This window comes from Astatotilapia calliptera, chromosome 18, assembly GCF_900246225.1.
Source record: "Astatotilapia calliptera chromosome 18, fAstCal1.2, whole genome shotgun sequence".
NCBI lineage: Eukaryota > Metazoa > Chordata > Actinopteri > Cichliformes > Cichlidae > Astatotilapia > Astatotilapia calliptera.
In genome coordinates this window covers 30,349,760-30,482,259 of record NC_039319.1, presented here as the reverse complement: position 1 = coordinate 30,482,259, position 132,500 = coordinate 30,349,760, and the positions used below count along the sequence as shown (strand labels likewise).

Here is a 132,500-nt window from a genome sequence, read left to right as displayed (position 1 = left end):
GCATCCACACACAGCTGTTACCAGTGTGACGTTATCTACTCCACCTGTGCAGTCAAGCGTGTCAGTATGTGGATGCAAACGGCTGTGCTTCCTACTCGCACTATTTATATAGCACATTTAAAACCAAAGGTAGGCCAGAGTGCGTCACAATAATACAGTAAGTCATTGTCATCAAACATCAACAGAGTGCAAAATCAAGCACTAGTACTAATACTAAGCACTCGTTAAACCAGGAGAGTGGGCTAAATACAATGGATATCGGGCCTCGGTTCACAGATCGGTTCATAAATATAAAATATTATCTGGGTGAATAAGAAATAATGCAGTAAAAAAGTTAAAATAGATGAAATAAGGGCACTGACTAGTGAAACTAATGAAATGGGTACGTTTTTAACCGTGTTTTGAAAGATTGAATAGAGTCTGAGGCACGAATAGTAACAGGAAGACTGTTGCAGAGGTTCGGTGCAGCTGAGACAAAAGCACGATCGCCCCGGGCTTCAGGTGGGCCATGGGCTTCAGGTGGGCCATGGGCTTCAGGTGGGCCATGGGCTTCAGGTGGGCCCCGGGCTTCAGGTGGGCCCCGGGCTTCAGGTGGGCCCCGGGCTTCAGGTGGGACCCGGGCTGGACCAAGACTAGTTCACCAGATGATCTTAAGGCTCGACCAGGGATATACAAGCTAAGAAGGTCGGCGAGATAGCTGGGCGCAATGTTATTTATAATATTAAAGGTAAGCAACAAGATTTTAAAATCAATACAATATTTGATGGGCAGCCGATGTAAGTCAAGTCCGTCCTCACTCCAGAGGCGTGACATCCCGACGATTCGTCACGTCCCGCGGCATTCCTGAGGAACGCCAAAGGTGACCTTGTGCGTTCTTATGCTACGCACCGAGTTATGGATGAGATCCAGTAGCGTACACGTCCCAGCCATGTATTCCAGCCCGACCTTATCCCTCACCATCATTTAAGTAAAACAAACGTACATGTGTAGATTCATTCCAAACGGTTCTCATGTTTCCTCATCTTCCGATCTCGTAACATTGGGACGTGTTGATGCCTGGAAGCGTAATATAGCGACGATTTGTAAAATGAGACGCTTTGGGAGTGAGACCGTTCGCCTGCACTCCTGTTACTGAACAAGGAGAGTGATGAGGACTGAAGTCGATCCTCGTTGTGACTGAGAGCTGCATCAATAACCTCGCTGCGGCGGGCTCGGGACCTACCAGAGCTTTATAAGTGTCTGTGTTGGCCTTTGTGCGATAACACAACCCTGAAGGTGACCGACGAGGACTGAAACACTAAGGACACTTCCACAGCGTCCTTGGTTACACATGAAGGCCCCTCTGTGATCTACACGTGTGTTTGCTTCCTCAGCTGCTGTGGAGCCTGACCCTGTTCCTGTGGAAGATGTGATTGAAGCTACTGTGGCAGAAGACACAGCTGCACCCTCACCACCAGGTATGTGTGGACAGCAGAGTCAGCTGTTAGGTCATAGTGAGATATACTCGGTGTGTAAAGGCACATCAGGCACAGGCAGTGCTTAACGATCTGACAGTGGGAACTTTGTTTCCTCAGAGCCTGAAGCTGCATCAGAATCAGCTCCTGAGGCTCCTCCTGAGGCCGATGAGGTTATACTGACAAACCTTTCACTCTTATTTCTGTCGCGCTTCCTGCCTGCTGATGACACTTTGGTGGTCTACCTGTTGTTGTTCAGGTGATTGAGGAGGAGCCAGAGGTGCTGGAGGAGGAGCCTGCTGCAGAAGAGGAGGATGCTGCCGTTGAGGAAGAGGAGGTGATGTGTGTTTGTTATTAGTGTGCTGCCGTGTCAGTGTGTCGAGCAGAGACTCTTTCACTTTCTGAAACTCTGAGCTGCACTTTGGTGAAAAGGTTCATTTATTCACTTTTATTTGACTTCGGTTTGAAACTTTTAGATTAGAATTTGTTTCTTTAATCCATAGAAACATGGATATAAACAAATCCATGTTTCTATGGTAGATGATAAAAAAACAGGAACGTCTGTCATGTAGCTGTTTACCTTTCACTTCATTGCGTTGGCGTATGAATGGACCCAGGGGTGTTTTTATTAACGGAAAAAGTTCTAAACGTTATGAACATGTAGTAAAAAGTCCAAAATGAGTGTCTTTCCCAAAGCTGCTGGGTGGGCTGCAGGAGGGCAGGCCTGGCTCTGCGAGCTTTGAAGGAAACTGAGCCACATCATGCAGAACAAACTCGGTGTGTCTCTGATGATCTGTGTCCCCCAACCAGTCTGACAGAAACACCCTCACACATCCAGCACATAGGAACACACAAACACTGGGCAACAATGCCAGTGTCCTCTAGGACAACAGATGGAAATTAGCCCTTGGCTATAATCTGGTATGTTTACATTCATGTAATTTTTTTTTTACATTTATGTTCATTAACATGCACTGTCCTAAATAAATAAATAAATAAATAAATAAATGTTCTGCTCAGTTCATCCTTCCATGGGAATGCCATGTTCTTCGTTTGTTCACCGGCTCATGTGAGGCTTTCCCTGCATAAACAGAAGCTCTGTGGTCCAGAGTCATGCTGACAGCCTGATTGGTCCATGTGCAGGGAAGGCCCGGCGTCCACGTTAGCCTGAGCGATAAAGACACGGCTCAGGTTAAAGACCCGGTAACGCTGTAATGACAGGAATCCCTCTCTATAGTTGGTGCAGCCTGCTGGTAAGATGCAGCAAAACTATAATTAAATTCAGTTTTATTTATATAGCGCCAAATCACAACAAAAGTCGCCTCAAGGCGCTTCATAGATACAGAGAAAAACCCAACTATCATATGACCCCTATGAGCAAGCACTTTGGCGACAGTGGGAAGGAAAAACTCCCTTTTAACAGGAAGAAACCTCCGGCAGAACCAGGCTCAGGGAGGGGCGGGGCCATCTGCTGTGATTGGTTGGGGCCATATAATGTCTGAATATGGTTTAATGTGACTGTGCTGATTCAGGTTGCTCCAGCTGAAGAAGAGCCAGCTGCAGAGGAGATGATGGGAGACCAGCCTACAGAGGAGGAGGAGGAAACAGAAGCAGAGGCCGCAGAGGAGGCTACAGAGGAGGCCACAGAGGATACTACAGAGGAGGCTGTGGAGGAGGCCACAGAGGAGACTACAGAGGAGGCTGTGGAGGAGGCCACAGAGGAGACTACAGAGGAGGCTGTGGAGGAGGCCACAGAGGAGGCTACAGAGGAGACCGCGGAGGAGGCTGTGGAGGAGGCTGTGGAGGAGGCCACAGAGGAGACCGCGGAGGAGGCTGTGGAGGAGGCCACAGAGGAGGCTACAGAGGAGACCGCGGAGGAGGCTACAGAGGAGACCGCGGAGGAGGCCACAGAAGAGGCTGTGGAGGAGGCCGAGGATGAAGCTGCAGCAGAGGTGGAAGAGTCTCTCGCTGATTCAGTGGAGGACACAGACGAGGAGGTGGCTGAGGAGACAGCTCTTACAGAGGAAGCTGTTGAGGAGCCACCTGAGGAGGAGGCAGCTCGCTTGGAAGAAGCTTATGAGGAGACGGCAGCAGTAGAAGAGGAGGAGGAGGGGGCTGCTCCATCAGAGGAACCTGCTGAGGAGGAAGAAGCTGCAGAAGAATCTGAGGCTGCAGCAGAAGAAATGGAGGCAGCACATGCAGAAGAAGCTGCTGAGGAAGCTCCTGTAGAGGAGCAGGAGGCTCCTTTAGCAGAAGCTGTTGAGGAGCAAGCTGAAGTAGAGGAAGCTCCTACAGAAGAGACCACTGAGGAAGAAATAACTGAGGAGGAAACAGAACCAGGTAAGACTGAAGCTCCTGAGAAAAAGTACACACTGACACATATCAGTTAAAGTTTCCAACTCAGGAAAGCATATTTGTTTAATATGTGCTTTGAAGGACATGTCCTGGTCAAAAATGACTCCAAGGTTCCTCACAGCATTACTGGAGGCCAAGGTAATGCCATCCAGAGGAAGAATCTGCTTAGATACCATATTTCTAAGGTTTTCAGGGCCGAGTACAATAACCTCAGTTTGATCTGAATGAAGAAGCAGAAAGTTAGCGGCCATCCAGGTCTTTATGTCTTTAAGACATTCCTGCAGTTTAACTCATTGGTGTGTGTTATCTGGCTTCATGGACAGATAGAGCTGGGTGTCATCTGCATAGCAGTGTAAATGTATGCTATGTCTTCTAATGATGCTGCCTAAGGTAGCATCAGCAGCATGGCTCAGGTGTGGGTGCTGACACTCAGAGTGAGCTGTCTGTGGGGTCCAGTTTAACCTCAGTGGAACTATTGAGTGGTCATGGAGGTCACTTGTAACAAGCCTGAGCCTGTCTCATGTCTCCATCAGCACTGATAGCTGAGCCATCAGGACAGATCAAAGTCCAGCAAGCTCCTGAGAGCCTGTGCTTCACAGCACGTGTGCTAGCTGACCAACAGCACTGACACAGTGCTGAGGCAGGAGAATAATGTTGTTTCAATGTTTGTTTTTTACAGTCGCAGAAGAAGAAGCAGCACATGGTGGTGGTGAGTGGGTACACATCTCATTCCTGAAAGCTGACCTTCGCTGTGCCTTCAGAGGGCTGTGACTCAGTGTTGTTCTCGCTCTACTTCAGCATGTGTGTTTCTGTTTTTGCAGCAGCAAGGGCTCCTGAGATGGAGGACCTGTGGAAAGACGAGCCTACAGGTAACCAGTTTCATGGCTTCTACGTCCCATTAGAAGATTTGAAGAATTGAACTCCCTAAATCGAACGTATAAAATGCATCTCTGCCCGACTCCCTGCAGTCGTAGTTTGAACAGGGAAATCAGTCTTAGCACAGCTAATGAAAGGTCACACAGCTGCTGTGTGACCTTTCATTAGCTGTGCACTGATGAGTCGGGAGGCAGTCATGGTCAGCTGTTTGGTGTTTAAACAGCTGCACATACTGTAGCTGGTTGTGATAGAAGGATGTTAATCTGCAGCTGTGTGCACGGAGCATCACACTGGACCACAGAGCAGTGGCAGAGGCTGGTCCAGGCTGAGTCTGTTTTCTTTGACATCACCTACCTGAGGAACTAAATGCACATGTGGGGTGCTTCATGGTCACCTGATTCAGCCCCTCTGTCATCCACAGGGTTGCGATAAAGAGCGATCATTAGCAGGAATGATGTGCATAGCTCAGTTTGAGGTGAGGCGGTCAGACTTAGGGAACCATCACAGCAGAACGTGATGAGGATTAGGGTGGGACCCCCGAGTCCAGACGCTGGGGTGGAGATGAAGATGGAGCGATGGGGAGGAGGTGGGGTGCACAAAGATGTCTGCAAGGAACAATGACAGATGCACAGTGAGATTTAAAGTACGTGAAGAAGGCCAGAGGGCCTAGACCAGTGACGTGACAATCAGCCTGACGGCGTGGGAAAGTGGGAGTGATGTAAAGCTTAGATTAGCCGCCAACAGCTGGGAGCAGACAGATGTGTGACTGCAGATGTTCCTTATCAGAACGTACGTTTCATAAGAGATGAAGGGGGAGTGATCACCTGTCAGGTCACCTGTGAACACTGACCAATCGTCTCTCTGCTCTTGCGTCCACAGAAACGTAGGCCACGGCAGTCACCGCTGTGATGGAGCAGGGACCCACTGACATTGCATCAGCACCATCTGAGCTCAGATGATGATGCCCCTCTCCAGAGAAATGATTGAGTTGTCACGGCAACAATCGCCCCTCTCCCCCCATTTTCATCCCTCCCTTTAAATCTCCCTTTTAGTGTCAGTGTGTGAGATGATGTTCACTAACATGCTTCCTTTACCTTTGTTGTGTTTCTTTCAGGTTTGGGCTCATTCTTTTGTTTTCCTGTTTTCAGGGTGTTTTAGTTGAGTGTGTTTGGGCCGATGTCCACTCCCTGTGACGTGCGAGTGTGTGTTGCACTCGCACAGTCTTGTACCTCTCAGCAAAAAGAGCTGTAGCTGCACGTTAAGAAGCTTCACACTTTAAAGTGTCGGAGCAACCAAATCAAATGCCGGCTGAGAGCCGAAGCTGCTACTCAGTGTAGAGAGGACTCTATGCAAAGGCGTGACGCGTGTCGCCCACCTCCTTCCTCCCCTCCTCCTTAGCATCAGGTGAATTTACCACTCAGTGTCGACTCCAGGATGAGCCATATGCTAACACATGAACTGTGTGTGTGTTTGTGAGTAATGCGTTGTTATGTGCGGACAGATCTTTGCTTATCCTTCTTGTTGTGTGAGCTGTAGTTTAGTTTTGCAGACTGTGTTTGACTCTTTTCGTTTTGTTATCTCACTACATCAAACTGTATTCTGTCGGCTCCTAGCTGGATCTTCTGTTTGCACAGCTGAACCTCAGCTTGTTGAGCTGTGAGGGCAGCGCCCCCCCACGTTTATAACAGTGGCTCCTTCCTGTGGAAATCCAGCCTCTCTGTAGAGGCGCAACGCCACCCTGTCACACACACAATAATGTCAGATCTTATTTTGAAGGCCAGATATAGACTCAAACATCGTTTCTGTTTGTTCTGTAAAAATAAATCACCTCGCTTCACTCGAGGATGATGATGTATGATGATGCGGTGAAAATGCTGTAGGAATCAGTAAACACTACGTGTGGTCCTCACTTACTGTAACAACAGCCGTGTGAATATGTCTGATTTTTCTTTCTCCTGTAACACTAGCTGGTGTTTCTGTTTGCTGAAACTTTGAGTCAATGTGAACTGAACCTTTGTAACATTGAAAAGTAGAATCTTTACTGAGAGACAACTTTTAGATTTTTTAATAGATTTTTTAAAAAGAATTTGGAGAGATGAGAAGAATTCTTATTTCCAGAAGATGCTTGCGGTGCTTTGTACTAAGCCATAAGCTGTTGCTGACTTTGTCCTGTGAAGCACAAACAAGAGAAACACTGTTGGGTTTTCAGTACTCGGCCCTGGTCACAGGTCACGTTCCTGTCTCAGATGGTTGTGGCGCACAGGCAGCGCTGTTGCTAAGCAGAGGCCACTTCTGATGAACACTATGCAACAAAGTATCAATGATGACAGAGGAGCGGAGGGGGCGTGGCCACGTCTTCGATGACATGCTGTCTTTGAGCCATAACCCTCAGATTATGGTTGAGTGTGCAGGTGTGACACTGTGCTGACTAAATGATCATGAAGTACTGACGGAGATTTGAAGTGGGAAGTTTTTCTGTTCTGGGAGCTACAATAAAAGATTTGGGACAACACAGCAGTGCCTGTTTATTTAGTTGTTGTTGTTGTTGTTTACCTGTTGTTTACCTGTGTGAAGCCTCGTCACAACACAAGACTTATTTAGTATTCCTAATCGATGCCGTGATGGTAGAGAAAATCCTCCAACATGTGACGTCGAGCTGCACAGCGCTGTCAGACTGCTGTGTGTGAAACGGCCACAGTGGGTCACTGTGTGATTATTGAACAGCTCTATGTCCCACTGTCCTGTCACAGAAACAAATCCGTGTTTCTGTGCTTTATGGCTATTTTACAGAATTTCAATGATCTTTTTCCTCCATGTTCAATTTTCTGTTTGTTTCTTTTTCTTTTTGCAGAAACTTGTTGTTGAAATTAGTTTAAAAACAGAAGAATAAGAATTTTATCATCATCATATAACACACTTTAAAACAACAGCTGACGCAAAGTGCTGTACATCAAAACTAAATAATACAAATACATAAGATGTAAAGCAAAAAGTACGAAATGAATTAGTTTTTTCTGTAATCAAACTAAGTCTCGCTGAGGCCAAAAGCCAAAGAATAAAAATGGGTTTAAGACGTATTTTATCTCATCTTATTTACTAATGCAGAGTGACTGCACAGGAAATGGTATTAACACTGCTGGAAGCACCGTGCACAGAATTCACCCAGTGAAAATGATTCAGAGTGGAGACATCAAGCAGACTGAGGTGCACAATACTTTTTTTTTTTTTTTTCGTGAGAAGAATGGGAATGTTTTTAGTTTTAGTATAGGAAAGTATTCAAAGGGCTGGTTGGAGCTGAAGAAGGTGGAGTCTAGCAAAGGGAAAGGCTTATACCGAGCTGTGGAAGGAAGGAGAAAATGACTTGTATCAGTTGGCTTCGCAGATCAAGCTCTAGCAGATTAGGGCGATCGTGGCTCAAGAGTTGGGAGTTCGTCTTGTAATTGGAAGGTTGCCGGTTTAAGCCCCAGCTCCAACAGTCTCGGCCGTTGTGTCCTCGGGCAAGACACTTCACCCGTTGCCTACTGGTGGTGGTCAGAGGGCCCGGTAGTCCGGCAGCCTCGCCTCTGTCAGTGCGCCCCAGGGTGGCTGTGGCTACAATGTAGCTTGCTATCACCAGTGTGTGAATGTGTGGATGACTGGATATGTAAAGCGCTTTGGGGTCCTTAGGGACTAGTAAAGCGTTATATAAATACAGACCATTTATCAAGGACGGGTGGAAATTGACTAAGAAGTGACGAGGGGATGTTAAGAAGATGTAAGGAATACTTAGCAGCCGATGAATGAAGAACAAGAGGATGGAGGACAGATGGTGGGTATGAAAGTGCAGAGGAACAAGTGATGACATGTATGAAGAGTGGAAAGGTGGTTGGTCCAGATGACATGTGGAGAAATCTGGGACTGTGGGCTTTTTGTAGACCAGATTGTTTAACACAGTCCTGGACAGTGACAGCATGTATGCTGCTGCTGATTTCCAAAAACAGGACAGAAATGCAGCAACTACAGAAGGAATCAAGTTAAGTCACAGCAACAGTATGGGTTCATACCAAGAAATAGTGCTACACATGTGATGTTTGCTGATGGAGGAGTATGGAGAAGGTAACAGAGTTGTATTGTCTTTGTATGAGGAAGTCAGGAAAAACAGATAAGTATGTGAGGGTGGTGCAGGACATGTATGAGGACAGCAAAACAGTGTTTAGATGTGGAAAGTGATGGATTACATCAGGGATCAGCTCTGAGCCCGGTCATGTTCACAGTGGTGATACGTTGGCCTGATCAATCATGTTTGAAGATGACATTGTGATCTGTAATGAAATTCAATGCAGTGCTATTTACACAACAAATCACAACAGTCGCCTCAAGGTGCTTTATATTGTGAGGTCGACCCTACAGTAACACATACAGAGAAAAACCCAACAATCATATGACCCCCTATGAGCAGCACTTTGGTGACAGTGGGAAGGAAAAACTCCCTTTTAACAGGAAGAAACCTCCAACAGAACCAGGCTCAGGGAGGGACGGGGCCATCTGCTGTGATTGGTTGGGGTGAGAGAAGGAAGTCAGGATAAAGACATGCTGTGGAAGAGAGACAGATTTATTTACTTTTTTTTGCCGAAAATTTAAATAGGGGCAGCACGGTGGTTAGCACTGTTGCCGCACAGCAAGAAGGTCCTGAGTTCAATTCCACCATCAGGTCTTTCTGTGTGGAGTTTGCATGTTCTCCCCGTGTTTGCGTGGGTTCCCTCCGGGTACTCCGGCTTCCTCCCACCGTCCAAAGACATGCAGCTTGTGGGGATAGGTTAATTGGATAATCCAAATTGTCACTAGGTGTGAATGTGCGAGTGAATGTGAGTGTGAATGGTTGTCTGTCCCTGTGTGTTGGCCCTGCGACAGACTGGCGACCTGTCCAGGGTGGACCCCGCCTCTCGCCCTATGACAGCTGGGATAGGCTCCAGCGCCCCCCGCGACCCTGAAAAAGGATAAGCGGAAGCGAACGGATGGATTTAAATAGTTAAAAGTTGAAATGTGAATAGTTGGTTTTTGTATTATATGATTTATTTATTAAATTTTATGTGGAAGTGAATAAATAAAAGTATATTTACGGTGGCCCCTACAGACAAAACACATACAAACTCCAAAACACGTAAAAACACGTACGAACTCCGAAGCACGTACAAACTCAGAATTATTTGACTATATATGAATGCTTGTGTATATATACACAAACAATACACATATGCTTTCATGCTTTTAATTGTGTAATTTAAGTGATCTAGTAGCTCTGTTTTGGAAGTTCAGTTCATGCTAGAAATGTGTTTTGGAGTTTGTACGTGCTTTGTCTCTAGGGGCCACCGTAAATATTTATATATAAACATATATAAATAAAACCACTTTTGTTTTTTACATTAGTAATTCCTTTTGTACATAATTTTATATTATTGTTAATAATAAATTAATTAAAGCAACAAAACAACCTGAAGAGCCGGTTCGGAGCTGAAAGAGCCGGAAATCCCAACACTAATATGTGTGTGTTATGAGAGTGTGAGTAATGTGCATGTCTAAGTTGTGGAATAAAATTGAGGCACAGGTGGCCAGAAGGGGACAGACGGTGGGGAGTGTCTCCCCTGCACCCTGGTGACCAGAGATGGGCAGTAACGCGTAACGCGTTACTGTAATCTGATTACTTTTTTCAAGTAACGAGTAAAGTAAGGGATTACTATTGCAAAAACGGTAATTAGATTACAGTTACTTTCCCGTAGGAACGCTGCGTTACTGCGTTACTAAAACCGTGATTTTTTGCGAGAATGTCTCACGACAGTGACGTAAGCGAGTGCGACATTCGTGACAACAGCTGTGTGCAGATCAACAGTGGATCATATATCGAGTGCAGAGAGAGTATGAGCGTGCAGCGCTTAAAGCGTGGAAGTACTGACCTTACTTTGAGTTTGATTCCATAAAAAGGGACAAAAACATTAGTGTCCGCTGTGCGTGGGAAGAAAACTTCTTTTTACAGTGAAAAAACCCCTAAACTTCCAACAAGCACCGAGTAGCTACGACGTGATGGGAAACTCACAGAGAAACTCGCGGATTCTTCCACTGACCGCGGCACACCTGCACCAGGGTAAACCTCCGCCTACCCCACTCCTGCTTTACAGGTGAAAATAGAGCAACAGGACCGCTGAGTCTTTGACTTTATTTATTTTCTGCTGTGTTTTACTTGCATCTATTTGAAAGACTGAGTGAAAACACAAAACATATTTTATTTTATGTGCTGGAATGTGCAGAAAATAGGTTTAAATGTTAAACTAATTTCTTCCAGTCAGAGAATGTTGCAGATAATTAAATGTTTTGCTTGATGCATAAAGTTAAAAGATTAAAACTAATAAAACAAGTTTTAAAAAGAGACTTTTCCATTTGATTACATTTTGTATGATGGATTATGCAGAAAAAGTAGAATTGGGCTGAAAGATCTATCGCTTTATCACCTATTCAGGTTGTAAATCGTGTTTTTAAAAAGTAACTAAGTAATTAATTACTTTTGAAAATAAGTAATCAGTAAAGTAACGGGATTACTTATTTGGGGAACTAATCAGTAATTAGTTACTGATTACTTTTTTCAAGTAACTTGACCAACACTGCTGGTGACACACCTGCACCCCAAGGCCCTGCATGTGTGGGTGGGTGTGGTGGAGCGAGTAGAGGGAGGCAGTTGGGGATCGAAATAAGGGAGGGGCAAGCAGCCCCTCCCTGGGTCAGCTCCCCTGCTGACCCCAGTAGGCACCCCCGCCCTCTGGAAACCACCAAGGCCAGGGGGCCCAGACCCATCCAGACCCACGGCAGTAGCACCGCCAAGCCCCACAGGACCTGTGGCCAGAGATTAATAACAAGTATGGTTCAGTGCAGAGAGGTTAGGGTCATTAACACATCATGACAAAAGAAGAAACACCCAGTGCATCATGGGAATCCCCAGCAGCCTACGCCTATTGCAGCATAACTAAGGGAGGATTCAGGGTCACCTGGTCCAGCCCTAACTATATGCTTTAGCAAAAAGGAAAGTTTGAAGCCTAATCTTGAAAGTAGAGATAGTGTCTGTCTCCTGAATCCAAACTGGAAGCTGGTTCCACAGAAGAGGGGCCTGAAAACTGAAGGCTCTGCCTCCCATTCTACTTTTAAATACTCTAGGAACAACAAGTAGGCCTGCAGAGCGAGAGCGAAGTGCTCTAATAGGGTGATATGGTACTACAAGGTCATTAAGATAAGATGGGGCCTGATTATTTAAGACCTTGTATGTGAGGAGCAGGATTTTGAATTCTGGATTTAACAGGAAGCCAAAACAGGAGAAATCTGCTCTCTCTTTCTAGTCCCTGTCAGGACTCTTGCTGCAGCATTTTGGATCAGCTGAAGGCTTTTCAGGGAGGTTTTAGGACTTCCTGATAATAATGAATTACAGTCGTCCAGCCTGGAAGTAATAAATGCATGAACTAGTTTTTCAGCGTCACTCTGAGACAGGATATTTCTAACTTTAGAGATGTTGCACAAATGGAAGAACGCAGTCTTACATATGTGCATTGAATGATTTCCTGTGTTGTTCAGTGGTGCATTATGGGTAATCTCAGTCTCTCACTGAGCGTGCTCCTGTGACTAGCCAGCACATCATGGAGTGGGTGGGAGGTATAATCCAGCACCGTCCTTATCTTGGACAGCATCCGCCTCTCAGACACCACCCCGAGGGAGTCCAGCTCCGTCCCCACAACATTACTGGCCTTGTGATCAGTTTAGTGAGTCTGTTGGCACCTGCGACTTCTGCAGGAAGTGGAAACACATAGGGAACACAGCCGACACAAATGAACATGATGCCACAGGGGAAGCAAAACTAAACACACTGAACAAGACTTTCAAAATAAAACAGGGAACATGGAGAGACATGAACTGGGACACATGAGCTTGACAGAGAGGGAGTCAGAGGAGAGAGACACAAGGGGAACCTTACAGAACAAGGAATTATTACTTAATACGAGGGAGAAAGAGTCTTTTTTTGCTTTTTGGTAGACATTTCTACTAAAACACTTTCGCCTTTATCCACACCTATTGTTATTTTATCAACTTTAGCTCATGACATGAGCTTAGCTTGATAAGCATCTTATCTTAATGACCTTGTAGTACCATATCACCCTATTAGAGCACTTCGCTCTCGCTCTGCAGGCCTACTTGTTGTTCCTAGAGTATTTAAAAGTAGAATGGGAGGCAGAGCCTTCAGTTTTCAGGCCCCTCTTCTGTTGCTTTTGAGCCACTTGCAAACAACATCCACACATAATTTAGAATCATCAGTGGAACCAACACAATACAACCAACCAATGTTGGGATGTCAGGAAACTTGAAAACTTCAAAGAGTAATCAAATTACAGTGTTTAATGGGTCACTTATATTGTTGAGCAGAAGCCATCTGTTTTTGACACAGACAGCAGTTTGCTGGTGAAAACATCGGAGCATTTTTCAGCTAAAGGGAAATTTTCCAAGAAGTAGATGGAAACCAAAAAGAGAGCTAAAGGAAGACAGCGCTGTTCTAGATTCAGCATGCTGATGACACTTTGTGTCTCCTCAGTTTGTAAATAACCACTTCCTAAATGAAATCCTATATCCCCGTCTGCTCCAGTCTGCATGCCAAATATCCTTGGGCAAGATGCTAACCCCAAGTCTCTCTCTGATGCATCCATCACAGCATGATGGTGTGAGGATGTTAGAGAGGAAGAGCACAGAGGAAGGTGCTGGTGTGAATGGGTGAACGAGGCAAGTCGTGTAAAGTGCTTTAGGTGCTCAGCTAGCTAAAGTTCTGTATAAGAACCAATCACCCCATATGTGCACAACTAGCTATTGGTCCAACTAGTTATGAGATATACTAGTCAGCTGAAGCAAATTCTGCATGTTATTCATGTATGAGCTAAGCTGCTGCACGCCCATCCTGCAGGTGGCAGCAGCGTTCTCTCTATGTTGGAAGGAGGCGGCATGAAGAAAGACGATAGTTTGGTTTTTCTAGTTCGTTGAAAGTGACTGGTTGTATGTAGAGTTTGTCATAGTAAACTAACATATAACCACTTGACCAGTGCAAGGTTGAACCCTTCTGTTGCAGGCATATGGGTATTAATGCTCACATTAGCCCCACTTGGCAAAACTGCTGTGATCTAGGATATGTCCATGGTTTTACACAGCATATGATGTGATCATCGAAGAATGACTCAAACCTTATGAGATTCTGTGAAATCTTGACTTTTAAATGAGTTTTCAGTAACGTCCCGCTGCATTTAAAACAAGTGTCTCCAAATCGCCAAAGATCTGTGAGTGCAGGTTCAAAACACACGATGTGGTCAAAGAGGCAGAGTTGTGTCTTTGGTCCTCATGGTTGATGTGCATCACTGTCACACACTACAGACGCCTCTGCAGTTCCCTTCTGGGGACAAATCCTGATTGGTCGACTAACCCTGAGTCGGTCACACGTCCATTTTGCATTCGTTAGTGTGTGTGAGCTCCAGTGTGCTGCATTCATGCTGAGCTCTCTGGCATAGTTGCCATGGTGACTTTCTGACCAACCAATCAAAGTTTTGTCTGCAGAATATTTCAGTGTTTTGTGCAAAAACACACATAACAAGTAACATGTTGGACCCACTATATAAATACTGCATAAACACACACACACTGCATGTCTGCATGGAAGTGTATAATAAAGCCCAGATCGCTCTCTTTCCCTCTGTATCGAGTACCCACCCCCAGTCTATCTGCTCTCCTCTCCCTCATGGCATTACCATGGAAACTCAGCTGAGATTACAAGGTTGCACCAGCAGTGAGGAGGACGAGACGGAGGGCGAGGAGCTACTGTAAAAGGAAGCAGGATGTAGTGTGAGATGGTTTTAAATGATTACCCAGCCATCGCCATCATCCTCACTCCCTCCTTTCATTGTCTCTCTGTTGTGTGTGTGTGTGTGTGTGTGTGTGTGTGTGTGTGTGTGTGTGTGTGTGTGTGTGTGTGTGTGTGTGTGTGTGTGTGTGTGTGTGTGTGTGTGTGTGTGTGTGTGTGTGTGTGTGTGTGTGTGTGTGTGTGTGTGTGTGTGTATTCAGGTCGCTAACCGTCTGACTTTCCTGCTGACTGCTCTGCTGCCTTTTCTTCTTCATGCTCCCTAATGCTGTAACTCCACACAAACAGGAGAATATCCTCAGTAAACATCCCATGCTCCCACTCCACTCCACCCGGGCCCCACACACACACACACAGACACACACACACAAGCCCGTTCAGCTATCTTAGTGAGGACCTTCATTGACATAATGCTTTCCCTAGCCCCTTACCCTAACCATTAAAAATGAATGCCTAACCCTTACCTTAAACCTAACCATAACCTAACTGTAACGCTGACACTAAAACTACATTCAAACTTGTGAGGACCGGTGTGTGTGTGTCCTCACAAGTGACTGTTGGTTCTCACAAGTGTAGTAGAATGCAGATTTCGGTCCTCACAAAGATAGCTAGACAGGAACACACACACACACAAGTGATCAGGATGTTAAATGTTCGAACTAGGCCTTATTATTGTCGCTCAATAAGCCGTTAACAGGCTGAAACACTCTTGTAAACGCGCTTCTATTCCCTTTCCTCTCCACACCACCACAACTGCACCGCCTCATTTTGCCAGACAGTAATAACTATAACAAAACACACTCACTTCATTATTTAACCAATAAGAAAGAAAACTGATATTTATGCAGAAATCAAGTGTTTAACAGATTTGTGCAGCAATTTTCAGTCCCACATGTCGCCAGCTGCTGTTTCACAAAGTGGTAACACTAGTTTGTTCTTCCAGTATTTAAATGATCAATGCTCATTTTATAGAATGGTATACATTATATTATTACTAAGCAACACAATGATGCATGCATATATATATATTTACGTGTTTTCTTTTGCAGTCATAGTAAAGCTGTTCAGTTTTAAAGAGCCTCGCAGCAAAGGACACTAGGTTACTGTGAGGTGCAGAAGATCAAGAGGATGAGGATGGATAACAGACGCGTCCTTTTTTGGAAAACCATGCAGATGAAGGTTTTCCTTGAGATTGGTTTAATGGAGTCGAAGGTAGTACTCCAAGATTCCTCTCAGTGTTACTGGAGCCCAGTTCTCTGCTGTGGTATCTGAACCCCTGGTAAGGTCATCCTGTTGAATATGTTGTTACACATTGTGTTTGTGAAAAGTGTACCTGTATATTGTTCACATGTTGAAATAAATTACCAATCAATCAATCAAAGTGGGCAGAAACAGTTGTGTCCTATAGATGCAGCATCAACAGGCCAGTACAATAAAAGAAAGCCAAGCAGCGTGATATCAAAGCTTTATTTAGTTACAGAGACACCACTGCAGAACATCATTATCAGCAAACTGCCAATGTTCCACTTCTTTACAAATTCAGTTCATATCTGTTCATTCTGATACACTCAGACCCTTAACATTGACCTGCTTTGCACACAGAGACAGTCCTATAGTCCAGATCAGAGCTTGTTTTCATTAGAAGTGTTGTTACAGTCACAGATACGACAAGTCCAGTAATTCTCTTCACATGGAGCTCACATTTAGTCTCAGAGGCAGGTTATGGGAATGATTTGGTAATAAAACACACATGAACTGGCACTTAGCATTAACTAATGTGACACAACAAAGCAAATAACACATGAAAATAATACTAAAATTACAAATGATGCTGATTATTCTCAGTAGCAGTGTTAATGTTGTGATTCTGCAGCCTGAGCTTTTGTACCTTCTCTACATACTATGACCTCATTATGTTTAATGTGAGCATCCAGAATCAAACAGGACACAACAAAAACACCAGCTTACCAACAACACCTTTACAAAGATTGAACTTCCCAGAAGAACACCGCACATTTATATTCAAGTTGGTCGTCTTTACAGTGACGATGTCGTGTCATCTCAAGAATAGCAACTTATTCCCATAAAAATCTGGATAGTTTAATTATGATATAATAAATGTGTTGCTGTTGTTTTTGTTTGTTTGTTTTGGCAACGCTGTAACAATAAAAGAAACAGAGCATGAAACATACCACCCAGCAAACATGCACACAGTATACATACAGTACAATACCATGTACACGTGAGCATGTCCACTGAATGTAGAACATGACACCGTTTCTCTCTATGATATTAAATTCTATGTCTGCCTTTTCCATCAGTCATCTAGAAATGATGGTGCTAGCTGCAGAAAGATTTGTAGACATGTGGATTATCTGGTTGGTGCAGATGTCAGTGTGCCCTACAGCTGCAGGAGTCACTCGAGTTTCAGGCTTTAACTTTCTTGCCTCTTATTGACTTTAAGTGGGGTGACATAGCGCACTGCCAAATTGTGAGTTGTGAACTGTGCTGATTCGCATTGCTGATGCTGAAAGGCTGAGCACTGGCCAATCAATTCACAGTTTTTTAGCTGCTAGCCAACCTAACTATATTATAAAAATAACTGAAAAAGAGGAAGTGGGTAGTGATAGTGTGCTCGCTTGGCTCATCCTAGCTGCTCATTGAAGCTTGGTTAGCTTGGCTTCCGAGGATATTAGAATGACACGAGGAGACTGGAATGATGAGTACTACAAAGTTCAGGCAGGCCCGCGTCTCCAGGCCGAGCTCAAAATATTTTGCAGTCTATGCTAAACTTTAGCATTTTCACAGAGCTAAAACCCCAAACCTAACACTGCGGTTTGGCATAGAAGATTTACTGATGAGCAAAAAGATACAAATGTCTATGTACAGCATAGAAACAGGAAATGAATGCTGCTGCCAGTCATTACAAAGAGCTAGTATCTTTTATCTTCCAGTTATTATAAATCTGATAGAAAAAACCCTAAAAGTATAACAAGATTAAGATAACTTTACAGCTTCAGTTTTGTTTTGGTATTGCTTATTTGGATCCTGCTGGGCTCGTGTAATGAACGAACAGTAAAATAGCACTAAGTGGTCTAAACCTCAATAAGAAGGAAACTCTGGAAACAGGACATTATTTCCTCCCTGTCCAAAAGAACTAACTAACAAAGTCCTTCCACATTTCTGTGAACACAGACTTTGATCGTCCACTTTATATAAGTTACAGGATTTATGAGCCCTGGAAAGGCCAGCTATTTTCCTCTACTTTATAAGAAGCTTGGCTAACCACCACTTCACCCCAGCTTGGAGTCTTGTGAAAAACACATATTTTTCCAAATATGGACTGATCCCCGCCTACCGGCTGGCGACTGGGACGCGTATTCACCTTTCTGTTTGGGAAGGAGCCTGAGTGTGTGACACTAGTGGTGACTCTGGAACCAGTCTCTTGGAGAGGGGCTGGACTCTGTCCTAGTCTGGAATTGCCTTCGGTGAGAGGCAGTGGGCTGGGGTGGGGATTTTGGTATTAACTGTGGGTGAGAGGGTTCAGGTTTGGAAACAGATCTTGACTGTCATCTGTGCTGAACGACAGTTCAGAGTACCCCACCTTCTTGGAGTCTCGGGGTGGGGTCTTCAAAGTGCTCCACCTGTTGTCCCCTTTATTGTATTGTATATTTGTATTTTATTGTACAGCACTTTGGTCAGCCTCGGTTGTTTTTAAATGTGCTTTATAAATAAACTTGACTTGACTTGTCCTACAGGGAGACTTTAATGTTCATGTAGGCAACAACAGTGAGATCTGGAGCGGCGTGATTCGAACCCAAACGGTGTCCTGTTACTGGACTTCTGTGCAAACCACAGCATGTCCACAACAAACACCATGTTCGAACATAAGGGTTTCCATAAGTGTACGTGGCACCAGGACGCTCTATTATGCAGGTCGATGATCACTTTTTGTAATCGTATAATCAGACCTGTGGTCATATGTTCTGGACACATGGGTGAAGAGAGGGACTGAGCTGTCAACTGATCATCACCTAGTGGTGACTTGCATCAGATGGTGGGGGAGGAGCTGGGCAGACCTGCTGCACCTAAACATACGGTGAGGGTGTGGGTGGGAACACCCAGCAGAGACCCCGGTCCACAAAATCCTCAGCTCCCATCGCTGGTAGAGCTTCAACAGCATTCCAGGGCACACTGGGGATTTTACTTCCTCCAAACCATCAACGTGTCTTTTAGACCCCATTCCTACAAAACTGCTCAAAGAAGTCCTGCCATTAATTAATTCTTCGATCTTAAATATGATCAACCTATCTCTAATAATCGGCTATGTACCACAGGCCTTCAAGCTGGCTGTAGTTAAACCTTTACTCAAAAAGCATCTCTAGACCCAGCAGTCTTAGCTAATTATAGGCCAATCTCCAACCTTCCTTTATATCAAACATCCTTGAAAGAGTAGTTGTCAAACAGCTAACAGATCATCTGCAGAGGTTTATTTGAAGAGTTTCAGTCAGGTTTCAGAGCTCATCACAGCACAGAAACAGCTTTAGTGAAGGTTACAAATGATCTTCTTATGGCCTCTGACAGTGGACTCATCTCTGTGCTTGTCCTGCTAGACCTCAGTGCAGCGTTCGATACTGTCGACCATAATATCCTATTAGAGCGATTAGAACATGCTGTAGGTATTACAGGTACTGTGCTGCAGTGGTTTGTATCATATCTATCTAATAGACTCCAGTTTGTGCATGTAAATGGAGAGTCCTCTTCACACACTGAGGTTAATTATGGAGTTCCACAGGGTTCAATGCTAGGACCAATTCTGTTTACATTATACATGCTTCCCTTAGGCAGCATCATTAGAAGACATAGCATACATTTACACTGCTATGCTGATGACACCCAGCTCTATCTGTCCATGAAGCCAGATAACACACACCAATGAGTTAAACTGCAGGAATGTCTTAAAGACATAAAGACCTGGATGGCCGCTAACTTTCTGCTTCTTAATTCAGATCAAACTGAGGTTATTGTACTCGGCCCTGAAAATCTTAGAAATATGGTATCTAACCAGATTCTTACTCTGGATGGCATTACCTTGGCCTCCAGTAACGCTGTGAGGAACCTTGGAGTCATGTTTGACCAGGACATGTCCTTCAACGCACATATTAAACAAATATGTAAGACTGCGTTCTTCCATTTGTGCAACATCTCTAAAGTTAGAAATATCCTGTCTCAGAGTGACGCTGAAAAACTAGTTCATGCATTTATTACTTCCAGGCTGGACGACTGTAATTCATTATTATCAGGAAGTCCTAAAAACTCACTGAAAAGCCTTCAGCTGATCCAAAATGCTGCAGCAAGAGTCCTGACAGGGACTAGAAAGAGAGAGCAGATTTCTCCTTCATTGGCTTCCTGTTAAATCCAGGATTCAAAATCCTGCTCCTCACATACGAGGTCTTAAATAATCAGGCCCCATCTTATCTTAATGACCTTGTAGTACCATATCACCCTATTAGAGCACTTCGCTCTCGCTCTGCAGGCCTACTTGTTGTTCCTAGAGTATTTAAAAGTAGAATGGGAGGCAGAGCCTTCAGTTTTCAGGCCCTCTTCTGTTGAAACCTACAACTAACCCTAAACAAGTTGCCTGGAGCAACCTGTGGTTAAAACTCTGTCTTTATTGACATTTTGCAAGCAAATATTTGTAGCAACCATGAAACAATTTAGTAATAAGTCAGATATGCACAACAAACTGTTACCAGTTGTATCAGGATTTGATAAAACAGGCTCTTCATTCAGCCAGAGACAATTTTGTTATATTTTTCTTAGGCAGGTCATAAGATGGCCTGTTACCACAGTGTCAACATTTTTTTTTAACCGTTAGACGTCAGTGGGGATTGAAGCATCACAAGATGAATTTAACTGCAGCAACTGGTTTTTTGACTGACTTGTAACTCATGTTTTTAGTATCCTGAAAAAAAAATCTGATTTCCAACATGTGATAGTGTGAGACTCCTGTTTGTAGGTCATACTGACTCACAGGAGTGCACATGGTAGCAATCTGCCTCTGAAGTCTGACATCATTAGCTGTTTCCGGGTCCAAACTCAAACACTGCAGCATCACTGAGAGTTACAAACTGTGTGGCTGCTCTACCAGGTGTCACAATAAAGTTTAACATCCAGGAATCCATGAAAAAGGATTTATGAAGTTAGTTAGCAGGCAGTTAGCAGGCAGTTAGCTCACTAGCGTCCAAGTAAAGATGATACACCACGTTTTGGCTGAGGGATTTCTGAAATCCCTAACCCCTAACCCTATTACTTACAACATAAATGAAGACAGAAGACTAAACAACAGTTTGTAGGGTTACTGAAGTTGGGCTAGCTGCTATATAATGCTGGTGGCTATGGTTATGATAACATAAGTGCATTAGCACAGTGAAGCTGGAGGATGAACACTAACTTTTTTCTCCTCAGTAAAAGTTACGGCGAGAGCCTCTGATGGGCAGAGACAAATGTAATCACATGACAGGAAAAAGATGCTGAAAACAGACCAAACTTCAGCCAGGAGACCATCTGAGATGATCCATCCCAGCACTACTGCTGCATGGTTTGTATTACTTGTAGTGAAAACATCCTGGTCCCCAGCTTCATGCACACATTCTAATCTTTCTCAGCCTACGAGTGATTCTTTTCTGTCCTGTTCAAATATGTGGCGTCTGGTAAACCGTGAGCCGACGAGCTGTAGTTGAGCTAATAAAAACCCAGCGAGGCCGGCAGTGATCACTGACTGTTTTTAGGGGCTTGTTCAGATTAAACAGAACAAGATCCAAAGCATTACAATGAACACAGTGTAGTTTGCACCTGGAAGCAGGGTTTACACGTCATCACTTAACAACCGGATGATAATTAGCCACAAATTTTACAAGCAGATATAAAAAATTCACACACAACAATATAAAATATCTATACATTGTATCTATCAAGAGAGATTGAACAAAAAAAAGACAAAAATAACCCTACAATTATAAATAAGACAATTATTAAATAGTTTCAGTTATGGGTAATTTACATTGTATCAAACATTTTTAGGACATAATTTCACCAGATGGTTAAATGAACACAGTGGATGTGTTGTAAACAGCAGGCCATACATCGTGTAACAACAGGCAGGATAGCGTAAGAAGGTTACCCGTGTAGCTGTTAGCTGAAAAAACCTGCAACCCTGGTGTCCTTAGCTAATAACTGTTACTACTCCCAAACCAAAGATCGCTGTGCACTGAAGACTCTAGTCTGATAACACACTCCACACCATGGTGACACACAGAGGTAAGCTCAAATTAACACTGTAAGGTTGCAACTTTGACATAAGTTGTGAGAAGCGCTTCAAATATTACTTTCAGTGAACACGATTAGTAACAGGTCATGTGAAACCATGCCTACTGATTCATAGTACTGAGCCATGTACCAACACTGTAGTGTATGCTGTAATTTGCACTGTGCACCTACCCACAACATAACTACACACTAAAGCAACACAGACCTGAAAAACTGGCTTTGGTCTGCTTGGCTGTAATATTCAGTGCAAACACAGCATATTTGAACAGCACATACCATGGCCCACTATGGCTCTACAGAGATTTTATACTGTACTATAAATTAAGGCTGATGGTGCAAAAAAAGAAAAAACCCTTGTTGTTATATGAAGTTATTATTAGAACCAGAAATCCGCGCAGAGCATAAAGAGGAGCCTGGCAGCTGCTTCGGTGACAGTAATGATCAGGTGCAGGGACACTTGGCTTGTACAGTTCTAGTTCTTGGGCTCACCATGACACCATGTGCACGATTGGCAGGGGGATTATCCACATCATTACTGTATTATTCCATGTTATTTGAAACAATTCCACGTTGTTCCAAATTACACTCCAACTACATCTGAGCATAGGTGCAGGTCGTTGTGTGCTTCAGACTTTAAATCGAATCCCCAGACTCTCAAACTCCTTCACCTTCATCAACTGACAACATGTGCTTTTCAGTATCATCATCCAAACTCCTCCAGTATCAAACTGTACATCGTAACAATGATAAAATGAAGTAGAAGTGTTTAGAAATATTCATATTAGAAATATACAAATGCTTAAAAAACCAGATGAGAATCATTTATGACCTCCAGTCACAAGTTATGAATGTTAAGATGCAGAATGACGTCCCTGCCAGAGCTTAATAAAACTCCAAATTGTCCTTCAAGCACAAATCATAAACCAATTTTTCTGTTCCACAACTATCACAGCCCGTTTCACTCCATCCAAGCGACACACAAGTATAAAATGTTTAGAATGCAAACGTTCACTTTGAAATATTTGGGCTTTTGGGTTTTTGGCGAGTCAAAGTGACTCTCCACCTGCTCTCACTTTAAACTGTTCTCTTTCCAGGCCTGTACACAGAGATCAACATTGTCTCATGCCGCTCACAGCATTCGTGTCAAACGCAGCTGAACTGGAATCACATGCAGAGCACGAACCACAAACATGTCGGAACAATTCTACACGTGTTCTGGCTGCAGTTTCATACGTGTACGTCCACTCTGCATTCTCCCATTAACAGGACAAAGTTACCTGTAAACTTGTAAAGCAGTAGAAAAAAATGAATGTTTTTAAGCCTTACAAACTTCACCAAACCTTCTGAGCTAAAAACACATGCATACACTGCTCACCAACTGCTGCTTACCTAGAAACTTAGTTAACTTCCACTGCTGAAATGAACTGCAGGGCTCAGTTAGTGGGAAATACCTACCAGATTAAATCTTTCATAGCAAAGAGACAAAACGATTACCAGAAGATCAAAGAACTGATAGTAACTGCAGTCGAAGGCATTCTCAGGGACAACTCTAACCCTACCTCCAGGGAATCAGAATATATTTGTGTTTTTATTGGCGATCCAGAGACGAGGACAGTGATGCGTCCGTCAGTCAGCACGCTGTCTTTTATAGCTGCATCATTCACTGTGTTCAGAAATATCTTTCACTTCTGATATTTCAATTGGCCCAAATAAACATGCATTTGTTAACCAGTGTCTCTTTAATGTGATGATGCTAGAAGCCTCCACAACTTACACACCATTTCAAATTTACACAACATCTTTAGCTGGTCTCGAAAAAACAAAAACAACAAAAAACCAGCTGAAAAGAATTCGAACAAACAACCGAAACACAAAAATGACTTCAGCGGCCGGGAAATCATCAAACTGGTGCTTCTTGATCAGGGTACATTCAAGTTGTCTGTTGGTTGGGTAACAACTAAAAGTATCTTTCATATTAGTCCTCTGCCATAATCTTCTGAGGTTCCCTCGTGATTCCTATCAAGCTCCTCTACTTCCTCCTTAGTTCGCCTTGCACTGATTTCCATTGTGCTTATGTGGTTAGCATGTCACAGATCTTTGACTGAAAGCGATTTATGTCAACTTTTGTTTTGAAATTTACTATATTACTAAAGCTCGCTTGACCATTTAAAAACAGCTCGACAGGCCCAGTCTTTCCAGTAGCATCAAACGTTATCATTCACTGCACTGACAGCTGCAATAAGCAAAGAAATACTGGAGCACAAGCAAACACGTACAGAAAGTATATAGATATCTACACAGCACAGCAGCTGGAAATCACCCACCGCACATGTTGGTGCTTTCTGAATGTTTTCACAATCCCAACGTCACTTTGCTGTTTCTAGGCAGATTCTCATCAAGATAAACAAAGTAGAGTCCTGCACAAACACGTGGTATCTATGTGACTCGCCTACAGCTACAGGACTTTTCTTTGATGGCACTTGGGCACAAAGTTTATTGAACAATGTAAACACTGGGTTAAGAAAATGTCTATTAAATATTCTTCTAACTGGCAATCTATACATTTAAAAAGAAAACAACAACAACAAAAACACTTTTTTTCCACTGACATCAATGACTGAGTGAAAAAAGTAATAATAATAATAATAATAATACTGTCTATACTCTATGAATTCACCCACACATGCAAGTATTAAAGTATTTGAGAGTATGAGATAAAAACAAAGTTTTCATTTCATATTTCCACAACTGCGAAACATTATAAAAAAATAAATAATAAATATGTGAACAGAGAGCAGGGAAGTGTTAAAAAAAGAATTTTTAAAACCTTTCTCTGGTTTATTCCCAACGTTTTTTTAAAATCTTCGATAATGGGTGATTTATTTGTAAAATAATAAAGTATTATTAATGGAAATATTTTATCTTTTATCATTTATATGTTTTGAAAATAACATATATAATAAAATTACATTTGATTATTTTAAGAGTTTGACCTTTTCCTGAAAATGTTATTTAAATTATGATAATTACATTTTAATTATACTGTACACTTTTTACTTTTTAGTCTTTTTCTCTTAAAATATTCTGATTTCCTTTGAAAACGGAACAAAGTGGCATTTCACTTATATTTACTCGTTCTTCACTTTAAAGTACAAATCCTCACTGTTACTTCAGCGTGCTCGTATAATTATTATCTTTTTCATCATAAAACATTTTCGTATAAAACTTTATCTCATAACCGTTCTTATTTATTTTATTCTTATTTATTTTTATTCAGAACTTTATTCTGTAATGACTCCATGTTTCGTCCTTAGAGTGGCTGTAATACCAAGTCATAAAGCTGGGAAATCAAACTAAAGAACAGGAAACGAATGAACTTCCTTTGTGCAGGCGATGCTGCGTGTGTCAGTACAACTACCACACAGTAAGAATCATTTATACACTGCGCACCAATAAAACACAGCATGAGAAAAAGTGCTTGTTTTAGTATCTAAACACCATATATGCCCCTTGATATTGTTCTTATTCAACACAAACACAATACCACCATCAAATAAGATATATTGTTATTACCCAGAAGGGACTCTTTGCAGTCCAGACATAATTAAGACCGTGGATTTAATTTCCCCTGTGGCTGCCCACACTCTTATGTACAAACACAATCACAGTTATAGGCTTTGAATACAAATTTCCATCTAAGGGCATGTGGTTACGATGTTCGATGTTACCTGTGTGTGACAAAAACGTGGATGTGTAGAAATGTCACCCCTGTTTTAGCTGAGCTTTGTAGCCAGAGAAAAGCGAGTCATTAGTGTGAATCTGTCCTCACTGGCAGGGTAATAATACCAGCGTAGACCAGCAGTTTATTTAAGCCTCTTATCTTTGTGCCTACGAAGCAAGTGTAGCGATACGTGATAAAAATATGTAAATATGTAGTAAAATAAGAAGAAATGTTGACTCAAACTCAGTCCAACCGACTCCTTGTATGTTGACCAGGAGCAAACTGGGAGCAGTCATGACTCGACGTCTATGGCCTGTGAACCCAAGTCGATCTCTAACCTACTGCTAACAGAATTTAATAAGCTGGACAAAAGTGGCCATCTACTGTAGCCTGATTGGTCATTTGAGAACGTGTGAATGTCTTTTACCATGTCCTATTGGCTGCAGGTGGTAAGCAGATTGTTCACATCATCTCCAGAAACGTCCCATTGGTCTAGAATGGTTTACTTGTTTTTATAATTGTAGTTATAGATGGATAACTCACACTGAACATGCTATTCTTTATAGGCCAGCCCAAAAGTAGGCGGGGGAGTGTGAGTCAGGATTGGGCGGGGTAAAGTAGGGGGAGGGGTGGGGCTTGGACGCCCAAACACTCCCTGCAGCTGCCTGTTGGGATGGTTGGGGTGAATGGGGTTCTCTTGAAAGCTTCGCAGGTTTTCGTGAAAGCGGTTGCTGCTTTCGTTGTCAAGGCGGTTGCCGTCATCACAAAGGCGGTGGTTGTTGTGGAATTCAGGGGTAGGCCCTCGATCCTGGACGTGGACCATGTTGCTGCTGCTCTTCCTTCTCAAGGTGGATTCACGGCTGGATGAGGCAACCGACTGGCAGTCCGAGCCGCCGTCACTGCTGGCAGCTGTCGCCTCCACTGGTGTAACCCTGATAGTGGTGACTGCTTGAGGGTGGGGGTGGAAGGGAGGAGCAAAGGTGGCAGTGGGTGTGAACGGCATGTTCGAGTTGTTAGAAGGAGGATTAAAGTTAGCGTGAGCGTTGTTAAAACTGGGATTATTGGAATTGTTAGGATTAAAACTGAGGTGCTGGTAGTTGTTGGGATTATTTGGATGTAAGGGATGTAACGGGTGCACAACATGTGGATGGCTGGTGTAGACACCTCCTCCTCCTCCCATTCCACTGCCCCCTGCGTCCCCACCCCCATCGCTCTCTGTTTCTGTCCCCATGACACTCCTCCTCCCATCCACCGATCCACCGTCCTTCAGCGAATCGCAGCTGTCCGTGTGTCTGTTTAGGTCATTGAGGTTGAAAGCCGACTGCCGAAGGGAAGCTCTTTGTTCTGGTGGTCTCCATCGCCACGAGCCGCTTCCATCAGTGCTCGGAGGTTTCACTATTGGTTTGTTTGATCTGGACTCTGGGTGGGCTTCAACACGAACGATACTCCCAGTTCTCTCCAAACCTCCCCCTAGAAGAGCAAGCAAGTATTCAGCGAACTGAATCATCAACAAGCATGTAAGTACGAGCCAGAAAAGTATGAACAGCAAAATGTGTTACTGTAGGTGCTCACAGGGATGCACCAGCCCAATGATGGGATGTGTCAAAGTTTCCTTTTGTTAGACGGAGAAATAAGAAACAATTCTGAGAACTACACATTTGTTCCAGCTCCAGTTACTAACAACAGGGCTGGCTATGGTCACTGATTTCCAGGAGTGGGTTTAAAAACAAAACTATTTCCCGATTCAAATTGATTTGAGTTTGAATAATGCAATATCGATTTTTAAATCATGTAAAAATCCAATATAAATATATGCTACAATATGAATGTATTTTGCCAGAAACAGCAGAATTTCAGTGTAAAGCTCACAAAACTATGTGAACAACCACCAAAGAGCTCAAACACCAAACGATTAACGAGCAGGTAAACGGAGTCTGCAGAAAGACGTGAACACAAAGAGCGACGGCACGAACACGGACACGCCGTCGGGGCTGGAAGCCGACAGCTCACAGACTCTGATGCTGCAGGTTTCGTCACTCTGACCAAAATTCACTGAATCAGCAACAAAAGAAGATCCAAACTATGCTTCACGTTTGATTAAATTAATTTTTAAACCCACCCCAACTAACAAAGTGTGTCTCAAACCAGCCAACCGAAGAAGTCTTGTCGTATTCATGGATTCAGATCCTAAAGTCACGCCATTACACAGTTAGGGTCAGAGCCAGCACTACACACAGTTTTAGTCTGCTTATCATTATTATACTGTACTTAATTCTGTGTTATTCTTTTTGTAGCTTGTTTATTTTATTTTTTATAAATATAACCTTCTCTTCCTTTGCTCTTTAACCCATCTAGCTTGAGGATTTGGTTCATCAGCACTCTAAACATGTCCTGTTTCTTTTAAATTTGGTTGGACCCAAATGGAAACTCTTTTAGCAAAAAAACTCAAATCCCAAAATGCATTGTGGGATTTCATTTAGAGGCTTTTAAGAGCACAAACACTTTAAATATCAAATCAAAAACGGTCCAAACTGCACACAGCGTCTCCAAACTAGGACCTGGGGAGGTTAAAGGAAGCAGGGAAAGGTTTTTTAAAGCTGCTGCTGGGATCAAAATCCAAATGAGTTTACATTTAAAATGTTTCAGTGTCACATGTTGTCTTGTACTGTTTTCAATTAAAAGTAGAATTTGGATGATTTACGAGTCATTGTGTTTCACTGATGAGCAGTCGGCTGAATCTGCGCTATTAGAAGTACAGACCTCCTCCCACGGCTCCAGTGGTGGAAGCGGGTGGAGATGGATCCTGGTCTGTCAGGGCTCGGTACCGAATGGATCCGGTGCAACTGACAGTGCTGCCACCGTCCTCTGACCGAGGAGAGTGAAGCAGACCCTGTTGTTTAGATAAGGCTATGACCTGGAAAATAAGAGACAGGCAGTGTAACGTGAACTTCTCCACACTTGGAAAACAGGTCTAAGAAGCACGACCGTGTCAGCTTCTCAGCAGCCGCGGCTCTCATGATGCAACGCACCAGCACTGTAATAAAGCACTGTTACTTTTTTATTTTTAAACCAACGAGGAATCCATGTGACAGCTTTACAAACTGAAGCTTTTTGTTTCCCTTATGAGACAACTCAGGATTGTGTCAAACTGAAGGTTTAAAGATTATTGGAAAACAAGAAACTACATTAACTGTGTGTTTGGTCAAAGATGACGGCCAGTGTTTTTGATGGAACTCTCTTTATATCTTCTCATGTTGTCGTAGTTATCATTCATTCGAATGTAGCACAAATGTTATTCAAACACACAAGCACAAAGAAACCAATAAATGCAGAGTACTGCATGCTGACTGTGAACATGTGGAGTGTGATACTTTTTGTTTAATTTTGTATTTGTTGTTTGAGTGTGTAAGACAGATAAACAGGGTTATAGTGGAAAAAGAAGCCAGTTTGTCTTTGTTTCCCTCATTATTGGGTTTTTATTTCAATCAAATGATTTTGTTTTTTTCTGAACGCAGGCTGCTGCCGTTCTTTCAATCACTGCATTTAGACGCAGTCTGAGGAGGGCGCCGTTAAAACAGCGCTATTATATTTTCTGTTGACTGCTTCTCTTGGCTTCAACCAACATTATTAGCAAACTTACTCATGGACAAATAAATAAATAAATCGCTCGTGTAAAACCAATGAAAGGCTCAGCCTGTTGTCGATATATTCGCCCAACCTTGGTGAAGACCTTACAGTGTACAGAAAGTTCCCCTTGGAGCAAGCACACGGTGAAAAGGTGACAGACTCTCTGTGCTCTCCACAGAGAAGCTCTGTGTGCCTCCAGACAATAAGTGTGCCATTAATACAGGATGGGGGCTGGTTCAGGGCACCCCAGGCATCATCTGCAGAAGATTCAATCTCACAACACAAGTCGCCTCAAGGCGCTTTATAGTGTACAGTAGATACAGAGAAAAGCCAACAATCATATGACCCCCTATGAGCAGCACTTTGGCGACAGTGGGAAGGAAAAACTCCCTTTTAACAGGAAGAAACCTCCAGCAGAACCAGGCTCAGGGAGGGGCGGGGCCATCTGCTGTGACCGGTTGGGGTGAGAGAAGGAAGACAGGATAAAGACATGCTGTGGAAGAGAGACAGAGGTTAATAACAGATATGATTCAATGCAGAGAGGTCTGTTAATACATAGTGAGTGAAGAAGAAACACCCAGTGCATCATGGGAATCCCCAGCAGCCTACACCTATTGCAGCATAACTAAGGGAGGATTCAGGGTCACCTGGTCCAGCCCTAACTATATGCTTTAGCAAAAAGGAAAGTTTGAAGCCTAATCTTGAAAGTAGAGATAGTGTCTGTCTCCTGAATCCAAACTGGAAGCTGGTTCCACAGAAGAGGGGCCTGAAAACTGAAGGCTCTGCCTCCCATTCTACTTTTAAATACTCTAGGAACAACAAGTAGGCCTGCAGAGCGAGAGCGAAGTGCTCTAATAGGGTGATATGGTACTACAAGGTCATTAAGATAAGATGGGGCCTGATTATTTAAGACCTTGTATGTGAGGAGCAGGATTTTGAATTCTGGATTTAACAGGAAGCCAAAACAGGAGAAATCTGCTCTCTCTTTCTAGTCCCTGTCAGGACTCTTGCTGCAGCATTTTGGATCAGCTGAAGGCTTTTCAGGGAGTTTTTAGGACTTCCTGATAATAATGAATTACAGTCGTCCAGCCTGGAAGTAATAAATGCATGAACTAGTTTTTCAGCGTCACTCTGAGACAGGATATTTCTAACTTTAGAGATGTTGCACAAATGGAAGAACGCAGTCTTACATATTTGTTTAATATGTGCATTGAAGGACATGTCCTGGTCAAAAATGACTCCAAGGTTCCTCACAGCGTTACTGGAGGCCAAGGTAATGCCATCCAGAGTAAGAATCTGGTTAGATACCATATTTCTAAGATTTTCAGGGCCGAGTACAATAACCTCAGTTTGATCTGAATTAAGAAGCAGAAAGTTAGCGGCCATCCAGGTCTTTATGTCTTTAAGACATTCCTGCAGTTTAACTCATTGGTGTGTGTTATCTGGCTTCATGGACAGATAGAGCTGGGTGTCATCAGCATAGCAGTGTAAATGTATGCTATGTCTTCTAATGATGCTGCCTAAGGGAAGCATGTATAATGTAAACAGAATTGGTCCTAGCACTGAACCCTGTGGAACTCCATAATTAACCTCAGTGTGTGAAGAGGACTCTCCATTTACATGCACAAACTGGAGTCTATTAGATAGATATGATACAAGCCACTGCAGCGCAGTACCTGTAATACCTACAGCATGTTCTAATCGCTCTAATAGGATATTATGGTCGACAGTATCGAACGCTGCACTGAGGTCTAGCAGGACAAGCACAGAGATGAGTCCACTGTCAGAGGCCATAAGAAGATCATTTGTAACCTTCACTAAAGCTGTTTCTGTGCTGTGATGATCTCTGAAACCTGACTGAAACTCTTCAAATAAACCTCTGCAGATGATCTGTTAGCTGTTTGACAACTACTCTTTCAAGGATGTTTGATATAAAGGAAGGTTGGAGATTGGCCTATAATTAGCTAAGACTGCTGGGTCTAGAGATGCTTTTTGAGTAAAGGTTTAACTACAGCCAGCTTGAAGGCCTGTGGTACATAGCTGATTATTAGAGATAGGTTGATCATATTTAAGATCGAAGAATTAATTAATGGCAGGACTTCTTTGAGCAGTTTTGTGGGAATGGGGTCTAAAAGACACGCTGATGGTTTGGAAGACTGTAACAGACAAACGTTCCCCTTGTGGTCTGAGGAGGAAGCACACACTGTATCCTGCCAGGTAACATCAACTGAAGCCTGGACAAACGTATATTACAAGTAAAGGATGGCATTAAGAGCTGTCAGTCAACAGCAACCATACTGCTGTTCAAATGAGTCCCTGTAGATTCCTGTAGGAAGGCGTCTGTGGTGCTTGTGATCTCCTGCCTGGACTAATGCAGCTCTACCCTGCTACACGTCACTGTCCTGGTTCTGACGTTTAAAGAAAGAAGTCAAAGAAGTTACAAACCTGCATGAGACGTGGCTGTCCTCCAGCACTGAGAGGCCTGCAAGGGATGGTGGTCTTCTCCGTCACTCTCAGCCACTTTTCTCTCACTGACCCACCCCCGTCCATGATGCTGTCCTCGGATTCACTCTCCTGATCCTTGCTGGTGGGATTTTCCTCCTCTGGGATATGAACTAGCTGAGAGGATCCAGGTCGGGACTGGATAGATACTCTGGCCCCACCAGTCACTGCAGTGCTCCCATTATGGGACAGATGATTATGATTGGCCATAGGAACAGAGCTAGCTGCTAGTTTCATGTACTGAACTGGGATGTGCGCCCCAGCACGCAGCTCAGCTTCCTGGCCTGTGGCTATAGGCAGGTGGGTCCCACCGCGGAGCTCCACCTCCAGACCCATGGCAGACGGCTCAGAGGAGCAGCGCAGCTCCATGTTCCTCTGAGGAGATGAAGAGGAGGCGGGCCTGATACCGTCTATCACCTGCAGAGACAGCTTCCTGTTGTCGTTCTTGTTCTTCCATTGGCTGAGCAGCTGTTTGGACCGGGTTGAGTCCATCGAGGCGTGGATGGAAGCGTGACGCCGTGGAATACGGCCTTCCTCCAGCGAGGAACCTCCGTGGGATCTGAAAAGAAAGATAAAGGCACTATGAGAAGAAAGAAAAGAGTGACAGCACTGAGCTCATGATCTTCTTTGCTTGATCTTCACAAATGACTAATTGATTTTGGTAAATATAATTGTTCTGTCAAATTCATAAACTGAAAGCACAAATGCCCAGTTAGCGTTCTGGTAGAGCAGCCTTCTGTTATCTTTGTGCCCATGAACATTTCCAAACATGTTATGGTGTTGTTTAAAGTCTGGACATTTCTAATATAACACAGCATCACAATTTAAATTAAAAAAATAATAATTCAGCACTGTATGGATACTCAGAGGACAGAAACCTGGGCACTGGCATTCATGTCGCTGTCCAGCGGCAGCCCCAGTCTCCCCAGTAGGACGATGTACTGGATGCTGAGGTTACTGGTTCCACTGTATCTGACAGAACATCCAGAGAGGAGAACAGCAGCGTGAGCCACATAACAGGGAGCATGCAGAGGTCCATGGCCTGCATGCAGCTGTTCTTCATGTTGCACATGTGGCTCTTGTGTTTCTGTGGCGCTCTGTGACTCTTACCAGCTCTGTTTCTAGGGCTCAGTGCTTCTGCTGCGTTTTGACTGCCTTTTTGCTGTTCTGAGGTCAGTAGGAAAAAATGGCAGTCATAAAGAATCAAATGATTTTTTGTTGTGCAGCAAGCAAGTGTTGCTGTCAAAAAAGGAGCAAGGCATCAAATTGTTCTGTGACTGCTTTCAGCGAAGGCATTTTAAATGAAGTTAGCTCAGGAAGTAGATAACACACTCGTCTGAAGTGCGAGGCCACAGCTTCTCCTTCTGCACCACCTTAACCCCGAAGATCAACCCTGCAAGCGATACTGTCGTGGTATTCTTAGTCTTCGTGTGTTTTGTATTTTGTTCTTTATTCATGCCTTGGTTCCTAGGTTCTGTTAAGATGTTCCTTATTTGGTTCCCCTCTGTGTGCCCCTCTGTGTATCTGTGAACCCTTGTTTCCCCTCCTTGTGTTTTATTCCCCAGCCCGTTATGTCCGTGCTCTCTCTCTCCTCCTGTCTGAACCTCTGTGCACTTCCTGTTTTACTTTGACAGTCTCTCGTCAGTGTGCGTCATGTTGTGTTCACTCCTGCCCTGTCTCGTTACGATTATCTGTGTCAGCTGTGTTCCAGATGTGCTCCCACTTCCCTCGTTTACTCTCTGTGCATTTATGTCCACGTCTCCCTCGGTTCAGTGTCGCGTTCTCCCTCATGCTGTGTGTGACTCTCCCTGTGTTTCCTGGTGAGCTTTATATTTAGTTTTTCCCAGTTTAGTTTTGTATTACTCGTGATCCGTCTTTCCAGCAGTAAAGCTGTGCTTTCTGAGTTTATTCCCCGCGTCCCCGTGAGTTTTGCGTTTGGGTCCTCTCCTGCCTGCCACACAGCCTAATCATGACAGACTGCACAACAAGCCTGTGTAGAAATGTAAGGAAAGTACAGATTTTTGCCTAAATATAGGGAGTAAAAGTAACGTTTGCAGAAAAATATATACTCCAGTACATGTACCTGACAATTCTACTTAAGTACAGCAACAAAGTATTTGTACTTTGTTATCTCCCACCTCTACTCAGGCGCTGCTTTGGACTGTTCTGCTAACACTGTTGGCTTTGAGTCTGTCTCCCTGTCCATCTACACCGTCTCTGTCCAATAAAGGCTAAAAATGGCCTTTTTGTGTTTTTTTCCTGTAAGATGCTTCACATTGAGCCGTCTGTCTTTAAACATCCTGTGCCTCAGGGGATCTTTGTTTTTACAGACACAAACATTAGATCCAGGTTTTGTTTGTTCTTGTTACCTTGGGGACGTCATCTATTAGTACGTTACTCAAATACTTGTTTGTACATGTATAAACCTATAAAGTGAAACAGCTACACCGCCCCATCAGAGAGCCGTTTTGCATCATCGTCCCTGCTCCACAGTGGTTCTGTCCAAGTCGTTTCCAAACCAGTTGTTCTCAGTGTCACCACACAAACTGTGAGGCTCCTTCCTCACATCAACAGACAATTTTGTCACCTCTGAAATCCCTTTGCTGTCTCTGTCATTGCACACTGCCCGTGGGAACAAAGGCACTCAAGGCCGACTGTGGAAATTAAAGAAAAAATAATATACAAATGTATTTCCAAACTTCCAATAATATTCCAACTACATGCATTCACACAATAACAAACAAAAAGTGTACACACACACACGTATGTATGTACTGGTATTTCACGTCTCAATGTGTACTCAGTGGCAGCGGACTCTGTGAGCTAAGACTGCTTAATAAAGACGACGGCTGAACGAACTGTTCACTCATCTGCACATAAAACACACTTTGTCTTCTCTTATAAACACAACAAGAACTTACTGTTTTACTCCTACAGCATAATCTAGTCTGTTCATATGCTCAGTGAATGCCAATGACTGCACGCTGCAGTTCTGTTATTCTACGACCAACGGCGTCCCTGCAGAGGTCCCGCTCCATCACAGTTAACCTGTTAACAGCCACCGCCAACGCTACATCCAGAAAAGGCAAAGAGTAATGGCAGCATTAAACTGGCATTCAGTTTTTTACTTACATTTTCCATTCTGTTCACCTACTTCTAGATTCAGTGTTACCCGGATGAACGACTTGATATTTGGGTTTCTCACATCTACAGATCAGACAGATCTCTCTGAACACATCTCTCTAGCTGCAGTGTGTGAATGGAAAAACAGGCTATTATTACTGATGTACGAGGGCTGAATACAAAGAACTGGTGTTGCAGTGCTTCCATGTTTGTTCTTCCCCAAACCTCCCACTGTTTGCTTGGGAAAAACGATGATCTTCCAGGTAGCCTACCGAGACCATTAAACAGTATATGATACTCTATCTTCAAATTGTAAAGCAGCATTAAACATGTGTTCAGAATACTTGTTTATTAGTTTATTAGAAAGTTAATATAAATCCTGTTGCCAGAATAAATGACCTACATTAAGTCAAATTCAAATTCAAATTTTATTCAAATTTTATTTGTCACGTACACAGTCATACACAGTACGATATGTAGTGAAATGCTTGGACAACTGCTCGTGACCTAAAGAAAACAAAAAAGGAAAAGGCTATGAATAAGATAGGAAATAAATATGAAAAATTAAAAAGGGTAAATTTAACTAGGAAGGAATAAAATATAAATTAAGGTTAAAAATGAAATAACTGTACAACACAAATTAGAATGAAGGGTAAATTTAACTGGGAAGAATAAGATAAAATATATAAATTAAAGTTGAAAATAAAATAACTGTACAACAAAATACACAATATAGAACTATATAAGAATGTATGAAGAAATATAAATAAATATATACACAATAACAGCAGCTGTACAAGTATTAACCGGAAATGAAGAATATAGTGACCAGTGTTGTGCAATCCACATTATGACTTGTGCAGTGCAAATATGCTTAAAGTGATTTAAGTGATGAAGTGAAAACAATGTCCAGAAAGTCCAGTGTGTGTGTAAGAACTGTATGTGTGGGTCAGTACTGTGTGGTGGTGTGATTGAGAGACCGTATCGCCTGCGGGAAGAAGCTCCTCCTCAGTCTCTCTGTGTTGGTCTTCAGGGAGCGGAATCGCTTTCCTGACCTCAACAGAGAGAACAGTCTGTTGTTGGGATGGCTGAGGTCCTTCACCATCTTCCTGGCCTTGGTCCAGCACCGCCTGCTGTAGATTGAGTGCAGGTCAGGGAGCTCGGAGCGGATGGTGCGCTCAGCTGACCGCACAACCCTCTGTAGAGCTCGTCTGTCCTGCATGGTGCTGTTCCCGAACCAGGTTAAGATGTTTCCCGTCAGGATGCTCTCTATGGTGCACGAGTAAAAGTTCCTGAGCACCTTGGAGGGCAGTTGGAAGTCTCTCAAGCGTCTGAGGTGGTAGAGACGCTGTCGGGCCTTTTTCACCACGGTGTTGATGTGACAGGACCATGACAGGTCCTGCGTGATGTGAACTCCGAGGTATTTGAAGCTGTCCACTCTCTCCACTGGGCACTCGTTGATGACGGGGGTCTGGTAGTTCCTCTCCTGCTTAGTGCTGAAGTCCACTATCAGCTCCTTTGTCTTACTGACGTTTAGAAGGAGGTTGTTCCTCTGGCACCAGTTCTCCAGATTCCTAATCTCCTTCAGGTAGGCCGTCTCGTTGTTATCAGAGATCAGGCCCACCACGACGGTGTCGTCAGCAAACTTGATGATGGTGGTGGAGCTGGTAGTGGCCACACAGTCATATGTGTACAAAGAGTACAGCAGGGGGCTCAGAACACACCCCTGGGGGGCTCCAGTGCTGAGAGTGGTGGAGGCTGAGACATGTCCGCCCATCCTTACTGCCTGTGGTCTGCCAGTTAGGAAGTTGGAGATCCACAGACACATAGATGAGCTGAGTCCCAGATGCTCCAGCTTGGTGGTGAGTGTGGAGGGAATTATGGTATTAAATGCAGAGCTGTAGTCTATGAAGAGCATTTTAACATAATTCCCCCTTCTAGTGTCCAAGTGAGTGAGTGATGTGTGGAGGAGATGAGAGATGGCATCGTCTGTGGAACGATTTGGATGGTAAGCGAACTGTAGTGGGTCCAGTGTGTCTGGTAGTGAAGAAATGATGAAGTCTCTGACCAGGCGTTCAAAGCACTTCATCACTACTGAGGTGAGGGCTACAGGGCGATAGTCATTGAGAGAAGCAGGGTGGGGTTTCTTCGGGACAGGAACAATGATGGACTCTTTGAAGCATGTGGGGATCACCGACTGAGATAAAGAGATGCTGAATATCTCAGTGAACACAGGAGCTAGCTGGTATGCGCAGTCTCTTAGGATACGACCTGGGATGCCGTCTGGTCCTGCTGCTTTCCTGGTGTTCACTCTCTTGAAGGCTCTCCTTACTTCATGCTCGGAGATGACGAGCACGTTTCCGGTGCTGGCAGTATCTTCCTGTCTGCAGCCGTTAGCGCCGCTAACACTAGCATTGTTGGAGACCTTAGCTGCAGCCTCGAAGCGAGCATAGAAAGTGTTCAGCTCGTCTGCCAGAGTCACGGCCGCGTTCGTCATACCGGTTGTTGGTGCTTTATAGTCCGTTATTGTCCTTAGTCCCCGCCACAGGCTCCTAGAGTCACTCTGTTGGAGTTGTGACTCTAGTTTCCTCCCGTAGCGCTGCTTCGCCTCTTTCACCGCCCTCCGCACGTTATATGACGCGGCTTTGTACGGGTCCATGTCCCCCGTCGTGAGTCCCGTGTTGTAGGCAGCGGTGCGGGATCTCAGAGCGTCGCGGATGGTTTTATCCACCCACGGCTTCTGGTTGGGAAACGTTGTGATAGTCTTTGTCTCCACGGTATCATCCGCTAGTTTCCCGATGAATCCCACAACCGCTTCCGTAAACACGTTGACGTCATCGTCGGAGCTGTTTCTGAACATGCCCCAGTCTGCGTCATCGAGTGCGTCCTGTAACGCGGCCACCGATTGATCCGTCCAGCGCACGACCTTCCTCTGAACCGGAACTTCCTGTTTCAGCCTTTGTTTGTATTTTGGCATGAGGAAGATGGCGGCGTGATCAGATTTGCCAAACGGAGGGCGGGATTGTGCCTTGTAGCCGTCCTTGACCGTAGTGTAGCAGTGGTCCAGTGTCCTTTCACCCCTGGTGGGGCAGGTGATGTGTTGATAAAAGTTCGGCGCTGCGCGTTTGAGGTTGGCGCTATTAAAGTCCCCCGTCACAATAAGCGCAGCGTCCCGGTGTTGTGTCTGGTGCTGTGTGAGTGCCTCATGCAGCTCGCATAAGGCGGTGACCGTGTCCGCTTGTGGTGGAATATAAACGGCACTTACAATGACCGATGTAAATTCCCGAGGTAGATAAAAAGGACGACACATGATGGACAGTAGTTCCAGATTTGGTGTGCAGGAGCGTGTGAGAGGAACAACGTTCGCACTGTTGCACCAGTTGTTGTTCACCATTAAACACACGCCGCCTCCCCTTGACTTCCCCGAGTCCCGTGTCCTGTCCATGCGGTGAACCGAGAAGAACTCGGCCGGCTGGATGGCGTGGTCCGGCACCGCTGGGTTCAGCCATGTCTCGGTGAAGCAGAGGAGATTGCAGTCCCGAATGTCTCTCTGGAACTTTGCATGAGAGCTTTCCACTCTGCATTTTTCCTCTGAACATTCAGGACCTGGAAACGATACTCAGCCGTTTTCTGAGTATCAGAGTCGTTGAACTTCAAATGGACCCAAACACAAATATTTTTGTAGCTCCAACGTACATCAGTGATCTTCTTGGTTCTTATCACCCCAGCAGGTCCCTGAGGTCTTGTGACCAGGGGTTGCTGGTTGTCCAGCATACAAGGTTAAAAACAAAAGGTGACAGAGCGTCAGCGGCTCCCAGACTCTGGAACTCGCTCCCTTTGAGTTTGAGATCTGTGGACTCAGTCGTGTCTTTTAAAAAGCAGTTAAAAACGTATCTGTTTAAACTCGCTTTTGGTTGATTTTGTTTTGTTTTAGATTTTGATGTCTGTTTTCTGCCTCTGTAAAGCACTTTGTGATTTTATCTTGAAAGGTGCTATATAAATAACATTTTACTTTACTTATTAAAAACCTCCACCTGGCACATGATTGTATAAAGTGGAATTCAAAAATACTGGCGACCACCAGTGCTTCCCTCAGCCTTCTAGACAACATGGTATCAATTTGCTACGTGTTCTTGTTTTCAAGTTATCACATTGACAAGAATTCGTGACCTGTGACGTTGAAGTCATGGACACCTACGCTCACAAACGTAGGTGTCCATGACACCCACCCCCCCGAACGTTGTCGAGGTGGTGACAATGACCCATCAGCCTCATATTGCCCATCAACACTCCCTCAACATGAAACTACATCAGGTTTCCTAATCATTGCCATTATTCCACGGTTTATAACGATCCAAAGATCATGGACCCTGCAGACAGCTCGTCTTGGTCTGCAACTCCTTACTTTCCAGAATCTCTAAAACAGACAATTTTACTTGCTGGAAAAAATTACTGAAAAAAATGGATAAAATAAACATGATATCTTTTCAACTAAAACAATAAAAAACTAGATATTCCAAAGTGCAACTATGACTATGGACTCATTAAAAAACAGCTACCTTGGCAGTGTGCTGCTGCTGAAGGTCATCATGTTGTCACGGTTGCCTAACGGACTGGACGGACTTATCACCTCCACTTCAGCACTGGCTCTCTTCATATTGGTCATAGACGGCTCTCGACAGGAGGCGCTACGCGTTAGCATGGGTCCTGTTTGCTCTGGGACTAAGGGGTGGGAAGAAGTCCTTGTAATAATAGGTTCTGGTTGGCTGGGACCCAGTGTGTGGTGGCCTATCAGAAGACAACAAAGCCAAGGCAAACATTAATAACAGGTTAGAAAGGGTGAAGCCACAGAAGTGTCAGTGTGTCATAGCCAGCAGCTCCTCTGTTTCAGCTCTATGGGAAACAAACACCGGCTCTCAGGGTTTGTGACCACACTAAACACTTTCATGTCGAGGTTATGGTCTCATTCGCCAGTTTCAGGTCATGCTGAAAACGAAGTGATGTTCAGTGTGTAAGTTATGATTCCCTTTAGAGCAGGTGAAACCAGTCTATGCTTATTGGTTCTTGACTTTTCATTCACAAATCACGAGCCGATGATTTTCAAAGTTTGATACGACATCTGGTTTAAAAATAGCTAAGATCATGAAAATGTTCATAGCTTCATAAGCGCACATAACCAACCAACAGGTGACATCACGGTGTTCAGGTAAGTATTTCATAGACATCTTGATGCACGCTCAGTCATCCAGGTAAGAAAATCTCCAAAAGCTGATTCTGTTCATCTGGACGTTTTCAGTGGGAAACGTTTCGTCATCATCAGGTGACGTCTTCAGTCTCAGCTGACTGCAGGTTTCAATCTTATAATCAGCACATTTACATAATGACTGAAACCAGCCCACTGAAGGAACAATGGGCTGGGAGGTCAGTTCATTGATCTTAATTATGCAAATTCTCATGACCATTGATCAACAACCATGAGTCCCATTCACAGAGAGTTGGGGAATGGCTGCAATCACAGCATTGGAAGATGGTGACAGATGTACCCTTAGGCCCCTCCTCCATTCAGAGATGGTCTTTCCCTTTTCACGTAAACGGCCTCCTTGACTCCGCCCTCAAACCAGCGTTCCTCCCTGTCCAGGATGTTACATCCTCATCATTGAAAGAGTGTCCACTGGCCTGTAGGTGTAGATAGACTGCAGAGTCCTGGCCTGACGAGGTGGCTCTGCTGTGTTGTAGCCAGAGGTTGTTTGGTTTCCCCGATGTATAAATCCTGGCATAAGTCCCTCATCTGGGACTCTCCTCAGCTCTTTCTGGGACAGTGGCGCGGCTGCCCCTCTGTTGGTCTTCCTTGGTCTCTTGTGTTCTGGGGGCCTCTGGATGTCTGGAGTTTTGATCTCCTCCATACCTGCTTCATGCCCTGGAGGACGGGGCTGTGGCCCCCCCACACCCTCTAGCAGATCATTACATGAAGGAACCTTTTAAAAACAAGCGCGTCCATGCTCACAGGTGTACACACGGGTGATCACACCCACAAACTACACCCTTTTTGGCTCCTACCTCAAAGCACACTGTGTTCTGTTGATCTTATGTGCTGCACAATAATGTTTAATATTTAGTATTTACTGTCATATTCCCATATATCATTGTGATGCTGTTTATTCTATTACTCTTGTTTTCTTCTGCTCGTTTTCTTTTTTCTTTCTCAACAGGTGATCCAGGTGATTGATAGATGCATTTTTTGTCTGCTTATTTTGTTGGTTTTTGTTTTTTTGCCATTTATCCCCGTCCCTCTTCTCCACTGTTTTTCCCCTCTTCCTTTCTCCCTTTTCTTTTCCTCATTCAAGTCTGTCCCGTATCTAGCAAGTGAAAATAAAAAAATAAATAAAATAAACAATAAAAGGTGAATCAAATAGACCATTACGGCAAGGCTGGGATGGTCCATTTGGTAAAGTAAATCCGTTGAGCATCTTTCTTTGCCTTTAGACAACAATTCTGATGCAAAAGAACCAAACGGGACAGGCGAAAGAAAAAAAAAAAAATCCTGGCAGTCCTCCTACACTTAACAGCGTACACTATGTTACTCTGTTTGTGTCCGGGGACCCGATCCTTGGGGTGGACCCATTTTTGGCACAGAGTGTTTTGGGGTTTAAAAGCCACAGAGACGCGGTGTTTAGAGAAAATGTGTCTCTGCTGTTCCAATATTCCTAACATGTACGGGATCACTACAGGTTTTCTCTTAGGCAGCGGTTGTCCTTCTCTCCTGGATCAGCTGAAGCTTTCTTTTGGAGCCTTCCCAGCTTTGACAAAAGTCCAGCTGGGGTAACCACATTTACTCAGGGCCTTCTTGATGTTCTTCTGCCTCCCTGGCTGCTGTGTCAGTGGGGATGGTGTTCGCTCTGTGTTGTAGCGTCCTTATGACACCCAGTTTGTGCTCCAGTGGATGATGAGAGTCAAATGTTGAATACTGATCTGTTTGTGTAAGTTTACGGTACACTTTTAGATGTCCCCCATTACTGATGGAAATCTCACAGTCTAAGAGTGGCAGGTTAGCCTTCTTAGACTGTGGCTTTTAAACCCCAAAACACGCTGCGCCAAAAACTGGTCCACCCCAAGGATTGGGTCCCTCGACACAAACAGAGTAACAGAGTGTACGCTGTTAAGTGCAGGAGGATTGGCAGGATTTATACATCGGGGAAACCAAACAACCTCTGGCGAAGAGGACGGCACAACACAGCAGAGCCACCTCGTCAGGCCAGGACTCTGTTTACACCTACAGGCCAGTGGACACTCTTTCAACGATAAGGATGTAACATCCTGGACAGGGAAGGTTAAGGAACTGACCTCCCAGCCTATTGTTCCTTCACTGAGCTGGTTTCAGTCATTATGCAGATGTCCTGTTTATAAGATTGAAACCTGCAGTCAGCTGAGACTGAAGACGTCACTTGGACGAGTGACAAAACGTTTCTCCCACTGAAAACACTGCGTCCAGATGAACAGAATCAACTTTTGGAGATATTTCATAGACAGTTTATGACGTTGAGCTCAAGTGCAAACAGATCAGCTGATCTCAGTGCCAGCCCACATCAGCTGATAATGGGCTGGGCGTGGCCACAGTTGCTGCACATCTTCCAATCCACCGTGCTTTATTTCATATTTGTAATAGCCCATATGGAAAAGAAATAGTAAAAACTTATAAAAGACTTGCATCAGATGTGACCTACTTCATATAGTGAATCATATCAGGCTTATATGATTTACTCATGAAAGTGGCCACTTTCTCATTACTTTCATATATTGTTTTAGGAAGTATCCAAAACATACAAGTTTCATTTATATAGATCTGTTTTCACTCTTGTATGCTTTTCATACAAGTTTCACACAAGACAGATACAAACTTTATAAGATTTATATAAATCTTTTCCATATGGGAGACCAAGGCTGCAGGGGGCTTCCCATGAAGTATTTCTTCTTCACTATCTGCTTTTACATAACTCTGCATGTAATCCTTACTTATTATTCATCTCTGGCTTTCTTCCAAAGTGTGTATTTAATCCTGTCTTCCTCCCATCACCCCAACCAGGCCGCCCCCCCTGAGCCTGCTTCTGCTGGAGGTTTCTTCCTGTTAAAAGGGAGTTTTTCCTGCCCACTGTCTCCAAGTGCTTGCTCAAAAGTGGTAATTTAAATGTCTTGTTGTCGGGCCTGCCTTACAATATAAAGCGTCCTGAGGCGACTGTTGTTGTGACTTGAACTGAACTGAATTGAAATCATACCACTAAATATGAATTAGTGCAGTCGGTAACCACAGCAGTCCTTTCTGATTAGGAGCTCACTTACATTAGCCAGTCTTCATTATAAATGGCAGCACTCGAGATTCACATTTCAACACATGAATTATTAAAAAAAGATGAATATTTAAATTCGGAGGAGTCGACTGACTACAGTGGTCTTGAGAATACTACTTGACAACAACAGCTGTATCAAGAGACCTTTCAGCTGATCAACTTTAGGAATCGTGTGACATTTAAACATCACATTACCCACTTAATAAAATCTGACATTTAGTATTTTCATGCTCACTGGATATACACAACTCTTTTGCCTATAGTTATCAATCACAGCAAAATAATGAAGAAAATTAATCTCAATCAAGCAAAAATGCCAAAGATTTTCAAGTTCTAGCTTCTTGAAAGTCATACTGTGAGCTTTTCCATGAGTTATAAGTATTTTCACACTGGCCCAGGATCACACTTGTTAGGACTGGGCTGAACCCCGAGAGCCCCTCAGATCAAAAACAGTTGTTAAGAACATTCTTTCTGGAAACAATGTTACTAATCGACATGTCAGGATGATGTAACCTGTAATCTAAAGTAGCAGGCGTAGCTTTACCTTGGTGGCTGTTGCCAATTGCTGACTGGCTGACATTGGGCAAGGAGGAGAGGGGTGGCTCTCTCAGTATGGGGGCAGGTTGTGTACTCCCGGAGCAATCTTCACTAGGCTGGAAATTCCCCACGGCATACACACCCTGCATCCAAACACACTGACAGTAATGAGAAGCATGTAGCTAACACAGAACCTTTTGAATATTGAACCAACGAGATTTTCAGTCTGTATGTTTTAAATTAAAAAAATAGCAACATCAAAAAAAACAAAGATTAAGGTAAAAGTGATGTTTCTGTAACTAAATCGCTGGAAGATAATGTGTATTTTTACTATTTTGGGGACTGCACTGACATATGATTATCACCTGTTACTGACATGTATTTATCTTTTGTGTCACATCAATTTTGTAGCAAAACTCTTTAGACTGAGTTAGACTGAGGAAAAGATTGTTCTACCTGATGCCATAGGTTTAAATACCAAAAGCTCTGTGATCATCTCAAGTTCAAAGACACCTCAAGGCCATTACACACTTGTGAAAAATATTCTTCTGCTTCACTTAATCTTAATGCAGCTGTTCAGACCAACAAATCTGTGGGACGGATTTGCAGCATTTGATTTTTCAAACACTGGTTGTGATAAAGGCTGACCAGAGTTTGTTTTTGACTTTCCTCAGTCTCTTTAGTAATACGTGGATGGACAGGCATCCAGGGTTTCTCTGGCTCATCTGGTGATTGTTTGGCATGTTTATGGGGCAGCTGTTTTTTTTTCAGAGGCAACAAGTCTATTCCAAGACTCACTCTCTCCTGCAGAGAAACCTCTGTCAAGGTTGCATGGCTGTTTCTGCCAAGAGCTGCCAGAAGAACCGCGCTGGATTCCTGCCACTTTCACCGCTCCGACGTGCCAGCGTTCCCCTTACCTGGATGTCTCAGTGTCACCAGCCTGCCTCAGTTTGCCTACTTACCAGCCTACTAACCTGTTCACCTGCTCAGCCAGCTGTCTGCTGTAAAAAGTGTGACAGGTAGGATTTATTGATTCACTCGATAACTCCACTTGTTAACTTGGCAATTTAAAATGTCAAGTTTTCCCTCTCCCCTCCGATCCCTCATGTGCTACCAGCCTATAAGTACTTTCCTGTGTCGTCAAATTGCACGGTAAATAACCTTCATCACTGCATTGTGAGTTTGGGTTGTTTTGAGTTTGTCTGCCCTTTTGGGTCTGCTTGACATAATCGCATATGTGCAGATGAGATTTCCCTGATTGGATTAAACAGATCGAGCTAATTAGACCACTCCGTTTGGCAACAACTGCACTAGTAGCTCAAAACACCAATACTGAATATACAAATAGTAAAATAACACCATTTTACATCAGACACACTGGACTCTGGTCAGGATCAATTGGCTCTCTGAAAGGATTTCTCTTGCTCTTCAGATGTGGTCACAACTCTGCTAACAACAGCTCAAAATTCCCCAAATGCTCACAGAGAAGGTCAAAGCGTATGACTCTTACTCTAGCAAAACACCAAATGTATCAGATCAGTGTGTACATTTTAGACAGCTGACAGCAGAACTATACATAGGTCAAAGCCAAAAAATCCCTGCTGGTGATGTGAACTGCACCACCAGGCTGACTGGTGCCAGTTAAAAGTCTTGTGTAAAATGGGCTTGGTGTAGCCAAACACTTTTAAACTGTGTAGGCACTTCAGTGCACTTATAGGCACCTCCAGACTTTCCCCTTGAAACCATTTATGAATGCTCAGCCACTCCTGATAGGCTGATATGTCCCGACAACAGCTATCGGACTACCATCTCAGCCAACCTGGGGGGCCAGCAGCACTGAAAACCATGCTAGACATTGCGAGTCAAGTCATGTTAACAGTGCAGCCACAAACAGCAGTGACCACCATCTCCTCAGCAGCAGTACTTTGGTAATTAAACTGGCCATGGATCAAGATGTCATTAACCTGCTGGAGGCAAACAGCTAGAGTGGAAGTAGCATCAGTATGCAGATTTGCCACTCAACTACTACATGCAAGTAACACGCCCACTCTCATTTCAGCGCCTGAAGCAGTCCTTCCCAGCTTGTGCGGTATAGAGCCTCAGCGGAGATCTAGTTAGATCTAGCCCTGCCCCCCAGTTACAATGAGGGGCGGGGCTTTTAGTTGCTCTGCCCCTCGACTGTGGCGTTCCTTACCCCCTGACCTCAGAAATATTACTTCATTCCCTCATTTTAAGTCCACCCTCAAAACTCACCTGTTTAAAATTGCTTATGTTTAAACCTCTGCATGCTCTTAACTTTTATCTGTTACTCTTATTATTGTGTATATTCCCAGCTTTTCTGTTTTTATATATATATCTGTTTTATTTGCTGTACAGTGTCTTTGGGTGTTCTGAAAGGCACTATTTTTAAATAAAATGTATTATTATTATTATTATTATCCATCCATCCATCCATCCATTCGCTTCCGCTTATCCTTTTCAGGGTCGCGGGGGGCGCTGGAGCCTATCCCAGCTGTCATAGGGCGAGAGGCGGGGTACACCCTGGACAGGTCGCCAGTCTGTCGCAGGGCCAACACACAGGGACAGACAACCATTCACACTCACATTCACACCTAGTGGCAATTTGGATTATCCAATTAACCTATCCCCACTAACTGCATGTCTTTGGACGGTGGGAGGAAGCCGGATTAATTATTATAATTATTATTATTATTATCTAGAAAAGACTGAGGCTTACCAAGCTGAGACTGAGAAGCTAGAGAAGGCAGGTGATTACAGTGAGGGAAGGTTAGACCCTCCAGTCTTGATTCATTCTTCATCATATGGTGATTCATAATGAGACAAATCAAGATGTGTTCAGCTGTTCATTGACATACAAAGGCCAAAACCTGGATGAACTGCTACTGCCAGACCCAACCTCAGTGCATCTCTCCTGGGTTCCTCCTGACGTTCAGGCGGGATTTTGTTGCTATGAGGAATATTGGGAATATCCCACCAGGTGAGATTGCTACCTGAAGACCAGCCACTATTATACTTTCTCTGGTGTGATATGAGAAGAATTCCTAACCTAAGGTGTAGGAGTGGGTGTTTGTCATTAAGTGTTCCCCATGTTATGCCCAGATGCTCTTTGGAGGAATGGGCTAGGAATGAGCCATCAGGGAGATGGTGATTGTGAGTCCTTCAAGAAGTACTGTGAATGTGTATATAGAGGCCAATGACGTCATCAACAAAATGAGGGAACTATTAATGGAGGAAGACTCGGAGTTATGTCAGCAGGACCTCAACGATTGGTTGACATAATCAAAGACGTCAACTAGAAAAATTGGCAAATGTGGAATTTTGATGTGTCATATTCTAAAACCACATAGTTATGTTTTGCATTTTCATGTGTTTGCATTTCCTTTTGTGCAATACTTTTGTAAATAGTCAACAGTGCAATAGACCTCAATACTTGAAATGTGCAATTCACTTGTATTTTTATTTTTTATTTTTTATTCCTATTTATTCTATTTATCCCCTTCGTATATTTTATTTATATTGTCTCTGTATTTATATATATATGTGTGTGTGTGTGTATATATATATAATATTCTGTAACTCTGTAACTTCTGTCGGTGCTGTGCTTTTTTGGAAATCGAATTTCCCAGAGGAACCCACCCGAGGGATTAATAAAGTTCTATCTTATCTTATCTTATCTTATTTCTGCAATACACTACTGGAAAATATGGGCGTTTTATGTTCTCAGTCATCCAGGTGATGATGGTCTTAAGAGCTTTAAAAAGGGGCAAATGGACTTCTTTACATTTGTGAAGATGTTTCACCTCTCATCCAAAAGACTTCTTCAGTTCACAAAGGAGCCCTCTCAAGTCAGGCTTTTTGGAGGCTCCTTTTATCAAGCTGGTAAGACTGCTGACAGTCTTTGGTTCCATAGCCAATCTGTAGCTGCCACCGAGCCATTGGACGGTTTACTCTATTATAAATACTGTTATACACATTATACAATGAAGGCATCACGGACGAGCAAAGAAGGTCCACGTCCTGGCTAGTTGCAGCAGTAAATACCCCTTGATATACTCTACCTGATGCTCAGCAGATTAGCACCTTCAATGAACTAGTGAAGGCAACCACGTGGCACCTTCACGGGGTGGCTTTAAACACTGAAGAGACCTCGATAGTGGACGAATTCTGGGAATCAGAGGCCAGCATCTTGCAGTCTGCTTAATGAGACAGCTTTCCTGAAGAAATTGAGTGCAGGTGGGAGAACAGGTGGGAATCGGGTCCCTTAATCAAACTGCTTGATGACCTTGGACCAACAATATGATGAATCACTTCAGCTGATACGGGTGGGTGGTTGTCTATGGCACTGTCAAAGTCTGGAGGATGATTTCCCCTGTAGTCCTTGACTTGAGATGTGGTGGCAAAGCTGTTAATCAGACACGTGGAGTTTAATGTGAAACACCCTGGTGCAGAGGGCCTCTTTGCTGAACTGAGGACAAAGCTTTGGATCCTTTGTGGCTGTGAGGCTGCTAGAAGAGAACAGCACTCTTGTTCTGTTTGCCAAAGATGGAGAGCCCAACCAATCAGCCCAAAGACCCTGTATCCTGCTTGGCTCTGACTTCATATCTCAACAGAAATGTACTGTTTTGGACCACTGCAGGTTAAAGTTGGCCGTTGGCGTGAAAAACATTGAGGTCTGCTTTTCACATTTAGAAGGTGGTGACAGGAAGTTACAAGAAACTTTCAATCCCCCACAGACTTAGCTGTCGGAGCACCAAATACAATTGCACTGCAACCCACCAGAGCTCCTGAATTTGGAGGCCCCTTGGAGAGCAAAATCAGTACTTTGAGCACTGCCCTGACTGCAACCCTGGGCTCAGAAGTCATCAGCCACGAAGTGTTAATATTCCTGGTTGAGATTGAGGGCATTCCTAACATTACGCTTGACAGACCCAGATCCAGCCAGTTTGTGGCTGATGGGGCAGTCCGCGCCTTCAGCACCGTAGGCAGTACATCATGATTCAGGGCGGTTTAGACGTAAACACTGAAGGGCCTGTCAAGTGCTGTCTGACTGCTTCTGGACAGGGTTTCTGCACCACTATCTGGCGGCCCTGCAAACTTGGTTTAAGTGGCAGTGAGATACAGCCTCTCTTCAGCTGGATAATGTCATAATTGTCGATCCCCAATTAACCAGAGCTTCATGGCCTGATGGAAAGATTAGCGAGGTGTTTCCTGAAGCCTTTTTCACACTGCAGTGGTTGAAGTGGGGGACTGTACCTATGTTGGACAAGTGTCACCCAGACTTGGTACTGTAGCAGGTTTTTTGGCAGCTGCTCTGAAGATGTAGCAGGACATGCTATTTGCAGGCCAGGCCACAATAGACAGCGGAAGACTGCACCCAATGCAATTAAATCAGTTATAAGCAATAAAGCAACATGCTGCCAGTCTATTCTGTCTTGTGTTTGATCAGATTCCCAGTTGATTTACTCACTGTGTCCATGTATTATATCATTAATCCTGGTTTTTCCATAAAGACAATACTCGCTCTTGCTCCACACTGGCCAACTGACCGCCAGTGGTCACAGACCTGGTTCTTGTCATTGAAGCAACCATTTCAAAGGCAATGATATCGCAGGTTCACTGTGCATGGTTGTAATCATTTTGGCCATGCCACAGTCCCCACCCACTGTTTTCCCTAGTGAGAGAATAGCAGATTAACAAAAGCTAAAGATGCTAGTTGTGGACATGTGAACAGTAGAAGTTCACAACTGTTTCAGAAGCTGTCCTTTGCACATATATGGTACAGGAAGAACTTGTATGGGAGGGGGTTTCACAATAAAAGCTACCAGGTTGTGATTTTGGCACTTTGGTCATGTGTCTACTTGATCAGTTATTTCTACTCATCCCATTAACTGTTGAAGTATGTAGCTATGCAATGCATTCTGGAAACTTCTCCGTCCCTGTGCTTCTGTTACTGTTTTATAATTTGGTGGTGTGAATGATTTATACCTGTAACTGCCACAGGAGTCTGCTGACAAGAGAAAAAAATAAATAAAAACTGCCAGTCAGGTCTACTTTTATTTAAGAGCAGAATATGAATTTGCGTTATAATTTCCTTTCTCAGTACATCTATCATCTCTCCACACCGATCTCTTATCACAGCAACGAAAGAGCGCAGCCAACACTGTGACAGACAGCTTCACATGTTGTTGAAAACATTCTGCTAGAGTGGAACACCTGGAATACAAAAAGTATTTATTTGTGTGCTATCAACTCATCCTCACCCTGTCCTGCTAACCAGAACCAGTGCAGCAGCCAAACAACAGGATGCTTCAGCCTCAATGAGTTTTTTCTTTTTATTCTGATCTAAATATTTCTAAAACAGCCCAGAGGAGTCCGGACTGCAGCGAGCCTACAAGGAGAAGATCCAAGTGACAAGTAAAAAATAAAAACTTAATCGCAGAGATGCTATTCCAGTGAAACACTTTAAATGGAGAATCATCTGATGGTGGACAGTTGTTCTGCAGCAAAACCTCAAAGATTCTTCTTGCACAAAAGTGTAGGCAGTGTGTGTGTTTGTGTGTGTGTGTCTGGGTGTTTGTGGGCTGCAGGGTGATGGTGTGTGGGTGCAAGTATCCAACAGTTTCTGCACTACAGTTGAGCAGAAAGATTTCTTTCCAGCCCCTGAAGCTGTTTGGAGCCACATGTCCTAAAGCAGCTATATTACCTCGAACCGATCTTCATCAAACACAAAACTAAAAATCTAGAAAGAAGAACAATCTGACTCTGTGTGCTTTTATCGCTGTAACTGCTGGCCCTCTGAAGCTGGTGTGAGATGACTACAGTAGCATATAGTGTAATGTGCTATGTTATTCTTTCAAATATTGCTTTCGTGTTTCATCGTGATGTATGTAACTGTAACTTTTACCAGGTAAACAGCAATGGCAGCTCCCAGCACCCACCCACAGTATACATCAACAGGGTGGTTTCTAAACTGGATGATCCTGGTTAACCCAGACAGGATGGCCAGCATGACGAAGGAGAACACTAGGAGAGGCTTCAGCAGCTTGGCTGAGTCAGTCAACACCGTGTTGAAGTACATCTGAAACACACAAACTCACGTTAACAAATGTTTGTTTAACAGGCCTCATTCAAACCTGCTATTAATGTGTATTAAGTAACATGTGTGACTGCAAGAAATTCAAGATGGCGCCGAGTATGGCAGCCTCGTCGCGAGCTCCCCCAAGCAACGGCTTTTTTCTGTGTTTAATTTTACTTTTCCTTTATTTTTTCACGAGCAGCACTTGTCTCCTTGTGTACGACCGACAAACCTTACTGGACATAAAAGACGGTCTTTCTTATAACTTTCCGGAGTTCAAGTTTTGCAACACGGACGCTCCGTTTGCAGACCCCCCATTCATCTCACCTGAGACGCCTTTGTTCTCTGGCCCTGGAGGCCGCAAACGCCGACGCAGAGGGAGAAGATCTGGCGTTCTGGTTCGACTGAGACGGCGCACTTACAGACCACCGTTACCCAGTTTATTACTGGCTAATGTGCAGTCTCTGGAGAACAAGCTGTGCGAGCTTCGGGCACGGATCTCATTCCAGCGAGAGATGCGGGACTGCTGCGTGATCTGCCTCACAGAAACCTGGCTATCGGACAAAGTACCGGACTCCGCAATACAACTGCCGGGGTTCTCCGTGCACCGCGCGGACAGGTCACAGGATCTTACTGGGAAAAGCAGAGGCGGTGGTGTGTGTTTCATGATCAACAACAGCTGGTGTGATTATGCGAACGTGCACCCGGTCAAATCCTTCTGCTCACCGGACCTGGAGTACCTGATGATTAAGTGCCGGCCATTCTGGCTACCGAGGGAATTTACAGCAGTGATTATTACGGCTGTTTACATTCCCCCACAAGCCGACACTGACCGTGCACTCAGGGAACTGTACAGCGCGATCAGCAGCGAGGAAACCGCACACCCAGAGGCAGCGTTTATCACAGCCGGAGACTTTAATAAGGGAAACCTGAAGAAAGTCTCACCCAAACTCCATCAACACATCCATTTTAACACACGTGGAAACCGGCTACTCGACCACTGCTACACCGCTTTCCGGGATGCGTACAAAGCCCTCCCCCGCGCCCCTTTCGGCCAATCAGATCACTGCTCCATCCTGCTCCTGCCCGCCTACAGGCAGAAGCTGAAACAGGAAGCTCCAACCCGGAGGGCGGTGCACTGTTGGACGGACCAATCGGAGTCTGCGCTGCGGGACTGTTTTGATCACGCGGACTGGGAAATGTTTCACGTGGCCGCCAGAGACATTGATGAATACACAGACTCAGTCTGTGGATTTATCAGGAAATGCGTGGAAGATGTCGTCCCATCCAGAACAGTCAAATCCTTCCCAAATCAAAAACCCTGGATTAACGGGGATGTTCGCGCGGCACTGGCGGCACGGAACACCGCCTTTGCCTCCGCGAACACATCGGACTACAAACACGCACATTACCAACTCCGGAAGACGATCAAAGCAGCCAAACGTGAGTACAGCGACAGGGTGGAGCAACAGTTTGACAACCCTCGGAGTATGTGGCAGGGACTAAACACGATCACAGACTTTAGAGGGAAAACCAGCACACCGCAGACCACGGCCTCTCTGTGTGAGGATCTAAACGTATTCTAGACTGGGCAGCATCACCTCATCCCCCATCACACTGAACACTGGTGCTCCACAGGGGTGTGTACTGAGCCCTCTCCTGTACTCACTCTACACCTACGACTGCACAGCCACTAACAACTCCAACATCACTGTGAAGTTTGCGGACGACACTACAGTGGTGGGTCTTATCACCAACGGTGATGAGACGGCTTACAGGGAGGAGGTCAGCGCCCTGACCCACTGGTGTCAAGACAACCATCTCACCCTCAACGTCGCAAAGACAAAGGAGTTGATAGTGGACTTCCGGAGGTGCAGAGAAGTACACACCCCCATCACCATCAACGGCGCTGCTGTGGAGAGAGTGAGCAGCTTCCGGTTCCTTGGAGTACATCTGGCTGAGGATCTTACGTGGTCAGTACACACAAACAAAACAGTGAAGAAGGCGCAGCAGCGCCTCTTCTTTCTCAGGAGACTGAAAAGATTCAGCATGAGCCCCCGCATCCTCAGGACCTTCTATCACTGTGCCATTGAGAGCATCCTCACTGGATGCATCACCACCTGGTATGGCAACAGCACCGCCTACAACTGCAAAGCTCTCCAGCGAGTAGTGCGGTGCTCTGAACGGATAATTGGAGGTGAGCTTCCCTCCCTCCAAGACATCTACAGGAAGCGGTGCCTGAGGAAAGCGGGGAGGATCATCAAGGACTCCAGTCACCCCAGCCATAAACTGTTCAGACTGCTTCCATCAGGAAGGAGGTTCTGCAGCATCCGGTCCCGAACCAGCAGACTGAGAGACAGCTTTTTCCATCAGGCCATCAGACTGCTGAACACGTCATAGACACCTCAGCTTCACTACTGGAACTTCAACATTATGCACTCCACACTGTACAGTAACGCCACTGTTTTGCACATGTCTCACTCTGTATATTTTATTTATTGTTTACTCTATTTAATTTGTAAAATATGTGTACACACACACACACACACACACACACGTAGAAAAATATTTAGTATACACATCCAGAAATGCATACACTATTATATATTGTACATATATTTATTAGTTTCAGATGTAGCCATTCTTGTATTTTGCACAACTCTGTTGCTTGTGAAGCTCGCACACAAGAATTTCACTCACATGTGCTGTACCAGTGTACCTGCACATGTGATGTGACAATAAAAGTGATTTGATTTGATTTGATTTGCAACAAGCCGGTTAGAACAGGACTGTGGTCACACTGAAGTGTTGTTCTTCATATGTGTAAATGCAGTAACCACTTACTGAGATGTAGACAGCAGCAAAGGCAGCCAGCGTAGCATGCTGGGAGGGGAAAGATTTCCTATAAAGCAGAGCGGCAGAGTGTTCTTGATGTTAATTATCATGTTCAGACAGCTGAGAACAATGCTGAATATTCATGTGCAACAGAAAAATGACTTTCAAAGAAACTTGGACGCGTGACGTGTGCGTGCTGACAAATCTGCCCGAGCAGGTGTTCAATAAGGAGGAAGGATAACCAGAAGGGCAACGGCTCAACCTGGTTTTTAATATCTGCTCTAGGTAAATGCAGCTTCTTAGCTAAAGCTTGATCTGTTGTCCTTAATATACCAAGTATGACGCAGTATAGTTCAGTAAAATGATTAAATGGGTCACTGAGTAGGTCTGTTTAATCTGTTTACAGATTTGCATAAAGGTTGCCTTTAATAATTATATTTTCATAACAGAAAGAACATTTTAATAATCTGAAGGAAATGGTGTTTGGAAAAAGATGCTCGAGATGACTGACAATGCCTTCTACATATAAATTTCAGTGACGTTGGTCAGCAGTTTGGCGTGTGCAGGCACAGTCTGTTACGCTCAACGTAAAACATACAGCTGAAACGCCCACAGTTTGGATTGTGGCTCATGTTCAGTGCTTTATTATTAATGAAATGACAACATTTCTTTCATTCTATAGCTTCTGCTGTCCAATGTGTGTGCACTTTACAACTTGAGGCAGTACTAGTGTTTTGTGCAAAAACACACCCACATGCATCCACTCTCACACTCTCCCACACACAGTAAATCAAAGCCTCACCTGCCAGCATTGATGAGCCCTATGTCCTGTCCAGAGCAGATATCCTCTAGGATAAACGCTTCATCGCAGGTGGACATGTTAAGGTGGGTCAGGTTAGGTTTGCATACATCCAGCCAATAGGGAGTATGCTGGCCAGTGGATAGCTGAAGAATGTCTGTTATCAGTGCTGTCACACACAGGCCAAAGATATGGACACCTGTAAAAAAAGAAAGCTTTTACAATAGAGAACACTATACGCATTCATATAATACACCAACATATAATAGTCATATTACATAACATCGTTATTCAGTGGCTCCTATTAAGTGCTTGTTTATCTGCTCCAGACATGACAAGAGAAATTCTGTCCTCGTTCACAAACTTTATTTACGTGTTGGAGAATCAAAAATGTGCACGTACATGGATCAGAAAACCGCAGTCTGCAAGCACTTATCTGTAGGGATGGGTTCCGGTATCCGGGGCACCGGTTCTGACATAAACGGTAGTAACCAGACCGAAAAGCAGCGCACATTTCGGTGCTTTATTTCGGTGCCTTTTGTTTTTTCTTGAGATGTCATACACTTTGGATTCTAGCCAATCATTTTACCTTTCCAAGGATAGTAGGCGGGCCCAGGTACGTTCGTTCTTTTGAGCAGAGCTACAGATTAAAGGCAAAGGCGAAGTGGTCAAAGTCTGGCTGTACTTCACAGTAAAAGATGCAAACTCAGCAGCCTGCGAAAAGTGCTTTAAGCTGATACTGTGCAAAGGAGGTACAGTGGCTTGCAAAAGTATTCGGCCACTTGAACTTTCCCACATTTTGTCACATTACAGCCACAAACATGAATCAATGTTATTGGAATTCCAGGTGAAAGACCAACACAAAGTGGTGCACACGTGAGAAGTGGAACCAAAATCATACATGATTCCAAACATTTTTTACAAATAAATAACTGCAAAGTGGGGTGTGTGTAATTATTCAGCTCTGAGTCAATACTTTGTAGAACCAGCTTTTGCTGCAGTTCCAGCTGCCAGTCTTTTAGGGTCTGTCTCTACCAGCTTTGCACATCTACAGACTGAAATCTTTGCCCATTCTTCTTTGAAACAGCTCCAGCTCAGTCAGATCAGATGGACAGCGTTTGTGAACAGCAGTTTTCAGATCTTGCCACAGACTCTCGATTGGATTTAGATCTGGACTTTGACTGGGCCGTTCTAACACATGGATATGTTTGGTTTTAAACCATCCCATTGTTGCCCTGGCTTTATGTTCAGGGTCATTGTTCTGCTGAAAGGTGAAGCTCCGCCCCAGTCTCAAGTCTTTTGCAGACTCCAAGAGGTTTCCTTCCAAGGTTGCCCTGTATTTGGCTCCATCCATCTTCCCATCAACTCTGACCAGCTTCCCTGTCCCTGCTGAAGAGAAGCCCCCCCAGAGCATGATGCTGCCACCACCATATCTGACAGTGGGGATGGTGTGTTCAGAGTGATGTGCAGTGTTAGTTTTCCGCCACACACAGCGTTTTGCATTTTGGTCTCATCTGACCAGAGCAGCTTCTTCCACATGTTTGCTGTGTCCCCACATGGCTTGTGGCAAACTGCAAACGGGACTTCTTATGGTTTCCTGTTAACAATGGCTTTCTTCTTGCCACTCTTCCATAAAGGCCAACTTTGTGCAGTGCACCACTAATAGTTGTCCTATGGACAGATTCCCCCACCTGAGCTGTAGATCTCTGCAGCTCGTCCAGAGTCACCATGGGCCTCTTGGCTGCATTTCTGATCAGCGCTCTCCTTGTTCGGCCTGCGCGTTTAGGTGGACGGCCTTGTCTTGGTAGGTTTACAGTTGTGCCATACTCCTTCCATTTCTGAATGATGGCTTGAACAGTGCTCCGTGGGATGTTCAAGGCTTGGGAAATCTTTGTGTAGCCTAAGCCTGCTTTAAATGTCTCAATAACTTTATGCCTGACCTGTCTGGTGTGCTCTTTGGACTTCATGGTGTTGTTGCTCCCAATATTCTCTCAGACGACCTCTGAGGCCGTCACAGAGCAGCTGTATCTGTACTGACATTAGATTACACACAGGTGCACTCTGTTTAGTCATTAGCACTCATCAGGCAACGTCTATGTGCAACTGACTGCACTCAGACCAAAGGGGCTGAATAATTACGCACACCCCACTTTGCAGTTATTGATTTGTAAAAATGTTTGGAATCATGTATGATTTTGGTTCCACTTCTCACGTGTGCACCACTTTGTGTTGGTCTTTCACGTGGAATTCCAATAACATTGATTCATGTTTGTGGCTGTAATGTGACAAAATGTGGGAAAGTTCAAGGGGCCCAATACTTTTGCAAGTCACTGTAAAACCTCGAATCTGATGAAACACCTGGTGACGCATAGCGTTTTTTAAAAGCCGAGAAATGCACCGTATTTGATAGCTTGCTGCGAGACCTCACACCGAGCACATCTACATCGGGTGTGGTGCCTGTTATCGGACCCGGAGATAGCAACCTCTCCCAAAAACCCGAAGAGGAGAGTTCTGGCCCCTAGCCCTGCCAGTGTAGCAGAAATGATGAGGATGATGATGCAGCAGCAGCCGTTCTTCTCTGCGTGAGTAGCTTAATGTTGTTCGTGTGTAATTTACGTTGAGTAGGCTAACCACGTTATTACATTAATGCATGTAAGGTGAACTAGCAAACACCATCATAGCTACATGCGGCTGTCCTCTTGTTTGATAGAGTGATACCATATACAGTGGAACCCTGACTTACGAAATTAATTTGTTCCAGAGGGTCTTTCGTAAGTCAAAATTTTCATAAGTCGAAGCACCCAGCTCCTTACCATGCATGGAGGGTTTCACCCCGAGTCCAGCATCCTGAGGCTGTACGCTAAGCAGAAGGAAGGGGGCCGGGGATGTCCAGGATGAGATAACGAACATCCACGAATACATCAGGAAGATGGCCCCAACTGACAGTGAATACCTCAGGCACCAGAAACCCAAGAAAGAGGAGGAACCATCATGGAAGGACAGGCCCCTGCACAGTATGTACCACCGGCAGATAGAGGAGGTGGCTGATATCCATAAATCCTACCAGTGGCTGGACAAAGCTGGACTGAAAGACAGCACAGAGGCACTAATCATGGCAGCACAAGAACAAGCTCTGAGCACAAGATCCATAGAGGCTGGGGTCTATCACACCAGGCAAGACCCCAGGTGCAGGCTGTGTAAAGATGCCCCAGAGACAATCCAGCACATAACAGCAGGGTGCAAGATGCTAGCAGGCAAGGCATACATGGAACGCCATAACCAAGTGGCCGGCATAGTGTACAGGAACATCTGTGCCGAGTATAACCTGGAAGTCCCGAGGTCAAAATGGGAGACGCCCCCAAGGGTGGTGGAGAATGACCGAGCTAAGATCCTGTGGGACTTCCAGATACAGACGGACAAAATGGTGGTGGCTAACCAACCGGACATAGTGGTGGTAGACAAACAGAAGCAGACGGCCGTAGTGATCGATGTAGCAGTTCCGAATGACAGCAATATCAGGAAGAAAGAACACGAGAAGCTGGAGAAATACCAAGGGCTCAGAGAAGAGCTCGAGAGGATGTGGAGGGTGAAGGTAACGGTGGTCCCCGTGGTAATCGGAGCACTAGGTGCGGTGACTCCCAAGCTAGGCGAGTGGCTCCAGCAGATCCCGGGAATAACATCGGAGATCTCTGTCCAGAAGAGCACAGTCCTGGGAACAGCTAAGATACTGCGCAGGACCCTCAAGCTCCCAGGCCTCTGGTAGAGGACCCGAGCCTGAAGGATTAACTGGGGGCAAGCGGGGAATTTTTTGTGTATATTACACACAGGTGTATATAGATTAGAGAAGCGTCCTTGGCCTTGGCTGTGATAACATAATGTTCTATATATATGCCCCTGAAGTTAATACATCTTTTGGCAACAACACACTGTGGAATGCATACCAACGTCAAATATCTCAATGGCTGATTTCAAGTAACCATGCAGTATAAAAATATAAACTTTTTGGTTAAGGAAGTGTATCTTGCATAAAATTAAGCTAAACAAAAAACTGTGGAGTGCTCCGCTGTGATGACTCATTATTAAGGAGCAGCTGAGAGAACCTCCTTTCTGTTCCACATAGCAAAGTTAGTGGTTCTTTTTGCAGTTGCTTTTCAATCTATTAGTGTTTCGATTCTTGTTGGAGCAAGTAAATGATACATATAATCAGTGAATATGTCCTCCTACCTATGAAGCGTACAGCCCTGCGAATGTAGGAGTTGAAATTGCAGCCTGCAGCATTGATGTTGGCCTCAGTCTGACTGGCTGATGACTTCCTGGACAGATAGCAGTACAGGATCGCTTCTCCTATCAGAATCTATACACAAAGAAATCAAAGAGTGTTGGCAAAGCAGATTTTTTTGTGATCTGAAAGTTTCTCTGATGTGCTGAGGGCATTTATATATTATTTACTTACAAGTGAAAAATCTGGAGAATAAATGAAGAAGAACATAAAATTTGGTTAAACCTTAGCCAAACTTGAAAGTGGACTTAGACTTTAAGTGAAACTAAGTTGCACACACAATAACACATTGCTTCTTTGATAAATGAGAACTACATATTAGTAATAACGACTCAGTAGTTTTGCTGACGCCGTCACGTTGGCTGTGTTGGTCCACAAATGCAGGACTTCAAAGGCAAAAAGTAAAACTCAAAACAGCTTTATTGCTGAGCAATCCAAAACAAACAAACACATAATCGAAAATAATCCTGACAAGACATGTTGCATCTTCAAAAACAAAAATAAAATAACTGAGCCTTACACCGGAGTATCGTTGCAACTTGTTTACTGAACCTTCTTTTCAGTACATGTACAGAACATCAGTGTCCATTTTAGTGCCTCCTACAGAACACTCTCTTCTTCCTCTTTCTTACAACATAAATGTAACACAGAACCAATACTGCCTCTCCTGGCATTACCATTGTAACGACACACTCATTCTGTTTCTTTCAGATGAATAACAGGAACATAGGATGTAGGTATCTATGAACTATTATGCATACTCATATATAACCAACTAATTTCCTGCGATACCACATCTCCTCCCCCCTTAAGTCAACAACTCCCTGGACTTACAAAATAACTGCTTATGTAAAGAATGCTTAACAAGCAATCAACACGTAATTAAGGTAACCATACAACTGTACATATGTTTCAATGTTTCTTTTTCCTTTTTCTTTTTTTTTTAATAACTAGGAAGGTACGTCCTTCCTGTGAGATCAGAGCGCATTGTTGCTCTATTCCTGGAAGATCTCACTCTACCTAACAAAGTCCTTTAAAGTCTCTCTCTCTCTGGGAACGTCACAACACTGGTGTCATTAAGGAGTCTCCGGGAGCCGGAGTCTCCGGAGCATAAGGCAACTCCGTTGCCGGAGGTTGTGGCGATGTGTCCAACTCTGATGGCAAGCAGCACTCAGGCACTGCTTCTTTGTCATGCAATGGCTCCACCTCCCTGTCTGGTGTACTGGGAACAGTGTCAGCCACTCTTGCTCTCACCTAATTGATGTGCCGCTTCACAGTTTGACCTGATCCAATGGTAACAATGTAAGACACTGGACCCGATGCTCTCACAATGACTGCGGGAATCCACTTCGGGCCATAGGAGTAGTTTCTGATGAAGACCTTGTCTCCTGGTGTGAAACTTCTCAGTCTTTTCTTGGTGTCATGATTTTCTTTCTGTTTCAATTGTTTGTGCTGCACTTTTGTTTTCACATCAGACATGAGAAAGTCCAAAACTGATCTGAGTCTCCGTGACATCATCAGAAATCGGGACAGTCTGGTTTGCAAGGTATCACCTTTGACTTTCTTCATCCCCTCCTTAAAGGTCTGGACTGCCCTCTCAGCCAGCCCATTTGAAGAAGGGTGGAAAGGTGCTGATCTCACATGGTCAATTCCATTCTGCTTCATGAATGACTCAAATTCAGCACTTGTGAAACATGTTCCATTGTCTGAAACTAACATTTTAGGTAGTCCAAACACACTGAAACTCTGGCGCAGTTTCTCTATAGTTACCTGTAATGTAGAGGATTTCACAGGGTAAATGTCCATCCACTTGGAATGAGCATCCACAATGATTAGAAACATCTCCCCGAGGAAAGGCCCTGCATAGTCCACATGGATTCTGGACCATGGGGACTCCAGCCACATCATGCGGGGAACCAGAGATTTTGAGATGATCAATTGTATCTTTTAAAGCAGAATAAGACACTGGCTCAAACTGTTGGAAGACAGTCAAGCATTCAGAGGCTGGAACTGGGTCTAAAACTGATGATGAATGAGATGGATGAGAAGCCGTTAGAGCTGAGATTTTATCAGAGAAATACTTTAAAAATTTATCACAAAGAGCAGGGGAGGCGTCCCTATAAGTGATAGTGCAAGGGTTTATCACAGAGTTAAAAGTATTAAAAAGGGCTCGGGGTTGTGGCTATTAGTCATAATAATGCTAGACAAAAAGGCAGATTTTAACAGACTTTTGATACTTAGATAAACAATTATGGAGGATGTCCAAAGAGACGTGGAGTTTGCCTTTCCTCCATTTTCTTTCAGCACGACAACCTTCACGCCTGAGGGCGCGAGTAGTATAATTTAGCCAGGGTTGTTTAATCCTCAGAGGTGCCACAGAGTTAAGAATGTCAGTGCATGTAGTATAAAAGAGGTTAGCAAGCTCATCCGCTGATAAAACCCCATTACAGTTAGCAGCAGAGAGGGGAGAGTCAAGGAAAGCATTAATGAAGTAGGCGATTGACTGGGAGTTAATCGTGCGCGTTTGCCGCACAGGACCATCACTGTTCAAATCCACATCGCTCGCTACAGTATTAAACAAAACCGGAAAGTGATCTGAAAGCCCAAAGTCCTCTATGTCCGTGATGCAAATATCCAGACCATAAGACCAAATCAAGTATATGACCTTTAGTGTGAGTTGGTTCACTTACCCACTGGGTGAGATTGAGGGTGCTAATAAGAGCGAGGAAATCCTTAGCTAGCGAACTGTCCTCACAGCAAACATGAATGTTGAAGTCACCGACAATTAGTATACAGTCATAACGTAGCACAAGGCTCCCCAGCAGATCAGCAAATTCTGGAAGAAAATCCTTGATAAGTTTCGGGGGACGATACACCACAGCGCAGAGGATGGAGGGGACGCAGTTCACTTCCAATAACTGCACCTCAAAACTGGGGTACAGAACAGGTGGCAGCTGCCGACATCGAAGTTTGTTTTTAAAAACTGAAGCTAGCCCTCCACCTCTTCCAGTGGTCCGGGGTGAGCTAATAAAAGCATAGTCAGGTAGGAGCAGCTCCGAGAAGGGAAAAAGTTCGCCGGGGCGAAGCCAAGTTTCCGTCAGGAATAAGAAATCCAGTCCCGACGATAGAATATCATTTAAAATAAAAAACAATAAAAAAAAAAAAATAATATTCGTCAATGACCTTGTATTTATAGTAAGACCATACGGAGAGTGGTCACACTGTTACTGGTAGGAAAACGCCGCAGCAGGCGAAGGTTGCCAAGATTCGCACCTCCTCTGGAGGACTGCACCCAGCACCAAGCGGGCGGAGGATCAGCTGGGAGATCCAGGTAACCATAAGGGCCAACAGGGTGAATCCAGCGATGACAGAACAGTCTGAAGTTAGCATGGTCCCGGAGGGCAGGAATAATAATAATAATAATAATGGATTGGATTTATATAGCGCTTTTCAATACACCCAAAGCGCTTTACAATACCACTATTCATTTAGATGAATAGATGACAAGATGTTTATAGAATAGCAATCATTTGTTGCAACATAGGACTTTAAAAAGGCCTTGATACGAACACGGATGCCGCCACGTTTACCCCATCTCCGTGAACGTTTCCTTTGAGAGAAGGTAGATGGTAAGTGGCGGAGGTAATCAGGAAAGTCCTTCGAAAGCGGAGGAGGATTCTCAGGTCTCCATTTAAAATCTTGTGTCTGGTAGTCCAAAGGCCAGAGATTCAAAAGAGTTTGGCGATCATAGGTAACTCACGTGGAGCGTGAGATATGTGAAGACTTATCAAAGTGTCTGAAATGTAACATTCCAGCCTCCCCTTTAGTATGCTTGCTGGGCAACTTGGATGAGGTCACTGCAGAAATAAACACAGCCCACGTTGTCTTTACGGCCCTATGCATTACCAAGAAAATGGTCCTCATTAACTGGAAAAATAAAAATAATCTTAATTCTAACCAATATAGAAACCATCTAATAGATCACATTAGTCTTGATACAACATCTGCCATCACATTTGATCAATCCCTTTGGGCTCCTTTGATCGGCTTCATCACCTAGTGGGGGTGGGGGATCATGGTTTGGTACTGCCTTCGCTATTGTGGTTGATATGGGGGTAGGGACGGCCTTAGGGCATCTGGGGAGTCCCTAGGGATGTTTCCCTAGAGGGCCTAACCTGGGGGATGTGGCCATGGCCTGGTTAGGAGCTCTGGGGGCTCTTAGATGGTGCTTTCCTTGTGGCTGCCTACAGCTGAGATGGGGGAGGGTCTGTGCTGGAGGACGTTGGTTACTGGCCTGGTAGCCTGGCTGCCCCTGGGAGGGTCCGGGACGGGCGTGGAGGCTTGGGGGTCTGGGAGTGCTCCGCCCCCCGGTCTGGGGTGCTGGCCGGGCCTTGGGAGCTTGGGTCCTGGCTGTTGTGTCGCCGGAGCAGTGGGCGGGTGGGTGCAGGGGGGCTCAGCCCCAGTGCAGGGGACCTCTGGTGCATCGGCCCTACTAGGGGGCTCTCTAACTGGTGGGGAGGTTGTTATATCTTTGCAGGTGGTCTCCTCACTACAGGAGCTCATTCTGCAGGTGGGGGGAGAGATATAGAAGAGGTGGAGAATGAACTCAACCTGTGTGTCTATTGTCTTGTGTAGTTTGGGAGATGATTGGATGATAGGGTGGGTGCAGTTTTCTCTGGGGTGGAGTCGAGTGGCCTGCCCCGGACTCTGTGGGGCTGGGCGGTGCTGCTGCTGCGGGCCCCGGTCCGGATGGGCCTGGGCCCCCTTGCCCTGGTGGGTTCCAGAGTGTGGGGGTGCCTACTGGGGTCAGTGGGGGAGCTGGCCCCAGGGAGGGGCCGCTTGCCCCTCCCTTTCTTCCCTCCCCATCCTCAGCTGCCTCCCTATTCCCGCTCTACCACACCCACTCACACACGCAGGGCTTGGGGTGCAGGTATGTCACCAGGGTGCAGGGGAGGCACTCCCCCTCTGTCCCCTTCTGGCCGCCTGTGCCTCAATTTTATTCTGCAACCTAGACATCCACATCACTCTCACATAACACATACATATAGGGCCTTGGGGATGGGCACGTTTTACAGCATCCAGAGGATGGTCGGTGTACTCCAACCCTACCCTCAATTTTAATTGCATTTAGACACTGAGGGTTTTCGGGAGGAGCCGGGCTGCTCTCTGAGAGGAAGCTAGTACCATGCTCTCCTGAGTTTTAAATGCACTTTAGAACAGCACACAGCAACACTACATATGAGCGGGCGTAGGGAGGTTTGAGGTCTTCACTCACACTGGTTCTGTTAGCCGTCAGGGCTGGGGGGCTGGGAGGAGGTGCTGGCCGTCAGACTGGGGTCTGGGATGCGGGGCCTCCCTGCTACTGCAGATAAGGAGGTGGTCCGCTTGCCTCCACCCCAGAGAGAAGGGTTACATCTCCTGGGTCTAGGTGCGGCTTGCCCCTCTGAGGGCGGGGTTACCTGGACCTGGGATATAGAGTATGTTTGGGGAGTGTGACTGTCTGTGCAGTGTCTATTTGTGTCTGTCTACACGTGGGGTGAGTGCCGAGTACTTGGTTGTGCATATCGGGTGGGAATGCACATTTGTGTCTGCGTGCGCCTGTTCGTCTGTGTCTATATGTCAGGTTGGGTCTTAGACTCAACCTCTCTGGGTACATCTCAGGCCCTCTAAAGTACGGAGGCCTATCTCCCCTCACCACACTCCCTGCCGGTGGCTGATGCCCTCAGACGTTGGTGCATTGGTGGTCCTTGTCGCCTGGGGCTAGGCGCTCTTGTATGTACCGGCTCACTCCTGGTGGCCGATTGGCGGGGCCGGGCGCCTGTGGCCTGGCTGGGCTCCTTCCGGGGGGTGGGATGCCCTCTGGCCTCTGGGCCTGAAGCTCGGTCCTCTCTGGCACAGCTGGCTACCGGCCGAGCCTGCGGGCACGCCACTGCAACCCCCTCTGGCCTCTGCTCCGTAGCTGCGGGGTGACCTCTCGTTTGGGGCTCTACTCAGCTCTTCCCAGGAGGGTGGCATGGTTCCCCCCCCCCCCCCCCCCTTTGGTGGTCCTCCTCGGGTCCTTGTACTCTGGGGCCTGGATCTCCTCTATACCTGCTTCATACCCTGGAGGACGGGGCTGTGGCCCCCCCACACTCCCTAGCAGATCGTTACATGGAGAAACCTTTGGAATACAAGCATGCTGATCCACACAGGTATGCACACAGGTGTACACACGGGTGTTCACAGACGCGGACTACACCTTTCTTGGCTGCTGCCTCAAAGCACATTGTGCGCTGTCTATCTTGCGTGCTGCACAATATTGTTTAATATTTAGTATCTACTGTTATCTACTGCTAGCTAGTTTATTGTGATGGTGCTGTTTTTATTATGTTGCTCTTTTTTTGTTTGTTTTCTCTTCTGTTTTTTTTTCTCCATACAGGTGATCCAGGTGTTTTGTTTGTTTTTCTTTCTTTCTTCTCCCCCTTCTCACCGTCTCTTCTGCCCTTTGGTTTTCTCTCTCTCCCTCTCTTTCTTTCATTCTCTCTCCCTGTCCTATCCCCCAGTCATGTCTGTCCCGTTTGTAGCAACCGAAAATAAAATAAATTCATAATTATAATAAAGGTCAATCAAATGGACCAATATGGCAAGGCCATGATGATCCACTTGGTAAAATAAATCCGCTTGGCATCTTTCTGGGCCTTAAGACAACAATTCTGATGCAAAAGATCCAAACGGGAAACAAAAAAAAAAGTAACGTGCAGACATCAGGGCAGCACATAGAGAGAAGACGATAAACAACAAACAACAGCGCAGGAGACGGCTTGCCGTGAACACTGGCGCCATCTTGCCACACTGACTGACTTAACACTTGCTGAAGTGTTTTTTCTGTTGTTTTGACTCGGTGCAGCTTTCTGTTGTTACGACTGTTTTTCACTTCACTTCAGTCCAATTTCATTTCCTCAAGCCAAACTCGACCTAGCAAGCTGGGGCCGTCGCCTTCGACCACCACCGGGGGCAGATATTTTTTCTGCTGCTTGTATTTGACGCTGACTCGTGTTGCACCAATCACCTTAACAGGATCCCCTGTATAAGTTTCCAGCTTAATTTTGATGGGCTGCAGGCTGGGGGACTTGCTGTCTTTCCCTGTTTCTCTGAATGTTGCTTCGTTCATGACTGTTAGGCAACATCCAGTGTCAATTTCAAAGTTCACCTTTGTTCCATCAATTTGCATATCCACAGTGTAGGGGTCTACTCTTCTCAAGTGTACCACACTGCCACGCCCTAACTTGAACAGTTTTCTTTTGTGCCCTTGACTGCACTTGACACAGTTCAACATGAAAGAGTCATCTTTCATGTTTCTCGCCCACATTGTGAGTACTGTAGTGTGAACTCTGCTTTTTTTCTTTCTTTACATATGTCGATCCATACTTTTTCTGGTTCAGTTTAGTCTTGCTTCTACAAGCTCTAGCTATGTGTCCCACTTTACCACAAGCATGACATTTTTCTTGTTTGTACTTACAGTCTGCTGCTGTGTGCTTGGTTTCTTTGCAACGATAACACTCTTTACTTTCTCCTTTAAAGGTACGACTCTCCTGTTGTCCTCTGGTGAGACTGAAACATTTTGCTGACGCCCCTGAGGTCTGCAGATCCTGTGCATTTTTATTTGCAGTCTCCATGGCTACTGCAATTGACAGAGCCTTGTCAAAAGTGAGATCTATTTCTGACAAGAGACATCTCTGAATTCGGTCATCCTTAATTCCGCAGACGATCCTATCTCTCAACATCTGTTGTAACGTGTTGCCATAGTTACAATCCTGCGCCAGGCGACGCAGCTCCGCTACATATTCCATGACGGTTTCATTCGGCTTGCGGGAGCAAGAGTCGAACTTATACCTTTGCACAATTTCACTGGGCTTCGGATCGAAGTGATTTTTCATCAGAAGCACCAGCTCTTGGAAGGTTTTGTCTTTGGGCTTGGCCAGGCTGAGAAGCTGTACGTCGCTGCTCCGACGACACTTATTAATATCGCTCTTTGTTTCTCTGCATCGTCGATCTCGTTAGCTGCGAAAAACTGATCGAGTATTTCCGCATACTCATCCCACGTCTGATTCTTTGGATCGAACTCTACTAGCGTGCCAATTGTAGCCATTTCCGCTTCGAGGTTACTGCCTTCTATTTCCAGCCGAAAACTTTTGCATTCTTTGAAAAGCTAGCCAAACCTGTAGCCGACTCCATCACTTTTTTTCTTCTTCTCTTTTCTTTCAGTCCGGTTGCCCCAAACTCCTTCCCCCTAAACGTCCTCGTCGCCAAAAGGATGTTGCAAAACAAAAATAAAATAACTGAGCCTTACACCGGAGAATCGTTGCAACTTGTTTACTGAACCTTCTTTTCAGTACATGTACAGAACATCAGTGTCCATTTTAGTGCCTCCTACAGAACACTCTCTTCTTCCTCTTTCTTACAACATAAATGTAACACAGAACCAATACTGCCTCTCCTGGCATTACCATTGTAACGACACACTCATTCTGTTTCTTTCAGATGAATAACAGGAACTTAGGATGCAGGTATCTATGAATAATAACTATTATGCATACTCATATATTTATATAACCAACTAATTTCCTGCGATACCACAAAACAAAAACTAGGAAGCCTGACCTCAAATGAGGCAACATGGATCCCGCGTGGATCACAGCGGGGATCGCAACAGGGATCCCGCGTGGATCGCAGCGGGGATCGCAACAGGGATCCCGCGTGGATCGCAACGGGGATCGCAACATGGATCCCGTGTGGATCGCAACGGGGATCCCGCGTGGATCGCAACGGGGATCGCAACTGGGATCCCGCGTGGATCGCAACGGGGATCGCAACAGGGATCGCAACAGGGATCCCGCGTGGATCGCAACGGGGATCGCAACATGGATCCCGTGTCGATCGCAACGGGGATCCCGCGTGGATCGCAACGGGGATCGCAACGGGGATCCCGCGTGGATCGCAACAGGGATCGCAACGGGGATCCCGCGTGGATCGCAACAGGGATCGCAACGTGGATCCCGTGTCGATCGCAACGGGGATCCCGCGTGGATCGCAACGGGGATCACGCAGGAATCACATGCACATGGGAAGAGGGACACAGCGTGGAGTGAGAACCCAACAAAGGGAACCCTGAGACAACATAAACACACAGAGGATAACAAGAGAACAGCTCACAGTTGACACTAACAATGGACTAATGAGAAAAAGGAAGCAAAAAAAAAAAAAAGAACACAATGCAAACAGGATAAGAGACTATCAAAGTAAAACAGGAAATGACAAAAACTGAGACCTCGACTGAGGATCGCAACATGGATCCCGTGTGGATCGCAACGGGGATCCCGCGTGGATCGCAACGGGGATCGCAACTGGGATCCCGCGTGGATCGCAACAGGGATCGCAACAGGGATCCCGCGTGGATCGCAACGGGGATCGCAACATGGATCCCGTGTCGATCGCAACAGGGATCCCGTGTCGATCGCAACGGGGATCCCGCGTGGATCGCAACGGGGATCGCAACGGGGATCCCGCGTGGATCGCAACAGGGATCGCAACGGGGATCCCGCGTGGATCGCAACAGGGATCGCAACGTGGATCCCGTGTCGATCGCAACGGGGATCCCGCGTGGATCGCAACGGGGATCACGCAGGAATCACATGCACATGGGAAGAGGGACACAGCGTGGAGTGAGAACCCAACAAAGGGAACCCTGAGACAACATAAACACACAGAGGATAACAAGAGAACAGCTCACAGTTGACACTAACAATGGACTAATGAGAAAAAGGAAGCAAAAAAAAAAAAAAAAGAACACAATGCAAACAGGATAAGAGACTATCAAAGTAAAACAGGAAATGACAAAAACTGAGACCTCGACTGAGAAGTGAACTTAACACGGAGAAACGAAAACAGGAAGACTGGATTACAACTGGAGACGCTGATGACAAGACACAGAGACAAGACTAGGAACAAATTGGAAAGGGAACTGCACAAAAGGGAACTAATGTAACAAAACAAGAACCAAAGATTTAGAAATTACAAACTCCGATTCACTAGAGAAATACAAAACATAAGATTAACAAATACAAAAAAAAGAAAAAAGAATGGAAAGCTCTTCAATCCAAAAGAACAAATCACAAATCCATAACAGCCTTTAACTTCTTTTACTTGACATTTTGAACTTTTATTTTCAAGCTTTTAAAGCTTGAAGCTTTTAAAGAACCGAGAACGAATTCTCTATAAAAACTGGTTCGAAGTAGGGCTGCCATGATTAGCCGACTAGTCACGATTACGTCGACTATCAAAATCAATAGCGTCGACTAATTTAATAGTCGACGCGTCATTTGAAGCTTTGTAAGATCTGAAAGACGCAGGAATAAGTAGTAGAATTTAAGATTTGTAAAAGTGCTCAGACCTTTTCAGAGAGGTCTGTTACCCACCAACTCGATAGCTGACCGGGAGCTCGAGGGGCACTAGAGCCGGGGAGAACAGCGAACTCCTGGCACATCGTTTTCAAACCCTCGCTACTCAGGTTAAACATGATATAGAAGTCACTTAGATAACTTATTGTTTGGCTTTTTTGCTGCATTTCGTTGACTTGTACTTGTGACATGTGCAATGACAATAAAGTTGAATTCTATTCTATTCTATTTTTTCAGTGTTTTATTTGCTATAGTTTTCACAAACGTCAGAAAACAGATTAAACAGATGGTCGAGAATTTACTCCAGTGTCCTGTTATTTTGCTTAGGCTGCTGCCCCCGCGACCCAGCCTCGGATAAAGCGGATGAAGATGGATGGATGGATGGATGGATGGATGGATGGATGGATGGATGGATGGATGGATGGATGGTCCTCTTATATTTTAGATAGCAAGGAGCAGACGGCTGAGTTTATTAAACTCCACCGAGACAATCTGCAAATTTCATTAAATTGCCATAACGGCAATGCTCAGTGGCTAGTGGATCTGAGGGCTGACCACAGCGACCTCCCTGAACAGGGTCCAGTAACCATCACAGTGGCAGATATCCAAGAAAGGGTCTCCAGTATGAAGAGTTGGACAGCACCAGGGCCCGACATGGTTCACGCCTACTGGCTAAAGAAGCTGACTGCACTCCACGAGCATCTGGCAGCACAAATGAACCAGCTGCTAGTTAACGAGAGACACCCGGAATGGCTAACCGAAGGTCGGACGGTCCTGATCCCCAAGGACCCCAAGAAGGGACCGGTCCCCTCCAACTACCGACCAATAACCTGCCTCAGTACTACATGGAAGCTCCTGTCAGGCATCATATCGGCTAAGATGAACAGGCACATGGGTCAATACATGAGCGGGACACAGAAAGGGATTGGCAAGAATACCAGAGGCGCAAAACACCAGCTACTGGTAGACAGAACAGTCAGCCGAGACTGCAAGACCAGACTGACCAACCTGTGCACTGCCTGGATTGATTACAAGAAGGCCTATGACTCAATGCCCCACAGCTGGATACTGGAATGCCTAGAATTGTACAAGATCAATGGGACCCTAAGAGCCTTCATCAGGAACTCAATGGGGATGTGGCGTACAACACTAGAGGCCAACTCCAAGCCCATAGCACAAGTCACCATCAAGTGCGGGATCTACCAAGGAGATGCTCTGTCCCCACTGCTGTTCTGCATAGGCCTGAACCCCCTCAGTGAGATCATGAACAAGACTGGCTACGGATACCGACTACGGAACGGAGCAGTTGTCAGCCACCTCCTGTACATGGATGACATCAAGCTGTATGCCAAGAGTGAACGAGACATCGATTCACTGATCCACACTACCAGGCTATATAGCAATGACATTGGAATGTCATTCGGACTGGAGAAGTGTAGTCGGATGGTAACAAAGAGAGGGAAGGTAGTCAGAACTGAGGGGATTGAACTACCAGAAGGCAACATTGCAGACATAGAGGACAGTTACAAGTACCTGGGGATCCCGCAGGCGAATGGGAACCATGAAGAGGCCGCTAGAAAAGCTGCAACCACCAAGTACCTGCAGAGGGTCAGGCAAGTCCTGAGGAGTCAGCTGAATGGTAAGAACAAGATCCGGGCCATCAACACGTACGCCCTGCCCGTGATCAGGTACCCTGCTGGGGTAATAGGCTGGCCAAAGGAGGAGATAGAAGCCACTGACATAAAGACAAGAAAGCTCCTTACCATGCATGGAGGGTTTCACCCCAAGTCCAGCACCCTGAGGCTGTACGCTAAGCGGAAGGAAGGGGGCCGGGGACTGGTGAGTGTCAGCACCACAGTCCAGGATGAGACAACGAACATCCAAGAATACATTGGGAAGATGGCCCCAACTGACCGAGTGCTCAGTGAATACCTCAGGCAGCAGAAACCCAAGAAAGAGGAGGGAGACGAGGAACCATCATGGAAGGACAGGCCCCTGCACGGTATGTACCACCGGCAGATAGAGGAGGTGGCTGATATCCAGAAATCCTACCAGTGGCTGGACAAAGCTGGACTGAAAGACAGCACAGAGGCACTAATCATGGCAGCACAAGAACAAGCTCTGAGTACAAGATCCATAGAGGCTCACTGAAAAGCCTTCAGCTAATCCAAAATGCTGCAGCAAGAGTCCTGACAGGGACTAGAAAGAGAGAGCATATTTCTCCTGTTTTGGCTTCCCTTCATTGGCTTCCTGTTAAATCCAGAATTGAATACAAAATCCTGCTCCTCACATACAAGGTCTTAAATAATCAGGCCCCATCTTATCTTAATGACCTTGTAGTACCATATCACCCTATTAGAGCGCTCCGCTCTCGCTCTGCAGGCCTACTTGTTGTTCCTAGAGTATTTAAAAGTAGAATGGGAGGGAGAGCCTTCAGTTTTCAGGCCCCTCTTCTGTGGAACCAGCTTCCAGTTTGGATTCAGGAGACAGACACTATCTCTACTTTTAAGATTAGGCTTAAAACTTTCCTTTTTTCTAAAGCATATAGTTAGGGCTGGACCAGGTGACCCTGAATCCTCCCTTTGTTATGCTGCAATAGATGTAGGCTGCCGGGGGATTCCCATGATGCATTGAGTTTTTCTTTTCCAGTCACCTTTCTCACTCACTATGTATTAATAGACCTCTCTGCATTGAATCATATCTGTTATTAACCTCTGTCTCTCTTCCACAGCATGTCTTTATCCTGTCTTCCTTCTCTCACCCCAACCGGTCGCAGCAGATGGCCGCCCCTCCCTGAGCCTGGTTCTGCCGGAGGTTTCTTCCTGTTAAAAGGGAGTTTTTCCTTCCCACTGTCGCCAAAGTGCTTGCTCATAGGGGGTCATATGATTGTTGGGTTTTTCTCTGTATCTATGAAGCGCCTTGAGGCGACTTTTGTTGTGATTTGGCGCTATATAAATAAAATTGAATTGAATTGAATTGGGGTCTATCACACCAGGCAAGACCCCAGGTGCAGGCTGTGTAAAGATGCCCCAGAGACAATCCAGCACATAACAGCAGGGTGCAAGATGCTAGCAGGCAAGGCATACATGGAACGCCATAACCAAGTGGCCGGCATAGTGTACAGGAACATCTGTGCCGAGTATCACCTGGAAGTCCCGAGGTCAAAATGGGAGACGCCCCCAAGGGTGGTGGAGAATGACCGAGCTAAGATCCTGTGGGACTTCCAGATACAGACGGACAAAATGGTGGTGGCTAACCAACCGGACATAGTGGTAGACAAACAGAAGAAGACGGCCGTAGTGATCGATGTAGCGGTTCCGAATGACAGCAATATCAGGAAGAAGGAACACGAGAAGCTGGAGAAATACCAAGGGCTCAGAGAAGAGCTCGAGAGGATGTGGAGGGTGAAGGTAACGGTGGTCCCTGTGGTAATCGGAGCACTAGGTGCGGTGACTCCCAAGCTAGGCGAGTGGCTCCAGCAGATCCCGGGAATAACATCGGAGATCTCTGTCCAGAAGAGCGCAGTCCTGGGAACAGCTAAGATACTGCGCAGGACCCTCAAGCTCCCAGGCCTCTGGTAGAGGACCCGAGCTTGAAGGATAAACCGCCCGCAGGGGCGTGCTGGGTGGTTTTTTTTTTTTTTTTTAATATATAAACGCGATTTCAATATGTCACATATTGACAGTGGCTCACCGATGCCAATAACATAATTGCCCAGCTGCATTTCAGAAAGAATGCAAAAGCATTGACATATATTTTTCCTTCCTACGATAGGCTGACGGGCAGGGCAGAGATAGATTTTGGTAGCCCGACTGGAAAAATCGCTAGCCCCGGGACGTCGGGCTAGCGATTTTGCAAGCCCTGTATCTGATTGAGGAATCACTCATCTTTGGAAAAGAGAGTTTATTACAGAGAAATGTCTCTTTCCAAAATAAAAGCTATACTATACGCTTCTTCTGGGCTATATTCTCAGCAGCATATTAAACATATCAGGTCCCCATAAGGAGACTCATGTGCTAACGGCTGTCTAAATGACTCGGGTAAAGTTTGTAGCATGCTGCTTGTTGTTTTTGTCTGCTTCCACTTGTCTTTGCACTAGGATGATGTCGGAGTAAATGTGCAGTCATATTCGTTGTGTTCCCACTAGTGCTGTCAGCGTTAATTTGAAATGACATTAACGCCACAACACAGCAAATCTCCGTTAACAAGCTACTGCGGATCGCCCCGTGCGTGGGGCTGGACGGCCAACAAGCTAACAAGCTAACTGCGCTAACACACTAGTTCCCACCCATGTAATTGAGCATTGCGTGGCACATCCAACATACTGTTTTACTTTAGTCCATGACGCGCTTACCTTCAGGGTCATACGTCACATGAAAACCAAAATAGTTCCAAAGGCCAGATCTGAATGAGGGTGGGGGAGGTTCAATTTGTCATATTGCAACGAGCTTAGCTTCTGTCTCAGTAGCTTACGCTGCGCTCAGTGGATCTGCGCTCGACAGTGCAGCCTAGGCGGAGTAGTCGAACGCAGATCCACTGAGCGCTCAACACAGACAGCATCGTCAGAAGAAAAGTTGATCAAATAAATAAAAAAATTTGTATTGTTTGATACATATGCGTACCGAACCGAAAGCACTGTATCGAACGGTTCAATATCGATACGAGTATCGTTGCACCCCTAATATATATATATATAAAACTAAACACCCAGCACGCCCCTGCGGGCGGTTTATCCTTCAAGCTCGGGTCCTCTACCAGAGGCCTGGGAGCTTGAGGGTCCTGCGCAGTATCTTAGCTGTTCCCAGGACTGCGCTCTTCTGGACAGAGATCTCCGATGTTGTTCCCGGGATCTGCTGGAGCCACTCGCCTAGCTTGGGAGTCACCGCACCTAGTGCTCCGATTACCACGGGGACCACCGTTACCTTCACCCTCCACATCCTCTCGAGCTCTTCTCTGAGCCCTTGGTATTTCTCCAGCTTCTCGTGTTCCTTCTTCCTGATATTGCTGTCATTCGGAACCGCTACATCGATCACTACGGCCGTCTTCTTCTGTTTGTCTACCACCACTATGTCCGGTTGGTTAGCCACCACCATTTTGTCCGTCTGTATCTGGAAGTCCCACAGGATCTTAGCTCGGTCATTCTCCACCACCCTTGGGGGCATCTCCCATTTTGACCTCGGGACTTCCAGGTTATACTCGGCACAGATGTTCCTGTACACTATGCCGGCCACTTGGTTATGGTGTTCCATGTATGCCTTGTCTGCTAGCATCTTGCACCCTGCTGTTATGTGCTGGATTGTCTCTGGGGCATCTTTACACAGCCTGCACCTGGGGTCTTGCCGGGTGTGATAGACCCCAGCCTCTATGGATCTTGTACTCAGAGCTTGTTCTTGTGCTGCCATGATTAGTGCCTCTGTGCTGTCTTTCAGTCCAGCTTTGTCCAGCCACTGGTAGGATTTCTGGATATCAGCCACCTCCTCTATCTGCCGGTGGTACATACCGTGCAGGGCCTGTCCTTCCATGATGGTTCCTCGTCTCCCTCCTCTTTCTTGGGTTTCTGCTGCCTGAGGTATTCACTGAGCACTCGGTCAGTTGGGGCCATCTTCCCAATGTATTCTTGGATGTTCGTTGTCTCATCCTGGACTGTGGTGCTGACACTCACCAGTCCCCGGCCCCCTTCCTTCCGCTTAGCGTACAGCCTCAGGGTGCTGGACTTGGGGTGAAACCCTCCATGCATGGTAAGGAGCTTTCTTGTCTTTATGTCAGTGGCTTCTATCTCCTCCTTTGGCCAGCCTATTACCCCAGCAGGGTACCTGATCACAGGCAGGGCGTACGTGTTGATGGCCCGGATCTTGTTCTTACCATTCAGCTGACTCCTCAGGATTTGACTCCTCAGGATTTGCCTGACCCTCTGCAGGTACTTGGTGGTTGCAGCCTTTCTAGCAGCCTCTTCATGGTTCCCATTCGCCTGCGGGATCCCCAAGTACTTGTAACTGTCCTCTATGTCTGCAATGTTGCCTTCTGGTAGTTCAATCCCCTCAGTTCTGACTACCTTCCCTCTCTTTGTTACCATCCGACTACACTTCTCCAGTCCGAACGACATTCCAATGTCATTGCTGTATAGCCTGGTAGTGTGGATCAGTGAATCGATGTCTCGTTCACTCTTGGCATACAGCTTGATGTCATCCATGTACAGGAGGTGGCTGACAACTGCTCCGTTCCGTAGTTGGTATCCGTAGCCAGTCTTGTTAATGATCTCACTGAGGGGGTTCAGGCCTATGCAGAACAGCAGTGGGGACAGAGCATCTCCTTGGTAGATCCCGCACTTGATGGTGACTTGTGCTATGGGCTTGGAGTTGGCCTCTAGTGTTGTACGCCACATCCCCATTGAGTTCCTGATGAAGGCTCTTAGGGTCCCATTGATCTTGTACAATTCTAGGCATTCCAGTATCCAGCTGTGGGGCATTGAGTCATAGGCCTTCTTGTAATCAATCCAGGCAGTGCACAGGTTGGTCAGTCTGGTCTTGCAGTCTCGGCTGACTGTTCTGTCTACCAGTAGCTGGTGTTTTGCGCCTCTGGTATTCTTGCCAATCCCTTTCTGTGTCCCGCTCATGTATTGACCCATGTGCCTGTTCATCTTAGCCGATATGATGCCTGACAGGAGCTTCCATGTAGTACTGAGGCAGGTTATTGGTCGGTAGTTGGAGGGGACCGGTCCCTTCTTGGGGTCCTTGGGGATCAGGACCGTCCGGCCTTCAGTTAGCCATTCCAGGTGTCTCTCGTTAACTAGCAGCTGGTTCATTTGTGCTGCCAGACGCTCGTGGAGTGCAGTCAGCTTCTTCAGCCAGTAGGTGTGAACCATGTCGGGCCCTGGTGCTGTCCAACTCTTCATACTGGAGACCCTTTCTTGGATATCTGCCACTGTGATGGTTACTGGACCCTGTTCAGGGAGGTCGCTGTGGTCAGCCCTCAGATCCTCTAGCCACTGAGCATTGCCGTTATGGGTTGCATCCTTCTCCCATATGCTCTTCCAGTATTGCTCCGTCTCCAGCCTTGGTTGTGCTGTTCTCTTATTGTTCCCTTGCCACTGAGAGTACACCTTTGCTGGTTCTGTGGAGAACAGCTGGTTTATTCTACTGCCTTCTATCTCTCTGGTGTACCTCCTCAAGCGGCTGGCCAAGGCTGTGAGTCTTTGCTTGGCAGTTTCCAAGGCCTCAGGTATGGACAGCTTGCTGTATTTCTTAGGCACCTTATTTGTCGCACCTTTCTGCAACTCCGTTAGTTGGCTAACCTCCCTCCGTGCTACTTTGATCTTGCCCTCTAGCCTCCTTCTCCATGGAGGGTACTGCCCCTTGTCGCTGTTCAACTTGTAGCCAAGCATCTCACTGTACGGCTATCATTTGTTAACATGACGCTTGTTCTTATACATGTAATACATTTATTACCAACCTGAAAGCTTATCCGCTGGTCATTCGACATGACGAATGACTTCTGAAATCTTAATCTAGCTCATGATGCTGTAGATTTCCGTTTCGGTCCACTAGTAAAACCTAGTTCTATTAATCTGCACTCATTACTCTTGAACCGGAAGTAAGTCCCCAAAAACTGAATTTTGGAACCGAAACTGAATGGTGAGAAGTGAATCTGAAATTATTTGAGAGCTAAATTTTTAAAGGATAATATACAGTTTCAAAGCAAATGAATTCATTACCAAAATATAAAATTCAATTTCAATTTAGTGATGATCATTTTCAAACCAATAAACTGAACTTCAAATTAGGCTAATTCATATTCAGTTTCTAAAAGCATTTATTCAAGTTACAATTCAGATTCAATCCGAGCAATTCAAATGTAACTTATTCAAATTCAGTTTCTTTATTTTAAAGTGGATGGTAAAGCGGATGCTGCATCCAGGAGCGAAACAACCGCATTATACTGCTAACTTAACTTCTGCTCCTTGCAAGCATATGTGTGGACAGCATGCTAACACTAAGCTAGCAAGAAGTCAGCATGACTATAAAGACTGTAGCCTATAGGTTTATAATGATACCATATATAATGATAAATGGTAAGTATGAGACAATGGATTTCATGTCATTTTATGGAGAAATGTAAGAGTAATGTAATGAGTAGTATAACAAATTACTTTCTCCTGGGAGTAGTTTAGCAATGCACTGCATTGATTTTAATAAAAGTGTTCTGTGTGTGTGTAATACATTACTTTTTATGAGTGATGACCCCAACAGTGGTTACAACAAAGAGGGGAAAAACTTCCAACACGCACAAACATTTAACCACACGGCATGATATTAATTTGTACAAATGTATTAATGTTATTATGACACAAATGACATGCTGCTTAGCCTGTGAGAGCCATATAAGAACTCATAAGACATATAGATAATTTTCATGTTACCTATAAAAAAGACCAACATTAAGTTCAATGAGGAGAGATGATTAGAAAGAATGAACGTGATTTATTGATGAAAAGAATATAGATAGCGGATAGACTCTGGTGGCCCGTCTCAGCGGAGTGGGTGAAAGGGATTAGAGCAGGACGGAGATGCTGGTGGTGGAGATGAAGGTGGCTTGAATGGAGCCTGAGTGATGAGAGGTAGAGATGATAGATGCCAATGAGATTTAAAGTATACAGCATGAATGCTGATTGGCCTGGAGAAGGTCAGGAGAATGTGATTGGACTAGACCAGTGATGATGAGTGATGATGGGAGTGCTTAGATTTAGCTGGCAGCACCTGGATGTGGACAGATGTGAGGCCATACATCTTCTTTATTGAACTTGTGCATAAGCTTCATTTGTATTAAAAAAGTCAGTTCAAAATAATTCATGTCAACAGAGAAATGGCTGGATTATTTCTGTTAGTACAACATAGAAACAGTGTAGAGCTTTCACTGCTCTCAGGTTGGTCAGACTCCCACAGCATTGGGAACAGATCTACAAAATGAGTAGGAGTGCAGATCTGCTGTGGGAAGATTGCTTTCCCAGTCAAACACAATTTACTACATTTGTCTCCACAAAGAAAAGAAGGAGACTTAACAGCTCTATTAGTCAGACAAGGAATACATTTACCTAGTTTAGTTATGTTTTATTTGTGGAAACTACAACCCTCTTTTCAAAGATGTGTAGACACTATATTAAACGTAAATAAAAAGACAACATAATAACCTACAATTTGCTGAAAGCGTATACTGGGGACGATCCACCCAAAGTGGCCAGGGAATGATATAGATGAAAACAAAAGAGGGAGCATAAGGAACAAAAAGAGATGAAGAGAGGGTAAACAGCAGGCCTAACGCTTGCCACTGGTACAACTGTTGATGGTGCAGAAGCAGCAGCCCCGACAGCAAACGTGGGGAAATTTGAAAAACATTTCACCCCTAAACTTTGTTCTACGAGTTGCGTGAGCCCACAGCGACGGTAGAGGAAGTGCCCGGCTTCATTAAGGGATTTGACTGGGCGGAGTCGGTAATGAAAATGAATGAACAGGCTGCGGTCAGTGCGTGAAAGTCCAGTGCACAGTGATCAGCCAAAAAGTGTGTCGGCCCACCGGGCAAATGCCTGATATGCCCATTCCAGCCCTGCAGTATTAGTGTCAAGTTTGAAAGTCTAGTATTATGACTAGCCTAATTCCCACCTACACCTGTAATCACAGTCCCTGAAAGCAAGTGGTGTTTTAGACACTATGTTACTGTGCTAGCCAATGTGAAAGCTGCACATGTGGAGATGTACTTACAGTGACAGTAGGTGCAGCGAAGGCCAGGCTGAAGAGCAAAGGCAATGGACAGACTTCCTGTCTTGGGAGGATGTATGGCAGAGATAGACTGCGATCATTACAACTGTACCCAGAATGCACCGGCTGGAAAATATCCGTCAGCTCCAGGAAGTAAAGACTGACAATAGAGGAGGCCAGAATAGGGAGCTGCAGAACAGAACACAGACCGATGCAAAACAAATGAACACAGTGTGTGGAGATGAAGTTAGGAGAAATACATCAATACAAAAAAATCACACACTTGTTTAAAAACAATAAACTGCATGGATATAAGAAATTGACCTGTCTCATTGTGTCTGTTGAAGACTTGTCCTCATTTTTATAGATTCAGGCCAGAGTAACTCAACTAACTTAAAGTACTCATTCAGGTATTTGTCACAGATAAATGGTAAATGGCCTGTATTTGTATAGCGCTTTTACTAGTCCCTAAGGACCCCAAAGCACTTCATACATCCAGTCATCCACCCATTCACACACACATTCACACACTGATACTCCATATGAAGCAATGCCCAAACATTACTCCGTTTACTGCCCTCCCCCCGGCTCAGAGATTTAGTGGGGTGTTGTATATGAGTGTGGACTTGTATACAGTTAAACATGTGTGGGTTATAAAATGGCAAATTCTGAATATTGATTTGAAAATAATGGAATTTGAACAAAGGGGGTTGAAACAGAAAACGTGTAAATGTCATGCTACTCCTTTTTGAGCATAAACACTGTGTAGATATTAGATATTCATGGAAACTTGATGTTTTTACGTTTTTCTCTTGTTATTTTAGTTATATTTACATGTTCAAAATAAACTGTTCTGCCTATCCACATTTTATATGTACATTCACAGGTTAGGTGCTCCTGTTTAAGTGCTTGTTGATGCAAATATCTAGTCAGCCAGTCACAATGTCACAACACAATGCATTAAGGCATGTAGCCATGATCAAGGCTACCTGATGAAGTCCAAACCAAGTGTCACAGTGGGGAAGAAAGGTGATTTAAATGAAGATGAAAGTAGCGTGGTCGTTGGTGCTGCTCTGAGTATTTCAGAAACTGCTGAACTACCAGGATAACACAACCTGCTTCCAGCAGGATAACACACCTTGTCACAAAGGTGAAATAATCTTAAACTGGTTTCTTTGAACACGGCAATTAGCTCACTGCACTCAAATATACTCTATAGCAGGGGTCCCCAACCCCTGGACTCCGGTCCAAATGTGGAGATCAAGGGGGTTTACTCCGGACCTAAAGCATTTTCCCATTTTCTATGTCGTTAGATATTTTATTCCTGCTGGCTGCAGTGGCTGACTTTTGAACAGGCGCGATGGGCAGCTATGTGGGTCAGCGACGTTCTAGTCCACACTCTAAGCCAGCTGGTGGCGGTATTGCACCACCAACTGCCAAAAAAACGACAAAGAAGAACAATGCAGGCCATTCAATGCAGGTTGCTAAGTGACTATCTTGGAAGCTCGCACTTGCTGACAGCACAATGACGACTTGGTGGTGCACAGAAGACTGGGTAAAAGAAGATGGCTCTGTCAAAAATATGTAAAGTGGACTATGAAAGATGAATGGCCATTCCCCATCTGTGAATGCTACTCATGACCACTGATCAGTGGTTGTTGATCAATGGTCATGACAATTTGCATATTATTGATCAAGGAGCTGATCTCACAGCCCATTGTTCCTTCAGTGGGCTGGTTTCAGTCATTGTGCAAATGTCCTGTTTATAAGACTGAAACCTGCAGTCAGCTGAGACTGAAGACGTCACCTGATGATGACGAAACGTTTCTCCCACTGAAAACATCCTGACGAACAGAATCAAACTTTTGGGATTTACTTACCTGGTTGATTGAGCATCGAGACACATTAATGTTGGTTTGTGTGCAATAGATTATTGCATAATTTCTTTGTTAAATAGTTTTAATATCAGTACTTGAACTGGATTGCACTTTTCTGTTCAGCAGATGATGTAATGAGCACATGAATAATTGATCAGTAGTTACAAGATAAAAATCTATATTGTTAATTAAATGTTTAATAAACATGAAAGAAAATATTTTTGTTGGTTCATTTAAAATGTTCTGACCCCAGATTGACTGGATGATGGAGTGGACCTCCTGCTATTGTAGCTGGATACCGCTGCTCTGTAGTCACCAGATCTCAGTCCCACAGAGCATCTTTGGGATGTGTTGGAATGACCGAACAGGAAGGTTTCTATGGAGCACGTCTGATTTTGGTTGGCACTGAATGATTTAAAGAAGCCGAAAAAGAAAATATAATTGAAAAATATTTTTGGATTTACATATAATTTGCATCCTACTTGTCTTTCTAAACCAGCCAGAACAACTGAAAGTCCATTTTAAGTTGGATTAACTCCTTCCTATGTTTGTGGTGTATTACATTCAACTGTTTCATAAAATGTAAATAGAACCTAAGTACATGTAAAATTTATTGTATTATCCTTTTCTAACACTTTTATGTTTTAACTGATTTAAAGAAGAAACACAAAAGACAAAGTGCTACATTTTAGATCTCTCTTTAACCTGTCAGTCAAATGTTCAACAGAAAGAAGCATCATATTGCATATTTTTGGCTTATTTAATGATACAATTATCTGCGCTGCACATATGTGAAACCCAGGGGTTAAAGTGGGCCAGAGTGATCTGCGTAATTTCAAATGGCTGAATCAAAATCCCCAAACACACAAACTGTTCCCACGCAGTTTGTCAGAAAACATATCTGTGAGCTAAATGTGCAGAAAACATGTGCAGCACTGATAGCTGCAGGAAAATGTAAGAGGAAGAGGAGAGATTATTTTCAAAGGTGAGGACTGCTCAGCAAGCTCACATGTAACGTCCTAAATCGCTGTAGGTATTTAAAATCAGATCATTTATCAAGTTTTTGGCTTGTTTTTCTGAAACATCTTGCAAAACGAGCTGACGTATGCAAATGTTGGGTTATTCACAGGTTGCATGAAAATACCAGGCAGCTTAGCGCAGCATAAAGTGGTGTGTTAGCAGGACTGTGATAACGTTTACAGTGATGCATTATGTTGGACTGGCTAAATCTCGATTACATCAAAGGTAACAGACATTAGTTTATAACACTGGTCAGATTCACTCACTGAATTCCACCTGTTATACCAGCTATCAGCCGTAGAACTCACATAACATTTGTTTATATCTTTTTGAAATTTGGCTGGCTAAATCCACACAGAGAAGCTATTACTGAAGCAGCACAGCTGATCACAGCCTGCACACAAAGAATGTACTGCTCCTACGGGGTAAGAGCATCACAGGAGCACAAGCTAGCTAATGTGGCTTAGCTGCTCAAAAGTGTATGCAACTAAAAAGTTGTGTTGGTTCTCAGTCACCTAGGTCATGGCAGTCTAAGGAGACATTTCACCTCTCATCTGAGAAGCTTCTTCAGTTCTAAAAGCCGAAGGTGGAGAGTCCCAGGTATTTAACCTGGGTTGGAGCTGACCCACTCACCATCACATAGCAAGGTCTCACACCCATGACCTCTGCTTATCTCAGAGGCGTCCTCCTTCGTTTGTTTACTGCTGAGAAACCAAATAATGTTCATTTGTCTATTTAGGGTCCTGAGCTCCAGCATCATGACAGGTATGGCTTAACAGCTTGGACATATCAAACATATGACTCCAGCAGACAATCTATACTGCATTTAAAACATGTTTCTCTCCATGTTTGCTCTGATGACTGTCAGGCAGTATTGGGAATACATGTTGTGTTTCAGTGTCAGCAACAAACAAAGTTTCTTGTTTCTAAGCTGGCAAACCCTAATGTCTCTGCTCCTGAGCCGACTGAGCATCTGTGACTGTTTCTGTGTTCACCAGCACAAGAAATTAGATAATGAATGTTGTTTTTCTCAGCCTGTGAAGACACAGCCTGAATTTTGTGTTGCCAAGCTGCCATGGCAGAGTCTTTCTGTGGTGCTTCACTTGAGACTATGCTAGTAGCACAGCTAAAGCCTTCAAGGACTGTCGCTCCATCTGGAGCCCAGGTAAGCACTGTTTCTGTTGTTGCTACTCCTAAAGACTGTTGTGCTCTCTTGTCTGTGCCAATAATGATTATAGCTCCACCAGTGATTGCCCCTGAGCCTTCACCTCCACCTGTGTCTGCTCCTAGGCCGGCACGGACCCAGCACTCTCCTGCACCCGTTCCAGTTCTTAGTCTGCTGATTAAATTGTGTCCACAATGAAGATTCAAATTTTAAGGATCAACTCCTGGATTTGTGAGTGAACAACCTGTGAGTAGCAAACTTATCAGGGAGGGAAAACAGACCAAACTCATGTCATACACGAACAAACAAATTAGGTTCCTTTGCTGGCTGCAGGACGTCCTGCAAACAGCAGCAGGGTTTGCTTGAGGTGTTAAGGAAGACTGTAAAAACATCTGGTAGCTCAGCAGACTAATTAAAAATTTAACAAGCAAATATACAGCTTGAACTTTCAGGTGGAACCACATAATTTCATGGAAAAGATCAAGAACGAACACGGAGACACAGAAACCCATCATGGTGTTAAACTGACACAAGCTCACAGCAGGGTTCACATAGATTGAACTAAGTGGTGATATTTTATCTATTTTAAGAAATTGTTTTAATAATGACAGCAATTATAAGAAAGAATAAAGATTTCTAAAACTGTTGTTTTTTTACTATTATTATTATTTTTCTGTATCGTTCCAATCAGCCTTTATCTGTCTGTCTTTCCACATAAACAGGTAGCGATTTTAGCATTAGCATCTTGGCTAATCCAATCAGATGGCGACAGACAACATGTCATTCCACACCTGCAGAAGAAAATACTGCTAATGATGACTTGTGACAATATGTCTCTTGTGTAAATAAACACATACATCCAAATGTATTGTTGTTTTTAATAATGGTAAATGGCCTGTATTTGTATAGCACTTTACTTAGTCCCTAAGGACCCCAAAGCGCTTTACACTACAATAATGGTAAGCAACAATGCGTGCTCCACGGCTAGTCTGCCAGAAAATATAACAAGATATCAAATTTAAAATAATCCAAAGAACATGTGTAGCTGCTACTGTACAAAGAGATGAAACATGCCAAAGATGATTGGTTCAGGTAAAACAAGCAAGTCAAAGGTCAAGCAGAACTGGGTACAAGAGGCTGATTAATAGTACTTTTGCTTGAAGAGCCCACCCCAGTTGAAAGTAGGAGTGTGCCACATATGTTATATACTGATTTCATTGCTATAGCAATGCCATTTTCTTGTTCCTTAGTGTAATGAACGAGCCCAGGCATGTCTGAGAGCAAGAGCTGCTTGTCTGATCATAAGTATCTGCGTCAGCAACCTACAAAGCACCGTACCTTGAAGATATGCAAGAAAACTGATATGCAAGAAACAAACTTGTTTCACTACTTGGGGCAAAAGCACAGCACTGAGTACAACCAGGCTACAGACGAGGGAACACCAGCAGCTGGTCATGTTTAACCCAGATGACTACACTAAACATCAATGGAGCGCTCGTAACTGTACCAGGAGCAGCAAACAATGGATGGAAATTATAAAATATTTTATTATGTCAAAATATTGTGTAGGGTTCTGATGAGTTACACGGTTACTTTAATGACTGATAAACTAAAGCGTAAAGCAGTTATTTTGCAGTTATTTACAGTAAAGACCCTACATATTAATCAGTAATTTTCATTTTATTATTTCATTGGAAAAAGTCATTGGTTACACTGGATCCAACAACTGAAAGCAGTTAAGTAGCTGACACACTGTAACAGGTAGGGCTGCCACGATTAGCGGACTAGTTACGATTACGTCGACTATCAAAATCGTCGACAACTAATTTAATAGTCGACTTGTCGTGTGAAGCTTTGTAAGATCCTGAAAGACGCCGGAATAAGTTGTAGGATTCATCCATCCAACCATAATCTTCCGCTTATCCAGGGCGGGGTCGCGGGGGCAGCAGCCCAAGCGGAGAAGCCCATCCTTGTCAGATGCCCGAACCACCTCAGCTGGCTCCTTTCGATGTGGAGCAGCGGCTCTACTCTGAGCCCCTCCCGGATGGCCAAACTTCTCACCCCATCTCTAAGGGAGAGGCCAGCCACCCTTCGGAGGAAGCTCATTTCCGCTGCTTGTACTCGCGATCTTGTTCTTTCAGCCACTACCCACAGCTAGTGACCATAGGTGAGGGTAGGGGCGTAGATCGACCGGTAGTTGTAGGATTTGAAAGTGTAATAACGGACTGAAACAGAAGATGGCAGCACTGCATCTACAAGGATGCCAGCTGCCCTTAAACGCCAAAGAAGAAGAAGCAGTCTCCGTCAGGGGCTGCATCCTCCTGAGGCCCCATTTCTAGGCCGATTACGTCACAGCGATGCGACGAAAGCTGTCTAAATTCAAAGAGTCCTCCAAATGCATCCGCCTTTTCCCCAGATTTGAAGGATGGGTCGCGTGTATCCTTTGTGGCCCAGCCTATCCCAGAATTCATAGCGCGATCCAGCTAATTCCAGTTTCCAACAATGGCGGCCGCTACTTTTTACTACTACTCTTATTACTCTTTCTGGGTCACAAAATAAACTTTTAACATTTTCAGGTGAGAATGTAGCTGTGTACACTTCATATATCTGCTCGGTTTATCAAGACCACATATTTGTAAAGCGCTCCGACGTTTTCGGAGACGTCTGCTACCCACCAGCTCGATAACTGACCGGGAGGTCACTAGAGCCGGCAATAACACCAAACTCCCGGCATATCGTTTTCAGACCCCCACGGTCTTTCGCTGATATATAAGTCGATCGTGGCTCAAGAGTTGGGAGTTCGTCTTGTAATCGGAAGGTTGCCGGTTCGAGCCCCGGCTCCGACAGTCTCGGTCGTTGTGTCCTTGGGCGAGACACTTCACCCGTTGCCTACTGGTGGTGGTCAGAGGGCCCAGTGGCGCCAGTGTTCGGCAGCCTCGCCTCTGTCAGTGCGCCCCAGGGTGGCTGTGGCTACAATGTAGCTGCCATCACCAGTGTGTGAATGGGTGGATGACTGGATATGTAAAGCGCTTTGGGGTCCTTAGGACCAAGTAAAGCGCTATATAAATACAGGCCATTTACCACTTAGATAACTTAAAAATGTGATTGTTTAGCTTTTTTCAGTGTTTTATTTGTTCCTCAGTAAATCGGTTTGGCTGAGATTAAAGTTATAGTTTTCACACAGCTGAATAAACGTCAAACAGAAAACTGGTTAAACAGAAGTGTGAGATGCTTGAAAATTTACTCCAGCGTCCTGTTATATTTGAGATATGAAGGATCAGATGGCTGAGTTTATTAAACTCCACTGAGACAATCTGCAAATCTCATTAAAAGTTTAATAAACTATCGAGGACTTTCGGTGAGGCATGTAGAGACATGGTCACGCCACATTGAGCTCCGTCTGTACTCTCCCTTTCTAGCAGCCGAAGCCAAAAGAGAACCACTGCAAAGCCTGGTGAAAAACATGTTAGCAGAGGCCTTGGAAAAAGCTCTATCACCACTCAGTGCAAGTATTTCTCAAAATGGAACTTTACTGTGGTCGGTCCAAGACGACTTAAACATGCAGGCGGCTAAAGTGGACATGCCACTGGTCAAGGTCGACAACCTACAGGGCTCAGTCCGCCAAGTCAAAAAAGATGCTAACAATTGTGTAACTGAAATGGGCAAGCTCACACTCAAGATTAATCAGTTGGAAGATCGAGAACGGAGAAACAACATCAGAATCACTAACCTACCAGTGGGAATCGAAAGGGATCCTTGCGAGATGGCATAACTCAGCTCATAACCTCAGGACGTCGGAGCAGTATGCATCACGTGATAGAGCGGCTGTGGCGTGCGAGACCTGTCGGCAGTCTGGTTGAGCATTTGGAGCCTCGCTACCAAACCAGCATTTAATCTCAGAGAAAGGTATCCCAGAGAAGTAAAGCAAGTGTGTAAGTTCATCTCTGAATGTTTGTAAAACATTCCCACATTAAGCTTAACAACTGATATAAGGAGCTACAGCCTCTTCTCTCTCCCTCCCTCTCTTGGTGCTGCTTCAATCATGAAACTGATCAATGATCAGCTGATCGGCTTTTCTCTCTTGTTTGTTTATCGCCCACTTTGCGCCAGAAAGAGGAAACCAGCGGCTGAACAACAGCAGCACGTTTAAGCTTGATAAGCTGCTGTTAGAATTTATTTAATATTACTTTCTACACCAGGATCTTTTTCTACAGCTGACGGCTGTAACTGTGCAGGGGCGGATCTAGCAAAGTTTAGCCAGGGGGGCCGATAGGGCATGAACAGGGAAAAGGGAGCACAAAGACATACTTTTCTTTCTTACTCTCATGTCTAGCTTTTAACAAATAATTATCTGAATCTTACAACCAAAGTTTTCATCTAATATAAAATGTATAGAAATCCATTATTATATATCAGAACTATTAAGTCAAATTTTTAACTTAGTAAGCTATAGTACTTTTTCCTTTGGGTATCATCTGTGCAGTCTGCAATTCTGTTGAACGAAGATATTGAATCTATTTAATTACTGTAGAAGAATAATTGATTTCTGTGCATTTTTTTGCACATACATTAAATTAAAGTTGATTACGTCGATTAAACATCATGAGGTGGAGGGTGGGGCGTGGTTCCCTATTTTTCTTTTTGCTGGGAGTTTGCAACCCTATTAGTTAGGTTGCTTAATATTTCCTTCTTTTTTTTTGCCTGTCCCATTTGGTTCTTTAGCCATCAGAATTGTTGAAGACCAACAAGGATACCCAATGGATTTATTTTGCCAAGTGGATCATCACAGCTTTGCCGTATTGGTCCATTTGATCGACCTTTGTTTTTATTATTTATTTTATTTTATTTTCAGTTGTTACAGACGGGACAGATATGAGTGAGGGATAGGAAAGGGAGAAAGAAAGAGGAAGGAAAAGAAAAACAGAAGGGGAGAGGGACAGTGAAAAAGGGAAAAAAAAAAATCTCCTGGATCACCTGTTGAGAGAAAAAGAATAGAAAACAAGCAAAAAAAAAACCAAAGCAACATACTAAACACAACACCATCGCATTAATCTAGCTAAGTGTAAACAGCAGTAAATACTAAATATTCAATGTTGTTGTGCAGCAAGCAGGACCAACAGCGCACAATGTGCTTTGAAGTAGCAGCCAAGAAAGGTGTAGTTTGTGTCTATGGACAGTGAACACCTGTGTGGATCAGCACGCTTGTATTCAAATGGTTTCCACATGTAATGGTCTGCTAGAGGATGCAGAGAGCCATAGCCCCGCCCCCCAGGGCATGAAGCAGGCATGGAGGAGATCCAGGCCCCAGACATCCAGAGGCCCCAGAGTGCGAGAGCCCAAGGAGGACCACCGGCGGGGCATCCGTGCCACCCTCATGGGAAGGGCTGAGGATCCCCAGACGAGGCGTCACCCAGTAGCCACCGAGCAGAAGCTAGAGGGGGCTGCACCGGCGTGCCCGCCGGCTCTGCCGGCAGCCAGCTGTGCCAGAGTGAACCGAGCCGCAGGCCCGAAGGCTGGAGGCCCGAGGGCCCCCTGCACCCCGGAGGAGGCCTGACCGAGCAACAGGCACCAGGCCCCACTTAGGTTGCTTAATATTTCCACTAAGTACTCTTTAAAATGCCAGAATATGAAGGATGGAGCAGGTTTAAATTTATTAGATTGATCAGTTTTGTTGAACTATGAAATATTTTGGGTGCAGTGTATTTTTTGCATACAGGTATAACAGAATAGCTTTTGTGTTGTTGTTTATTTAAACTTGAGTATGAACTTATACAAAATGCAGCAAGATATTTAAAAAACTATTTTATTGATCAAAAAATACACTATATCGGATTTATATCGGTATCGGACATAAAAAAGTGGTATCGTGCCATCTGTAGTATAAAGTGGGATATATTACAAAAATCTAGACCAGAAGGAGGATGGGCAGTCCCAAATTTCAAACTATACCATTTGGCATTCACATTGAAATATATCAGCCAATGGTTGGATCCAGATGCAATGGCCCCATGGTTGGACATTGGAAAACACCTTGTAACCTCGATTACACTACAAGACTTTCTTTTCTCTGGGATTTCACTTAAACAGTGCTCATTGCAACAGGGGCCTATAATTTCGTATTTATTGAAATCATTTAGACTTTCAGAAAAAGGTCTTAGGTGGACTAACAAAGTGGCACAAGCACACCCCTGTATGGCAAAATATCACTTGCTAACTGGGTCCAAAACCTTCACTAAAAGCCCATGGGCTCAAAGCCCTATCCAGGTGTTAGAGGAGTTACAGTAAATGGTACAAATTCAAATGCTTAGTTTCCAGGAGCTGGTTACTCGCTATACAGTCCCAGAGCAGTCATTATTTCACTATTTTAGATTACGCTCAGCCCTCAAATCGCATAATATCCAGTGGGGAGACAATTTAAAGTTAGACTTAATTGTAGAGCTGGTGCAAAACTCACCTAAAAGAATAGCTTCATCTATCTATTTGAATCAATTAAAGTGGTTAAAATCCCAAGATTTTCTATTAAAGAATGGCAAAAAGACCTGGCAGGCCAACAGGAGAAGATGGCCTGGACCACAACCTGGGCCAATGTTGCCAGTTGATCAAAGAATCCCAGCCACCAATTTATCCATTATAAGATTAACCCTTGAGCCCACTGGTGCCATATAAATACAACTGAATTGAATGCAGCATTCTCAGGACTAGTGTAATATTTAGTAATAATATTAACTTACTGTGTTTCATAGTTATTAGCTTATTGAGTTGATTTACTGGCCTACAGACACCTGCTTCAGTGACAGAAAAGGATATTTTACACAGAGACAACGATCTATCATTTACTCAGCTGTCGTCAATGACTTCCCTTTAATCCTCATGGATGTTTTATTAAGTACATACAGGAAGAGAAATTTGAAGATGTGCCAAACAAAGCAAAGCCTTTGTGGATACTGTGCACAGAGGGAAGCAGGCTACAGTAAGGATGTTTTCCTCCTCTTAATGTCTGTAGCTCTGAATGCAGAGATATAAAAATACACCCCATTCAGTGGGCCATGTTGCCTAGCAGCCAGTTAGTGGGTAGGATGGTGTGACAGTGTGTGAGATAGGCAATGTACCAGACACAGAGCAACTCTGTCACGGAAAGAAAGAGAAACTGTGATTGACAGAGAATGTTTTCCACCTAAACTCTGTGCCAGGGGCAAACAATGAGCTGAAACGTAATCGTGCACGCTCCTCACAGTTAGCATCGCACGGCAATATTTTATGTATAGCACAGAATCAGCAAACCCTACATGCAAGCAGGCTTCCTCTTCATTACACATTCATATGAAATTCACACATTTTAGCTGAAAATACAACATTTTGGAAAGACTGGCTCGGGAATCTGCCGCGGGTCGGTAGATGGCATGGATCACCTGTGTTACTGTGCATCATAGAGCAGAAAAATATCAACAGGCCTAAAAGCTGGGTGTGTGAGTGAATATAGAGAATTGTGTAGAGGTTGTTTTGTGCGATGCACTGTCAGAATTGTCCTGGCATGCCTTCTCACTAATGCCTTTAGATTAGAGCTGGGCGATATGAGATTTTTTCATATCACGATATGTTTTTTTCATTTCAGGCGATAACGATATCTATCATGATATAAGCCGAATAACTATATTTGTACAATTTAAATGTGCCGTTGCTCACAAGTAAAATGTGAAATAATCAGCAGCTTGTTTTTAAATATTTATTTCCCATAATAAGTTCAACAGGGTAGATGTACTTAAGGAACATGAGACTTTTTCAGATAAATAAAGGCAAATATTGCAAACTACACAAAAGGCAGCCGCTAAAGTGTTTAAGTTTCAAAATAGAACAAACGAAACAGACTAAATTGTCAATTCCACTTAGAAACAAAATATTAATTCTAAAAATAAATCTTAGTTTGTTTTACAGAAGAACAGACAAAACTGACTAACTTTTGTCAATATCAAATAAACTGAGAACTAAAAGGAAATTCTCAATCTCTCCTTGTTGTATAGCTGAGCTTTTCAAACAGTTTTAACAGTTACTTTAGTCTGACAAAAGCCGAATGACGAATTAGCGCTTCCAGTCAGAGACTGGGGCTACGTCCACACGTACACGGGTATTTTTGAAAACGGAGATTTTCCGTTTTCGTTTTAAAAAATAATCCCGTCCACACATAAAGGCAGAAATGAAGGAAAACGCTGCTATGAACATGCCAAAGCAGCAGGTGGCGCTAGATTCCTAACGTGCAGAAATGTTGGCCAATCAGAAGTCTAGAAGCCTCGGTGGGAAAAAGTAAACAAAGCTGGGGCATAGAAGCAGAACCGAGTCGTATGTGTGGAGGGACAGTAACTGTGTGTATATGTAAGCATTTAAACACTGCAGAGAGTAGAATTAACAGTATTGTAGAAATTCATTTCACCGAAACAATAACGTGGCGCACAGTGTGACGTCAAAAAATGCGCACACCTTTGACGCTGCGTTTTCTCCGTTTTTCTAGTCCACACGTAAATGCAAAAACGGAGTTTTCAAAAATATCCACCCTGGCCGGAGTTTTTAAAAATCTTCGTTTTCAGTGACCAAAAACACGTTTATGTGTGGACGAAAGGTGCAAACGCATAGAAAAATCTGTGTTTTCAAAAATACCCGGGTACGTGTGGACGTAGCCTGAGCATGCACCAGTTTATTGTATTTCCAGACTTGCTTTCGGCACATTTACAGTGCACGCTACTCTGTTTTTTGTCAGACTTGAAATAGCCGAAATACCTTCACACTACGGGACTTCTTTGGCTCTTCTGTTCGACAATCTCTCCGGCGTTGGAACCAACATCTGTTTTCTCTTCGGTCACGCTCGGTTGATTTTTCTAGTCGGCACACTCATTTCCTCCATTACCCGGGCGGTACGGTGGCTGGCTGCTTCCCAAACATGTACGGCTTGGCACTTGTGCTGTACGTAACAAGTCACGTGACGTGACGCTGCAGCTGTGATTGGTTCGGCTCTGCGCTACTTAATTTGGATTGGCTGTTCTTTTTTTTTTTTTTTTTTTTTTAAAGAGGACAAGAGCGGCGAGGTCTATCGCGATAGCTTAATTTTTCTATCGAGAAAAAGTTACATACATATCGTTATCGTTCTATCGCCCAGCTCTACTTTAGATTTAGCTGGGCCTGACCACTGGAACGATTATGTCTCAGGGCCAGAAATATCCACGTATCCAACGTCCAACTTCAAACATGACAGTAAGTGAAGGGACCATGAAGAGAAAATTAGAGCGTTCAAAGACTCGCTGTGCTGTCAGACACTTGACCAAGCAGCCAGGCGTGGTTTTACCTCCCATCCTTTCTCTGGACTCCTGTTTCTGCCACACACTCTAAGGAACATGCCCCACTGGTTTGGACGACACATTGGTGCCTGCCATGTGGTTGTTTTGGTGTGTTCGGAGCCAGACGTTAACATTTAAGGAGGAAATAGGGTTGTCTGCTAATGCTTGCACACATACGTGCACATGCATATACTCCACATGCCGCTGGTACTGCCAAAAGGTCTTACTCTGTGCCACGTCATGTTACAACCTGTGGTACAAGAACAAGTGGCCTACAGGAGGTGATGGCAGAGTCAGAGGTTTTCTGAACAGCATCATTAATCAAACTCACAGAAATGCTTTTACAGACTCACACATGTTCTTTTCTTGGCTCTTTGTCTACTTGTCATTAATTAATCAGTCAGTAATTAGAAAAAACAAACTGAGATTTTACTTCCAGTGGCAAACACCTGTGCACAGTACACAACAGGACAGCGTGTACACTCCTGGGTTGTCCTGAAGACTGATTTTTTGACCTTTGGGGGTTTCGGAGTAATCAGCAACAAATAATCAAAGCTTCCCCCAGCAAGTGGAGGGTTGGGGTGGCGAACAATGACACGTCTAATTTGATAAACACAGCAAAATCACCATTAACGTGAGTTCAAGACAACGTTGACATTTCAGCTAGTTAAAAATAGATCACTCAGATAGAAATTCACAAGCAGCAGAAAAGCTCTTACTGTCTCCTTTCACACTGCTGCTCTCTGTCACTGTCTGACCTTGTTTTTCACATTCATCATCGTTGTGAAGCAGTAGGATCCTGTCACCAGATTTCTGCTAAAGGGAACTTGAAAAATGTCTAAATCTAGCAACAATTTGGCGAAATTAGCAGCAGTGAGAAGAAATGTGAAAACAGGAAATCAGCTGACACGATGAAGTATGTTTGGCCTTTTCTGTGCTTTTATTTATTTCAGGTTCTTTATGTTTGGCTACTGCAGATTTTAAGAAATAATTCTACTCATATATGACGCTGTGTGGTCAAATACATCAGCGATCTTCAGCAGCAGTTTGCAGAAGGTTTGTCAAAAATTCTCTTGGGACATTTGTCACTTTGTCGTTCATTTTCAGTCCAGTCCTTGTACCTGAACATTTTCAGAGCAATGATTTTTGTTTGTTAAGTCATGTAACTGACATAACTATTATTCATGCATAAACACCATGCACCAAATTCACAGGATGAACCAGTGTTGTGCCTGCAAATAACAAAGATCATTTATATTTGGTTGTCTGTTATTTGCAGGCATGTCTCAAAAACACACGAGAAAACACAATTTGACCGACATTGCTGGTGGAATATTTCTGCACCAACAGCATGCTGGTTCTGCTCGGTGTTTAACCTTCCCTGATGTCTGAAAACTTGACATATGGTGTGCACAGTGTCCTTAAAAAGGTGAAGGAAAAAAGCACAAGTGGCAATCTGTCGACAGGAGATGAACGGTATCCAAAATTCACAACATTAAGAAATGAGGGAAAAATCCAGCAAAGACCTACATCTTGACCTGAGAGATGCACCTGGAACAAGCCAGCCTTTACAAAGAGAAACGGAGAGAAAAGACACGAGAACTGGCCTGACAATCAGCAGGGAGGGATCTTACAGAGAGAGGAATGCTAAACGTTGGGTCAAACCATCAGTATGTGCAGAGGACGTCAGGAGCAAGGCACAACAGTCAGTGTCAACAGCATCCTTAGAACACAGTACAGGCTCTGTCAGGGTTTGGACTGCACCTCAGCCCATCAGATGCTGATTCATCATGGAAAGCATCTTATTGTGTACAGTCAGATGGTTTCTTAGGTGTTTACAGTCTCAGTAGGTTGCATGTCTAAGTAAAGTAAAATCTTTACTTCCTACTAAACTCCATTGCTGGTGTGTACGTAGAGTCTGAGCAGCAACACAGCCCAGTCTACGCCCAACATGTTCACATTGTCGTCCAAATCTTGAGGAAAATGTCATTTTCCTGGTGCAGCACAATTGTGACTGGGGAACAAAAGCACTGCTGGCGCAGATTTAAGACGTAAACACCTTAGATATGGTGACAAGCAGGCAGAAGTTAGGCTGATGTTTAATTCAGTGTAAAGTTAGACTAACAAATCATCTTTGCACGCACTAACCTGACAGTATAAAGCAACAGATGAAATATTATTATCATGTTCTGCAGTCAGTACTAGAAATACAGATCAAAACAAAGGCAGCCTTAATGGGCCAAAACCAATATTACTGCTATTATTATTAAAAACAGAGATGTCTTCTTTTTAATGCTGCTAGAAGAACGCTGCAGATTGTGGAGCCTACGGGAAGAAGGCTGCTTCACAGTCTGTGGGCGTATAAACGAAATGCAGCATGATGGCAGTAGGATTTAGCCCAGAAGAGGAGAGAAATGACTGTGCAAGTCCAAGCCTCGCACTGATCTGTCGGGAACAGACTAAAGCCCGAACCTGTGGCTGCTAATGTGCTAATCCTGATTATTCAAAACACAATGAAAGTAAGCTGCAGTAGTGCAGCGTTAAATCTGGACTCTCCTCACTCCTTTCTGTCTGCTGGCTCTGATCGACTGTGAGCCATGAACGATATCTGCACACTGACGATGTTTGATCTCAAATCTTTGTCCCCAACAAATCTGCTGTATGCAAAAGGAATCGTAACAGGATGCAGAGTCACTGGCCTCTGAAACATCAGGTAAACATCACTGCTATACCATTACAGCCTGCCTGGCCAACCTAGAGCAAAAAGCATCCTCAGTGTGTATCCACAACAATTTAACAGGTGATTTCTCTGTGAGTGTGTTTGGCTCCCAGGACAGTGACGAGCATCGGCGAGGAGCACCTGCACCAGCTGCCCCCTCCCTCCCTTCCTCCCTCCCTCCACCGTCCCCACCAGAGCAGCACAGACCCATCGCTGAGAGCGTTTACATCGTAATAGACGGACAGATGTTCACCTCTACGAAATAGAAGCAGGGCAGCAGGGTGACGCTGTCCTTGGTCTCCTTCCCGCCTTTCAGTCGCTCCTTGGCACGAGACATCACGAGCGCCCGCTGGTCTCTCCCGTTGCCGGGAGACAGGGAGCTGTACCTGATTCCCGTCGTAATTTTGCCGAAACTGCGGCCGACCCCCCCCTCCCCCTCGACCCTCCCTAGCTCCCAAGCCTCTAACGGCGGACCTCCATCGCCGGGCAAGGTGAGCTGGAAGTGTCGGTGCTTCCTGATGGGGTCCGTCGCCCCTGAAAATATGGTGGCTGGTAGGCTTTAAAAAGCCGTGCTAGCGCACGACTCCAGACACCGTCTCCTCCAGAAGTGTTGGACCGCTGTGGCGACACTCAGACCATTCATCGTGGAAACGTGTGTGATACTGAGAGATGAGCCCTTCGGTCACGCTGGTCCTCCGCAGGTACCTCAGAGACGCTCACCCACTCGCTGTCCTCCAGCTCTGCTGCAGCAGGTGAGCCTGGTTGTGTTCGCCGGAATAAGCGTCGATGGTTCCTGTCGGGCTTTTCAAAATAATCTCAAAGTACTGCTTTTTGTTTGTTTCGGCTTTTTTTTATTCAGTAAATGCAGCACAGTTGCTCTATACATATATATATATATATATATATATATATATATATATATATATATATATATATATATATATATATATATATATATATATATATATATATATATATATATAGAGAGAGAGAGAGAGAGAGAGAGAGAGAGAGAGAGAGCACAGGAAAATGAAGAAGAAAAAGATGTCCCACTATGCACCCATTTAGCCAGGAAAATGTACTGTACTTTCCATGTTATGTGACTGTTTTAGAGTCACAGACCCACTTGTGAATAGTTTTTCGTGGAGTACATGTCAATTATTGACCTATGAAACATATCAGCAAACTTGAGCTGCCACTTTGTTTCTGTTTTTGCCTGACAGAACTGACGACATTCCATAAATTTCTAAGTTATCAGCTAAACAGCAAAAATGTTTCCAAAGACTATGTATGTATCACAAATACACACTTATCTTCTAATTACTATACTTTCACTCACCAACACTGAAGCACAAACATCTTGCAGTTAAACAGTTCGATGCTCTAAAACGGGGGTGTCAAACTCCAGTCCTCGAGGGCCAGCATCCTCCTTGTTTTTGAGTTATCCCTGCCATACCTTCTGCTGATTACCTGGATCAGGTGTGCTTTGCCAAAAAGCTACAAAGGCAGGTTAGTTAGAAAACAAGCGAGACAGCGGCCCCTGAGGCCTGGATTTCGATACCTGTGCTCTAAAGGGTGACAACAGTGCAAAAACGGTCATGCCATACTGTAAACATGCTTTTTTAAATGTACTGCTTGTGTTACATGGACGTTTTGGGGGGGACAGACTCACTTTTTGAGCCAGTCACGAGTGTTAGAGGAGGGATGTGAAATTTATTTTACATCGTAGGCCACATACAGCTGACTTTGATCCTATGTGGGACAATTCATTGGCCAGACTATCCTGTAATCATAAATATAATGTTTTCATTAATTCACAGAAAATGTCATTTTTAAAATGTTTTTCTTATAACTGGGGACTCGCTGTACAAGAAAAATAAAAAAAGTAGTAGCTAAAAACAGAAAAACAGGAATTTTTCTGTCATTTATCTCTTAGTTAATTATTTTTGTGTGATATAAACTGGAATGGGAGAGGTGTTTATCAATGGGAAAAGCTGTAAAACAGTTAAAAGCTCACATTTTCTGAAGCTGTCCAGTGGGCCAGACTGGGGTCTTTGACGGGCTGATTCTGGCCACCAGGCCTGCAGTGTTTCTGACTTCAGCTCTACAGGTTAATTGACACTTCTTCTGTAATAACTACACATATTTTGACATATTAAGAAAAAATACTATAACAAAATCAGGTAGTGCCACTTTGCTCAGCAACTGATCTTTTTTTTACTTCCAAAATATGTTTTTTGTTGTTGTTTTTGTTTGTTTGTTTTTTTAAATATAGCGGTGTGCATCTTCTCCTCCGGTATGTGCACTGCAGACAGGCAGGTTGGAAAGAGTCTGATTTCGGGACATTTTTATTTCCCAGAAAGTCTGACAAACTGTTTATATTCCAAATGTAGAAGTTGTTGATATAATGGCTGAAATTAGCCTAAAAAATGTTACATTTCCTTCAAATTTTCCGCTTTAGATCTCAGTTAAGATGAATACAGTAGCCTATTATTAAAAATAAAATAGCTGAAAACACAGATGTGTTGCATTTTGAAACTGCAGAATGTTTAAAACATGTGGAGGAAACTCGCTAAGCACATGCCTAACATGATCTACGCCTTTGCTTCTGCTGTATCAACACTAACCTTTGAATCACACGTGAAAATCCATCTTCTCAACACACGATCTTCGGAAAAAAATCAAACCTGATCGACGCACATGACGTCACATGTTCTAAAAACCTATTTTCTGCAGCGCGCTTGAATGAATATGAAGGATCCTTTCTCTCAGCACTGGGCCGTAATGTTGTGTAATATGTGGGACACGCAGCCCTCGGGCCATGCTATGGCCGTGGGACACAGCCTGCTGTCAGTGCTGTAACAGGTGATCAATCCCATCACCCACGCTTAGCTTTTCATGAGGAGAGAGAGCTGGAGTGCAGAGAAGTCACTGATCAGGAAAATAAATCATTTACAAATATGATAAATAAACTAATCTAAATACATTTCTGCACTGCATTTTAAGCACATGGTGAAATCGAAAGTGGAAACGGACTGGCATTTTATAGCACCTTTTATCCAAGTATTCATACAGTGCGTTACAACCCGGCATCCACAGGCAGCTCAGAATCACCACTTAACCTACAGGCGAGTCTTTGGACAATTGGACAATGATGCTTATGTATGAGTGTTAATCCTCTAAGGCAGGAATGGCCCAGCGGTCAGTTCTGCAAAGTGTGGAAATTACTGAGACGTCATAAATACAGGGAGTGCAGAATTATTAGGCAAATGAGTATTTTGTCCACATCATCCTCTTCATGCCTGTTGTCTTACTCCAAGCTGTGTAGGCTCTAAAGCCTACTACCAATTAAGCATATTAGGTGATGTGCATCTCTGTAATGAGAAGGGGTGTGGTCTAATGACATCAACACCCTATATCAGGTGTGCATAATTATTAGGCAACGTCCTTTCCTTTGGCAAAATGGGTCAAAAGAAGGACTTGACAGGCTCAGAAAAGTCAAAAATAGTGAGATATCTTGCAGAGGGATGCAGCAGTCTCAAAATTGCAAAGCTTCTGAAGCGTGATCATCGAACAATCAAGCGTTTCATTCAAAATAGTCAACAGGGTCGCAAGAAGCGTGTGGAAAAACCAAGGCGCAAAATAACTGCCCATGAACTGAGAAAAGTCAAGCGTGCAGCTGCCAAGATGCCACTTGCCACCAGTTTGGCCATATTTCAGAGCTGCAACATCACTGGAGTGCCCAAAAGCACAAGGTGTGCAATACTCAGAGACATGGCCAAGGTAAGAAAGGCTGAAAGACGACCACCACTGAACAAGACACACAAGCTGAAACGTCAAGACTGGGCCAAGAAATATCTCAAGACTGGTTTTTCTAAGGTTTTATGGACTGATGAAATGAGAGTGAGTCTTGATGGGCCAGATGGATGGGCCCGTGGCTGGATTGGTAAAGGGCAGAGAGCTCCAGTCCGACTCAGACGCCAGCAAGGTGGAGGTGGAGTACTGGTTTGGGCTGGTATCATCAAAGATGAGCTTGTGGGGCCTTTTCGGGTTGAGGATGGAGTCAAGCTCAACTCCCAGTCCTACTGCCAGTTTCTGGAAGACACCTTCTTCAAGCAGTGGTACAGGAAGAAGTCTGCATCCTTCAAGAAAAACATGATTTTCATGCAGGACAATGCTCCATCACACGCGTCCAAGTACTCCACAGCGTGGCTGGCAAGAAAGGGTATAAAAGAAGAAAAACTAATGACATGGCCACCTTGTTCACCTGATCTGAACCCCATTGAGAACCTGTGGTCCATCATCAAATGTGAGATTTACAAGGAGGGAAAACAGTACACCTCTCTGAACAGTGTCTGGGAGGCTGTGGTTGCTGCTGCACGCAATGTTGATGGTGAACAGATCAAAACACTGACAGAATCCATGGATGGCAGGCTTTTGAGTGTCCTTGCAAAGAAAGGTGGCTATATTGGTCGCTGATTTGTTTTTGTTTTGTTTTTGAATGTCAGAAATGTATATTTGTGAATGTGGAGATGTTATATTGGTTTCACTGGTAAAAATAAATAATTGAAATGGGTATATATTTGTTTTTTGTTAAGTTGCCTAATAATTATGCACAGTAATAGTCACCTGCACACACAGATATCCCCCTAAAATAGCTAAAACTAAAAACAAACTAAAAACTACTTCCAAAAACATTCAGCTTTGATATTAATGAGTTTTTTGGGTTCATTGAGAACATGGTTGTTGTTCAATAATAAAATTATTCCTCAAAAATACAACTTGCCTAATAATTCTGCACTCCCTGTAATTCCTGTTCCTTTTCCTGGCATGAGAAACAGCTGGAGCAAAGATGATTACCAGTAACTTCTATAGACGGTATTGCTGGCTCCATAGTTATTGATTAAAAAAAGTGTGGGGGTCAGGTAAGGGTAGCAGGAGGCACATTTCCAATTATGTTTAATTACTCATTAAAGATGGATAAGTACACCAGCTGGAAGATATGAACCAGGGCAAGTCTCCCACCCCAACCTGCAGAAATAACAGTTCACCACATTTGCTGTAAACCTTGATTTGGATTATATATTTTCTTTTTTCTTTATTGTGATAGTTTCATAATAAGCAGATTAAACACACTGAGACAGAAACTCAGAATACAGATTCATCTGCTGGTTCCCAAACTTCACAGTTTTAACTTCTTAAAAATAAGTTAACTGTAAATATTGGTTTAATTTTAAGCAATGATTGAAAAGTTATCAGCCATTAAAACATCTTATTTATATTTTCATTCACCTGAACAAGGATAAGCACTAAAATCAAAATGTACAAGTTATGTAATGACTACAGTGTTAAAGTTATGCATATACAATGACTGTGCAGTGACAGTACACCAGAATATGTTATGTATCAGCCATATTTATAGTGCTGGGGGTTACATGTGGGTGGCTTTGTAATAACTACAGCAGTATCTCTCCTGGTGGCTGAACAGTATAGGAAGAACAACTCTTTGGAGTCTTTTCCTGCTGCCCTATAGTAATTAGCATCCCAAGGCTCTGATACTTTTGCAACATCCCGTGATAGAGCATATCTGCTATATGTCATGCCTGAGCATTACTAGTGCTAAAGCTCACTAAAACATGTAAAAGAGGCTTAAAGAAAGAAAGAAACTGACCTGTGGTCTGATCCTCATCATGTCCTCATGGCAAGCATGCTTGGTTGTATACTACACTCTGATGGGCTCGCACTGTTTTCCTCATTCTGCTATTCTCAGCTCTGTTGGCACCTAAAGATTCTAGGCCAGCTAAACCATGCCAGTCCAATGGGGGATAACTCCCCCCCCCCCTCCCTCTCTCTCTCTCTCTCTCTCTCTCTCTCAGTGCAGTGCAATCCGGTTGTTCAGTCTGACGTCACTAGCCGTGTCTGGGTCTAAACTCCGCTGCAGGTCCATATATCAAACGATCACTATGGCATTACTGAGAGTTGAAAACTGTCTAAAGTCTTTCATCTTTAATAAAATGATCAGCGTTCTGCTCTACCAGGTGTAACAATTGAGTTTAACATCCAGGCATCCATGAAAACGGAATTTATGACATTTAACGGAGTTAGAAGTTAGCAGGGAGTTAGCTCGCTAGCTTCTATCTAAATACAATATAGCATGTCCTGACTGCAGGGTATTGGAAACAAATTAAAACGTACAGCTCTGCTATCACTTCCAGCATAAATGAAGACAGAAAACTAAACAGCAGTGACGTTTGTAGGGTTACTGAAGTTGGGCTAGCTGGTATATAATGATGTGCTACGTGACCGCTAGCGACACAGCTATGTTAGCATAATATAAACAAGCTAACTTTTTTTCCACTGGATAAAAGTTAATGTGAGTGTTCTCGGTGGTCAGAAACAAATGTAATCGCATGGCAGGATGCTGTAAAAGGACCAAACTTCAGCCAGGAGAACAACTGAGATAATCCATCCACAATACGAGGTTAGTCATTAATATACTGCTGCATGGGCTGGGCTGTAGTTACATCCTAAGTTTTTAAAAACTGAGCTTAAATAAATGATTAGCGGTAATAAAAGCCGAGGGAGGTCAACAGGGATCACTGACTGTTTTAGGAGCTTTTTGAGATCAAATAGAAGAAAATACATAACATTAAACATGTTAACAACACAAAAGCCATATTAAACGCAGATTACTTTAGACCCGGAAGTAGGATTCGTCACGTCATCACTGAACAACCGGATTCAGTGGGGATTTTTTTTTTTTATGTTTTGCCCTCCTCCCAAATCCTTCCATCCCCATCACACATGCAGGGGCTTAAGGTACAGGTGTGTCACTGAGGTGCGAGGTCAAGGTCAAATTTATTTCTACAGCACATTTCAAACAGCCGATGCTGCACAAAGTGCTTAACAATATAAAAATGGTATTAAAAAGCAACAATGTAATACAATAATAACAATAAAAAACAATAATAGGACAATAAAAGAATTAAAACAATAACTAAACTAATTCAAATAAGACCAGAATGCCTGGGTCATAGTGTGTTAAAAGCCAGGGCATAGAAATGTGTCTTTAGTAAAGATTTAAATTGCTCAAGTGTTTGTGCAGATCTAATATTTAAGGGGAGACTATTCCAAAGTCTGGGACCTGCCACAGAGAAGGATCTATCACCACAGGATTTGAGATTAGTCCGTGGGATGGACAGCATTAGTTTTGAGGTAGACCTCGTGGTTTTTCCTGGAGCTCTTTGTTGTTTGCTTTCTCTTCTGTTTTTGTTCTCCATACGGGTGACCCAGGTGTTTGTTTTTTTTTCTTTTCTTTTCTTTTCTTTTTTCCCCCCCTTCTCACCGTCTCTTCTCCCCTCTGGTTTTCTTTCTCTCCCTCTCTTTCTTTCATTCTTTCTCCCTGTCCTATCCCCCAGTCATGTCTGTCCCGTTTGTAGCAACTGAAAATAAAATAAATTCATAATTATAATAAAGGTCAATCAATCAATCAGTCTTTATTTATAAAGCACTTTTCATACAAAAAAATGTAGCCCAAAGTGCTTTACATAGTTAAAAGCAGCCCACCCCACCCTCCAACTCACTCCCCACACTCTCATTAACATAAATGACACATATCCCCCCCCCCCCCCCCCACACACACACATGCACACACTTAAAGAGTAAAATTGGGCTGGGTTCGCATGAGCCAAGTGAGGAAACACTATAACCGAGAGCCGTCTGCACCGGGAGCCGGTCACAGACCGCAGCCTCCAGGCTGGGCACACAGCAGGAGGGAGGCAAAGGAGCCCCCCAGCCAGGCTGAGAGGACCCCCAGAGACCCAGCAGCCACGGTCGATCACAGCCCCGGTGCAGAGAGCCCCCTCCGAGGAAACACTCGAGATATGACACAATAGGATATATACAGGGTAAAACGATAAAATAAATAAGAACAGGATACAATATAAATATAAATATAAATAGAGTAAGAAGATTAAAAAATGAATAAGAATAAAATCAAGAAATATTAGGTAAAACCTAAATTAATAATATAAATAGAATAACAGGATAGAATAAATAAGCATAAAAAATAAATAAACGCTAAGTAAAAGCTAAATTAAAAAGGTGGGTCTTGAGCCTGTTCTTAAAAACATGTACGTTCTCTGCGGCCCTGAGCTCCTCCGGCAGGCTGTTCCACAGACGAGGACCATACCACTGAAAGGCTGCCTCTCCGTGAGTATGTGTCCTGACTTTAGGGACAGTCAAAAGGCCAGTACCAGAGGACCTCAGGGTCCGCGAGGGTTCGTATGGTAAAAGCAGATCTGAGAGATAAGAAGGCCCAAGACCATTAAGACATTTAAAAACCAGTAAAAGAACTTTAAAATCGATCCTGAAACACACGGGGAGCCAGTGCAGCGATTCTAAAACCGGTGTAATGTGGGCCCGCCCTCTGGTCTTCGTCAGCACACGAGCTGCCGAGTTTTGCAAGAGTTGTAAAGGTGAAATATTCTTCTTAGGAAGACCAGAGAGCAGGGCATTACAGTAATCAATGCGACTGGTAATAAAAGCATGCATCAGCATCTCCGTGTTGGCCCGAGAGAGAATAGGGCGGACTCTGGCTATATTTTTTAGATGATAAAATCCAATTTTGGTTACATGTTTAACATGTGGGATAAAACCAAGCTCAGAGTCAAAAATAACACCCAGGTTTTTCACTTGTAGTGAAGGACATAGTGAAAATGCCTGTAATTTAGACAAGAGTTTCTCTCTCTGAGCCTCAGGACCAACAATTAAAACTTCAGTTTTGTCCTGGTTAAGCTGTAAAAAGTTTTCTGCCATCCAAGATCTTATATCCAAGATACAGTTAAAAAGGGCATCCATTTGTCTGGTGTCATCAGGAGACACGGAGATGTATAGCTGCGTGTCATCAGCGTAACTGTGGATGTTCACTCCATGCCTCCTGATGACACTGCCGAGAGGCAACATATACAAATTAAAAAGTACAGGGCCTAGAACCGACCCTTGAGGCACACCACATGTCATTTTATGGATCTTAGAGGAGCATGTATCCATACTCACCATAAAAGATCTGTCAGAGAGACAGGAAGTGAACCAGTTGTGTACAGCACCAGAGAGGCCCACCATGTGTTTTAGTCTGTTTAAAAGAATAGCGTGGTCTACTGTATCAAAGGCTGCGCTTAGATCCAGTAGCACCAGGACTGAGAGCTTTTGGGCGTCCCAGTTACATCTAAGATCATTTAAAACCTTTAGGAGAGCCGTCTCTGTGCTGTGGTTCACCCTAAATCCAGACTGGAATATCTCCAGGATCTGTCTATCATTGAGAAAATCATTAATCTGAGTAAAAACAAGTTTTTCTAAGATTTTATTTAAAAATGGTGAGTTGGATACAGGTCTGTAGTTATTAAAATCATTACAATCCAAATTGCTCTTCTTCAGAAGGGGCCTCACCACCGCCGTTTTAAAGGCAGCAGGGAAGACACCCAACTGAAGAGAACAGTTCATCATGTATAAAAGCTCAGCCTCAAAAAATCCATAAAGTGTTTTAAAGAGTGAAGAAGGAATTGGATCTAAAAGACATGTGGTGGGTCTCACTGTGGAGAAAACCTTCTGAAAGTTCTCAGCATTAACCAGGACAAAGCTGTCCAGTGTCTCCTCAGGTACAATCGAGCCATCAGATGTGTTTACAATCATATTGCGATTAGATAAAATATCAGATCTGATGGCGCTGATCTTTCCCCTGAAGTGGTCTGCAAACTGCTCACAGAGCGAGTCTGTGGGGTTCTTTGGGAGCTGTTAAAATCAGGGTTAAATAAATGATCTATGGTGGAAAAGAGGACCTTGGGATTATTTTTGTTATTACTGATTATTTTGGTGAAGTATGAATTTCTTGAGTTCCTTAATGTATTATTGTACATTTTAAGTTGCTCGCAAAGTATTTGATGGTTGATAGTATTTTTATTTTTCCTCCATCTCCTTTCTGCTGCCCTGCAATTTCTTTTGAGTGTTTTGACTTCTTCGTTTCTCCAGGGTGATGCATGTTTTACGTTAATCTTTTTGGTGGTGAGTGGAGCAACGGAGTCAAGGCTTTTCTTCAGTTTGCTGTTGAAATGATTAAAAATCAAATCGCAGGGTGCAGGTAGAATCACAGGGGGGCATTCGTCTAAAACCCTGGTAAAATTTGCAGCCACTTCAGAGGTTAGAGAGCGCCTCCTCACAGTTCGCACCGAGGTCTCCCGCTGAATAAAACCGGTGATGTTAAAAAACACACAGTAGTGGTCAAAGACAGCCAAGTCAACAACAGAGGACACGCTGGTGGACAGCCCATGGGTGATGAATCAAATGGACCAATATGGCAAGGCCATGATGATCCACTTGGTAAAATAAATCCGCTTGGCATCTTTCTTGGCCTTAAGACAACAATTCTGATGGCTAAAGATCCAAACAGGACAAAAAAAAAAGAAAAAAAATAGATAAATCTGCAAATCATCAGCAAAACAGTGAAATGAAATGCTGTACCGCGAGAAGATGGAGCCCAATGGCAACAAATAAAGTGCGAACAGAGCAGGACCCAAAATAGAGCCTTGAGGTAACCCGTATTTAAGAGGGGCTATTTTGGAGTTGTGGGGGCCCATACTGACATAAAAAAAACCTTTCTGACAAATAGGACCGAAACCACTGTAGGGCAGATCCTTTTAGGCCAGCATGAAATTCTAGCCTTGATAACAGGATGTCACGGTCGACCGTGTCAAAAGCTGCTGACAAGTCCAACAATAAAAGGGCAGCAGGGCTGCCAGAGTCCAGAGTTAAAAGAATATCGTTAAAAACCCTTAAAAGTGCCGTCTCAGTGCTATGTAGTGATTTAAAACCAGATTGAAGTTTTTCAGAGATCATATTAAAATCAAGGTGGGCCTGCAACTGTAGGTAGACCACTTTCTCCAAGACCTTAGATAGAAAAGGAAGCTTTGAGATAGGCCTGTAGTTGGACAGAACAGTTGGGTCCAGGTTTTGTTTTTTAAGAAGAGGCTGAACTACAGCTTGTAGCATGATGGGACGCAGCCTGTAGCAAGGGACGTATTAATTAATCTCAGGATAAAAGGCCCAACAGTATTAAAAGTGCTTTTAAGCAAGCTTGGAGGGAGACAATCAGAGGGGCAGTGTGATGATCTTAGGTTACTAACTACCGCGGTCAAGTCCTTAAGGGAGACGGGATCAAACTGCTCTAAGACAGCTGAGCACACAGGAGAAGGACTCTGATCTGAGGCAGCAGACAACGAGACAAGGGCCCTAATCGATAGGATCTTGACATTAAAAAATGCTAAAACATCATCGCACATACTTGGTGAAGAAATGACTCCAGCATTATCACGTGAACTAAGAAAGCGGTTAAGGACATTAAAAAGTACCTGAGGCCTGTGACTGTTTACTGACACTAAGTTTGAGACAAACGTTGTCTTTGGAGTTTTTACAGCTTCTTGGTGAGCAGAAAGACGAGTCCTTAAAGTCTGTAGGTAAACGTGCAATCTGTCCTTTTCCCATCTCCTTTTGGCGCGTCTGCAGTCACGTCTGAGGGAGCGCGTAGGTGCAGGAGGCAGTCCTCCTCTGTCTCCTTCTGGCCACCTGTGCCTCAGTTTTGTCCACAACTTAGACGCTCACATTACTCACACTCTCATAACACATACATATAGGGCCTTGGGGGTGGGCACATTAAACGGCATTCAGAGGACAGTCTGTTCATTCACCGTCACCTCTGGCGCCGGTGCCCGACTCTCGATTTTAAACACATGTAGACATTGAGGGTTCTTGGGAGGGGCCGTGCTGACACCAGCTGCTGTCTGGCAGAGGTAGCTGGCACTGTGCCCCTGCCATGTTTTAAATGCACTTTAGAGCAGCACGCAGCAACACCACATATGAGCGGGCGGCGTGAGGTATGGGGTCTTCACACCCTCGTCACCATTGCAGATGGGGGCCGGGAGGAGGAGCTGGCCATCTGGTCTGGGTCCGAGCTGGTGGGCTTCCCCTCTGGGGGTGCTGGTGCCTGGACCCATTTGGGGAGTGTGAGTGCGTGTACTGCGTTCAGTTCTGTGTGTCTCCGTGTTGTGCGAGTGCTGAGTATTTGTATATGTGTGCACGAGGGTGGGAATGCATGTTTGTGTCTGTGTGTGCCTGTTTGTCCATGTGCCAGGTCGGGTCATAGACCCCACCTCTCTGGGAACATCTGAAGCCCCTCCAGGTGTGGGGGCCTGGAGGGGCTAGGTGCCCAGGTATGTAGTGGCTCACTCCTGGCGGCTCCTTGGCAGGGCCTGGAGCCCGTGGCTTGGTCGGGCCCCTTCTGGGGTGTGGAGGGCCCCTGGCTCTCAGATCTCTGGGCCCGGTGATCGTTCCACCCTGACTTTGCCAGTTCTCAGCAAAGCCTGCGGGGTTGTCACCATGGCCCCCTGTGGCTTCTGCACTGTGGCTGCTGCTGGTGACCCTCCCCCCCCTCTGGGGCTCTCCTCAGCTCTTTTCTAGGTGGGTGGTGCGACTGCCCCTCTGGTGGTCCTCCATGGGCTCTCGTGCTCTGGGGGGCCTCTAGATTTCTGGGGCCTGGATTTCCTCGATGCCTGCTTCATGTCCTGGGAGGCAGAGCTACGTCACGGGCGGCACAGGAATGAACCTAAAAGCAGACACTGAACTCGGAGTGGTTCGATGCAAAAGTGAATTTATTTACAAGTGAAAAGTGAAAGTGCACAGGAAAAGTCTCGCAGAGAGGTGGGTCTGAAATCAGAGAGAGAGGAGTTAGCGATATGCGCCGCCAGGGACGGGACATGACTGTACTGTGGAATGTGTGGGTGGCTTACTTGAGACAAGGGTGAGCGGCACTGCGGGGGAAGCCAGAGAAGGTCCGGGGTGTCGATGAGCCGAGAGGGAAGCGTCCTTCCAAGCGGAGCAGGCGAGGATAGTGAACAGGTGGGCAGGCAGGTGAGAGTGATCTTCTGATTACGCAGATTGACAGCAGCTGATGTCCTTACTGGCAGAGATGCAACTGACGTGACTAATGTTGCTGTGAGCATCCCTAATGCTCTTAGAATTTGTTTTACTACAATGAAAACATTTAGAAAAACTGAACCATACTACTGTCATAGTCCCTCTATGTATTGGCACTGTAACGTTGGGTTGTGTTGTGTGGTTGAGAAGAGGCGGCAAAACACCTAGCAGGCTAGGCGGAAGAATACACACCCACGCTGGTGTTGGGAATTCCACAGTGTGTTCTTTAATATACCTTCTCTTCATCAACCATATAAGCCCGGTTGAACGGCTGCAGCTTAACAAACATAGCGCACAGTGTTCGTACAACCCATAACGTTGCAAACAAAGGTGTCTGGAGAGGTAAAACATAAAATCCGTCCCTCCTCATGCACTAGCGTGCAAGCACATGTCCACACAATCACAGAGAGAGAGAGCAGAGCAGTGGCACAAACTGATGACACCATCAACCCTCGACTTGGGTGTCTTAGAGGGACACCACACCATAGTGGCTGTTACATATTCCCCCCGGGTTAAACAAAGGCTGTCCTCAGCCGAACCCAGGTGACCCTCCTCCCGCTACCCCCTTTCACTACACATAGCTACTTTAGGTAGTAAGCAGGTTGTGGAGGAATTGTTACACACCTGTACAGCATCGGTACAGTCCAGACTTAACCAGCCTCCATACATGGTCAGCAGGATAAGAAGTTAAAACCAAAACAGGGAAATGTACAGTGCAAAATCGACAAACTGGCATACATGACAGTGTCCCACATGGTGAATGTCCATTTAAATAAATGTTAAAGAAAGAAAATAAACTTAGGATAGCCAGGACAATTACAGAATGAAATTCCCTTTTTCTTTCATTGTGTTTCTTCTTATTCCTCAAAAACAGCAACAGTAAGCATAATATGTGAAAACAGTACCAGAAAGTACTGTAGAAAACTTAAACAGCAGTCATGTCACAACAGTAACCAACACGAAATAGGGGAGACCGGGGATAGTTGTTACGTGGGTCAGTTGTAACACTTCCAGTTTCTCCAATCAGGGCTAAGTTTCAAATGATGTGACTCATCCTGTGCATGCCCAATTCAGTTCTGCTATCACGTGAAAAATCAGCACATTTTGTCAAACACAGACAATTTAACACGAAAAAAAGTAATTTGTATGCCCAAAAGTAAGTTTTTCTACTTTATTTCAATTTCTAATAGCATTATCTACTTTGCAGTTAAACTCATCAAACTTAAATTATGTTATTTGTATGTCTATGGGGATATATTCTGTGTAAGTCTTTAGTGCTAATGTTTAGCCGTTGGCTGTAATGTTAGCTAGTTCATGGCTATAGGAGTCTGGGTCAGTTGTAACAGCAACAGTCTGGGTTAGTTGTAACAATAATGCAGATGTTACCACACTATTACTTTAACTTATATTAAACAAGTTTGTGAACGACATCAGCAGAGAGAGGTTCACTGGTCACTTTTGTATATGCGGTTAATGCCATTGGCAACACAATTCCTCCACTGTTTGTGTTCCCACATTATGCAGACCACTGTGTCAGAGATGGGCCAGTAGGAAGTACTGGTAGTGGAAATAAATCAGGATGGGTGCAAGAAGCAGATTTCCTCATCTTTCTGAAGCACTTTGCAAACCACACCAAGGTAAGCCATGATAAAAAGTAATGGAATTGCGATGCTGGTGAACAACTACATTTTTTCAGCTTCATTGTTATGTTCAAAATTGGTGCAAGAGTTGTAGGTTATAATGCCCACTGAGCCAATGAGGCCAAACTCAAGGAAGACCAACCAAAATTAATGTTCAGTTGCAGAAAATTCCATAATTTGTCTTTTTTGGGGGGTTGGAATATGTTCAAAAGCTAGATTTCTGCATTCTGTCACACACACAGCTACATAAATGGCTCTAAGTGCATTCATGTGTTGAATAAACAAAGATTACATGTTAATATTTTGTTAGTACCCTTATTTCATTGTGTTACATTTCACCCCAGGATATGTTACAACTAACCCAGACTATGGGGTTAATTGTAACATTTCACTCTTTGTGTTTGAGGCCATACCATGCACTGGGTAATTGTGCTGCAGAGAAAATAGCTGCACTATTTAATAGCCGAGACATGTAAATACTTTGCATTACATTTTGAATCCACTACCTTAAAAGAGCTCCAATTTACAGACAGAAATGTGAAAAATGTTACAACTATCCCCGGTCTCCCCTACATTAGAAAAAATACAAATTCAAGAACTATGGCAAAGCCGCATCGAACCCACGCCCAGGAAACGCAGGTCCACGCACATCCAATGGAGCCACGACGAAGAGGCCAGATAGAGAACGGCACCACAGTCCACAAACAGCGCTGGAGCGGCTCCAGTCGTTGCCACGGAAATGCAACGCCGCGACCCTTTGATCCTCCCGACGTCCGTGTCCAGGCCAGCCTGGTCCGTTCCCGCGAAACACGGCAGACATCCACTTTGCCGCGCTGTACCTTTTTATGTACCAATCATCAACTGCTCGAAGATACTGCACACTGAGGTCCAAGAGAAGATGTTCGGGCGCCATTTTGTAACGTTGGGTTGTGTTGTGTGGTTGAGAAGAGGCGGCAAAACACCTAGCAGGCTAGGCGGAAGAATACACACTCACGCTGGTGTTGGGAATTCCACAGTGTGTTCTTTAATATACCTTCTCTTCATCAACCATATAAGCCCGGTTGAACGGCTGCAGCTTAACAAACATAGCGCACAGTGTTCGTACAACCAATAACGTTGCAAACAAAGGTGTCTGGAGAGGTAAAACATAAAATCCGTCCCTCCTCATGCACTAGCGTGCAAGCACATGTCCACACAATCACAGAGAGAGAGAGCAGAGCAGTGGCACAAACTGATGACACCATCAACCCTCGACTTGGGTGTCTTAGAGGGACACCACACCATAGTGGCTGTTACAGCACCTTGTCATGGTGGAGGGGTTTGTGTGTCCCAGTGATCCAAGGGACTATGTTGTCCAGGGACTTTTACTGCCCCCTGGTAGTCTCCAAAAGCAAACAGGTCCTGTGTGAGGGGACCAGACGAAGAGCTCTTTATCGTGTTTTTTGTTGTTTTATTTTTGCTGCTTGCTGTCTTGTTTTCTGTGCTCTTTGCCAAGACTTGGATGTGGTGCCTTGCTTAGGATTACCATAATGACCCTAATATCAGTAAAAAGCACAGAATTGCTGCTTTCAGGAACTGCTGGAATTTTGCAATTGCACCAGTGGTTCAAGAGTCACGGTAGTTTGACACCGTATTCACACATAAGGATGTTCATAAGTGCACAACGCACCAGGACATCCTAAGTAGCACTCAGGTGAAGAGAAGGGCAGAGCTGTTAACTGATCAACACCTGGTGGCGAGTTGGATCAGGTGGTGGGAAAAGACGTCGGACAGACCTGGCACACCCAAATTTGCCAGGTGCACTGGGAATGCCTGGCAGAGGCCCCAGTCTAAGAGATCTTCAACTCCCACCCCCAGCAGAGCTACAAAAGATTTGATGGGAAGCTGGGGACACTGAGTCTGAATGGAACGTTCTACACCTCCATCCCTGAGGCTCCTGCAAGGAGCTGCAACTGCAAGGTGTTGCTTTTCAGGCTTGTTTAGCCTGTAGGATTTCTGACACAGCTGATGGGTACTGGCAGTCCAAATGGTTTGTGGCTCGGATCGTAGCTGAAGCAAAAACGCTGGTGTGGGAGATGTTTGGTGAGGCCATGGATCAAGACTTTCAGTCTGCCTTGAAGCAATTCTGGCAAATTTTCATGCAACTGAGGAGGGAAGCAGTGCTCTGCTCACACAGTGTATAGTGGGGGTGGGGTGCTGATGTGCTCAGGTAGTTGGGAGTTGGAAGGAATACTCCGAGGGCCTCCTTAATCCCACTGACACACATTCTGTAGAAGAAGCTGAGTTTGGGGACAAGGGGGACGACGAGCCCTCTCCTGAGGCCAGGTCACTGAGGTAGTTAGACAACTTCTTTGTGGCCCCTGGGGTGCACAGAGTTCTTGAATGCTCTGGATGTTGTAGGGCTGTTTTGGTTGACACACCTCTATACCATATCACATGGACATCTGGATGGTATCTCTGAAATGACAGACTGGGGTGGTGGATCCCATCTTTGATAAGGTGGTGGGTGTTCTCAAACTTCAGGGGGATGACACTACTCAGCCCCACTGGAAAGGTCTATACCAGGGTACTGGAAATGTGAGTCTGTCCATCAGTTCAACCTCGGATAGAGGAGGAACAATGCAATTTTTAACCTGGTCGCGGAACACTAGACCAGTTATTTATCCTTTCAAAAATATTTGAGGGTCCATGGGAGTTTTCCAAACCAGTCTACATGTGTTTTGTGGACCGAGAGAAGGCATTTCCTGGGTACACTGTGACGATAAAGGGATTGACATGGTCAGCAACAATGAGCAGTTCGCCTGTAACATTTAAACAATCCTCAGTGGGGGCCAAGGAGAGCAAAGTGTGCCAAGCAAATAAAGTCACTGTCATATTATCATCTGTCTTTGTTGGTTTTAATTTATTTGAAAACAAAAAACAACAACAACAAGAAAATATTCCCCACGCCATTATACCCCCGGCAGCCTGAACTGTTGATACAAGGCTGGATGGATCCTGCATGGATACTTTCAAGTTGTTTATGGCAAATTCTGACCCTACCATCTTAATGTCGCAACAGGAAACAAGACTTATCATACCTGGCAATCAATGTTCCCTCTAATGTTTCACGTGTCTGAGCGAACACACAAACTCCCCGAGCGTCCCTTGGACCACTGTGAGCGACAGCAGACGTGTGCACTGTGGTCACGCTGGCATCGAATCCATCCAAGTTACATGTTTTATTAAAGTAATCAAATTACAGCATTTATGTTAGACTACTTTTAATTAACTGTCCATGACCTGTGCAGCATGTTAACACTATTAGAAGTAAAAAATAATTTGAACTTCAATTTTGAAAACACAACTTTCTTTAAATAAAGCTCTGACTTGTATTCTGAGTCTGTGGTCTGGGAGAGAGTCTGTAACTCTGTCTGCAAAATACAGGATATAATGACCAATGTTGGGCAATTAATTATGTAGTTACTTCTTCAAAAAAGTAACTGAGTTTTGCAAACAACAAAGTTTTTTGCAGCTGTTTACCTAAAAATGCAGCCAAGACGTTTTTAAACAAACATTTCAAACTATTTACAGAACAATCAGCTGTTCTGCATCAAATCTGATGCCACACAAATTATTTGTGCCGCTCCAAAAATAATTTCTGTCCACTATGAGATGAAGGAGAACAGCAGCCTGATACCTGCAGGCCTGACAGCAGCAGATGTATCACTATCGTCTTTACCGTTTCTTCCCGCAGTAAACATAAACAACGACAGTATTCAGGAAGAAAACCAAACATTGCAGATATTTTATCATAACTCTGGTTTTACGTGGCCGATCAACACAATTTAAAAACTGGTATAAAGTCCACACTTTGTCCGTCAGTTGTTCCGTCTGTCCTGCTCACGTCTCCAATGGTTGTACACGTTGTCATTAATAGGGATGGGTATCGAAACCCGGTTCTTGTTGAGAACCGGTTCCCACTGTTTCAATTCCTTGGAATTGTTTGCCATTTTTGCAAACGATTCCCTTATCGATTCCAGTCGCCCCGAATGACGTCACCACGTTGCGGTGCGTCATTTACCTGGCAGGAAACACGGCGCCTAAACGGCTCAAACGCTCAAAAGTTTGGTTATACTTTACAGAACGAATGACAACAGGGCAACTTGCAATACTTGCAAAGTAGATATTTCATTTAAGGGAGGAAACACTACGAATATGCAAAAAACACGCGATGACCTTAAATGAATGTCGTGTTTTTAATTCCGCTCCGGACTCGTGAATCTCAACCCAGCAGCAGCGGTAACGTTTGCACCTCCTCTCCTGTTAATGCGGCAGGTAAATAATCAATAACAGTGCATATTATGTTAGCGCGATCTGCCTTATTACAAACCTGCCATTACTGTGCATTTAGGTGACCATGATGAGACAGAGTCTGGCTCAGATGCTGGCAGTTCTTGCTGCAGTCTACCGGTAGCGTCTCCTTTCAGGCAGGATAGACGAATGTCACCGAGCAGTGACTCAGTTTGTGGTCAAAGGCTTGCACCCGTTTGCCACAGCAGATGATTTTCAGTAAGTGAATGTGTTTAATTGTAGGCAGGGGCATTACTGGATATTCTTGTGTAATTGCTACAGAATAATTTATGTTATACTTTGTTGTTGCTACAGAAGAATATTTATTTTATTATTTTACATATACATTTTTTTCCTGGGGACCCTGTGACACCCCATTGAAGAGCCACAGGCTGGATCTCTTAAGATGTCACTGTTGGGTTTGTAAGGCCATGTTACTCCTAAATTTCTATCTTGTTCAAAGAGAAGATATAAAACAAAGTTCTAAGCTAATCGACCTTAGTGTTCTCCTTTTTTAAAAGAATCGATAAAGAATCAAATCGTTAAACAGAATCGAAAATGGAATCGGAATCGTGGAAATCTTATCAGTACCCATCCCTAGTCATTAACGTGGCTTCACTCCACATCAGCCGCTTTGCCAGCTAAAACACCGGCACATAAGGACGCTGTCATAGCTGCGTATATACGAATGTAAATCGCATTATTGGCTGGACTATGGGATAAGGTGGCATCGTTCTAATCCCATACGGGAGCAGCCAGTCACTGACTGACACTGCAGAACAGAATTGTTAAAGTTTTAATTTTAATTTCAATTCAGGTTAGATTTTTTCTTGTGCGCAACGCAGATTTTCTGTGCAGAGACCGTGCCAGCAGTGCGCAATTGCGCACGCGCGCAGCTTAGAGGGAACATTGCTGGCAATGTTTTTTCCAGTCCTCTATTGTCCAGTTTCAGTGAGTCTTTGTGACCTGTAGCCTCAGTATACTGGTCTTAGTTGACAGGAGTGGCAATTTCTGTGGCAACTTTAGTCCATCTGTTTCATTTCAGCGTTGAACCTGCTGCACTGAGAGATGCTTTTCTGCATACCTTGGTTTTAACAAGTGCCCTTTTTAAGTTACTATTGCCCTCCTACAGGCTTGGGGCAGTCTAGCCTTTCTCCTCTGCCCTTTGGCATTTTCACCCAGAGAACTGCAGCTCGATGGATATTTCCTCTTTTTCATCCTATTCTCTGTAAACTGTAGAAATGACTGTGAAAATCCCAGTAAATCAGCAGTTTCTGACATACTCAAACCAGCCCGTTGGTCACCAAGAACCATACCTTAGTAGCGTATGCTTCAACTTCAGCAGTAACACTAATGACCCCAAGGACACTGTTATTATAAAAGAGACACACAAAGAACTTCATATTGTTGCATGGAGGCCTTTTTGGCTACCGAGACGAGAGACTTGCTTCTAAAAGGGCCATCACCCAAAAAACGGTCTTCCCAGCTACACTTCCACTTAACTACAGCAGATGGCAGTGTCGCTGCTGACTGCCCTTCATCGGTTCCAGTCCCACTGAAGAAGAAGAACCAGCCCTCCGTGAAGCTAACAGCTAACATCCATGAAGTAAAAAGGGATGAAAGCTTATGACGGCCGGCTCATGCGACAGGCAAACCAGGTTAAAGTAGCGGCTCGGCGTGCGGAGCTATGGAGAAAAGCTTCGCTCAGTGGAAAAAGCAGTGCCTGAACAAAGCGGACCTGAGTAAGAAGGGCGCCGTGGACGAGGCCATCGAGCACGTCGTGTCTCTGCTCAACAGCCGGGAGGAGTACTTCACCACCAGCTCCTGCTCTGGGAGAGTCATCCTCATCGACGGGGTGAGTCTCACACACTTTTATTATAGAGGGATGTTTATGACAAATAGCTGGGAGAAAACGATTGCCTTCACATTTTATTTCTGTAATACCTCTGAACTGAAATCAGCTGAAACATGAAGCTGCAGAGGAGAGCATTGTGCTGTCAGCGATCGGAGAAGAGGAGCAGTTCTTGGAATCATTTGAAGGCTCCGGTTGATCTGACCTGGTTGCCGTAGTTTGCAGACTGTGTGACTTGAGACTGATTGTCAGCACATCGTCAGCTGTAGAGGTGAAAGTGTCTGACCTGATCGCTGTTGCAGTGCTGCAGACTGGTTCAAGATGCAACACTCTGGGAGGCGTTCGTCATTATCGTTGTTGGACGTATTCAACATCCCTTTTGTTTTGCTGTCTTGGTTTCATGGTGTTTTCTTAAGTTGCAGTTTGTTTGACAGCAAACCGCATCCTGACTGCTGTCGGAGCAAACAAACAAAAACCATGGAAATCTGTACTGAAACATGACAGTTGTCCCCCCTCTCTAGGCTCCAGAGAGCAGTGCTGTCCAGAAACAGAACTGTGCCTGGCTGTTTGTCTCACATCACAAGTGTACCTCAGAGGACCTGGTGAGACTCGTGGTGTCCTGATGATTAATACCCGTCGTGGCTGAATGTGCTGTTTTATCACATGCCTGTGTGTGTGTTTTCTAGCTGTCTGCTCTGGCCGGGTGCTCCGGTGATGCTGTGTTGAAGTTTGAGCCCTTTGTACTCCATGTTCAGTGCCGACGGCTGGAAGACGCACAGCTGATGGTGAGTCTTTCTTAGGAGAAACAAATAATTTGTCACATTTTCTGGTTAGTTATCTCTCAAAGGCAGCTCTACTAATCTTTTAGGCTTGAACGTGACCCTTGCTTATGCTTAGTGACTTGTTTCTGCCGTTCATATATGTCATATTTAAGAAGCACAACACCGACAGGAGTCAAGATCTTTACTGACATGAAGAACACACGTTTCATCCCCTAAATCTTTCCTCACTGTGGTGAGTCCTCCAGTGTTTCTGTGTATATGCTGATGCCTGCACGTGTGTAAATGGGGCTTTTGCCAGCGTAACTACACGCTGTGCAGTCTTGGACCACATGCTGTAGCTCCTTCAGCTCTGCAGCGGTGGGGCTTTGGGCTTTGACCAGGCTTCAGGTGCTGAAGGTCCATCTCAGGTTGTTGGACATGGTGAGACCAAGGACGTTTTAGTTGTTCATAGTAAGAAATATGAGAATACAGGAGAGTGAAACAATAAGACCAAACTGTGTGTGGGTAACACTGTGACTCAAGTTTCATATACGAACCATCCAGTTGCCTTTGGTCATGTAGTTGACAACATCCAGCTTCAGGTGCTCTCGCACTGCTCTGTTTACGTGAGGAGCTGTGAAAGGTACAGGGTGAAGCCTAACATGCTAGCACACAAGTGAAGGTTTTTTAAACCCACGATGCTGCAGTACATCTCTGTAGTTCGTGAGCAGGTCAGTGCTGCTATGGCCATAGCTCCTACTGAAGGAGAAACACTAACTGTGGGTCAGAAACTCACTCAGCCTCGCTTCAAAGGAGCTAAAATACATTTCGCTCAGTGAAACCAATTTATGTGGTGATGAGCTGATTAAGATGAAACCTTACTGAGATGACCTCAGACATTTGTAATGTTTTATAGTTTTCTTTCTTTGGCTACGACGTGACGATTGTTCCCACTTATGGCCATTCGACACACATGTAGCGCAGATCACTGCCCACTGTAGAGGCCCTGCTCACAGAGATGCTCTCACACTGTGTTCAGTTAGCTTTGCAGGGAAAACTGTGACTCCTATAAATTCTGCTTTGTTTTTCCTTTTTACACCTTTACAAAGAAAGACCCTTTTTGACACACTTTAATTTGAATGCTTAAAGCTTTTATGCAGTGCTGCTGTCACTGCTGAACGTGGCACATGCTGCTGACAAATCCTCTGTCAGCTGTTATGTAAAGCAGCTAGCTCATGCCTTAGTGCAGGGGTGTCGAACTCCAGGCTTCGGTGTCCTGCAGGTTTAGATCCCACCCTGGGTCAACACACCTGAATCACATGATTGGTTCATTAACAGGCTTCTGGAGAACTTCAAGACATGTCGAGGAGCTAATTTATCCATTTAAATCTGCTGTGTTGGATCAAGGACACATCTAAAACCTGCAGGACACCGGCCCTCCAGGCCTGGAGTCCGACACCTGTGCCTTAGTGTCACTATTCTCTAACATTGTCAACACACTACAAAGTATTAGGATCACCTCTAACACCAAAGAGAGGATTGTTTAGGATCGAGTCTCAATAATTTATCCAGGTAAACTGTGTGTGTGTCTAACATGTCGTCTCACCTGCAGCATTCAGTGGCCATCGACTCCGGCTTCAGGAACTCAGGCCTCACTGTCGGCAAGAAGGGAAAAATCATCACGGTATGCTTAAAAATGAATCTGAATCCTTTTGGCCGGGCTCGTTACACTGATGCATTTATCAGTGTGTGTGTGTGTGTGGGGGGGGTCGTATTTTCAACGATTGCCATGTTTATATTTGTATGTATGTTAGGGCTGCTCGATTATGGCAAAAATGATAATCACGATTATTTTCACTGAAATTGAGATCTCGATTATTTGTTTTTTACCTCTTTTCAACCAACAGCAGTCACTCTCCAAATAACTTCTGCTTAGCTTTCCGAGCTTCCCTCGGGTCCTCTTAATTGCTGTGACACGTGTTCGAAATGCATAGAGGTGCGCTCGATTTTCCACACGGAGCAGCGCGAGAGTAAAGCATGAGGGAGGGGCTAATAATCGGCTCAGTCATTTTTAATGATCGTTGAAAGCCCAGATCGTAATCGTGATTAAAGTTCGATTAATTGAGCAGCCCTGATGTATGTAACCTGCTGTGCATGTCTGTTGTAAGAGGGCTTGCACAGGAGGATGAGTGGGAGTGAGGTCGCTGTGATGTTTGGGGGAGGTTGAAGGCCATCAAAGTGAATTCCAGTGTCAGTGATTATCGGACTAACAGTTTACAGACAGTGTTCTTATTGATCAAAGCTAGATGCTGAGTAACAAGTAGAAATGTAACTATAAGAGTTTGACAGTAGTGATGAAAGCACAGAAACAGTGAACATTAAAGTCAGCTGACTCCTGCACGATGACACGCCGTCGTGATGCAGCTGTTGAGCCGAATGGATCAGAAGTAGACTTCATGCAAGTGGCAGCCTGCCCCGTGCTCGCTGCTAACACGGCGTGGTCTATAGAGCAGCAGCCCCACTGCCATTAGGTGTTGGATGAAATCATGTATAAGAGCAGTACTGAGACGTTATGATTGATGCCACCAGGCTACATCTCCGTGAGAGGTTCCCAGGACATGTTGTCTCATTAGAACAATGCTGTGATGACAGCAGGGCTCCAGCCGCTGCAACGCTCCGTTGGATAAGTGACGGAGAACTGACGGTTCTTTTGGGGGGCTTTTCTACACTAACTGACACTCAGAGGTTACCACAAATTTTCACTCAGTCCCACACATGTTCATGCAGTTGCTTTGTTCAGGTTTCATTTTAGTTCAATTCAGTTTCTTCTATATAAGGCCAACTCACAGCAGCATTCAGCTGAACGCATTTTCCATCCCCAGCTGCTCTTTGCAGAAGTACCTTGTCTGACACACACACACACACACACACACACACACACACACACACACACACACACAGGGTTCAGTATCTGTGGCCTAGGATACTTGAATACATGAAGGCTGGAGTAGCTAACGATTGAACCTCTGGTAGTCGACACTCTGCATCCACAGCTGCCCACATGTATATGCCCTCTTTGTATAATACAGTTACAATGATTCAGTAAAATTAGACCTTCGTTGTCGGCATTTCTTCCATAAACTGTAGCATAGTAATAAAAATGTCTTTACTGCATTTGTCCCTGTAGGCAGTCCGTAGCACCCATGGCCTGGAGGTTCCTCTGAGCCATGATGGAACGCTCCTACTTCCACAGGAATACATCACCTATCTAACACAGGTAGCCAATCAGAAGATGGAGGAGAACCATAGAAGGATATTCAGGTCAGTGTGTTGGTTGGCTGTAAAGTCAGAGGCATACTGGAGTCTCACTGGATTTCCTGTCAAACATGTGATTTTTCTCTCTCTCTCTCTGCTGCCAGCAGGTTCTACCAGAACCTCCACTCAGCCCTGCTAACAGAGAAACTCCAAAGAGTCCAGATCCAAGATCCTCATGATGCTCCGGAGACAGAAAAGGGGACAGACGAAGAGGAGGAAAAGGAGGAGAGGAAAAAAACTAGTGTATATAAACGGAGGCGAAAGAGGGAGCAGCATGAGACAGACGGTTGCCATGGTGATGGGGACTGTAGTGTGCCAGGGCTAGAAGACTGTCTGGATCTGTTCACGTGAACTAATGGCTCAGTTTCACAGACTGGTTTCACTGGATTCTAGAGTTTCCAGTTTTCAGTTTTAGAGATTGCTAGTGTTGCAGTGATGATGGGCTTTCATCACTGTGATCACCATGGTAACAACGACATTAAAGCAAATACCAAAACAGAAAAGACTGAAGGGATCAGTTATTTGAGTTCTTATTTGTGTATAGAACGAAAAAATAATTCAAAGCATAATATGTGAACTTAGAGTTTATTTACATGCTGTGACCACTAGAGTGCAGCAGTGCTCAGAAAAATGATTGACTTGAGTTACATTAGAATGGAGGGCGAACACCGTGACCTGAAATACAGAACCTGACAGTATGAAGCAATCCTGGCACATAAAACTAAGACATTGTATTTACTGAAACATATTTTGATGCTAGCAACACACATTCAGAAACATCTTTCCTTTGATTATCTCTGAGTCTTAGGCTGTATCCCAATTCAGGGTCTGCCGCCTTAAAGGCTGCATTTTAAGGCCGATTACGTCACAGCGACGCGACGAAGGCTGTCCCAATTGAAAGGCCGTTCAATAGTTGACCTTAGAAAATGTGATCATTTTGTGGATAATTAAAGTCAGTCATATATCCACAAACACAACAAGCTGAAAGTCAGTGATGCTGCTCGGTTTGCAGTCCTGAACATCACGGCACAAGCAGGATTCACTGCACTGTTAATGTGAGCTATGTTATATTGCTGCCTCTGTTCGGTGGTGTCGAGCCAAACGCACTTTAACGTGTGTGTGAACGAGCTGACGGTTCACTCGTTAAGCTGAAAGAAAGATGCTTTAATCACAGCAGTCACACATGTGTCCACTGCACCATCTGGAACTCTTCTTGTTTACACTCGTAATAACACAAACACTAAATCCTGCTTCTCTGTGCTGTTGTGTAGCAGTGTGTACACCTGAGACTGTCACCTGTCTGTCTGTCCTGCACTCTCTCTCTGTTTCTTTCTCTCTGATTGTGGAATAAAAGTATGAACATGTGTTTATAAGTTACACTTGTTTGAATCCTGCAGCTTATCACACATTTGATTTCCATGTGTGACGACTGCAAGTGTCCAGAGCAGGGGTGGGCAACTCCAGGTATATATACAGATATATATACATATATACATGTATATGTTCTGTATATGTTCTAATCGCTCTAATAGGATATTATGGTCGACAGTATCGAACGCTGCACTGAGGTCTAGCAGGACAAGCACAGAGATGAGTCCACTGTCAGAGGCCATAAGAAGATCATTTGTAACCTTCACTAAAGCTGTTTCTGTGCTGTGATGAGCTCTGAAACCTGACTGAAACTCTTCAAATAAACCTCTGCAGATGATCTGTTAGCTGTTTGACAACTACTCTTTCAAGGATTAAAGAATAATTCTCACAGCTTTTCACAGAAGAATATAAAGTCATGAGTAAGGCCACGGGAGGTGATCGGTCTCTGTTTCTGTGCCGGATTTGGTTTTGTCTCCAGCTTTGAGTGCAGTGGGCATGTCTCTAACACTCATGGCGATTGTTGCCGACTTGAAGATTGTGGAATGCATTTATAAGCACATAATTAACCCTGAAGGAAGGCTTGCGTGTTCCTGCAGAGAAATAACTCGTTCTTTTACTCCCAGTGCAGAGCGCTTATTGAGCCTTTTGTACCAGAGTTGGCATTTAGTGAATTAGGAGCAATTTTAGATTTACTCCTGATGTATTTTTTTTTTAAAAAACATGTTTTTAGTGTTTTTTGGGGCTTCTAAAACGTGTTAGCAGCTCAGCGTCACAATTTTATGTTTCATGTTGAAAAATTGAAGCTTTGCTGCAAGTCCTAATCCAAAATGTCATCACGATTGCTTCTGTGCCTGAAGCGCTGCGGCCGTTTCTTATTGCGTCTTGTTGAGGCATGAGTGCGGTCGCAGGTCTTGAACCACAGTTGTGAGTGTGCTACTCTTTCAAGGATGTTTGATATGAAAGGAAGGTTGGAGATTGGCCTATAATTAGCTAAGACTGCTGGGTCTAGAGATGCTTTTTGAGTAAAGGTTTAACTACAGCCAGCTTGAAGGCCTGTGGTACATAGCCGATCATTAGAGATAGGTTGATCATATTTAAGATTGAAGCATTAATTAATGGCAGGACTTCTTTGAGCAGTTTTGTAGGAATGGGGTCTAAAAGACACGTTGATGGTTTGGAGGAAGTAATTATTGAAGTTAACTCAGAAAGATCAATTAGAGAAAAAGAGTCTAACATCCAGACTGGCCAACAGCCTGTATCCACAGGCTGTGAGGCTCCTGAACTCTCTGCCCCCCTCTCACGGACAATAACCATATCCAACTTCTTAATAGCAATGAACTGGTCTGCATTGGTGCATCATATCTTTATTCTCTTCCCCCTCCTGCCCCCCCCCCCTCTTTCTTAAATAGATAACTATCATATCTGATATCATATCTCACAGTACAATAATATTGAATGGGTTGCATTGTTGTATTTTGTCATGTTTCTCAGGTCTTTGTCTGAATTTCTACGAACATTATTGCTAAGGATTGTCTTATTGCATTGGAGTCACACTGGGTTAAATATGTACACTTGGGTTTTAAGGGGTATTTATTATTTTCTTCTTTTTTTTGGGTTGTATGGAAGCCCCAAACGCAATTTCATTGTTCTTGACAATGACAATAAATAAATAAATAAAATAAATTAAAAAAAAAACTTAACATCAATGGTACTAAGAGTAACTGTAGATAATATTACATCTGTGGGATGATTACTGGTCATTTTTTCTCTAATGATAAAAATTTTATTTGTGAAGAAGTTCATGAAGTCATTACTAGTTAACGTTAAAGGGATTGTTGGCTCAACAGAGCTCTGACTTTTTGTCAGCCTGGCTACAGAGCTGAAGAGAAACCTGGGGTTGTTCTTATTTTCTTCAATCAGTGATGAATAGTAAGATGTTCTGGCTTTGCGGAGGGCTTTCTTATAAAGCAGCAAACTATTTCTCCAGGCTAAATGATGATCCTCTAAATTTGTGACACGCCATTTCCTCTCCAGATTACGAGTCATCTGCTTTAGTCAGGTACTTCTGATTTAAGGCCTTAGTTGTCATGGTGCTGGGTCGGTGACCCAGCGTTTTGAGTTTATTGTCATTATTTTCTAGTTTATTCTGGTTTTGTATTTATTCTTTGGGTTTAGTTCTCGTGTCTTATTGTCCCCACCTGTGTCTTCTCTCTGTGCTCTGTTTGTGTCCCCGGGTTTTGTGTTTGTAAAACAGTCTGTGAGGTTCCTGTTTTACTTTGTAGGTCTGTGTCTCGTTATGCCCATTAGTTCCAGCTGTGTCCACCCCTGCATGTCACTTCCTCATTACCTGGTTTGTATTTATAGTGTGTGTTTGCCTCTGTTTGTTGTCGCTCTGTCTGTGTATTTTGGTATTCCTTGCGGCTCTCTGCTCTCCTTTCCCTGCATGTCCTCATGTTTTCAGGTTTGTTTATTAGTTTTCCCAGTTTAGGCTTTAGTTGCTCCTTGTTCCTTATATCCTGTTTTGTACTTTCATTACAAATAAACACTTACTCACACCCCAGCCAGTACCTGCACTTTGGATCCTTTTCTCACTACACCACACGACTGCTGCCCCAGCCGTGACAGTACGGAGCAACCACAAAATGGATCCAGCGGACTTACCTGGAGAGAGCAATCTCGCACGCGTCTTACGCCTGGTGGACTGGATAACCCACACATCTAATGCCAGGGCAAAACTTGTGGGAATGAACGTGACAGAAACAATCCTTGAAGGAAATCCCTATCTCCGCCAGGCTAGAGGATTTACGGTAGTGATGGGCAGATGAAGCCCCATGAAGCACTGGAGCTTTTCATCCAATTGGTTCACCCCAACGCGAAGCTTCATGAAGCTTCATTTGCTCTAGCAGGACACCTACTGGACGTAAAAATAATTAGCTGGCATGAATTTGAAGAGTGTGGCATTTTGCACACAGCCTGTAAATGTCAACAACAAAAGGAGTGTGTAAAACATGTATATTGTAGTGATGGCAGTATACTGTGTATATTTATGCTGGCAGTATGGAAAATGATTATTTGCGGCAAAGTTCGAACCGCTTCATGAACCAGTCACGTGGTACAGCCGGGCAGCGAGGCTTCGGACGTCATCATTTTCAGCTCCTCCCATAAATGAAGCAAGCCTCGATACGCGCTTCGCGGAAACGCCCCCTCCATTACTCGACACACGCTCCGAAGCCTCGATACAGAACGTCCCATCACTAATTTACGGACTTAATCGCCGATCTGCATGAAGCCCGGGAGGCGGTGCAGGGTCGGGAATCAGCTGACTTTGTCTGGCAGCAGCGAGCAATGGCCTTCCCAGAGCCGCCGCGTCAGTTTCACCTGCTGGAGATTTTGCCTGGCCCGCTGGATGTGGTTTTTCCCGGCCCGTTGGAGCCGGCAGCCGCCAGTGTGTCAGCCCACAGCCGGATTTTGGGACTTCACTGCGGCTGGCTGTGGTGAATGAGAAGGACACTAGTATTGTTTCTGAGACTATTTTTTGGGGGGGGGGCTGTGTGTTGTATGATGAAGGATAGCAGTCGTAGTTTACCTACCTCCATCATAACTGACCTCACCCAAGTGGGCATTTTTTAAAACTTCCATGAAAGTTACAGGCTGTGTTTCTTCCGCTCCTTCTGAGCCTGGATTTGGTAACTCTGAGACAATTAACCCCACTCAGAGGATGTTAGGGACAGTTTTTCACCTGCTCCACTTCTGCTACAATCGGCAGTACAGTCAGCCACTCTGAGTGAGTCAGTCACTCACTCAGCCTGTAGTTTTGCCGTTAGACCAATTATCAGTTCTGTCATTAGTTCACTTATCAGCTCAGCCATCAGCTCTGCCATCTGTGCAGCCTTTAGTGCAGCCTGTAGCACTGTCTGCAGTTCAGTTACCTGCCTCCTCATCCACTCATTCCTCTATTTTGTCACCTGTAGAGCCTTTGCTTTTACCTGCCTCTGTAAAGGAAGCTATGGCAATACATCCTCGCCTGGTCCAGCCTCATCCTCATCCACGCCTGGTCCAGCCTCATCCTCATCCACGCCTGGTCCAGCCTCATCCTCATCCACGCCTGGTCCAGCCTCATCCTCATCCACGCCTGGTCCAGCCTCATCCTCGTCCAGCCTCATCCTCATCCACGCCTGGTCCAGCCTCATCCTCGTCCAGCCTCATCCTCATCCACGCCTGGTCCAGCCTCATCCTCGTCCAGCCTCATCCTCATCCACGCCTGGTCCAGCCTCATCCACGCCTGGTCCAGCCTCATCCACGCCTGGTCCAGCCTCATCCACGCCTGGTCCAGCCTCATCCACGCCTGGTCCAGCCTCATCCTCGCCTGGTCCAGCCTCATCCTCAGCCTCATCCTCGCCTGGTCCAGCCTCATCCTCAGCCTCATCCTCGCCTGGTCCAGCCTCATCCTCAGCCTCATCCTCGCCTGGTCCAGCCTCATCCTCGCCTGGTCCAGCCTCATCCTCGCCTGGTCCAGCCTCATCCTCGCCTGGTCCAGCCTCATCCTCGCCTGGTGGTCGTCGGGTATCAGCCTCCCTCTCCAGAACTATTTCATGGTGAGTTGGATAAGTGTGCAGGATTTCTCACACAACTCACTTATTTTTTTCGTCAGCAAATTCACTTGTACCCTGGTGATGGAGATAAGATTTCATTCTTTGTGCAACTGTTACGTGATCGCGCACTACAGTGGGCCCAGGCAGTGCTGCGATCCCACCCCGAAATCTCCTACCCCGATTTTTTGTCTAAGTTTAAGAGCGTTTTTGACAAAGGATCCGAGGCTGCCGCCGCCGCTCAACGCCTGTTAAATCTCAAACAAGGTAGACGTAGGATGTCGGATTATTCTGTCGATTTCTGGGTTTTGGCTGAGCAAACGGGGTGGGGGCAGGAAGCGCTGAAGAGTGCCTTGCTAAATAACATCTGTGATGAATTGAAAGGCGAACTGATAATGCATGACCTGCCTGCCTCTCTTGACTCTCTAATGGCTCTGTGCATTAAATTAGATGATCACCTTCGGGCTCGCAGAGACCTCCGGGGGCGGGCCTTTCAGGAGCCACGGGTGCTCATGGACCCACCAGCGGGGGAGTGGAGGGCTAAACCCAGTGCTGCCCACAGTGGCGAGCTAAGCAAGGAAGGCGAGCAGCCCATGCAGCTGGGTCGCTCACGGCTAACACCCGCGGAACGTCAGCGACGCATGGTGTCTGGTGAGTGCCTGTATTGCGACCGTAAAGGCCACTTCATTGCCACCTGTCCATCTCGACCAAAAGGGGGCGCCCGCCCGTAGTTAAGGGAGTACTGGTGGGCGACCTGTCTAGTAAAAGCTCCCTTCCGCGCTTAATGTTACTGGCCAAGTTAACAGTCTGCACAAAGACCCATTCTGTGATGGCGTTAATTGACTCCGGCGCGGAACAGAACTTTATCGATTCAGCCCTCGCGGAAGAATTAGGAGTTGGTTCTGACCCTCTACCTCATCGTTTACATGTCACCGCCTTATCTGGATAGCAGCTGCCTGATATAACCCATGTCTCAGAGCCCGTGTCACTCACACTCTCCGGCAACCACACCGAGGTGCTAAGCCTATTCGTGTTTAAAGCTCCTCAAACACCGCTTGTCTTAGGTCATCCCTGGTTGCGACAGCATAACCCTCATATTGACTGGAAATCCGAATGCGTGGTGGGCTGGGGAGTGGATTGTCACATGAATTGCCTCCGGGCTGCTACTCCGCCCTCCGCGTCTCCTCCAAATAACCTGTCTGAGCCTCCGGATCTCACCTCTGTTCCACCTGTGTATCACAACTTGGCTGAGGTTTTTCGTAAAGATCGTGCACAATCGTTACCACCTCATCGGCCGTATGACTGCGCCATTGATCTTCTCCCAGGCGCCACACTTCCCACCTGTTGCCTTTATAGTCTCTCCCAACCTGAGAGAGCATCTATGGAGAAATACATCACGGACTCACTGGCAGCAGGCATAATCCGGCCGTCCTCTTCCCCTGTGGCAGCTGGCTTCTTCTTTGTAGAAAAGAAGGACAAGTCCCTCCGCTTTCAACACCCATCTGGGGCATTTTGAGTACCTGGTGATGCCCTTTGGGCTGACTAACGCCCCAGCAGTTTTCCAGGCCCTCGTAAATGACGTCCTCCGGGACTTTATCAATCGGTGCGCGTTTGTCTACTTATCTTCTCTAAAACAGTGGCGGAGCACGAGACACACGTCAGACAGATTCTGCAGCATTTGCTAGAAAACAGACTGTTTGTGAAAAGCGAAAAATGTGACTTTCATGTGGACTCTGTGGCCTTTCTCGGATACATAATAGAGCGGGGTGATCTAAAACCAGACCCAGCGAAAGTCCAAACAGTGCTTACCTGGCCCGAACCCCCAAACCGTCGACAGCTCCAGCGCTTTTTAGGCTTTGCCAACTTCTACCGCCGCTTCATTCGAGATATCAGTAAACTCGCTCTGCCTTTAACCAGAATCACTTCTCCTAAAGTGTCTTTTCAGTGGGACCAGTCTGCGCAGGAGGCCTTCCTACATCTCAAAGAACGGTTCGCTAGAGCGCCTATCCTCTGCCAACCCGACCTCAAACAACAGTTCGTCGTTGAGGTGGACGCGTCAGATTCCGGGGTCGGAGCGGTGTTGTCCCAACGGACGGAGGGTAAGCTCCACCCTTGCGCCTTTTTCTCTCACCGTCTCTCCCCAGCAGAGCGTAATTATGATGTTGGAGACCGGGAACTTCTGGCTATCAAGTTAGCACTGGAGGAATGGAGACATTGGCTAGAGGGAGCCACTCAACCATTCATCGTGTGGACAGACCACAGAAACCTGGAGTATCTCCGAGCCGCAAAGCGACTCAATCCCCGGCAAGCGAGGTGGGCTCTCTTTTTCACGAGTTTCAACTTTTCAATTACTCACAGACCCGGGAGCCGCAATGTGAAGCCAGACGCCCTCTCCCGACTGTATGACTCCTCTGAAGCGGAACCCGAGCCAGGTCCGATTCTTCCAGCCTCCTGCTCCATCGGCACGGTGACCTGGGAAATCGAATCTCAGATTAAGGAAGCTCAGAAAACAGAACCAGATCCCGGGACCGGGCCCCCAGGTCAGTTGTTTGTGCCCTCCTCTGTTCGTTCTCAGGTACTGCAATGGGCACACGCCGCCCGGTTCACCTGTCACCCGGGGGTACACCGAACCATACAATTCCTCCAGCATTACTTCTGGTGGCCCACTTTGGCTCGGGATGCACGGGAATACGTTGCCGCCTGCACGACCTGCGCCCATAACAAGTTGTCTAACCAACCCCCCTCCGGATTGCTACGACCACTACCCACTCTGGGACGGCCTTGGTCCCACATAGCCTTGGATTTTCTAACCATTGTGGACAGGTTTTCTAAAGCTGTCCATTTCGTTGCCTTGTTCAAGCTGCCTACGGCCCTGGAGACCGCTCACCTCCTCACCACGCATGTGTTCCGCCTCCATGGAATTCCAGAGGACATTGTGTCAGACCGTGGCCCCCAGTTCACGTCGCGGGTCTGGAGGGAGTTTTGCTCCGCCCTCGGCGCTAAGGTTAGTCTGTCCTCTGGATTCCATCCCCAGACTAACGGGCAAGCTGAGCGGGCGAGCCACGAACTGGAGGCTGCTCTGCGGTGTGTGCTGTCCACAAATCAAACGACCTGGAGTGAACATCTGCCATGGATTGAGTACGCCCACAATTGCCTGACTTCCTCAGCCACTGGAGTTTCACCTTTTGAGGCGTCATTAGGATTCCAGCCTCCGCTCTTTCCAGCCGTTGAGGGTGACCTCTCTATGCCGTCCGTCCAACACCACCTGCGTAGATGTCGCCGGGTGTGGAGAACCACCCGAACTGCCCTCCTCCGGACGAAGGCACGTAACAAACAGCTCGCGGACCGCCATCGGACACATGCGGTCCGACAAAAGGTATGGCTGTCCACCCGCTATGTGCCCCTCCGGGCGGAGTCCAAGAAACTGTCTCCAGCTTTTATTGGGCCATTCGAAATCGGTGCGCTTGTGAACCCTGTGTCTGTTCAGTTGAACCTTCCACGCAACATGCGTGTCCACGACGTTTTCCATGTCTCCCAGATTAAGCCCTTGCTCTCCAGTCCTTTGTGCCCTCCTTCCGGGCCCCCGCCTCCCGCCCGGTTCGTTGATGGGCTGCCGGCGTATGGCGTCTCCCGCATTATGGACTCCCGGCGCTGGGGGCGGGGGGTCCAGTATTTGGTCGATTGGGAGGGCTACGGGCCGGAGGAGCGCTCCTGGGTGCCTCGCTCGGCTGTCTTGTGTCGGCGCCTGCTCCGTGACTTCCACTGCCGGCACCCTCGTAAGCCCGGTGGGTCGCCGGGAGGCTCCCGTTGAGGGGGGGTGCTGTCAGGGTCCCTGTGCCTACCCGGTTGGCTCAGTATGGCTACATATGTTTTTGTATTCTTTTTTTTGTTCCTGCTCTCTCCCTTCCCCCCTTTCCCTCCTCCCTCTGCCTGGGCGGAGCTCACCTGTGGGCTCCTGCTCTTGGCCCACGCACCTGTGGCTCATCACGAGTGATCCAGCTCCTTTATAAGATGGCAGCTCTGTGTTTCTCGTCGCTGGACCGTTGCCGACCCTCGTCAGTGTAACCCCAGCTCAATTACTTCTAGAGTGCTTTCACAGCGATTTGCCTTACTATCCCTTCGTGTCTCTGTGTACAGATTCCCTGGACCAATCCCTGTGTTACCCGAGTGAGTGGAGTGTGAAGAGGAGTGGACGGAGTGTGTGTGTGTGACTATCGGCGTCTTTCCCGTTCGTGGTGTGGACCCCCGGAGCCCGGCTTTCCCCTCACTTTTGTAAATAATCACCTGGTGTATCATAATAAAGACTCTTGTGCTTTCAAGACCTAGAGCCTGCGCGTGAGTCCGTTCAGTCGCAGTGTGACAATTTTTAAACATGTTTCTAAACAGGCTCCACCACTCTGCAGTCTGCCCCCCCAACCCACTACTAGCAACCATCATGATCCCCCGGCCAGCTCCTTTCGCCAACCTACACAGCTATGCGGCCTCCCCAGCAAATAGTCTGCGTTCAGTACCTTTTCTAACGACTGTATGCTTTGAAACAATAAGCTGCATCACAATTACATTGTAATCTTAACTTCAAAACACTAATTTATGCTGCTGAATATCATCTTATTTTGCTTTTTTAGATTCCAGAGAGTCTCAGGCCAGTTCTAAAATTTTGTACTATGACATTTTATGAACAGGCTAAATTGTAAATAGTTCTAACAGATTGAACTACTTGAACATGAATGCAAAATGTGAAGCCATCACTTATGAATATCGTTGTTTTTCTCATCACAATGCTTGTCCAGTTTATCACAAGCCAGTATTCTTTGTGTTATTGTTTTTTTTTTAACAGATGCAGCCTTCTAAAAATGTATAACCATGGGGAGAGAGCTGATCAGAGAAGTCGGGGACCTCCGTGAGGAGTTCAGAGCCTCCGTTAATCTTGCAGCACTGAACCTGTTGATGCCGGTGTATTGCCTCTGGATTAGCCTTTTAACAACATAGATGAGATGAACAATGCAGAGGCAACTCTGCAATGACTAGAGGCAAATTAAGCACTGGTAAGTTCTTAAAGGTTAGGGGACTTTTGTAACCCAGAACTTTAAAAATTGTCCAAGTTGGTTAAACTGCTTAAAAATGGCCTTCTGCTGTATGTTCTGCTTGAATATACAACAGCAGGCTATCGTTGGAAGATCCAACAAATCGGAATAGAAATATATTTCACTGCAAATGGTTTGGCTTATTTATTTTATCTCTAGAAAATTAGGCTTTGAGCTATTCAACTAATGGCTCTTTGGGAATCGGTGAAGCAGCAGTTTGCTGATTTCTGCCTTGTGACTTTCATATTAATCAACCTAGTAGTTTAGATGCTTTCTCCCTGCTGAAGACAATTGACAAGAGGTTATTCATATTTAAGATCTAATTTGGTCTTTTTTTCTTCTTCGTTTTGTTTGTTTTTGTCCTAGTTGGCCTAACTCGACAGGTAAACGCTGTTTCTGAGTTTGCCTTTCCCCGAGCAGTGCAGAAATGTCTCTGCTACGCTCCAAATCGGATAGCTGGTGCAGGATGCCCGATACCGGAGTAAACATTTAAAAAAACAAAACACAAAAACTGACTTGGACCTAATACATGTAACAAAGAACCTTTTTCATATCATAAATTACTTTGTTATTGATATAGAGATTTCTGTCATTTTTAATTGCATAATGCGAGATGCTTCATATTATAGGGATATTATTATGGACGTGACAAATTGTAAGATAATGTCCAGCATATAAAGGGTATCCTGTTTGTGGATCATACACAGGGATTCAAGGAGCTTTATTTGTCATTCGCATCACATGTTAACATGAGGTGGAACAAAATTATGTACACACGGTCCCGGAGTGAAAAGAAACAAAAATAATGAAGAAGAGGAAGGGTTTTGTTTTGTTTGTTTTTTTTAGTAATAAATAAATAGTTGGGGTTTTTGTTTTGGTTTTTTAACAAACAGAAATGACAAGTAATAAGAAAATACAATAAATAATACAATAAGTAAAGTGCAACAACCTGAGTACCAGGGAACCTCCCCATTTATCTGGGCTTAGGACTAGCACTGGGACTCCACTGGCCTGTGGCTCCCCCATGGCTGGGTTATCAGATGGGTTTCCCATTATTTTCAGTAGCTTTTTGAAACAGTTTTTTGATCTAAGTAGACATGTCAGGCATACATTTTAACAACTATGTAGCTCTTTGTAGTGAGGTAGAATGATTAAACAAAGCTTAGATTTATTTGATCTTTCTCCAAATAGGAGTAAAGACTTTCTGGAGGTGTTACAGAAATGACCAAAACCCCAAAATGAATTGAAATGTTTAAAATTTTTAAAAACTGTCTTCTTTTGTTTGGTTCTCTATGTCTGTCACAACAAAAAAAATCACATTTAGAAACTTTAAAATGTCAGATGACACGTGATTACATTCATCTTTTATTTACAGTCTATTGACCTAACCTGTGACGTGTATTGAAAAGCTCTCAATGCTATCTCCCATTCACTCGACCTGCTCTTTAGTGAGTTTGTGTTCAAC

At 44.7% G+C, this 132,500-nt stretch overlaps 4 protein-coding genes across 9 annotated transcripts in view; 3 read left to right on the top strand and 1 right to left on the bottom strand.

Annotated features, from left to right (window-relative positions):
* LOC113009879 (aspartyl/asparaginyl beta-hydroxylase-like) overlaps window positions 1-7,199 on the top strand; it is a 21,297-nt gene extending 14,098 nt beyond the window's left edge. The window contains exons 6-12 of the mRNA XM_026148449.1: window positions 1,374-1,457; window positions 1,575-1,627; window positions 1,714-1,791; window positions 2,987-3,794; window positions 4,489-4,518; window positions 4,631-4,678; window positions 5,565-7,199. Of these exons, the coding sequence (XP_026004234.1) occupies window positions 1,374-1,457; window positions 1,575-1,627; window positions 1,714-1,791; window positions 2,987-3,794; window positions 4,489-4,518; window positions 4,631-4,678; window positions 5,565-5,572 (1,109 nt within the window). The 3' untranslated portion in view covers window positions 5,573-7,199. The remainder of the gene's footprint in view (window positions 1-1,373; window positions 1,458-1,574; window positions 1,628-1,713; window positions 1,792-2,986; window positions 3,795-4,488; window positions 4,519-4,630; window positions 4,679-5,564) is intronic.
* Window positions 7,200-26,126: 18,927 nt separating this feature from the next.
* Window positions 26,127-95,858, bottom strand: LOC113010990 (phospholipid phosphatase-related protein type 4-like). The gene is made up of 11 exons (XM_026150342.1): window positions 95,322-95,858; window positions 78,968-79,153; window positions 58,725-58,854; window positions 54,504-54,699; window positions 53,711-53,768; window positions 50,696-50,869; window positions 43,778-43,913; window positions 39,451-39,679; window positions 31,712-32,327; window positions 28,400-28,553; window positions 26,127-27,109 (listed from the first exon to the last, which is right to left on the bottom strand). The coding sequence occupies exons 1-11, from the start codon at window positions 95,403-95,405 to the stop codon at window positions 26,193-26,195; spliced, it is 2,880 nt and encodes a 959-aa protein (XP_026006127.1). The 5' UTR covers window positions 95,406-95,858; the 3' UTR covers window positions 26,127-26,192.
* A 19,408-nt stretch (window positions 95,859-115,266) lies between these two features.
* On the top strand, window positions 115,267-120,494 carry tyw3 (tRNA-yW synthesizing protein 3 homolog (S. cerevisiae)). The gene is made up of 6 exons (XM_026150399.1): window positions 115,267-115,918; window positions 116,437-116,517; window positions 116,602-116,700; window positions 118,289-118,360; window positions 119,864-119,997; window positions 120,099-120,494. Exons 1-6 carry the CDS (start codon window positions 115,751-115,753, stop codon window positions 120,340-120,342), a joined length of 798 nt encoding a protein of 265 aa, XP_026006184.1. The 5' UTR covers window positions 115,267-115,750; the 3' UTR covers window positions 120,343-120,494.
* A 5,368-nt stretch (window positions 120,495-125,862) lies between these two features.
* The window catches only part of LOC113011019 (phospholipid phosphatase-related protein type 5-like), a 31,218-nt gene continuing 24,580 nt past the window's right edge, over window positions 125,863-132,500 (top strand). For 2 of the 6 annotated variants that reach the window (XM_026150391.1, XM_026150390.1), the window contains exon 1: window positions 132,489-132,500. This exon is cut by the window's right edge. The gene's annotated coding sequence lies outside the window, so the exon portion shown is untranslated. Of the gene's footprint in view, window positions 125,958-126,401; window positions 126,603-126,634; window positions 128,051-130,271; window positions 130,291-130,788; window positions 130,997-132,488 lie in introns of those variants that run through there. The other 4 variants (XM_026150392.1, XM_026150393.1, XM_026150394.1 and 1 more) reach the window with 4 other exon arrangements.

Bases quoted from the DNA above. Each gene is read 5' to 3' on its own strand.
- LOC113010990 (XM_026150342.1), bottom strand. From the start codon at position 95,405: ATGTCTCGTGCCAAGGAGCGACTGAAAGGCGGGAAGGAGACCAAGGAC. The intron at 50,870-53,710 runs GTAAGTGGTTAC...TGTGTGTTTCAG, and splicing joins TTGCTGCTGTCTACATCTCA to ATGTACTTCAACACGGTGTT. The intron at 28,554-31,711 runs GTTTGTAACTTC...CTTATTTTCCAG, and splicing joins GACAGCCACGTCTCATGCAG to GTCATAGCCTTATCTAAACA.
- tyw3 (XM_026150399.1), top strand. From the start codon at position 115,751: ATGGAGAAAAGCTTCGCTCAGTGGAAAAAGCAGTGCCTGAACAAAGCG. The intron at 118,361-119,863 runs GTATGCTTAAAA...TTGTCCCTGTAG, and splicing joins AGAAGGGAAAAATCATCACG to GCAGTCCGTAGCACCCATGG. The intron at 119,998-120,098 runs GTCAGTGTGTTG...TGCTGCCAGCAG, and splicing joins AACCATAGAAGGATATTCAG to GTTCTACCAGAACCTCCACT.